The sequence below is a fragment of the Scyliorhinus torazame genome, chromosome 1 (assembly GCF_047496885.1).
Source record: "Scyliorhinus torazame isolate Kashiwa2021f chromosome 1, sScyTor2.1, whole genome shotgun sequence".
Lineage (NCBI taxonomy): Eukaryota > Metazoa > Chordata > Chondrichthyes > Carcharhiniformes > Scyliorhinidae > Scyliorhinus > Scyliorhinus torazame.
In genome coordinates, this window is record NC_092707.1 from 334,856,049 (window position 1) to 335,000,227 (window position 144,179).

Consider the following 144,179-nt stretch of genomic DNA (forward strand, 5'->3'; position numbering starts at 1 on the left):
CATCCAGGTGTGACCAAAATGAAAATGTTGGCCCTGAGTTATGTCTGGTGGCCAGGCCTCGGCACCGACATTGAGAAGGTGGCCCAAAACTGCTCCATTTGCCAGGAGCATCAGGAGCTTCCGCCGGCCGCGCCCCTACATCACTGGGAATGGCCGGGGCGGCCTTGGGCGCGCTTGCATGCGGATTTCGCCGACCCTTTTCAAGGATCCATGTTCCTTCTGTTAATCGATGCCAGGTCTAAATGGTTAGAGGTGCATAAGATGGTAGGCACAACGTCCTGCGCAACAATCGAGAAGATGCGTTTGTCTTTCAGTACGCATGGCCTCCCCGAGGTGCTGGTCACGGACAACTGCACTCGGTTCACAAGTGAGGAGTTTGCGAGGTTCATGAAGATGAACGGCATACGCCATATCCGCACCGCCCCTTACCACCCGGCTTCAAATGGGTTGGCGGAGCGCGCAGTGCAGACATTCAAACGAGGCCTAAAGAAGCAGTATTCCGCGTCGATGGACACGAGACTGGCTCGGTTTTTGTTTTCATATAGGACCACCCCACATGCGGTGACTGGAGTAGCTCCTGCAGAACTCCTAATGGGCTGGAGACTTCGCACCCGCCTTAGCATAGTTTTCCCGGACATTGGCGCAAAAGTACGCCGCACACAAGAACGGCAGGGACATGGTTTTACTCGGAATCGGCCAATTCGGCAGTTTCCGCCCGGTGACGCAGTGTTAGTTTGGAATTTTGCTGGTGGTGCCCAGTGGATCCCTGGCGTAATCGTTCGCCAAACGGGCCCTATCACTTACCAGACGCCGAGATGACGGAGGCAGCGGACTCCGACTCCGAGATGGAGACACAGGACGCTTCAGAGGAGGAATCCTCGGACCCATGGGCCGTGGATGTACAACCGTTACGCCGTTCATCGCGGAAGCGCCGTTCTCCATCTCATTACACGCCGCCCGATCCAGCGCCTCGTGCAAATGGTTTCCGGCCTGCAGCAAAACGAGTCCGACGCCCTCCTTCGCCAGGGTCTTCGGTGGATTCCTTGGACTTTGGGGGGGAGGGTTGTTATAACCTGCCTGTTTACCACTAGCTGGGGACTAATGGCAATCCCACAATCCTTTGGGAGTATGAACTTCCCCAATGAGGGGGGTGGATGTTATTATAAATAAATGTTATTTATTTCTATCTTTCAACTCGTGCTGGATTCTTCATGACCCTCACAAAAGTGGAGTTTAAAATGTGGGCATTAAGGATGAAATCACTTCAATGATGGGGAGGATTTTACAGACGCTCAGCAGACACTGGAGACATTTTGGGCATAATTAATGGAAAAGGATTTAAGACTGTAGCAGAAAGTGTGTACAGGCCTCTTGGTAGTAGTTTTGAAGTGGTAGCTTATATAAGTGCTGAAATTAGACAAGCATCTTTTGAAGGTAAAGTGCTCTGAATGGGAATTTTAATTTTCATATAGATTGAAATAAGTGGATTAGCATACAGCAAAATGTAATGCATTTCTTGAGTGTGTCCAAGGTTGTTTTTTGCAAAAATATGTCCTTGAACCAAAAAGTGGCAGTGTGGTAGTCACCACTGATGTATATATTAGGTGATTTGTGGTAAGGCCCTGTACTACAGGTACGGGGGTAGTTCCCTGACTTCTGGCTCCGCCCAGTAGGCGGAGTATAAATATGTGTGCTCCTGTACAGCAGCCATGTCGCCAGCTGCTGTAGGAGGCCACAAATCTTAGTGTAATAAAGCCTCAGTTGCATTCAACTCTCGTCTTTGTATAATTGATCGTGCATCAATTTATTACACTAAAGTTTTCAGAAGATGGACCTCCGCATCAAGCCGGATTGCCTGCAGCTGGATCCGCAATCAGGCAACGTCAAAAAAGACTTTGAACATTGGTTAGCCTGTTTTGAAGCTTACATCAGGTCTGCACCAGACCCAATTCCGGAAGCTCAGAAGATTCAGATCCTCTACATGCGGCTGAGCTCCAACGTCTTTCCGCTTATCCAGGACGTGCCGAAGTATGACGAAGCCATGGCGCTACTGAAAGAAAACTACGCTCAGCAGACTAACATGCTTTACGCCAGACACATCCTCTCCACGTGCAGTCAACTCACTGGTGTGCCAGTAGAAGACTTCTGGCGTCTAATTCCCCTGGTCAGAGACTGTGACTGTCAGGCCGTCATGGCCACGGAACACTCGAACTTGCTTATGAGGAACGCTTTTGTTACGGGGATAGGGTCAGATTACATCTGCCAACGCCTTTTAGAAGGGGCCACGCTCGACCTCGCGGCAACCAAAAAGCTTGCGCTCTCACTGACGGTTGCCTCGCACAACATCCAGCCCTACACCCCCAGCCGTGCGGCCCACCCCTCCTACGCATCGTGGACTCCGTAGACAGCCACCCCATCAGGGACCCCACTCAGCCAGCCCCACGCCTGTGCTGCGCGGCAGCCAACCAACCCCGGGGGCCCCAAATGTTACTTCTGTGGGCAGCCAAAACACCCCCGACAATGCTGCCCGGCCAGGAGCGCCTTTGCAAGGCCTGCGGCAAGAAGGGGCACTTCGCGGCGGTGTGTCAAGCCCGTTCAGTCGCCGCTATTGTTCCGAAGCCCCCCCCCAATACGGCCAGTGGGCGCGGTCATCTTCCCCTCCTCGGACCACGCACGGCCAGTGGGCGCCGCCATCTTGTCCTCCCCAGGAACATCAAGCGCCGCCATCTTGTCTCCCCCACGGCACGTGCGGTCCATGGGCGCCACCATCTTACCAGGACCCATGCCCCCCGGGCACCCCATCGTCTGCCACCATCGACTATCAGCCGCGTCTCGCCTCGGTCACGATTGACCAGTCTCGCCTACACAACCTAGCAACCGCCTCTACAAACGTAAAAATCGATGGGCACGAGATCTCCTGCTGGACTCCGGGAGCACCGAGAGCTTCAATCATCCCGATACGGTAAGGCGCTGCTCCCTCGCGGTACACCCTGCCAACCAGAGAATCTCCCTGGTCTCTGGGTCCCACTCCGTGACGATCCGGGGGTAATGCATAGCCGCTCTCACAGTCCAGGGTGTGGAGTTTACCGGCTTCCGCCTCTACGTCCTCCCCAACCTCTGCGCTGCCTTACTACTCGGCCTGGACTTCCAGTGCAACCTCCAGAGCCTAACATTGAAATTCAGCCGGCCTACCACCCCTTACTGTGTACGGCCTCGCGACCCTAAAGGTCGACCCACCTTCCCTATTTGCAAACATAACCCCAGATTGCAAACCCGGCACCACCAGGAGCAGACGGTACAGCGCCCAGGACAGGACCTTCATCAGGTCTGAAGTCCAGCGACTGCTTCGGGAAGGCATCATCGAGGCCAGCAACAGCCCCTGGAGAGCCCAAGTGGCAGTGGTGAAAACTGGGGAGAAACACAGAATGGTCGTGGACTACAGCCAGACCATCAATAGGTACACGCAGCTCAACGCGTACCCCCTCCCACGCATATCTGATATGGTGAATCAGATTGCACAGTACCGGGTCTTCTCAACTGTGGACCTTAAATCCGCCTATCACCAGCTCTCAATCCGTAAGGCGGACCGACCAAACACTGCCTTCGAGGCAGATGGCTCACCAGACCTCCACTTTCTCAGGGTTCCTTTCGGCGTTGCCAACGGGGTATCGGTTTTCCAACGGGAAATGGACCGAATGGTCGACTGGTACGGGCTGCGGGCCACTTTCCCGTACCTTGACAATGTGACCATCTGCGGTCACGATCAGCAGGACCATGACGCCAATCTTGCCAAATTTCTCCGCACCGCCACTCTCCTCAACCTCACTTACAACAAGGAGAAGTGTGTGTTCAGCACGGACCGCTTAGCTATCCTCGGCTATGTGGTCCAGAACGGAGTTCTGGGCCCGATCCCGACCGCATGCGCCCCCTCATGGAACTCCCCCTCCCCCACTGCCCCAAGGCCCTCAAACGTTGCCTGGGGTTCTTTTCTTACTACGCCCAGTGGGTCCCAAATTATGCGGACGAGGCCCGGCAACTCATCCAATCCACTTTTTTTCCCCTAATGGCCGAGGCTCACCAGACCTTCAACCATATTAAGGCCGACATCGCCAAGGCCGCGATGCATGCAGTCTACGAGACGCTCCCCTTTCAAGTCGAGAGCGACGCATCAGACGTCACTCTAGCCACCACCCTCAACCAGGCAGGCAGGCCCGTGGCATTCTTTTCACGAACCCTTCATGCCTCTGAAATTCGACATTCCTACGTTGAAAAAGAGGGCAAGCCATCGTTGAAGCTGTGTGGCATTGGAGGCATTACCTGGCCAGCAGGAGAATCACTCTCCTCACTGACCAACGGTCGGTTGCCTTCATTTTTAACAACACACAGCGGGGCAAGATCAAAAAACATAAAATCTTGAGGTGGAGGATCGAGCTCTCCACCTACCATGAGCCCCCCGATGCCCTATCCCGAGGTACATATGCCAGCATACAGATGGACCGACTCCGGACTTTGCATGACAACCTTTGTCACCCGGGAGTCACACATTTGTACCACTTCATCAAGGCCTGGAATCTGCTCTACTCTGTCGAGGAAGTCAGGGCAATCATCAGAGACTGCCAGGTCTGTGCGGAGTGCAAACTGCACATCTACCAGCCAGACCGTGCGCGCCTGGTGAAGGCCTCCCACCCCTTTGAACGCCTCAGCGTGGACTTCAAAGGGCCCCTCCTCTCCAGCGACCATAACACGTACTTCCTCAGTGTGGTCGAGGAGTACTCCAGATTTCCCTTCGCCATCCCATGCCCCGACATGACGTCTGCCGCCGTCATCAAAGCCCTCAACACCATCTTCGCTCTATTCGGCTTCCCCACCTACGTCCACAGCAACAGGGGATCCTCATTCATGAGGGATGAGCTGTGTCAGTTCCTGCTCAACAAGGGTATCGCCTCGAGCAGGACGACCAGCTATAACCCCCAGGGAAACAGGCAGGTGGAGAGGGTGAATGGGACGGTCTGGAGGGCCGTCCAGCTGGCCCTACGGTCCAGAAATCTCCCGGCCTCCCGCTGGCAGGAGGTCCTCCTCGACGCACTCCACTCCATTCGGTCATTCCTATGCACTGCGACTAATGACACATCCCATGAACGCCTCTTCGCCTTCCCCAGGAAGTCCACCTCCGGGGTGACGCTCCTGACTTGGCTCGCAGCTCCAGGACCCATACTCCTCCGTAAGCACGTACGACTCCACAAGGCAGACCCGTTGGTTGAAAGGGTACAGCTACTCCACGCCAACCCACAGTACGCCTATGTAAGAGTAGGGCCAGTCAAGGACAGTAGTGGGAAGTTGTGATTGGAGTCCGAGGAGATAGGAGAGGTGCTAAATGAATATTCTTTGTCTGTATTCACACAGGAAAAAGACAATGTTGTCGAGGAGAATACTGAGATTCAGGCTACTAGACTAGAAGGGCTTGAGGTTCATAAGGAGGAGGTGTTAGCAATTCTGGAAAGTGTGAAAATAGATAAGTCCCCTGGGCCGGATGGGATTGATCCTAGGATTCTCTGGGAAGCTAGGGAGGAGTTGCTGAGCCTTTGGTATCTTTGTCTACAGTAATAGTGCCAGAAGACTGGAGGATAGCAAATGTTGTCCCCTTGTTCAAGAAGAGGAGTAGAGACAACCCCGGTAACTATAGACCAGTGAGCCTTACTTCTGTTGTGGGCAAAATCTTGGAAAGGTTTATAAGTGATAGGATGTCTCATCATTTGGAAAGGAATAATTTGATTAGAGATAGTCAACACGGTTTTGTGAAGGGTAGGTCGTGCCTCACAAACCTTATTGAGTTCTTTGAGAAGGTGACCAAACAGGTGGATGAAGGTAAAGCAGTTGATGTGGTGTATATGGATTTCAGTAAAGCATTTGATAAGGTTCCCCACGGTAGGCTACTGCAGAAAATATGGAGTCATGGGATTCAGGGTGATTTAGCAATTTGGATCAGAAATTGGCTAGCTGGAAGAAGACAAAGGGTGGTGGTTGATGGGAAATGTTCAGACTGGAGTCCAGTTACTAGTGGTGTACCACAAGGATCTGTTTTGGGACCACTGCTGTTTGTCATCTTTATAAATGACCTGGAGGAGGGCGTAGAAGGATGGGTGTGTAAATTTGTAGATGACACTAAAGTCGGTGGAGTTGTGGACAGTGCGGACGGATGTTACAAGTTACAGAGGGACATAGATAAGCTGCAGCGCTGGGCTGAGAGGTGGCAATTGGAGTTTAATGTAGAAAAGTGTGAGGTGATTCATTTTGGAAGGAATAACAGGAAGACAGAGTACTGGGCTAATGGTAAAATTCTTGGCAGTGTGGATGAGCAGAGAGATCTCGGTGTCCAGTAACATAGATCCCAGAAAGTTGGCACCCAGGTTGAGAGGGTTGATAAGAAGGCGTACGGTGTGTTAGCTTTTATTGGTAGAGGGATTGATGTTCGGAGCCGTTAGGTCATGTTGCAGCTGTACAAAACTCTGGTGCGGCCGCATTTGGAGTATTGCGTGCAATTCTGGTCGCCGCATTATAGGAAGGATGTGGAAGCATTGGAAAGGCTGCAGAGGAGATTTACCAGAATGTTGCCTGGTATGGAGGGAAGATCTTTTGAAGAAAGGCTGAGGGACTTGAGGCTGTTTTCGTTAGAGAGAAGAAGGTTAAGAGGTGACTTAATTGAGGCATACAAGATGATCAGAGGATTGGATAGGGTGGACAGTGAGAGCCTTCTTCCTCGGATGTCTAGCACGAGGGGACATAGCTTTAAATTGAGGGGAGATAGATGTAAGACAGATGGCAGAGGTAGGTTCTTTACTCAGAGAGTAGTGAGGGCGTGGAATGCCCTGCCTGCAACAGTAGTGGACTCGCCAACACTAAGGGCATTCAAATGGTCATTGGAAAGACATATGGATGATAAGGGAATTGTGTAGATGGGCTTTAGAGTGGTTTCACAGGTCGGCGCAACATCGAGGGCCGAAGGGCCTGTACTGCGCTGTAATGTTCTATGTTCTACGTAGCGTACCCTGATGGCCGCCAAGATACTGTCTCCCTCAGGGACCTGGCACCAGCAGGTTCCAGTCAAACACACCCCTCTGGCCCGGCGCCACCCTCCCCTTACCCAGCGCACCCAGCCGCCACCCCCGCTCCAGGACAATCCATCCTCCCCCTGCCCACGCCCGAGGATGAAGAGGGTTTCGGCACGCTCCCGGAGTCACCGAGGACCAGACCGGCACCGGAATCGCCGCCACCACTGCGGCGCTCCCAACGGCAGATCAAGGCTCCGAACCGACTGAACCTGTAACTTGATCTGGACTCTTAAAACATCATAGAATTTACAGTGCAGTAGGAGGCCATTCGGCCCATCCAGTCGGCACCGGCCCTTGGAAAGAGCACCCTACCCATGCCCACACCTCCACCCTATTCCCATAACCCAGTAACCCCACCCAACACTAAGGGAAATTTTGGACACTAAGGGCAATTTAGCATGGCCAATCCACCTAACCTGCACATCTTTGGACTGTGGGAGGAAACCGGAGCACCCAGAGGAAACCCACGCATATGCGGGGAGAACATGCAGACTCCACACAGACAGTGACCCAAGCCGGGAATCGAACCTGGGACCCTGGAGCTGTGAAGCAATTGTGCTAACCACTATGCTACAGTGCTGCCTTCTGCATAAATCTCCTCTAACCCCGCTGGACTCAATTTTTTTCTCTGTGTTTTAAAATATGTACTTGTATATAGTTCATCACCACCCCCGCCAGACTCAATTTTAACAGGGGGTGAATGTGGTAGTCACCACTGATGTATATATTAGATGATTTGTGGTAAGGCCTTGTACTACAGGTACGGGGGTAGTTCCCTGCCTGCTGGCTCTGCCCAGTAGTCAACAGCCTAACAGTGCATAAAAATGTGTCTAATGCTGGCCACAATATAATTGAATTAAATGTAATGTTTGAAAGGGAAAAACATGTAACAGTTTCTAAGATTCTAGATTTAGGTCAGATTGACTTCAATGGAATGGGCCAAGAACTGTTCACAGTAAACTGGGCAAATCAGTTAATGGATAAAATAACAGATGATCAGTGTGAGGTGTTCAAAAACGGATTTATATTGATAAGAGAAAATTTATACCCTGAAGGGCAAGAGTTCTACTTGTCAAAAGAAGAACCAAGGGCAACTGAAGAGATAAAAGACGATGTAAAACCTACAAAAACACTGCTGATTGAAGAAAGCAGATTGACATCTTTCCCGTCAATTGTAACCTGTCCTGTCATGCAGCCTCCTCCTGTTTATTGGCAGTTCTGGGGCGATTCGAGATCATGAGGCTCCTGATTTGAACCCACATAACCATTAATAGTCAGCAAAAGAGAAAATGTCGGAAAATCTCAGCAGATCTGGCAGGGAGAGAAAAGAGCTCACGTTTCGAGTCCAGATGACGTTTTGTCAAAATATTCAGGGACGAGTTTTATGAAGCGGAGATTCTTCCAGGCACATGGATCCGACCACATGGTGGACAGAAATGTTACAGATGGGAAGGGAAAGGGGTGACCGTAAGCATCATGATGGTGAAGTTTCGAAAGGAAGACGAAAATCAACCCAAGAGTGAAGGAAAGAGGAACGTGGACCCAGAATCAACCCAAGAGTGAAGGAAAGAGGAACGTGGACCCAGATGGAGCGGGAGACAGACACAGACGAAGGTGTAGATGCGCGCTGGGGCGGCTGAGGGCGCTGCTGAGCTGTGAGGCGGCGGAGGCGGAGGGCAGAGGAGCCGAGGCCTGGGGCGGGGCGCAGGGAGGCTGCCGTCAGCTGCAGAGAGCACCTGGGCCCAGGGAGGGCAGGCCCGGGGCCGAAGAGGGGAATGATGCTGTCCGTCGGGGCTGCGATGCGGAGCAAGAATGGGGTGAAGGTGGTGGCCACGACGCGGTGAGCCGAGGCTGCACTCGGTGTGACGGCCGGGCTGAGCGAGGGGGAGGTGGGGGCAAAGCGAGCTTGGCGGAAAATGGCGGGGAGCTGCAGCAACTTGACGGCGGCGGCGGCGGCCGAGATCATCCAGCTCAACGTGGGCGGCACCAGGTAAACAAGGAGCCGCCGGGCAGCGGGCCGGCCTGGGCACACTCTGCCGCCCTGTTCTCCCACTGAACTCTGTAACCAGCATCCTCCGACTGCCCTTTACCGGGCGGCACTCGGTAGTTTATCATCTTCTCCCTCTCTCCTTTACAGCCTCATTTAAACCTTGATGGTGCCTCGACGTGTGACACTAGGCTCTCCCAAGGGTGCTGCTCCAAACTGCTGCCTCTGCCCCGAGCTCACAGGGTTGCTCTAATATGTCACCCGTTCACCATTGAAGGACCATGTTAGCATCAGCGGTCAGTGAAGAAAAAACAAGCCGGAATTATAGATTGATTTATGAATCCTCACACAACTAATGACCACAATATTGTGGAGCGTAGCGCCACAGGAGCAGAACAACACCGCTCCAATCTTCAGAAATAAGTTGAACACAATAACTATATACAGTTGGGGAGAGAAATGGACAAATGTCTGTGACAAAAGGAATAGTTTTGAAGGGACAGGACAAATAAAAGTTCCTAAAAAATGTATTACTTATTGGGATGAGGGTATTGCTGACAAGGCCAACATTTATTGCCCACTCCAAATTGCCCTAACGTTTGTGGTGAGATGTCTTCAGTTAAATTTAAACTGCTAAAGTGGTGCGGTGAAGGTAGTAGGAAGGTGGTTCCAGGTTTTTGACCCAATAACAATGAATGAATGGCAATATTTTCCAAGTCAGGATAGCGTTTAGCCTGGAGGCGGTGGTGTTCAAATTCCCAAGCAATTTCATTTTTGTTGTGTGTTTATGTGTGCAGTACCTTGTTATTTTATTTTGTACAGCTATGCAGATGGTATGTTAAAGTGGACAATATGCATTATCTGCATGACGGCTGCCTTGTCTTTCCAGGCGGTAAGAGATCTTGGGTTTGGGAGATGTGTGGAAGGTTCTATGGTGACAATATTGTTGAATTTGAAAGGGAATTGTTCAGATTTCCTTGTTGAAGATGGTCATTGCGAGGCATTTGCGACAGCCTGAAAGAATTGAAGGAAGGAAGCCAAGAATTTGGGTCCCAACTGATTGCATTCAAGAAATTGAAGTAAGTAGTTAGTGAATGAACAAGTTCTGGTGGATATCTTCAGGGAACCCTCATACCTGAAGATTGAACTAAAAGGAATACTTTTATTATAGGCAGAAAGCTGATGTGCATCTTGAAGGAACAAATAATGAACCAGTTAGAGAACAACAGAATAGAAATGAGCCAGTTTGATTGGAACAAAGATTATAACTGACAAATCTGAGTCTTTGAGGAGATAACAAACTTTATAGAGGGAATTCTATGACTATGTATTTAAATTTTAACAAAACTGATACAGAACCATATAGGGGATTGGCCCACAAGGAGATAATTCATCCATAGTGTACTCCTAAAATAGGGCTCAAATTATCTGAAATAAAGGAAAAGAAGAAGGGTTGGAAAGGAAGTTCTATCTGTATCAAAAGAAGTAACTAGTGAGGTGCCATGGGGAAGCGTGGACAGAAGCAAAAATCTTTCGCTGATATAAATGGGGAAGTGCAGCAACTCAACTGAACATCAAATCAGCTTGAGGTTATCTTGTTTCAGTGCCACTGTTGTTTATTTGATGGCTCTTGGTATTCATTTGATACAAGTCATCTTCATATTAGATAATTATGTATGATACTGCTGCACTGTACAGTGTTTCAAATTAGATTTTATTTAAAGGGACATAATTCTTGCGAGATGCATCACCATGTTGCATAGAGAGAGAGTGCAGTGTCCTGAATCGTGACATAGTGCTATCAACAGTAAATTATTAAAACCTGTTTTCCAGGAGCTTGGTTGCGTCAGTTAGACACTGCTTTCATCCTGGAATACCATTTCACATTCAGGCCAGATTCACGTCTAGTTAGACAGCAGGCTTTAAAAATTCCATGTTAAATTAATTTGGGAACTCTAGCAAATCCAACTAGTCACGGGCCTCATGGGCTACCACTGTATAATTGGGCACTCGTTGGCTGTCTTCCTCAGAAGTTACAGGGTGGTTTGTGTGGGAAATGGTAAAAAGGATGTCACCTTGTTGCAGAAGGGTGCTTTTCTGAGGTTGGGGCTAAGGCATATTGTAGCAGATCAAAGAAATATGTACACATCACCTAGCTATGAAGTATCTTTGTGGTGATATTGGGTGACTCAACTTGCATCACCTTGCGCAGAAAAACAAGGTAATCATTTTAAAGAAACATTTAAGCAAACTTTAGATACATTGCAGCAACTATATTCTCAATTAGCCAACATGGTTGTCTTCAGAACACGAATTGAACCTATTAGAAAGTACCGTACTGTTGTACTAGTTAGCACCTACTGTAAAGCTCGGCATATATGCGGAGTTACTTGATGTCATCTCCAGTAACTGAAAACATTGCCTTAGTGTTCAGTAGAACATTTTGATATAAAGATCTTTACACTTTTAAATGTGGCTGAACATATTTTGAAACTGTAGGTTGCCAATAATGAGACGAGCTGCTTAAATGTATCTATTTCCCTTGACTTGAAAGATACATCATAACCACGAAAGAAGATCTAAATAAAGGTTGCCAAATAGACACATTGCAATTTTGGGACAGCATGTTCTGAACACACTGCTGCTGTGACCAGTTGGCAAAGCTTGCACTGCCATGGGCACTGCTATAAACTTTGATGTTTTCTAATTTTTCTGTTTAAAGTGATGATTTTCTTTGGAAAAAAAAACAATGAACCAATGTTGTATCACTGCTCCAATTCTGTTAGCATGTGAGGACTTTTTATTTTCTTCCATGGGATGTGGGTGTCGTTGACAAGGTCAGCATTTGTTACCCATCCTATTTCGGCCTTTATGTGTGAGAACCTTGCTTGGCCGTTTCAGAAGGCAGTCTCCTCCAACTTCAGCCCATTTTTATTTCTATCAGCGCCCTTCTAGTCATTATCACCACCGTTTACATTTCCTTTGTTTTGCTCACAACATATTTGTCGATCATCACCTGTCGCTGGCCCTCTATCCAGCCCCACAGCTCTATGCACCCGCCGCCCTCCAAACAGTATAAATCTCATCCTATTTCCAGTCGCTCTAGCTTTGATAAAGAGCCATCCAAACTTGAAATGTTTGTTCTGTGTTCGCTCCACAGATGTTGTCCGACCTGCTGAGGTTGTCCAGACATTTCTGTTTTTCTTTCAGCTTCCAGCATCCACAGTAATTTGCCTTTTCTAAGAGTTAACTGTTGTGGTCAGATAAAGTAAAGATGACAGATTTCCTTCCCTAAAGGACATTGAACCAGATAGGTTTTTACAACAGTGGATGACGGTCGCCATTACTGAGACTAGCTTTTCAATTCCAGGTTTATTAATTGAATTTAAATTCTACCAGTTGTCATAGTGGGATTTGAACCTGTGTCCCTAGGCCTCTGGATGACTAGTCCAGTGACATTACCATTAAGCTACTGTCTCTCCCATACTTTGATGGTTTGTCTCCTAGTTGGGTGGAAACCGGTTTTTAAAAATTGGTTTTCCCAACCAGTCAAAGATTGTAGTTTAGTCATCTGGATCCCACCTCTAAAATGAAGTAGACACAGGAGGAAAATGTATACGCAGCTTACTTTTTACTTTTGTTTGGTTTTTCTGCAATGAAGTAGACGTAGGAGGAAAAAACATAACGTAGCCTACTTTAAAGAGGTATGGTGGAAGAAATAAGTTAATTTGTTTTTCAGCTTGGGGAGATGATGTTAGTGCTGATGGAGCTGAGATTTTATGAGAAGGCTTTTGGGAGAAGTGTCGAAGTCTGATTGGGCAATCCTTGTTTTTTTTTTACCACAAATAAAGGAAATTTTCTTTCCCAGTAGGATTAAAAAGAATAATAATATTTTAAAAACAGAGCAGTGTTGTCTGAAGACAAGGAAGAAGCTGAAACAACCCAGTTGAAGCAGCTATTTGAAGATATTCAGTCGGGTTTTAACAGGAGCCAAAACCTGTTCTGTGAAGCAAGTATGGCCATGCTGATTTTAAGATGGATTGAGAGCTGTATGTTTCTTGTTTAGTGGGGAATTGAGTAGTAGTGTTAAGGGGTAATCATAAGCTCTTATTTTTGGGTGCAAAGTTAAAGAGTAATATTGTATTCATAATAAAGCTTTGTTTTAAAATACCAAAGCCCCATTTTTCATGCAGTCACTCCTGGAGCATTCTTTCCGCACAGTCTTACAAAATAAACTAAAATATTGGGGTTTTGGTCCAGTATCCTAGTGACTGGGATCATTAGGCAGCACGTTTTCTAGAACTGTGATTTACATATTTAAAAAATCTTAACTGTGCAAAACATTTTATTGACTGCTATACTAGGCAATCTTTGTGTTGTAGTGAATAAAATATACTTGGCTGACAAAGCACGTAATTCCTTGCAGTTGTTAATGGACACACAGTGATAAGATTAGAACTGAACTGAAGGCATGAACTGATCAGACCCATTTTATAAAAGCAAATTATTGTGGATGCTAGAATCTGAAACAGAAACCGTTGGACAATCACAGAGAGAGAGAGAATGGAGCTAATTTTGAGTCTGGATTACTTTTTCCAGGCCTGTTTTGTGATCTATGACTGACATATCCGTTGTTATGGGCCAGGGTTTTAGAAAACTCCACAGTATATCATGGAGTTCACCTGACCTACAACTGTTTACTGCATTTGGCTAGGATGGGATGAGCACAAGAGCCTACCTTTCAGGTGTTCAACAGAGTTCTTGGGCGCTTTTAATTTAAAAAAACCCAAGCTTTATTCTAAGAATTTAGTTAACATTTGTATAAACACACACAGTAAGAATTGTAAGCAACTACAAACATAAAGACCCCACACAGCTACAGTAATCTATGTATAATTCTTAGTGAATTTCCCCTTAACTGTTCCAAATCAATAACAAAATCCAAGTAAAACCAGAAACCCCTTTTCAAAGATGTGGCCCAGCACACCGCATTCTCACTGTCTTTAAGACTTGTTATTGATACTCTGTTCCCTTTTTCAAACAACAGATTTGAATTCCTTCCAGAAAGCAATTATCTCTTTTATGTTACCAAGTATCTGGAACAGCTTTTGAAATGAAGATAGAGAGACACCTCTTTCATCTTGTGCAGTTCAAATCAACCCAAAACTCAAAGCGAAAGTAAAAACACACAGAGCCACAGCCCAGCTCCGCCCACACAATGACATTACTGAAGCCATGTGATAAGTCAAAAATATTTCTTAAAGGGACACTCCCATGGCACTACATTTTTTTTTTGTTGGGATTCAGATAATTACTGAATTTTATCTATTTTTCAAATAACAGTGCAGCATTTTAGTAATTTCCCTAAATTTATCTTGGCATCTAAGTTCCCTTTATGAACGCATTGAGTATCTTGTAATGTTTTTTGCTTCAACCAATAAAATAAAATAATAAGCATTTGGTGTTGATATTGATCGACAGTTCAGACGTGGCTATCTGACCTGTGAAGTCCCGCCAGCTCCATTTTTGTTTATATTTCTTATTTTCTTAGATTAAGGTTACAGAGCATATTTTGAGATTGTTTATCTATTTTAATATTTCATATTCAGACCATAAGACATAAGAGCAGAATTAGCCGCTCGGCCCATTGAGTCTGCTCCGCCATTCAATCATGGCTGATATTTTTCTTATCCCCATTCTCCTTCCTTCTCTCCATAACCCTTGATCCCCTTATTAATCAAGAACCTATCTATCTCTGTCTTAAAGATATTTGAAAAGTAAGATCTGTTCGCACTAGCCAATAATCTTCCCTCATCCCAAAATATTGAGACATTTAAGTTGTTTGCGTGGCTGGCCCAGCTGTGCAATTAGCTAGCTCAACATTCGCAAACGATATGGTGTACAAACAAGTGCAATGATCTTAAAGAAAGAAGCATTTTAAGAAAGACTGTTAATTTATCCATGTTCCTATCCCTCTCCCATAGTGCCAGAAGTAGCTTTTGGAATGGAATGGACCACTGATCTTTCTTGATGAGTAGCTCATCCCTCTGGCTACTGTACCTCACTGTGCAGGCAGTATTACGCTGGCACATGTTTAGTTTGGAGTGCCAGAGATTTGCATTTACTTAACCATTTCCCACACCTACAGTGCTGTTTCCTCAGGGACAAAATAATAAATCAATGAAAAGTGGTTTTCTGATTCTGAACTTGTTACGGATATCTGGTCAACTCTCAACAGTGGTTAAGAGACTGGGCCAGATGCCGTAACTTTTTTGAAGTTTTAAGATGGTGCGGAATGATTGATTTTGTTTCAGGAATGATAATATAAAAAATAGGGCTTTTTATAAACAAACTTTGTTAAAAGAAAATAATATTTAAACTTTTAAATTTCAACTCTTGCAATACTTGCAATTATGAAGCAATTTTTCTTCTGTTAGGGACATTCGTTCTGAACCCTTTTTCCAAAGCCTGCCTCGGTGGCAACTTTCATGGATTTCTCAGTCGATTTCCAAAGCCTTCTGCCTGTAACTGTTCAAATCAGCATTCCTCCGCTCTCGCTTGCGTGTTCTCTCTCAGCTATGCCAGCCCCTCAAACAAAGGTTTTCTGCTGAGGTTTACAGACTTCAACCCATCAACATTATCTTGCTGTCTGATGACCCACTCCCGTTTATACCAAAGAAAAGAGCCATGCTATTGATTTGCAACTAGCCTCCCGTTGATGGACAAAGGGTCCATCAGACTCTCTAATTGGCCAATGGCTGGCCAGACATGAGGGTCGCGAAAGACAATAGATCTTGGGTGAATCCTGTGCCTTCCCACTAACAGGTTTAGGTTTGACTGGGACAGTGTAACTCATGCCAGGTTTGGGCATATCCCTCCTACTCTGTGCGAGCAGTTTTTTTTCCCTCCATTTGTTTAGTCCTAAATTACCTGCTACATTGGGGTCTCATTTCTGCACCCAATTTCCTAAAATCTCACTCGCGTGAAAGACTGTAGCAAGAACCAAAACTAAAATTCTATCAAATTATCCAGCGAATTGACAGTCAAAGCAAAAGACTAGCTTACAAGCATGAAATGTGTCATAATATTGATTGCATTAAATCAATGAACCCCCTCTCTATGTAACCTTTGCTCTATTAAACAATCTGTCTGGATACTTTTCCTAATTCATTCCCATGTATAGCCATGTGAATAACACTTTAAAATGTATAATATATATCTATTCTTCCTTTCTATATGTGGTTTCCTTGCATTCAGTTTATTTTATTCCCAGCTTGATGCCATGGGTTTTTTTGAGCTGGGAGATAGCATTTTGCATTTAGACATCTCCTCGGGTCACTGTCAGTGGCAGCCAAAATGTGTCCATTGGGAGATGTTCTCCTCCCTCACCACTTGCCAAAATATATCCGTTTAAACTGAGATTCAATTTCTAGCCCCTTGTGGTTAAGAGTCTTGGATATCGACCAAGTCATTCCAGAATGTTGTTGAGATCCTGTTTACTGAATATAAAATTTTAGAATACAGTTCTGTCCTATCGTTTGGTAGCTGCTGGAAGCAGTGCTTGATTGCTATTTCTGAGTTGCACTGTTGGCTGTTTGTCATTTCTCATTTGGTGGAACAAAGCTCTCTGGCCCTATACCTGCCAAAAGGATATTAAAAGATTAAAACTAAATAAAGCTACTGTGAAGCCAAAAAATAGACTACTTCCTCAAGGTGTACTTGCCTGAGTTGATTGGATGATTCTACACCGCAGGTTGTTCTACATAATTTTCAACAATGTTAACTTGTGCATCGGTGTGAGCACAACATGCCAGCATATTATAACAGTCATTACGGACTAGGACTGTTGATATTCAACTTCTGAGAATGTTGTTATGTCATTTCCTTGCTGCACCAATCAGTTACAAATTATACTTTTGCATTGTGGTGGACCATTTTGTGCTTTGTTTTGGCCATCAGTGGCATCTTTGACAATTACGGTAATTTTATTATAATAGGTACCTATAAAACTACTTTAACAATGCATCTGCTCCTTTTCTCCATCCATCCCTCCTCCCCATGCACAATGTACAATGATAATAGGTGCACATAATCTCAAATGTAGAAAAATATAGTGAGTAGAATGAGTGTAGCCACTGTGGCCTATAAATTTGAGCAGTCTGTGGCATCCTGGATCTTTAGCCATTCTATTTATTTTATTATGGGGAAAAATTAAAATTAAGAAACATGTGGATTGATTTTCAATCCGGGGATGGAAATCTGAGGCCTGGATAATTTCCAGGCCCTGACTGTGCCCACATCTGCAATTTCTTTTTAAAAATAGCATGTGTACTAATCCCCCAAACCAGGCAATAGCTTCTGCAGTGGCTAAATGGAGCTCTGAGTCCTTCACTGAATTTGGTCAGACTTCAATGATGTGAATCATTGATTGGAGTGCACCACAACTGAAGTCTGCGTTCTCACTTGTGCCAATTTGCTGCACAGAGGCCTTGGTCAGTGCAAAATCTGTTGAGGATGCCCAGTGTTGGCATTGAATGTTGAAGCCAATTGAGCAGGCTGTGGGGTTGTGATGAGGATGTGGTTTTTAATGGTGGGTTGCTGGTTCCATTCCTGCTGCCACAAGGCTTCTGCTGTTATTCCTTGGCATAACGGACGGCGAGCAGCAGGTAAATTGGTAAGGTCCTTTTGTAGTGGCTGGCTTGGGTTGATGTAAACCTTCTGCAGGAGTTTTCTTGTTGCAGTCTCTCACCTTATGTGAGGGGGCTGAATGTTGCTCAGGGGTGTTGAGTTGATCAGATGGTATTTGGGATGATAAACATTGTTGCGTTGAGCTGTGTATCTACAACACTGTGATGTAATCCTCAAATGTAGGTGGTCGGAGGGCCAGCAGCCTTGCTGTGCATAAGTGGTCAGTGGCCAACTGTTCTCTACCTCATGGGTGATTGCAAATCCTGGCCAGATCATAAGCAAACCCAGATTTGTATTATTCGCTTGATAGGAACTTAAAACAAAACGGTAAGCCTAAGTCTTTACCCAAGAGAATGAGTAGGTAGTTATAGAACTCGAGAGATTGTGATGTTCTCGAGCAAATTATCATAAGAGAGTGACATTGGAGGGCTTAAAAGTGAACAAATCTCCAGGTCCCAGGTTGCTATGGTAGGCGAGGGAGGAGATTTGTCAGGGTTCTGACCCAAATTTTTAATTCCTCTCTTTGGCCACGTGAGATGTACCAAGAGGACTGGAGAACAGCTGGTGGTCCCACTATTTAATAAAGGTTGCAGAGTCAAACCAGGGAATTACAGACCAGTGAGATTCACGTCCGTGGTTGGGGAAACTACTGGAGGGGATTCTGAAGGAGAGAATCTATCTCCACTTGGAGAGGCAAGGTTTGATCACGGATAGTTAGCATGGCTTTGTCAGAGGGAGGTCATGCCCAACAAATGTGGTTGAATTTTTTGAGTATGTAACCAAGTGTATAGATGAGGGTAGTGCATTTGATGTAGTTACATGGATTTCAGAAAAGCCTTTGACAATGTCCCACATGGGAAACTTATTAAGAAGGCAAATACACATGGGATTTGATTTGATCAGGTGGATTCATAATTGGCTTAGCTGTAGGAGACAGGGTGAAGATAGATGGCTGCTTTAGTGCCTGGAAGTCCGTGACCAGTAGCATACCACAGGGGTCCATGCTGGGTCCCTATTGTTAGTCATTTATATAAATGACATAGATGACTATGTAGCGGGGTAGGATCAGCAAGTTTGCGGATGACACAAAGATCGGCTGGGTGGTTAACAGTCAGGTTGAGCGTCTTGGCTTACAGGAAGATATAGACGGGATGGTTAAATGGGAGGATAAGTGGCAGATGGAATTTAACCCTGAAAAGTGTGAGGTGATGCACTTTGGAAGGAGTAATTTAATAAGGAAGTATACTATGAAAGGTCTGACACTGGGAAGTTCCGAAGAACAAAGGGACCTTGCCGTATATGTCCATAGATCTCTGAAGGTAGAAGGGCAGGTCAATAAGGTGGTAAAAAGGCATATGGGACACTCGCTTTTATCAATTGGGGCATGGATTACAAAAGCAGGGTGGTCATGATGGAGCTATATATAACTGGTAAGGCCACAGTTGGAGTACTGTGTGCAATTCTGGTCGCCTCATTATAAGAAGGATGTGATTGCACTGGAGGGGATGCAGAGAAGAATGTTGCTTGGGATGGAACATTTTAAGTTATAAAGAGAGTTTGGATAGGCTTAGGTTGTTTTCTCTGGAGCAGAGAAGACTGAGGGGTGACCTGATTGAGATGTACAAGATTATAAGGCCGTGGATAGGGAGCACCTGTTCCCCTTAGTCGAAGGATCAAGTTATGAGGGGACAAAAAGTGAGGGGTGGGTGGTTTATGGGGGATATGAGGGAAAACATTATTACCTAGAGAGTGGTGACGGACTGGAATGCACTGCCTGGGAGGGTGGTAGAGGCGGAATGCCTCACGTCCTTTGAAAAGGCATGCAAGAACATTCAAGGCTATGGGCCAAGTGCTGGCAAGTGGGATTAGGTGGGCAGGTCAGGATCTTTCATGCGTCGGTGAAGACTCGATGGGCCAAAGATTTATAGAACATAGAACAATACAGCGCAGTACAGGCCCTTCGGCCCACGATGTTGCACCGAAACAAAAGCCATCTAACCTACACTATGCCATTATCATCCATATGTTTATCCAATAAACTTATAAATGCCCTCAATGTTGGCAAGTTCACTACTGTAGCAGGTAGGGCATTCCACGGCCTCACTACTCTTTGCATAAAGAACCTACCTCTGACCTCTGTCCTATATCTATTACCCCTCAGTTTAAAGCTATGTCCCCTCGTGCCAGCCATATCCATCCGCGGGAGAAGGCTCTCACTATCCACCCTATCCAACCCCCTGATCATTTTGTATGCCTCTATTAAGTCTCCTCTTAACCTTCTTCTCTCCAATGAAAACAACCTCAAGTCCATCAGCCTTTCCTCATAAGATTTTCCCTCCATACCAGGCAACATCCTGGTAAATCTCCTCTGCACCCGGTCCAAAGCCTCCACGTCCTTCCTATAATGCGGTGACCAGAACTGTACGCAATACTCCAAATGCGGCCGTACCAGAGTTCTGTACAGCTGCAACATGACCTCCCGACTCCGGAACTCAATCCCTCTACCAATAAAGGCCAACACTCCATAGGCCTTCTTCACAACCCTGTCAACCTGGGTGGCAACTTTCAGGGATCTATGTACATGGACACCTAGATCCCTCTGCTCATCCACACTTTCAAGAACTTTACCATTAGCCAAATATTCCGCATTCCTGTTATTCCTTCCAAAGTGAATCACCTCACACTTCTCTACATTAAACTCCATTTGCCACCTCTCAGCCCAGCTCTGCAGCTTATCTATATCCCTCTGTAACCTGCTACATCCTTCCACACTATCGACAACACCACCGACTTTAGTATCGTCTGCAAATTTACTCACCCACCCTTCTGCGCCTTCCTCTAGGTCATTGATAAAAATGACAAACAGCAACGGCCCCAGAACAGATCCTTGTGGTACTCCACTTGTGACTGTACTCCATTCTGAACATTTCCCATCAACCACCACCCTCTGTCTTCTTTCAGCTAGCCAATTTCTGATCCACATCTCTAAATCACCCTCAATCCCCAGCCTCCGTAATTTTCTGCAATAGCCTACCGTGGGGAACCTTATCAAACGCTTTGCTGAAATCCATATACACCACATCAACTGCTCTACCCTCATCTACCTGTTCAGTCACCTTCTCAAAGAACTCGATAAGGTTTGTGAGGCATGACCTACCCTTCACAAAGCCATGCTGACTATCTCTGATCATATTATTCCTATCTAGATGATTATAAATCTTGTCTCTTATAATCCCCTCCAAGACTTTACCCACTACAGACGTGAGGCTCACCGGTCTATAGTTGCCGGGGTTGTCTCTGCTCCCCTTTTTGAACAAAGGGACCACATTTGCTGTCCTCCAGTCCTCTGGCACTATTCCTGTAGCCAATGATGACATAAAAATCAAAGCCAAAGGTCCAGCAATCTCTTCCCTGGCCTCCCAGAGAATCCTAGGATAAATCCCATCAGGTCCTGGGGACTTATCTATTTTAAGCCTGTCCAGAATTGCCAACACCTCTTCCCTACGTACCTCAATGCCATCTATTCTATTAGCCTGGGGCTCAGCATTCTCCTCCACAACATTATCTTTTTCCTGAGTGAATACTGACGAAAAATATTCATTTAGTATCTCACCTATCTCTTCAGACTCCACACACAATTTCCCATCCCTGTCCTTGACTGGTCCTACTCTTTCTCTAGTCATTCGCTTATTCCTGACATACCTATAGAAAGCTTTTGGGTTTTCCTTGATCCTTCCTGCCAAATACTTCTCATGTCCCCTCCTTGCTCGTCTTAGCTCTCTCTTTAGATCCTTCCTCGCTACCTTGTAACTATCCATCGCCCCAACTGAAACTTCACACCTCATCTTCACATAGGCCTCCTGCACCTCCTCCTCCTTATTTCTTCTGCACTGTAGTATTCTGTGATTAAGCAGTTCATTATGAGGAATCTGGTAAGCCCATTTTGAATTCTTCCAATTTATTGCTATATTATAAAATAATGCAGCTTTTTTTTGTGTTTGTAGATTCAGCACCTCAAGACAAACACTAATGTGGATTCCAGACTCCTTTTTCTCTAGGTAAGATTCAGGTTCAAAATGTAATTCCCACTAAGTTAGATCTGTGAAGAGTATTTTGCAAAAGAATTCTCTGCGTAAATGGAAAAGCAACTATCAGACCTGGTAACATTATTATGTTCTTTGGATATCATTCCAGTTTAAAAATATTTTAAAAGAGAGAAAACATATTTGGGACACAATCATACTGTTCCCAAAACTATGCATGGACCCCATAGATTTATCAGGTGATAAGTTGGCTAGGCTCAATTAGGTTGAATTGGATCAACAGTTGCTCAAGTCTAGAAATGTGTATTGGCATTTTAATTAGCTACTGTCCATTTAAAAATTACCAGATGTAAAATGAGTTGAAAATGTTTACATATGGAGAGCCTTGACTGCTCACATTACATGTATTCATTTGGATTGGGCCTTTAGTCTATTACATTCTCTGATTAGCTCTGTAGTCATTGCTGTAAACCAGGGAACTGCCTGAAATGACCAAAATGTGTGTTGTTTGGGGAGGGGTGCTGGGGGGAGGGGGGGGGGGTTGCTATTGTTTCCCCGTGCTTATTTATAAAATATGTACAATTTGGAATGGTATCCAAAGAACCTATTGATGTTTGTATGAAAGGATTTTGATGCTGATTAAAGTTGCCTTTTCTGTTCCCCTTAGCTCAATTTTATTTAATACAACATAAATGCAGATATTTCATAACAAAGTGAAGAACACAGAAATTCTTAACCATATATTTGTGCTGTTCCTCCCTTGTCGTCTGTTCAAAAAATGAATACTATTGAAATATATTTCAGGACAGTGTCTCATCTTTCAGGCAAACAAAATAGCCGAATGCTGGAAATTTGAAGTAAAAACAGTGAATGTTGGAAAGACTCAGTAGGTCTGGCAATATCTGTGGTAGTATTTAATTCCAATGATTATTTCAACTAGAGTTACCCTGGCCTTGAAGATTTTCAAGGAGTTCAGCTTTTGCACGAAGATGCATTTTATTTTTTACCTTCCATTTTTGAAGGCACTTCAGTATAGTTCCATGGGTCACAGCAACCTCATGATGTCTCATCTAAGTGTTCATTTGTTATTCAATACCTGAGATACTGAGTATGAAGGGGCATGGATCAGAGCAAAATACTGCAGATGCTGGAAATCTGAAAAATAAACAGAAAATGCTGGAAATATTCATGCCAGTGGCTTTTTCATCAGAGGCCTGGTGCTCTCTCCAGATTATTTTATGCCAAAAAGATCCTCGCCTGAAATACAAATAAAATACGGTTTCCACATCGCGATCAGTAACCTTTTTTCCCCAAAGCATGGGACAGAACTGGTTGTCGTTCCTTCATTGTTAACCTGAACAAGGTTGGTTAGCTGAAATTTTCCAGGTCTGAACAAACCTGCATGACACTTGAATTTTTAGACAGATTTTTGAAAAAGTAACATTTAGACAGATTTTTAAAAAGTAAAAATAAGACACAGGTTATTTTTAACAGACAATGTTTGTGGTACTGAAGGCAGGCTGAGGGGGTGCACGTGGACCGGGAACAGAGGCTGCCTCATGAAAACCTGGCTGGAATCTATACTGGCTACAAAAGCACTCAAGTCAAAGCATAAACCTGTTATTGTGATATGGACTTTGATTACCCACTCCCAAGTCTATGAATATGTAACAAACTTCCAGACACAGGTGATCAACTTTGCAGCAGCACGAAGAACAGACAAAAGAAGCCATCAGATTCCTAAATGAACTGATACTGGTCAGACAGGGAGTTTCAGAGGACAATGGGTCTTGATTAAACCACCATCAATAAACAGGAGTATCCTGTATTTCCCATTAACCAGTGGGGTCTGGTGAGGACAATCGCCGATGGTGGGCGTATACATACGACTCAATCCAAGTTTCTCAGTATAAGAAAGCAGCATCAAACAGATCTCGAGAGAAGCTGGGAGTTGCCCAGGCACATCCAGCGCAAGAAGAAAGGGCCCTGGGTTTCAAACCCAGAGAAGACATCAACATCGAGTGATCGAAACCTGCCAGCCCTCTTTATTAAGTGTGGGTAAAACCCAAAGCTCAGCTGTGAGTATGAGTCCTATTTTCTTCCAACACGTTTGTTTCGATGTCACTAGCTTTCGGAGCGCTGCTCCTTCCTCAGGTGAATGAAGAGGTATGTTCCAGAAACATATATATAGACAGATTCAAAGATGCCAGACAATGCTTGGATTACGAGCATTAGCAGGTGATTAAATCTTTACAGATCCAGAGATGGGGTAACCCCAGGTTAAAGAGGTGTGAATTGTCTCAAGCCAGGACAGTTGATAGGATTTTGCAGGCCAGATGGTGGGGGATGAATGTAATGCGACATGAATCCCAGGTCCCGGTTGAGGCCGCACTCATGTGTGCGGAACTTGGCTATAAGTTTCTACCTCATACGCTGCAGGAAAGGATGTCCCGAAGCATGGTACAGTGGCGAGACCATGCAGACGCTGCGACAACGAATGAACGGACGTCGCGCGACAATCACCAGGCAGGAATGTTCCCTTCCAGTCGGGGAACACTTCAGCCAAGGGCATTCAGCCTCTGATCTCCGGGTAAGCGTTCTCCAAGGCGGCCTTTAGAACGCGCGACAACGCAGAATCGCCGAGCAGAAACTTATAGCCAAGTTCCGCACACATGAGTGCGGCCTCAACCGGGACCTGGGATTCATGTCGCATTACATTCACCCCCCACCATCTGGCCTGCGAAATCCTACCAACTGTCCTGGCTTGATACAATTCACACCTCTTTAAAATGGGGTTACCCCATCTCTGGATCTGTAAAGATTTAATCACCTGCTAATGCTCGTATTCCAAGCATTGTCTGGCATCTTTGAATCTGTCTATATATATGTTTCTGGAACATACCTCTTCATTCACCTGAGGAAGGAGCAGCGCTCCGAAAGCGAGTGACATCGAAACAAACCTGTTGGACTTTAACCTAGTGTTGTAAGATTTCTTACTGATCTCACCCCAGTCCAACGCCGGCATCTCCACATCATCCTATTTTCTTGAGTAATAGAATTGTGAATAAAATTGCATTAAACTGTGAACCTGTTTTGTCCTTTGTTCATCTCGTAAATAAAGACACCTGGGTTAAACTTTGAGTAAGTAAACTGGTCGAACATATCAGAGGTTTTAAAGGTACAACATGTTGAAAAGCAAAAATCAAAGATACAGGAAATACTCAACACGTCAGGCATTATCAATGTTGAGAAACAGAGTTAATGTTTCAGTTCAGTGGCCTTTCATGAAGCCTTTCATGACCTTTGCTTGTGGGAAAGAAGTTACAGTTCCTGACTCACTATCTAAAGACACTGATGGCATTTAAACTTAGATGTCAAGTGAGGATATATCTGGCCTAAAATAATCTGGAATGAGTACACAGCCTCTGAAAAGCGATTTACCTGAACTATTTCTCTCTCTACAGATGCTGCCTGATCTGAGTATTTCCAGCAATTTCTGCTTTTATTTCAGATTTCCAGTATCCCCAGCATTTTGCTTTATGTTAATATTGAAAAGCATTTGCTGTTGGCACTTTTGTGATCGGTGATCATTTGACAGTTATATTATTCTCATGATGTTTCTTTTTGTGAATAAAAAATCATGTAAATATTCTGTAAAAGTAGTGACCTTCAAATCTAACTTTAAAGTTACTGGAATGCAGTTCTGTAATTTGGGGGATGCAGTTAATCATGAAGAAAGGTGTTTGAAAGGAAAAGGGCAGCACTGAGTAGCCACACATTCCTCATTATTATTCAATGTGATTTAATACTGACAGAAAGCAGTGAATCTTTTGCTTTCTTGACATCCAAGTCTATTCCTAATTTGCTTCTTTTAACAGTAACTGCAAACTTGCAATGTTTAAATATCTTTGGCTAACTTGAGCCATTGCAATAACCATATTTCTGGACTTTGGCCAGAAGTGATGGAATCTACTCTTGTGGTTAGAGTGGACTAGTTTTACAATTTAACTAACTAATTCTTGTAGGTAGAATACTGTTTTGCTAAGGACCAGGCTAATATTATACTAGTTGGAATGCCCTTCAAATTAAAAAGAAATCAATTGTAGGAACAACGTTAGCCTGCACCAGGCTTTATGCCTGCTGTAAGGAAAAAGGGTAACTGGTCAGTCTTTTCAGAAGTACTACTTTCCTCCCTTTATAAGCTAACCAATCCCTTTCCCTACATTTGTCACAGTGTCAGCTCATATTCTGCTTCTAAACAAAGGGTGAAAGCCTGCACTTTTCCCCACACCAGCAGGTTCAAAATCCAATTAGTATTAAACGCTAGTGTTTAACCAGCATGATGTGTCTGCATTGAATTTCATTTGTTAGATAATATTTTGTGGCTTGTTTAGTTACTCATTGATCGGCATTCACCAGGCACAGTAGGCAGTATTACTTGGAAGATTTATGTTGCTCCATCACTGGGTTCATTGTAGTAATATAAATTGTATTACACGCTAACGGAATGGAAAATCTGCTGGAAATGCCAAGCAGATCAGGCAGCATATAATAATAATAACCTTTTATTGTCAAGTATGAAGTTACTGTGAAAAGCCTCTAGTCACCACATTCCGGCGCCTATTCGGGTAAGCTGGTATGGGAATTCAACCCGTGCTGCTGGCCTTGTTCTGCATCACAAACTAGCTAACTAGCCCACTGCGCTAAACCAGCAGGTGTAGGGAAGGGAAAAAGGTTAGGTTAGGCCTGTATTTAGGTTTATAATCCTTTATCAGAACCAGAAGATATTACCATTGCAATTTGTATTTATATAGCACTTTTAATGTAATGAAATGCTCTGAGGAGCACTATCAAACAAGCATGACACTGAGCCACATAAGGAGATATTACATCAGATGAGCAAAAGCTTAGTCAAAAAGTAGCTTGGTCAAAAAGTAAGTTTCAAGAAGTGTCTTAAAGGAAGAAAGTGAGATGGAGGGAGGAAATTCCAGATTTGGGACCATGGCAACTGATGGCAGAGCAATTATAATTAGGAATGCACAAGAAACCATAATTAGAGGAGTGCAATATCTTGTGGGGTTGAGGAAATTACAAAGATCGGAAAGGCAAAACCATGGAGGGATTTGAAAACAAGGATGAGAACTTCAAAATCAAGATGTTGCTTGACCGAGAGCCAATGTAGCTCGGGGAATACGAGGGTGATTGGGGAATGGAACTTGCTGTGAGTTAAGACACAGGCAGCAGAGCTTTGGAGGTGGAAGACCAGCCAAGAGTGTGTTAGTAGAGGTAACAAAGGCAGCGTTGAGGCTTTCAGTAGAAGATGAGCTGAGACGGCCAAAGTTGAGTGATATGGAGATGGGAAAAGGCTGTCTGAGTGACAGCACAAATTAGTTTGCAGGCTCATTCTGATTCTAGATGTCGAATGTGTTGGCTCTGACGAAGAGTCATAAATGTAGATCTAAACGTGATGTTTTTTCTTCATTCACAAATGTTGCCAAACCATCAGTCTTTCCAGTATTTCCTGTTTTATTTCAAATTTCCAGCATTTGCCATATTTTGGTTTTGCTAATAAGACTTACCATTGCTTTTGTTAACATTTGTATATACAAATCACCTGGATCTATTTTTATATTTGTAACCTCCAGTGACTGTTCATCCTCTGTGTAAACTAGTACATATTGTCCAAACTTGTTGAACAGTTTATTTTTAAATTCGAGAAAAGACTGATCTTCACACTAATTCACTAGTAACTACTTTTGTTCCAGCTTGCTGAGTGGGAGAATCTCAACACTACGTGATGAAACTGGAGCGGTGAGCAGATACTTTTGATTTAATGTTCGATTTTTTTTAAAAAAATGCAAAATGCTATTTTTGCTTATGAATGTTCTTTAGTCCTTACGAAGGAGTATGCTATATACAGAATCTAGGCACAAATAATGAATCATTCTTAGTTACTTTAATCAACGAAGTTGCAAATACAGAAGCCACCATTGCAGTTTTTCCTTTTTCTTTGCATTTATGTTATTGTTTCAAAACTTTATAGTAATTTTTTCTGCCCCTTCCTTTAACTGCCATTTTCTACTCCCAGGAACCTTAACCAGTGCTTTGGAACTGATCACCAAGAATTTGAGTGCCTGAGGTTAACTCAACAAATTACTCTGGGGCACTTGCACTTTGTACAAAGCAGTGTAACTGATCACCCTGTTTAGTAACTTCCCAGACGGCTTTGCTTTGCTACACAACAGAGACGTCATGAGTTATGTTATTAACATGTACTTTTTGTGGTTACATAATGCACATTCCTAATTCTTCTTTCCTGACTTGACAGTATATGAAATTTGATATGCCTGTAAAATTGAATTTTCCTACTGTATCTACATTGCATTTATGTATGCTCCCATTATGGAAACCTCCAAAGCCTCAAATTTCTGGAAAATCCGCATCCCTTTTCAAACTTGTATTTTTTCAAAAGAAATTAAGTTGTTAAAATGCTGATTGTGCAAGGAGATCTGTAGTGGAAGACTTAGTTTCCTTTCTACAGTGCCATTGATTAAGACAGCAACTTCTGACATGGCTTGCAAGCCTTATTTGCTCAGGCGCAAAAAACATCTGCAAAACCGGAATCAGCAAAACTAGTGCCCACAAATGCACAATGTACAATAAAGTGAGCATGACTGTGTTATCGTAATCACAGAATAGCGCAGAAGGAGGCTATTGTTGTCTATGCTGGCTCTACAAAGGAGCAAAGTATTCTGACAATGGTGCAATGACTGCATTTGATTAGTGTGTAATTTATGTCAATTACCATGATCCTAATAATGTGACTTGAGCACTTCCCTAATTCCTTCTCTCTATCGCTTTTCGTGATCACGTTTCCTTTATTCATACATCTGCGATTTTCTCATCATTATTTTTTTAATGGGAAAGTTCCAATATGAAAAGTATTTCAGGCATACAAATTATTTACTATCCCCTCATTACTGTTGTTGATCCTAGTATATGACTATCTCCAGTTACTAATCTACATAACATTTTGCACAGTCTCATCCTTGCTACTTATCTTGAAAAAAGTTAATGCTGTTGTATGTTTAAGTTTCTGCATATTTGTTTATGCATGGATTGTGGTTAATTACTAGATATGCAGGAAGATATGCATCTTGTGGTGATAGATGCAGCCATTAATTAATTTTGACGATCATTAGGAATTTTGCATCATGGAGGATTGTGTCATGGATCTGTGCTGGTATTTCCCCATGCAAGTGAGCTTTTTTTCCCAACTATGTCACTGTGGAGGTCCGGCATTTTCCTGCAAGAAAGGAAAGAAAGTATTGTTGAACAATGACGGTAATAGCTGTCATTGATGTCCTTTCAGTTTCTGGTTTGAAGCTTAAATAGCCTTATTACCAGCAGTCATTTTTTTTGGGGGGGGGAATAACATTGAATCTCAGCAAGTTAATAATAGTTAATGGTCAAATTTAAAATCCAACTGCTTTAGCACCTTTTGACACCCAAATATTCAGTCACTGTACAGAAACTGTTAAAGCAAATTGAATGTGGAACAAAATAACTTAAAACAGTAGAATATCAATTAGAGGAAACCGTTCTTGGACCACGCCAAGGCACTGTGCATGAGCCTTGTCACTGAGACAAGCTCAAGCAAGGTGGTCAAGTTCTGAAAGCTGTTTAATTAAAAAAATCGCATGACTGATCACTAATATCAGAGCAATGTCATGAGAAAATAGATTGCGGGAACATGGATCATTTAGTGTTGAAAGTGATTGATAAGTAATTTTATAGATGTGCCATATATACTTGTGTAAAAGTCAATCTCATAAAAGCTGACCCGATGCCCTGTTTTGGGGTGTTGGGGGGGGGGGGAGGTGGCAGGAGGGTGGTTGGTATACATGTGGGGAGACTGTGGGGTTTGGGAGTGGGGGGCATCAGGGGCATGGGTAGAGTTTGGGAGGGTAGAGGTTTAGTAGGGGGAGGGGGGGGGGGGAGGGTCGATACTATAGGTACTAAGAAGATTTAACTAGTTTTGATTCTTCCACCTCTTTCTGGGTAAGACAATCGGAACTGAGGTTGGAAATTTATTCAACGTTTGTGATTTATATCATCCTAAGATTTAGATTTAAAGATTTAGATTTATTGTCACTTGCACCGAGGTACGGTGAAAAGTACTGTTCGGTGTACAGACCAGGAAGGTCGTTCCATACATGAAAAGCATAGGACATACGATAAATACACAATGTAAACATCGGGTGACGCATACGGAGTGTGGTGCTACAGAGTAGAGAAGATGTGTGGAGAGATCAGTTCCGCAGATAAGAGGGTCATTCAGGAGTCAGGTAACAGCGGGGAAGAAGATGTTTTTGAATCCGTTAGTGAGTGTTCTCAAGCTTTTGTATCTTCTGCCCGATGGAAGAGAGAATAACCTGGGTGGGAGGGGCCTTTGATTATGCTGATTATGTTATTGCAAGAAATGTCTGTGTCGAGTTTACGAGTTCTCCCCGTGTCTGCGTGAATTTCCTCCGGGTGCTCCGGTTTCCTCCCGCAAGTCCCGAAAGACATGCTGTTAGGTAATTTGGACATTCTGAATTCTCCCTCCGTGTACCCGAACAGGCGCCGGAATGTGGCGACTCGGGGATTTTCACAGTAACTTCATTGCAGTATTAATGTAAGCCCACTTGTGACAAAAAAATTGTTATTTTGTTTATTGTTTGTCATAGAAACATAGAAAAGTTACAGCACAGAAGGAGGGCATTCGGCCTATCTTGTCCATGCCAGCCCAACGACACACAGGTGCTCTTTCTATGGGCGGTACGGTAGCACAGTGGTTAGCACTGTTGCTTCACAGCGGCAGGGTCCCGGGTACGACTCCTCGGTTGAGTCACTGTCTGCGTGGAGTCTGCATGTTCTCCCTGTGTTTGCGTGGGTTTCCTCCCACAGGTCCCGAAAGATGTGCTTGTTAGGTGAATTGGATATTCTGAATTCTCGCTTTGTGTACCCGAACAGGTGCCGAAATGTGACGACTAGAGGCTTTTCACAGTAACTTCATTGCAGTGTTAATGTAAGCCCAATTGTGACAATAAAGATTATTATTATAATCCCACCTTCCTGCGCCCGGTCCGTAGACCTGTAGCTTAGAGCACTTAGGGCAGCAAGATAGCATAGTGGTTAGCACTGTGGCTTCACAGCACCAGAGTCCCAGGTTTGATTCCCAGCTGGGTCACAGTCTGTGCGGCGTCTGCACGTTCTCCCCGTGCTCTGGTTTCCTCCCCCAGTCCAAAGACATGCAGTTTCGGTGGATTGGCCATGCAAAATTGCACTTAGTGTCCAAAAAGGTTAGGAGGGGTTATTGGGTTAGGGGGATAGGGTGGAAGTGAGGGCTTAAGTGGGCCGGTGCAGACTCGATGGGCCGAATGGCCTCCTTCTGCACTGTATGTTCTATGTTCTTAAGGTGCAGATCCAGGTTCCTTTTAAAAGAGTTTAGGATCTCTGCTTCCACCACCAACTTGGGCAGCGAATTCCAGACTTCCACTACCCTCTGCGAAAAAATATTCTTCCTCATAAGACCATAAGACATAGGAACAGAATTAGGCCACTCGGCCCATCGTGTCTGCTCCGCCATTCAATCATGGCTGATATTTTTCTCATCCCCATTCTCCTGCCTTCTCCCAATAACCTCTGATCCCCTTATTAATCAAGAACCTATCTATCTCTGTCTTAAAGGCACTCCATGATTTGGCCTTCACAGCCTTCTGCGGCAAAGAGTTCCACATTTTCACCACACTCTGGCTGAAGAAATTCCTCCTCATCTCTGTTTTAAAGGATTGTCCCTTTAGTCTGAGAGTGTGTCCTCTGGTTCTAATTTTTCCTACAAGTGGAAACATCGTCTCCGCATCCACTCTATCCAGGCCTCGCAGTATCCTGTAAGTTTCAGTAAGATCCCCTCTCATCCTTCTAAACTCCCAACGAGTACAGATCCAGAGTCCTCAACCGTTCCTCATATGACATGCTCTTCATTCTAGGGATCATTCTTGTGAACCTCCTCTGGACTCAAGGCCAGCACATCCTTCCTTAGTTACGGGGCCCAAAACTGCTCTCAATACTCCAAATGGGGTCTGACCAGAGCATTATACAGCCTCAGATGTACCTCCCTGGTCTTGTATTCTAGCCCTCTCGATATGAATGCTAACATTGCATTTGCCTTCCTAACTGCCTACTGAACCTGCACATTAATCTTAAGAGAATCGTGAACAAGGACTCCCAAGTCCCTTTGTGCTTCTGATTTCCGAAGCATGTCCCCATTTGGAAAATAGTGTATGCCACCATTCCTCCTTCCAAAGTACATAATCCCACACTTTTCCACATTGTATTCCATCTGCCACTTTGCCCACTCTCTCTAGCCTGTCCCAAATCCTTTTGCAGCCCCCTTGCTTCCTAAATACTACCTGTCCCTCTACAGATCTATGTATCATCTGCAAACTTAGCAACAGTGCCTTCAGTTCTTTCTTCCAGATCATTAATGTATATTGTGAAAAGTTGTGGTCTCAGCACAGACCCCTGAGGCACACCACTAGTCACCAGCTGCCATCCTGTAAAAGATCCCTTTTTCCTGACCCTCTACCTTCTCCCAGTCAGCCAATCCTCTATCCATGCCAGGATCTTACGCTTAACACCATGGGCTCTTAACTTATTTAACAGTCTCCTATGCGGCACCTTGTCAAAGGCCTTCTGGAAATCTATATCAAAGGTTCCACTGGTTCTCCTGTGTCTTAACATCCTTGTCACCTCCTCCATGAACTCTAACAGATTTGTCAGACATGTCCCCTCTGCACCTTCTGCCACTTACCTTGAATCTATGTCCCCTGGTTCTAGCATTCTCCACCAAGGGAAGCCAGTCTATCATGTCCACCCTATCTCTTCCCCTCATAATTTTGTACACCTCAATTAAGTCACCCCTCGGCCTTCTTTGTCCCAAGGAAAATAACCCCAAACTCATCCAATCTGTCCTCGTAGAATCACTTTTCTAGCTTGACCACATTCTTGTAAAACTCCTCTGCTTTCGCTCCAGAGCAAAGACTTCCTTCCTGTAATGCGGCGACCAGAACTGCACACAACATTCCAGTTGTGGCCTCACCTGTATTTTATGCAATTCCAACATTATATCGTAACTTTTATATTTTATACTTCTGCCAATGAAGGAGAGAATTCCATATGCTTTCTTAACAACCTTGTTGACTTGAATTGCTGCCTTTAGGGACCTGTATACCTGTACGCCAAGATTTGTAATTTTATATAATACATAAATGTTAGAGAATTAACAATTCTTTAGTGTTGTTCATTTTTACTTTATTCCATTGCAATGCTCATTTTTAGGCCCAAATCAAGCACGTACGTCAATCCCTCTAATCATTAGCTGTGTAAAAGTCAACTTATGACTTTTGGCCAAACAAATGTGACTTGTACATGGCGTATAACTGTGTTGAAAAGTTTTATCTTACATCTTACTGATAGTTTTCTTGGCGCAACACAAGATCAACTTTGAATAAATTTCCGTTTAGAACAGTGAAAGCTAAAAGTCATCATTTAAGAATCAGTGGAATACTGTGCAACTGCACCGATGAGCCTTGATCGATTGAATGGCCATTGTTCTCTGTATCTATCTTGTGATCATCTGTGAATCCCAAACTCAAGCATGCTATGAATGGAGCAGAATGTTTGCTGAAGGCCACATGTGAAGGGGACAAAAGCCCCATTGATCTAAAAGTTGTGCTATGAATGGTACTTGAATGTATTCTGTGGCTCCAAATAATTATTTAACTGGACTTCTCTGTCATGTGTGCATATATACTTGGGTCATTCATTTTAAATTCAGATTACACTTGGGGGCAATTTAGCATGGCCAATCCACCTAACCTGGATATCTTTGGACTGTGGGAGGAAACTGGAGCACCCGGAGGAAACCCACGCAGACACGGGGAGAAAGTGCAAACTCCACACAGGCAGTCACCCAAGATTGGAATTGAACCCGGGTCCCTGGCACTGTGAGACAGCGGTGCTAACCACTGTGCCACCGTGCTGCCCTAATGTAGTACCATTATCAGAAAGGAGGGAATCCGGTAACCCATGAGTTGCAAAGGCTTGGTGTATCTTTATGGTGCTGGGGACTGTGATGTTGCTCGTGATGTATATTTCTTTTATAAATTTAGAGTATCCAATGAAGAGGCAATTTAGCGTGGCTAATTCACCTACTCTGCACATCTTTTTGGGTTGTGGGGCTGAGACCCCGCAGACCCAGGAAGAATGTGCAAACTCCACACGGACAGTGACCCGGGGCTGGGATCGAATCCAGGTCCTCGGCGCACTGAGGCCGCAACGCTAATCACTACGCCATTGTGCCGTCCTATGATGTATATTTCTAACCACTTGGAATGTGCTCTCACGATGACTAAAAACATAAAAACATGTGAGCCATGACATGAAAGGACCTGCAAAATCCACAAGAAATCTTGATAAAGGATGACCAGGCCACTTCCAAAGATGTAATGGTTCTAATGACGCCATCTTCTGGTTAGATTGACGTGCAGAACAGGATTTCACTTTGCTCTCCAAACCCTGGTCCATATTCGGCCACCAAACATACGACCTGGATAGATAGTCTCTTCACTCGAGAGGCACCTGGATGAGCCTCATAATTTCATCCATTACTTGCGAAAGATTAGGGTGGAACAACCACTCTTGACCATCTTTCACATTTAACTTGTCTTTGTGCCTCAACATAAGGCCACCATCTTCTATGATAGATGGCCATTCGTACATCAGAAATCTTTTAACTTGTGACAGAATAGGATCTCAGTCCATTTACTGCTTAATTTGTTTCACATTCACTGAAGATTGGACGAGTCTCTCCAATATATATATATATATAAGATATCACCATAGGGCGATGCATCGTACAACTTGATCAACATGGATCAACAGATCTTTCGATTGCAGCAGCGCTTTTATATCTTTGAAAGCCACCTTCTGTGCAGACTCTTACTTCCATTTTGTTTCTTTGTGCAGAAGTAGGTACAGGGGAGCCAACACTGTTGGACAGGTCTGTTAATAGTTAATAAAGCTGGGCTCTGGAGCTTCCTTAATCGCTCAAACTTTCCCTTCCACAGGAGATGAGCCTTATGCAGTGATACTGTGACCTAGATACCTCACGCTCAGTGCCTGAAAAATTCACTTGCTTTGCTTCAGGTGCAGTCCCACCTCTGGAAACCTTTTTATTTATTTTCTGTTTTGGCAATTTAGCATAGCCAATCCACCTAACCTGCACATCTTTGGACTGTGGGAGGAAACCGGAGCACCCGGAGGAAATCCACACAGACATTGAGAGAAAGTGCGGAAGCCTTTTTAAAACTTGATCCAGGTTGTTGTGCTCCTCCTCCGTCTTACCCAAAATTAAAATCTCATCCAAGTAGACTGCAACATGAGGAATGCCTGATAATAGGTTGTCCATCGTCCTTTGGAATATCGCCGGACTGGAGCATATGTCAAAAACCAGACATATACTTGAACAGCCCTTTGTGTGTGTTTATGGTCACGCACCCCTTTGAATTATCTTCGAGCAAGAGTTGCTGATATGCCTGGCTCATGGCAGCATGGTAGCATAGTGGTTAGCACAGTTGCTTCACAGCTCCAGAATCCCAAGTTCGATTCCCGGCTTGGGTCACTGTCTGTGTGGAGTCTGCTCATTCTCCCCGTGTATGCGAGGGTTTCCTCTGGGTGCTCCGTTTCTTTCCACAGTCCAAAGATGTGCAGGTTGGGTGGATTGGCCATTCTAAATTGCCCTTAGTGTCCAAAAAGGTTAGGTGGGGTTACTGAGTTATGGGGATAAAGGGGAGAGGGGAAGGAGTGGGGTACTCTTTCCAAGGGCCGGTGCAGACTCGATAGGCTGAATGGCCTCCTTCTGCACTGTAAATTCTATGATGTCCAGTTTTGAAAACATCTTGCCTCTTGCAAAAGTTGAAAACAGATCTTCTATTCTCGGCAACAGATAAGCATCTGGCTTGGACATTTCTAACGGTAAGTTTTCAATCCCTACCTAGGCGCACAGGACCATCACTCTAATGCACATTTTTAATACGTTTCCTTTTGACTTGAGTCAGGCTGATTTACAGGTACTGTTAATTGGGATTGAAATTGTCAAACACATCCTGCTGAACAGTTTTTGAAAAAATAATTTGCAGGATTGTTGAGCTGAGTACTCAATGGTAATCTTATTTATTTTGATGTTGCAGGAGAAAATATTTTTAAATTGGTAAATTGCATGAATAGATGTTGAACCTAGTGCAGAGACTGCATAAATTGACCATACATTTCCAGTTGGGATGATTATTCCAGTGTTTGAGAGCTGTCAGGAATGATTGATATAATGATGTACCCCAGAAAGATTTTCAGTGACTCGGTCAACATTTTTAAAATCGCTCCCAATAGTAAGTGTTGGTTGGGGGATGCCTTTTTTCTTCCCCAAATTGATTAAAGAGCAAATAAAGACATAATCTCAAGCTAAATATCTTATACTTATTTTTTTTTTTTAAATTTAATTTTAAAGTACCCAATTAACTTGTATCCAATTAAGGGGCAATTTAGCGTGGCCAATCCACCTACCCTGCACATCTTTAGGTTGTGGGGACGAAACCCACACAAACATTGGGAGAATGTGCAAACTCCACAAGGACAGTGACCCAGAGCCGGGATCAAACCTGGGACCTCGGCGCCGTGAGGCATCAGGGCTAACCCACTGTGCCACCGTGCTGCCCTAACATCTTGTACTTATAATGGACAATGTTGTACTGTGATAGGCCAAGATAATAATATTAGACCTGTGGTCAGGCAAATAGCTGGCAGTTGGATGTGTTGCGTTCGACAGCAGTAAAACATGTTTCTGACAATGAGGCAATAACATTCTGGTTTTGGTTTTTATATTAAAAATATATGAGTAAGCGTTCTTGCACGTGCTTTTTATTTACTAATTACCACCTCTTGCGCAAGTTACAATCCTTGTACCGAACAACACTCCTGTGTGATTTTGAAAGATTGCAACCTCTCTAGTGATTATGCTAACTCTATTGCAACAAAGCACCATTTCGGGAATATACTATGGCCTTTACTGCCATCTGGTGGTAAAAGTTTAGCATTTCAGCTTCACCTTTTGAAATTTGCAAAGAAACTAACTTGTAGCATCATGGAATGTTACAGTACAGAAGGAAGCCTGTGCAGCCCATTGGCAGTTGTGCAATTTAGTGCCACACTCCAGGTTTGCCCCTGGTACCCTGAAAATTAGACCTATTCAACCTATTTGGTAGGAAAACAGTGGAAGGAAGATTATTATCTGAATGGCTGTAGATTGTACATCAATTGCTGAAATTAATTTGCAGTGCAGCAGGCAGTGGTAAAGAAGCAAATAGTACTTTGAGAGGATTCGAGCACAGCAGTCTGGCTGCAATTTTACAGGGCCTTGGCGATGCCTGGAATATTGTGTGTAGTTTTGGTCGTCTCATCTGAGGAAAGGATATTCTTGCTGTAGAGGGAGTGCAGTGAAGGTTTACCAGACTGATTCCTGGGATGGCTGGACTGACATATGAGGAGAGATTGAGTCAGTTAGGATTATATTTGCTGGAGTTTAGAAGAAATAACTAGGGATCTCGTAGAAACCTATAAAAATGGTAATTACCCTGGTAATTCACCTTTATACTTGTCTAAGGACTAGGCATCATTCCTCATAGATTAAAGGTAATCAGTGCTACTTTGGAAAAATTGAATTTATACCTTAAGACTGAAACCTGAGGCAGTCAGCTTTCCCCTATAAGTCTGGTTTTTCTAAACTTAACAAAACCAGTTTTCTAAATTAATATAACAAATGTAGGTATAGTCAGGCTTGTGAAAATGTAGTTCTATATTGGATTGAAGGGTGTTTGGAGAAAAGAAGAAATAAGCTGTGGGGTAAGGCAAATGCCTCCTTAGAAGCTTTAAGAAATTGAGTTTTTTAATTCATTTGAAGGGATGGGAACTGCCCTGCATTTCAGAGGGCCTGGGTAGCATGGCAGCCCCGTGGTTAGCACTGCAGCCTCACAGCACCAGGGACCTGGGTTCAATTCCGGCCTCGGGTATCTGTCTGGAGTTTGCGTTTTCTTCTCCCTGTGTCTTGCGTGGGTTTCCTCTGGGTGTTCCGGTTTCCTCCCACAGTCCAAAGATGTGGAGGTTGGGTGGATTGGCTATGGTAAATTGTTCCTTAGTGTTCAAAGGTTAAGTGAGGTTATGGGTTTACGTAGGATTGGCTGTAGGTAGGGTGCTGTAGAAAACCCAACAGCTTCATTGAGGTGAGGATTTGATGGACACCAAAGGTGAAGCCTTTACACCCAACTCCTGGATTCAGCCTGCCTTCCTGCGGAGATTTTTTGTATAATGTACTTGTCCTTACTGTTGGTCACTATCGTATCAATAGCATATTGCATTGGTAAATCAATCGGTGACTACTCCTTGCTTTTGGGATCCCTTTCCTAAACAATCAAGCCACTTTGTCTTTGTTCATCGCTCCACTTCCGTCTTGACTTCGCTGGTCCAGTGCCCAGCTCCCTGTCAGACTGGAAGTCAACCCTGCTGATCAAGCTTGGCCTGGGAGGGGAGTCGAACAGTGGAGTCATCCGAATTATAAACCTTACTGCGTACAGGGGAACAAAGAACAAGAACAAAGAACAAAGAAAAAAGAAAAGTACAGCACAGGTACAGGCCCTTCGTCCCTCCAAGCCTGTGCCGACCATGCTGCCCGACTAAACTACAATCTTCCACATTTCCTGGGTCCGTATCCCTCCATTCCCATCCTATTCATGTATTTGTCAAGATGCCCCTTAAATGTCACTATCGTCCCTGTTTCCACCACCTCCGGTAGCGAGTTCCATGAACTTGCAGGGAATCCTAATTTTCTGGTTCCCTATTTTTTCTGACCCCCTGTTTATGGCAGGTCAGGTTAGGGACTGGTTTAGCACAGGGCTAAATCACTGGCTTTTAAAGCAGACCAAGGCAGGCCAGCAGCACGGTTCAATTTCCGTACCAGCCTCCCCGAACAGGCGCCGGAATGTGGCGACTAGGGGCTTTTCACAGTAACTTCATTTGAAGCCTACTTGTGACAAACGATTTTAATTTCAAGTAAAATTCAACCTATTCTGACTTTCAAACATTGGAGGAACTGCAGAAAAAATGATACTTTTTAAACTTTGCAACATCTGTATAAGCTCATTGTGACATCCGGGGCGAAATTCTCCGGTATCGGCGCGATGTCCACCGACCGGTGCCCAAAACGGCGCAAATCAGTCGGGCATCGCGCCGGCCCAAAGGTGCAGAATCCTCCGCATCTTGGGGGGCCGAGCCCCAACCTTAAGGGGCTAGGCCCGTGCCGGACTAATTTCCGCCCCGCCAGCTGGCGGAAAAGGCCTTTGGTGACCCGCCAGCTGGCGCGGAAATGACATCTCCGGGCAGCGCATGCGCGGGAGCGTTAGTGGCCGCTCACGGCATCCCCGCGCATGCGCTGTGGAGGGAGTCTCTTCGCCTCCGCCATGGTGGAGACCGTGGCGAAGGCGGAAGGAAAAGAGTGCCCCCATGGCACAGGCCCACCCACGGATCGGTGGGCCCCGATTGCGGGCCAGGCCACAGTGGGGGCACCACCCGGCACCAGATCGCCCCCCCCCCCCCCCCAGGACCCCGGAGCCCGCCCGCGCCGCCTTGTCCCACCAGTAAGGTAGGTGGTTTAATGGACGCCGGCGGGACAGGCATTCTAGCAGCGGGACTTCGGCCCATCCGGGCCAGAGAATCGCGCGGGGTGGGTGGGTGGGGGGGGGGGGGGCGCCACCAACCGGCGCGGTGCGATTCCCGCCCCCGCCGAATATCCGGTGCCGGAGAATTCGGCAACCGGCGGGGGCTGGATTCACGCCAGCACCTGGCGATTCTCCGACCCAGCGGGGGGTCAGAGAATCTCACCCCTGATTTGCGTCTTCATTTATGCTGACCAAATTAAAACTCAACACTTCAAATTGGTTATGCATTGATTTATACTGTTAGAACTATACTATTTCATCACACCATAAGCTACACTCTACAGCCAAGAATGATGTATGCTTTATGTCTGGTGTCGCTTGAGCTTTGTAACTGTCATTTGGCCTGCTGGGGATTGGTATTGATATTCAGCTACTAGTTTATATTGGCCAGAATGTACACCTAGGAACAGTCAATAACTTTGATTGCCCTGAGGTGTAGTTTAGTGTAAAATGAATCAATTCACATGCACGGTCTTTTTCGGATGTATTGGTTGAAAACTTGGATTGCATTCTCTGCTTTCAGCTGCCTCGTGAATATCTTGGAGTTTGCTCTTGCAACTTGCCATCCTGATATGTTATTTTGAAGTACTGTCCCCCTCTTCAAATCTGCTCATCAGCCCTTTCCTCAAAAAAAACACAACTCTTGATCCCCACCGACTTTGCAAATTGCTACCCAATCGCCAATGTCCTTTTGCTTTCCAAAGTCTTTGAGTGTGTTGTCACCTCCCAAATCCATACCCATCTTACCCAGAACTCCATGTTTGAATCCCTCCAATCAGACCCCAACCATGGTGCCAAAACGTATTATAATATCCTATGTGACTGCGACAACGGTAAACTATCTCTCCTTGTTCTTCTCGATCTCTCTGCAGCCTTTGACATGGTAACTACAACAGCTTCCTCAAAGCCTCTTCACTGAAATTCAGCTGAGTGCGATTCCATTCTTGCCGATCTCTGCCGATAGTCAGAGAATCCCCAGCTCCTGAGCTACTGCCTCTGTTGTCCCCATGGGCTATCCTTGGTTTATTTGTATTTATCTAAATGATGACTCTTGGCAACATCATTTGTCAACACAACATCATTCCACTTGTACATTGATAGCACCCAAATCTATCTCCACTATTTCTCGCAACCCCTCCACAATCTCCAAATTTTCACACTGCTTTTGTGACACCCAGTACTGGGTGAACAAAGATTTCCTCCAATTAACTAATGGGAAGCTTAAAACCATTGTCTTCGGTCTCTGCTCCAAGCACTGTCCCCTAACCACTAACTCGGTTAGCACTGTTGCTTCACAGTGCCAGGGACCCGGGTTCGATTCCCGCTTGGGTCACTCTCTGTGCCGAGTGTGCACGTTCTCCTCGTGTCTGCGTGGGTTTCCTCCGGATGCTCCGGTTTCTTCCCACAAGTCCTGAAAGACGTGCTTGTTAGGTGAATTGGACATTCTGATTTCTCCCTCAGTGTACCCGAACAGGCACCGGAGTGTGTGACTAGGGGATTTTCACAGTAACTTCATTGCAGTGTTAATGTAAGCCTACTTGTGACACTAATCTACTTGTGACGCTTGTCTTGTCACCCAACTTCATACCTACCTTAGCTTACCTGCTGCTGAGACCCACATATGTGCCATTGTTATCTCTATCTCGACTATTCCAATGCATTCATGCCCGGCCTCATGTTATACCCTCTGCAACTGTGAGGTAATCCAAAATTCTGGTGTCCATATCCTAACTTGTAGTAAATCTAATTTCCCCATCATCCCTGTACTGGCTGACCTACATTGGCTTCTGACTAAACAATGCATTGATTTGAAAATTGACATCCTTGTTTTACAAGTACCTCTATGGCCTCACCCCTCCCTATCTCTTCTAACCTCCTCCAGATGCCGAACCTTTCAAAATATCTGCCATCCTCTAATTCTGGACACGTGATCTTAGTTTTAATTGTTCCACCATTGATAACCATGCCACCAGCAGTCAAGGCCCTAAGCTCTGAAATTTCCACCCCAAACCCTCTCTTCATTTTAAGTGCTCCTTAAAACCTACCTGATTATTGCTGAAGGAAGATATTTTGTCAAAGCTTTTTATCGTGCATTCATCAGGACAATCGCAAGAATACCAATGTCAGGGAAACAGCAACTTCATACTGTGTGAGAAGAGGGTGCTGATTGGTTGGAAAGTGAACAGTGGTCGAGGTGTTGCCGTGGAGAAAACAGCAGTTGATGGCGACTGTTAACTGCCAAGCATTGTTTGAAAATTCAAACAATGCAGCTTGACTATGATTGGGCAAGGCATTGCCCTGTAGAATGAACCTTTGAATGTCTGTCATTTATTTTGTTTAGCTGGAGCAAGTGCAATGTTGTACATGTTCTTTCTATCTGCAAAGAACAGGACTGTGTATATTAATACATATATAGCTTCCAGTACAAGCAATTGCACCACACTGCGAAGCTCAACTGACAATCTTAAATTTTTAGCACACTGAGCAAATGCTGTAAAATCACATCTAATGTTGGACACTGCTTTGCAAGCATGGGCTAGTTGGGTATGGTCTATATTTTGACCGTTGTGAGCAGTGGAAGGAATATGCTGTTTGATACGATCTGTTTGATGGCCTATGTTTTGGCTTCGCACTGAAACTCCTATACCACATTATTTATTACTCTGGAAGGGGAAGGTATCTCAAAAATGTGACCAACAGGTGAAGTTAGCTGTTTCACGCTGCTACTTTGAAATAGCAACATGTGTGGTATTCTTCACTAACAGGATGCTGCCATCAAGCCGGCCCATCATACATGGCAACCAAGTCACATTGGTTTATTGCCAGGCAGGACTAGTCAGAGGTCCTGCTCCATTTTACCTTTAATTAAAAGCGGCACACTAAAGCATAGCCACCTAATCAAATGTTACGAATGTGAGTTTTTTAATGATGTACATGAGATCGATGTAACTGGCTCTAAAAATTAAACTGCTTCGGTTGAGTGCAAGGCCACCATAAGCACAAGCTTTTGAATTTAGTTGTCAGAAAATGAAATCAAACTATTATACCCCAATAAAATTATTTGGTTATTTTCCATAATTTAAAAACTGGTTACCTTGGTTGCAAAATGACACTGTTTAAAAATGCTTATCTCTTATGATAAATCCATTTTCAGTTGTTTTAATCAAACTGCACCAAATACATCAACAAAAATATTTTGAAAGAACACATTATATCAAAGCACACTGGTCAGGAATTTTGAGGTGGCAGGGTTTCCCACTGTGCTGCTTGAAGAGTAAGCGTGGAATGCTTTGCTTCCCTCCTCCCTTGTATTCCTCCTGCCACCCTCCAAATTGGAGCTGCGAGAGCGGTGGCACTTAAATGGTCAGTAATGGGCCACTTAAAGTCCGATGTGTTGAGGCGGGTGGGCTGACCGAGACCTCACCCCTCCCCTCCCACCTATAAAATTACGAACAAGGCTGGAGAGGGCAGAGGGAAGGCCACCCGGGGAATTTTATGGGCCCCTCCACCTGCAAACACTCCAGCAGGGGACTGTAAACTTCTGCCCTACATTTTAAAACACTGCCCAAATGTGGTGGCTCATAGCAGATCTTGCATTTAGTGCAATGCAAATCAAATGGGTTGAGTGGAAACTAAAAAAAGAAGACCTTCAAAACAGAAAATATTTTGACACAGATTGTGCCTAGAGTGCTGATTGTGCACAGAGTGCCCTTGGACTTGTTGATTCTTTGACCAATGAATAAGCAAGCAATCAAGTCACTTATGCCAAACAGGACTGGCAGTTTCAAAAAATGTATTCTTGTTCCATGTTTATCATACGGAGGGATCCAAAAATATTATCCAAAGAATTGAAATCTAAAAACAAAACCCTTTCTTTATCATAGTCTTCATGGCCAACTGTGCAGCATTATAGTTAAAGTAGTATGTACAGTAGACATCCAGCATGAGCTATCGGTGCCACATTAAATATTTTAAATAAGTGCCTTTCATTGTTGTTAAAATATGTATGTTCTCCCCCACAGATATTTATTGACCGAGACCCTACAGCATTTGCACCAATTCTAAATTTTCTTCGAACGAAAGAGTTAGATTTAAGGTAAGGAAAGGCCTTTCTTTTCTCAAAATGATAACACTAGTTATACTATAGTAACCACCAACAGAAATCCACAATGTAATTGGCTTGCTTTCCCTCTTTCAAAAATGGAATATGTTTGATTACTGAGGAAAGGTTTTACGTTCTTTGATATCTATCGCAAAATCCACAATGAGTATAGCGAGCCTGATTATGATATAGAGTAAATAGAGAATGATGGATATCTTCCCCATAACCTTTGCATTAGGTTCTACAGAATATCTAACAAAACAAAGATACAATATTGATTTCAAAGCAAGTTGAGGCTGTGCAAGCTTCTTTCAGGATTGAGATGAAGTGTGGACCGCACTGTCTTGAGTGTAAATCTCATTTTTAACATTGAATCTGGCCCTTGACATCTGACCTAACCAAGATTCAGAATTCTGACTACTGCAGTTTCATTCCTCTATCTAATTGTTTTAGGTTCAGTAAAGTTGTCCTATTGGGAATCCTCTAGGCTAGTTATAATAATAATTGCTTATTGTCACAAGTTGGCTTCAATTAAGTTACTGTGAAAAGCCCCTCGTTGCCACATTCCAGCGCCTGTTCGGGGAGGCCGGTACGGGAATTGAACCCGCGCTGCTGGCATTGCTCTGCATTGCAAGCCAGCTATTTAGCCCACTGTGCTATTATGAGAATCAGGTGTAAACGATTAGCTGATGTATGCTATCAGAATCGATCCAGTTTAGTGCTTTCTTATTTCCGTGCACAAATTTTACTTTTTATGATGTATTCCAGTGGAATGTTCGTTAATGTTGTCTTAAATTAATATTTTGTTTCATTGTTCACAATCCAATACATTAATCAGAATGTAGGATTGAAATATCAGTTAAATAAACAACTGTTCAGTCTTTAAACCTCCTCTAGGGGGAATGGGGCTCAATAAGTAACTATGAGTAAGCTTCATTTGAAGAGCATGCACATCAGTTATTTGATATGTATAATAATTCCAATGAATGTCTTGCCTATGCTCCCACTGCTTTAGTCACTATACATTTCACTGAAACTTGTGAGCTTAAATTACAAGAGAGGCTAACTCTAACCTGTTCTTAAAGAGATCTGGAATAGGAGCAGGAATAGCCCTTTGCGTCTACTCTGCCATTTGCAAAGATCAGGGCTGATCCTCAACCTCCACTCTGTTTTCCCACCAGATCCCCAACTCTTTTGATTTCCTTGGAATCTAAAAATCTATCGATTCTAACCTTGAATATACTGAATGACTGAGCATCCACAGCTATCTGGCTTGACAATTTTCAAATTTCATTTTGTTTTTCTTTTATACTCTTAAATGGTGTTTTAAGAGACAAAAACTGATAACTTTCCTTATCCTTCAGGGGAGTAAACATCAATGTTCTGCGACATGAAGCTGAATTTTACGGGATTACTCCATTAGGTAGGATTTATCATTGTTCTATTGCTGCAATGCTTGTAAACCTTTTTTTGCGGGTTATGTTTTAAATGAAATCAAATAGTCAATGATGATTAACTACGATTAGTACTCCAAGGGCTGTTCACCGTGCAGCAGAACATTACTCTAGGACTAAGTCCTCATTAATATATATTATCCATTTGCTGTTTGACAGCTTTTACAGGGCTTTACCTGTATTTGTCCCATTCCGTTTGGAGAGATTATTAAGGCCCCCGTGGGTGTGTCAGCTCCCTAACTTTGTGATCTGTTGGTTTGGTCAATTCACAGACCAATTATATTTCTTTACGTTTTATATGTGCTGATCCAGTGTAATGGAGCCTAAAGGCCGGAAATCAGTCAATAATGTAAATACATGAAAACGTATTCACTTGGAGTGTATCCCAATAATTAATTGCTTAAATGTCTAATCGGGTATAGGGCTGAGGAGTACAAAGCAGGCAGGTCTGAAGTTCACTCTCTAATCCAGGGTTTTTCGCGACCTGCGGGTGCGTCGCTGGCGGGTGCCGGGAGGTTCGAGGATTTGCGGGAGAAGATCGGTATGTTTAAGCCAGTTCAAGCCAGGGTCTGTCTTCAGTCTTATCACTCCCTTTCCCGAGCAGAGGTTACACTAACAAACCTTCATGACTTGAAGTAATTACTTTTCTTTCACATGCTGAACTCAGAAGATGACAGTAGCGATGGAGGCTCAATTCAGCATGTACCAGAGGAGGACAGTTTCCTGGTATCGCTAAAGCAAGAAGCAGATCAGCTTCCGGACTGCGCAGCATGTTGTCATGCAACATGTTGTCAATGTGAGACACCTGACTAAGTTCTGCAGCAACAGGTAGAGTTAGCCAATGGGACTCTGGGAGAGTCGGAAGTTCAGGCAAGTGTTAGTGAAAGGACTAAACCTACCTGTCACTTTACGCTGGAGGCAACTTAGTTGAGCGTACTTTAACTGAAGAGCAAGGCCCAGACTCTGCAACAGTGGAGAAATGTTTTGTGATCATGCAGATGAGCATCAGTCACGGGAACAGGTCAACTCCAAATAGAGATGAGGTCAAAGTCGTAACCATGTGCGTCAGGAGGTGGAGTTATAATATTACATTCAGCAGATCCTGGAGTCAGCAGCATCGCATGAGCGAATGGGAGACAGTTAATGTGGCCTATTAAGATGCAAGATCAACCCAGACTCTGCTTAGGAACCAGGATACTTCGATCTGATCCCTCAAAGCTCCAGCTAACTCTGTACTTTGGAGAACCTTGTGGAACCAAATGCTGATTCTGTAAATGCCACTGGATTCTATGTCAGTTTTGGGGCGATCTTGCCAGTTATCAGTGGTTTCTGGTTGCTGCTGGAGACCAGTGTATTCCGGAAGGGTTGATATAATCGTCTTCCCTTGTGCACATGTACACCTCTCCAGATTATAAAACTGATCTCAGTCAACAAATCCCCAAAAAACAAATGTATAGAAATTCGGCAGAACATCAGTTTGAAGGAATTGAGATGTATTTATTTCTATCCACTTGCAATAATACATGCAATCTTTTTGTCTTAGTTTTTAGTCTATATTGAGCTGATTTGCGGACAAAGATTGAAATCTGGTCATTGCGTGGAATTGATACATTGGTTCCAGTACTGGAGGCAGTGGAATAGATGGAATATGAGTATTAGAGAGAGTTACTGCACAGTTTGTGTGTTGTAAGGATTCCCTTGTAACTCCTTGTCTAATCCTTGTGTCCTTTTTAATACTGTCGTGATGGCTGCTTTTTGCTCGCTGCTGTTTTAAAAAAAACTACAGACTTCTGGTTTTGAACTGAACCCTTCCCCTCCCCCAGCTGCAAGGTGCTATTTGGACTGACCCAGGCACACTTTTCTGCAGTGTGCTCTGTGGCATAGCTCGTGATGCCATTTTGATAGACTTGGCTAGCAGCTAATCCCCTCTCCTGAAATTCCAGGACATCTTCTATTTTCGATTGGAATTATCATTCAAAAATGTCTGGAACAGAAAGGCCTAAAAGGAGCACACAGCAGGTCGAGTCTCTCTCTACTCTCTTTGGCGATTTAAGGATTTCCAACTAGCCTGTGGGCATTCCACTGGAAGATAAAGCAGATATCCCCACTCTCTGCATGGTGATTTAAAAGGCTGAAACATGTGAAAGTAACTGCTGATCCAAACGTTGTAAACTGTCTCCAGCCAAGTCTGTAAAAGCATAACCTCTATTTGGAAGGCTGAGGAAGGCACAGTGCTTGCTGAAAGCTCTCTCCTGAGATCTCTTGAGGTCTGGAAAAGGGCCTTGCACTTTCTCTTCACTACAGTTAATCTTAATCTGTAGAAACGGCAGACAAGCGTTCGATAAGTGGAGTGGACAGACCGCTTTCTTTTAATTCTTGGGTAGAGAATTCTATTATCTCAAAGAGTCTGGGAGCCAGTCTCGTGGAGACCTGTACAACTGAAACTGACTCCCCAGAGATAATTCTACAGGCCTTCATGTTCTAATTGAAGACTATCATTAGAAGATCCAAATCAACCGATGATTTCAACACTTCGCATCCATAGAAGATCACCAACTACAAAGTCTACAACCTCAGCAGCAAAGATCCATCTCACATCCCCAATTTAATCCCTGTTATTTTGAACCTTTCCTAACTGCCCACGCCCCCCACCCAACCGTGTGATGGCCTCTTATGTGTCTGGGTGGGATGGGGTTTTGGGAATAATTAGATTAGTGGACCATTGTTCTGTTATTTCCATTGGACATTTATCTTTTCTCTTGTTTATTATAATAAGTTTTAATATTTTGTTTACAAATCTGGTGCTTGTAAATCATAGGGGCACTCAAAGGATTCTCCGTAGCCTGACGGCGAAATCAGGAATGGCGATCGGGGACGGAGAATGGCTTCCAACGCCGGATTCGGGCAGGCGCTGGTTTGATGCCGGTTCGGGATGCTTCGCCCCCTTCAAATCGGCATCATCGGGACGTGCGGCGCACGCAACTGCAGCGTGTCATCAGGCGGCCCACTCGCGATGCTACGCCTCCGATGGGCCGAGTTCCCGACATGTCCCAGCGGTCGTGAGCCTGGCGTGCTGGCTGCGGACAGTGTCCAGCGCTGCCACACTCGGCCGAGATTCGTGCTGCTGCCCGGGGGGGCTTTTGCTAGCGCTGGGGGGTGGCCAGGGGCTGGGCTGTAGGGTTGGGGTGGACGGGTATGTGGTCCAGCACGGCCAGCGCTGTGTTCCATGGTGTGACCGGTGGGGGTGTAGGCATGCGCGCGACTGCAGCTTGTCAGCCCTGCGCATGCGCGACCTGGGACCCGTCGATACGGTGCGCGAGCTGCAGGTGTTCCGCCCAGCGCCGGTGCTAGCCCCTCACCGGTACCGGAATCGGTGAGGGATGCACGCCTATTTTCCCATCGTGCAACACCACGGATTCTCTGTTGGCACCCGCACTTAGCCTCAGAAACGGGGAATCCAGCGTCCTGTCTTTTTGAAGGTCTCATGATGCAAGGAGGAGCACCCTCGGAAGTAATGGCCATTAATGGCCCCACAGCTCTGCCACTGCCACTGGAAGGTTCACAGCTCTTGTGTATTGTGTTCTACAGCCTGGCCCTGATACAGCCAGCAATTGCTTCCTGGCCCCTACATGGAGGCAGTCTCTCCTATTTCTTTCAGCGTTTGACATGGCCATTTCCATCAGTGGTGCTGGCGAGGCTGGAGTGATGCTGGCCCTCTGATTGAGCCAACAGCTCGGACAGCCAGGTCACCATTCTTAATTGAAGAACAGTCCCAGTAGATGCTTCATAGTTTGCTGTCACTGGTAAATTACCCTTGCAGTCACTTCATCTGGCTTGGGGGCTGCTTTTAGACTGACATCAGGATCCATGGTGTGCCGATAAAGTTCTGACCAATGCCTGTAGTCTGAGGGCTCGGAAAATTAAGGGGCTAAAATGAGCCAGGATAGTTGAGGCTTTGCTGCAAAGTGTGGATACTTGAATGAACGGGATTGGGTTTAGCTTTGATTGCCCTCCTTGGGTAACTCTTTGAGCACTCACTGTCGAGACTTCAATATGAGAAATGACCATGGTTAAGGTACTGGAGGATAGCTCATACTTATGAAACTTCAGAAAATGAATCAGCGTTCTGAGGAAGGAAGAAAACCAGGTTACAAATATTAGTCATGGGGTAAGTAATCACTATTTCTAATACTTGTCTCGACAATAAAGTCCCTCCTCTAATATTTCGATAGGATGTATTTATACTGTTCATTCTAGTTTTACTGTGCAATGAGTAGTAAAATGGTTGGCAGAGGGTGCAAAATTAGAACTGTAAATCAAAAAAGATGAGGGAGGTGAAAAAAAATCACTCCATGAATAGAACAGTGTGCAAACATCAATTGAGTACTTTGTATGTCTTATGTATGGTTCAGATTTATTATAAATTCCACAAATAATCAGTCTTGATTTTTTTTTAAGGAAAGTATAGTATGCTGTCATTCAGTTGTTCATTAGTATATTATGTTCATTCCACGGTTGAAATGTAAAATGTATTTGAATACCTGTCTGCAAAATCAAAATGGAATTAATTACTTTTCTGTTGCAGCTTCCACCTTGTGCCTCAATCTTAATTTACTGATATTCTTGTCCTCATTATTGCTTCTCACTTAACTGAAGCACTCCCTTGCCTGTTTTCTCTTTAATGCTAAATATTTCATATTTAATGCTAAAATCCCAAGAACATTGAAACTTGAATACTGCTCCCACATGTAGAAAGACAGTTTTAACACTCCTTACGCATCTGGATGCAAGAAAACTGACGAACCTGATCCCTCGCTCATCTCTGGTTTTCAATCTGTCAACTTTCCCCTGTTGATGTTCAAAAGTCACTAAGTGCAGTGTTTTACACCTTCACTGTATTAGCAATCAACTCTCTCTCCTCTCTCTTACTTTTTCAGGACCTCAAACCGTCACAATTTTGGAATTTCTTATTTGTCTCTGCCTTTACTTCCTATAGTAATGTTACCTAATCAACAGCTTCCCAATTTTGCTTAACTTTTCTCTTTCAATCCTTTTGATATCCTGGAGTACAATTTTGATCCTTCACTTTTAGTTTTATTATTGTAGATGGATTTTTCTTTTAGATAGTTAACTTTCCAAATTTCTATAACTTCTCTACCAACACTCAGTAGAAGCTATGCCCAGTATGGATCTAAGTTTGGCATACGTCATCCATGGAATCAAGTCCATTCATAAAAATTCCCTTGAAGAGAATAAATCCCTTCTTCAAATATATCTCCCTTTTTCATGGTCTACATACATGCAAGCTGCTGTTGCTGCAGTTTTAATGTTTTGAGTTGATAAAAGTCAGGATTTTAGGATGTACTACAAAAGAAGAATTCATTTTTGTTCAGATTAAATTGGAACTTCTTCCCTTCCTGGGGTGTTTCTTTTTGAAAAATTGAGGCATTGTTTGTATTTGTGCCATCTGTATTATTACTTGCCAGTGAAGTTCCTTATTTGTGAATGGAAAATAATATTGATTTTTAAAAATATTCTAGCAGTGTATTCCATTAACTTTTAATTAGAAATGGTTGATGCCTGAAAAGGTAAATATTGTATTGAACCATTTGCTTTACCTTCTTTTTAATCTACTTAGTTCGGCGTCTGTTGCTGTGTGAAGAGCTTGAGCGATCATCGTGTGGCAGTGTCCTTTTTCATGGCTATCTGCCACCTCCAGGTACGTTGTTTTTATTTTAAGCTGGGGCTGAATTTTTTTAACATGTGGGGCCTGCTAACATGGCTCTGCTAATATTCTCCATGATGGTATGAAGAGAACGTTAATCTTCCATTCCATTATAACACTTAATGTATCACAACTTCATAAATGTGCAGACTAATAACATCCATTGCTTTTTCATTTTGTTAATTATTTGCACTTTACTTGGCTGTTGTCTTTAACTCTATTCCCATGACAGTGCTACTTTTTTTGTATGGCAGGTGGCCTAGTCTATGTTACAGGTTTCTTCACAGCAGTACTGCTCTGCATTGACCAAAATTATGCATTTTGTCACTAAGGATGCATTTATTAGCCAGTTGTTGTCCTTATTATTTTAAATCTTCATACCTTAACACAAGTTATGCCATCGCTATTGAAATACAATTCATATACCAATCTGACTAACAACCTACAATGGAACCTTGAAGTGTGATTCAAACTCTACTACATTGTCATTGTCTAACATTCAACAAATAATATTTCATAATGCATGTTTAGAAATCCACAAAACCAGATTTTAGGGCTGAATTTGGGTCAGGCAAAGTCTCAATATTTAAATTATCATCCTTGTTTTTGAATAAATCTCTCCCCCCACCATGACCTTGTCCCCTGACAAACATTTGAAAAAAATCTGTGCTTCTCCATTTTTGGCATCTTGGACATCATCCTTATTGTGATTGCTCTACCAGTGCCAGCCATCCATTCAGCTGCCCTAGCCTTCTCTTAACCTCACACCACCTTTCTCTTAACCCCACCCTACCTCTCGCTCCTTAAGACCTATCTATTTGACTAATCTCTTCTGATAGCTCCTTTGGTGAATTGTTGTAAAATTTGGATTTAGTAACATACTTTGAAATGTTAAAGATGTTATATACATGCAAGCTGCTGTTGCTGCAGTGCAACTTTTTTTGTATTTTTTTGACATTTCCCACATTGATCAGAAGTAAACTTGGGGTTAATGAAATCAGATTGCGGTGGTATGAATAACCTGGATTCAGACTTGATTTGATTGTCTAGTTCAAATTCATGTAAATGAGAAAATTCCCAAATGAGTTTGAATTTACCCAGTGCAAATTTAAAAGTGACTAATGTTTAACATTAATGGGCATTTTGTGATAAAGTGAAGAATACTCTAGGTTACAAAACTCTTAATTTTCATCACCAGTAGTATTTATTGTTCCTAGTTATATCCATAGTTCATGAGTAAGATTTCAGGACTTTTTGCTGCTACCACCAGCTGCCGTTTTATCTTTGGTGATTTCAGTGCGATGAATTGATCCAACACTTGGGAGTTACAAATTAAAGTGATTGGCACCCAGGCCAATCAATTGCATTGAAGGATCTTTTTTTCAGCCTTTATTCATGGCAAGGGGGCAGCATGGTGGCACAGTGGTTAGCCCTGCTGCATCACGGTGCCAAGAACCCGGGTTCAATTCCCGCCTTGGGTGACTGTGTGGAGTTTGCACGTTTTTCCCATGCCTGCGTGCGTTTCCTCCAGATGCTCCGGTTTCCTCCCACAGTCCAAAGATGTGCAGATTAGGTAGATTGACCATACTAAATTACCCCTTAGGGTTATGGGGTTACAGGGATAGGGTGGGGGAGTGGGCCTAGGAAACGCGCTCTTTCAGAGTGTCAGTGTAGACTCGGTAGGTTGAATAATGGCCTCCTGCGCTGTAGGGATTCTGTGACTCTGTGAAAATCCATTAGAAAAGTTGCCAATTGTACAAGTGGTGGTTGTTATACCTGTAGATGGCGATGTGATAGAAGATTTCAATGTCAATATGGAACATTCACTGCTAAAACAATGGCTACTAGTTAAAGAAACCTGCACAGTTACAGGCTCTGACCACTGAATGTCACTGGAGCATTTATTATTTCAACCAACAATCATGTTGCTGTAGGGAGGTGAAAGTATCAAAAAGAAACATCTGTAGGGAGATTAAATGTTTTAATTTATTTTCCCTCTTGCAACTGTTCTGTCCACCATATTTCCCACACTACTGATTCCCTTCTGCCCCTGCATCATATTGCCTGTTTGCAGTGGATCCAGTACCACCTTTCTGCGTCTGTCTCGTTAAATTGCCATTTTAAGTAGACCCTGTTCTGACACCAAAATACCATGTCACTTCTCTTTCCCCCACATGAAGCCAGTAACATGTGCAGCTGCTCCAAATCAACTGACTCTTGATGCTGTCTAGCTTTGCTACCTCAAATGGAACTCTTGATAATTCTATATCCTGCAACATCTCTCCACATTGCACTCATGGTAGCTTTCGCTTTTTAGCTGCTTGATGACTATTGCTTCCTGCCAACCATCCTCCACCTCCATTTTCATTGTCTCACACCCCTTACAAAGGATGTAGTTTCCATTGTCGCTCCCCCCCCCCCCCCCCCCCAATCGCGTGCTCGCTCATTTTTCTAACTAATCATCCATCTATGACCACCTCCTGACCTGTTGCCTGCTTTTCAAAGCACAAACTCCTATTCCTATCCTGTGTAATTCTTTTTTTCCTTGGCATACAGTTTCCCTTGTCCTCTTTTCTCTCTGACCATTCTCGCTTTCTCTCTCCCTTCCCTATATGCTCCCATCTTTCTCCAGTTATAGCTGAACATGTTTTACATGGGCTATTTCCATTATAATTATAGACACGGGAATATATGATAGAAAATCTTGACCGGAAGTGCAAGGATCAGTTTGTAATATGCTACCAATAGATCAGAAAGCTTAATTGGCCCAGATCCTCTGATCAGAGGCGGAGATCGTGCGCCTGCTGCTGACTGTGATATAATCTGTGATCCAATTCTCGAAAGTGCATAATGAATAACGCCCATGAATTGTAGAACCCCTCCATCCATCCCCTTAGTTCAAATTTGACCTTTTCAGTGCCAAGAATTCCAGCAGGTCCCCCCGCCACGGGCCGGTGCAGACTTGATGGGCTAAATGGCTCCTTCTGTAAATTCTATGATTCTAAATGGAATTTTCACCCCCAAGACTGAGCTGCTTCCAGTCGCCGACGACGCTCATTCCTCATCCCATGATGATGCTCAATACACATCCCGCACCCCCACAATACACATCCTCCCTCCCTCCATCCTGAAATTGCTCAAACTCCTCCCTCACATTCCAACAATGCTCAATCCCCTCCCTTACCCTGAAAACTCTCACCCTCCCTCACCATGAAAAATCTCACCCTCCTTCACCCTGAAAACTCTCACCCTCCCTCACCTTGAAAACTCTCACCCTCTCTCACCCTCTCTCACCCTCCCTCACCCTAAAAACTCTTACCCTCCATACCTCACCCATTGACAGTGCTCACCTCCCTCACCCCTTCACAGTTAGAAGTCTTGCAACAGGTTAAAGTCCAACAGGTTTATTTGGAATCACGAGCTTTCAGAGTGTAGCTCCTTCATCAGGTGAGTGAAGAGGTAGGTTACACAAACACAGCAATGATGCAAGGTGATACTTTGAATGCGAGTCTTTGCAGGTAATTAAATCTTTACAGGTCCAGACAGTGCGACTGGAGAGAGGGATAATCACAGGTTAAAGAGCTGTGAATTGTCTCAAGCCAGGACAGTTAGTAGGATTTCGCAAGCCCAGGCGAGATGGGGTGGGGGATTAAATGTGGTGAGACATGAATCAAAGATCTCGGTTGAGGCTGTACTCATGTGTGCGGAATTTGGCTATCAGTTTCTGCTCGCCGATTCTACGTTGTTGTGCGCCCTGAAGGCCGCCTTGGAGAAGGCTCACCCGAAGATCAGCGGCTGAATGTCCTTAACTGCTGTAATGCTCCCGACTGGAAGGGAACATTCCTACTGCCGATTGTCACGCGATGTGCGTTCACCCGTTGTTGCAGCGTCTGCATGGTCTCACCAATGGGACATCCTTTCCTGCAGCGAATGAGGTAGACAACGTTGGCCGAGTCGTATGAGTGTGTACCGCATACCTGGTGGGTGGTGTTCTCGTGTGTAATGGTGGCATCCATGTTGATGACCTGGCATGTCTTGCAGAGGTTACCATGGCAGGGTTGTGTGGTGTCGTGGTCGCTGTTTTCTTGAAGGTTGGATAGTTTGCTGCAAACAATGGTCTGTTTGAGGTTGCGCGGTTGTTTGAAGGCAATTAGTGGGGGTGTGGGGATGATCGCCTTGGCAAGATGTTCATTTTCATTGATGACGTGTTGAAGGCTCTGAAGATGATGTCATAGTTTCTCTGCTCCAGGGAGTATTGGACTCGCATTTAAAGTATCATCTTGCATCATTGGCTTTGTCTATATATGCTGTATTTGTGTAACCTACCTCTTCACTGATGAAGGAGCTACGCTCCGAAAGCTCGCGATTTCAAATAAACCTGTTGGTCTTTAACCTGGTGTTGTAAGACTTCTTACTGTTCAATGCCTGCATCTCCACATCAAGGCCCTTCACGGTGCTCGCCCTTCCTCATCCCTGACAATGCTGACTATTCTGATATCAGCTAGGCAGGAGTGAGGGATTCTGGAGGTTGAGTTGGGGAGCAGGAGGTGGCACTGTTCGGAAGGTTGATGAGAAGAGGGAGAGGGGTTGGTGGGGTGGGGTGATAAACATTGTCAAGGGGGGTGCTGAACAATGTTGGGGTCCAGCTGATTTCTTAGAGTTTCTTGGTTCAGCAAGATTTATACCTACTCTGAAAAGATCTAAGTAAATCTTCGTTAAAAAACAAGGTTGTGCAAACAGCCCAAACAAAAGAACAATACAGCACAGGAACAGGCGCTTCGGATCTCCAAGTCTGAACCAATCATGATTCCACCCTTGGCCAAAACCATCAGCATTTCCTCGTGCCGTATCCCTCTATACCCATCCTTTCCATGTATTTGTCAAGATGCCTTTTGAACGGCGTTAATGTATCTGCGTCCACTATCTCCCCTGGCAGCGTGTTCCAGGCGCTTACCACCCTCTGTTTTATATTTAAAAAAACTGCCTTGCACATCTCCTCTAAAGTTTGCCCCACAACCTCAAACCTATGTCCCTTAGTGACTGACCCCTCCACTCTGGGAAAGAGGGCCTGCCCATCCACTGTATCCATGCCTCTCATAATCTTGTCGACCTCTATCAGGTCGCCTCACAATCTCCGTCGTTCTATTGAAAACAGCCCGAGTCTGTTCAGCCTCTCCACACAGCTAACACCCTCCAGACAAAGCAACATCCTGGTAAACCTCCTTCTGCACCCTCTCTAAAGCCTGCACATCCTTCCGGTAATCCTTTGTGATTCTGGCCATTTAGTCCCTCTGTCATTAGCCATACAGCAATCTTGGCATAGTAAAACCAGCAATTGGAAGTTTAAACTTTCCACATAAGTGCTGTGCATGTGTGTTCATCGGGATTTCCTCAAAGTACCAAGGTGCATTAGCAACTTTAAATTAAGTAAATCTTTGCTCCTCACAATGGAAGGTATGGGCCACTATATTTGTGTTTTTGTGTGGGGGGGGCGGTGCTTGTAGGATAGCATATTTAGGGCTTGGGAGGAATAAGACATAATAAGACGCAAGTTCTGAGGAGCACTGACTATTACAATATTGATAAAATAGAGAAAGAAAAGTAAGGATTGGGTGAGAGAGGTTGAAGGTGAGGGACTTCTTTGCCCATCAGGTAAAAAGCTTCTTGTCTTCTGTCTAGGTATCCAAGAGAGACGTGGAAAGGTTTCTAGGGGCTTTTCACAGTAACTTCATTTGAAGCCTACTTGTGACAATAAGCGATTTTAATTTCATTTCAAATGCAAATACTTTGTATGTTACTCACTGGTATGCAAGGATTGAACCTAACACAAACTAAAATCCATTTAAATCTACAGTCCAAATTGGAGGCAAGGAAGAAAAACAAGAAAGAACCTTGACTGCAGAACGCTATCATTCTATAACCAGACATAGAAAAGCTCAGTAAATCTATTGAAATGCAAAATTTGGTATCCCCAAGTATAGAAGAAAGGATATAGAAATACTTGTCAGTAGTTTAGGTGACGGCAGGTAGATTTAGATTTGTTGTCATGTGTAACGAGGTATAGTGAAAAGTATTCTGTGTACAATCCAGGCAGGTCATTCCATGAAAAACATAGGACATATCGATAAATACACAATGTAAATACATAGACATGCAGGTATTATGAGAATGTTCACATGCTTCACCTTTTTAAGTGGTTAAAGATTGATGTGTTTAACACTGCTAGCTATTCCCAGTAGAAAAGGAAGTATTGGAGGGTCCGGATCCTCACAGGAGAGTAAAACTGGACAGTGCACAGCAGAGGGTACAGTTCGTTCAAACCCAGCCCCTTCTGTGTCAGCTGGAGTCATCTCGACTGAAGGGTCTGCCAGATTGGGTAAGAAGAGACGTGTGTTCCTTTTCCTCTAAAACACACATGCAAATACTAATCCCTTTGTTAGCTAACTGAATTATAGCTAGCTGAATAATTATATTTGCACCACTCCACCATCTGCTTTTCAATCAAATGTTTCCTTTGAATTGGACCTTGAGCTTATTTGAGCAGAAGCTGCTTCATTAAATTATAAAGAAATATTGGAATGTATCTCACATTGTTAACCATCTGTTTCTTTAATGATATCTAAAAGAGCAGTAAAAGGCATGCAGTATAATGTATACTTGCAGACATGGAGGGTAATTTTCTGAGTAAGTAATTATGCATATACATTTCTCTTCAGTAAAGCATGCACATTATTACAAAAGCAATATGTCAAAACCCGATTGCAATGAATAGGTGATAGAGCACCTGCTGCCAGAGGATATCCCCAGGTATTATGTCCATCATTCTGTGGAATGCATTGCTGGTATGTGAAGTTCACTGTTGCTAGCACGCATTCAGGAAATTATCCCATAGTGCCAAATTATTGATACTTATTCATGCAATATACTCTCACTGTGGATGATTATGGTTGTTGGAATATAAAGGAGCCCTGATCAAATAAGATCATACTATTAAATGAGTTGATTAACATGCACTCATGAGGCTCACCTCTACAGAGCCACCAGATTACAAATCTGACTTGTCGATCAACCAGTGATGTGCAGGAGTATCAAAGTCTTTTCATGTTTGGAGCATTTTCTTTTGTACTTAACAAGCTTTGACATTGCCTCTACCCATGAGAGAAGCTAGAAAATGTCCAGGTGATTTTAATTCTCTGGGTGAGCTTAGCATTCTATCAGTAACAAGTCTCCAGTCTCGTGAGCGTTGTACTTATTTTGCACAAAATCTAGGGTTAATATTTTAACACTGCTGAAGTGGTATCCGATGAGATATGGGAGAGGTATGGTTTGGAATCTGAATATTATATGCAGTTCTTCAGGGTATATCACATTGATTCTGATTCACTGAATTGAGAACACCAGATGCTTTGATTGTGGAGGGCTGTTCTGTTCCGCTGGCAACTATCCCATTGTTATTTATGGGCGTCGAAAATTGTTGGTCAAGTTTTCACTATAAATGAATTAACATTTAGTCATTGATTTCATTACAGGCAGGATTTGGTGATGCGGATGTTTCATGAAATCTAATGTGTATATGCAAAGTTTGAAGTTCAGCTTTGTTCTTTTAAATATTTGTAATTTTCTGACGTTTTGTTTTCTTGGCAGGCGCAGCGGTGGACCCCCGGAAAGTTCTAATAGTAGCTGGTCACCACAACTGGATTGTTGTGGCTTACGCGCACTTTGCTGTTTGCTACAGGTACCAGAAAGTCATTACAGTTAATGTATCATTCTGTTATGAGGAGTTAACTTTCTAAAAGATGGCAGAGTTTTGCTGTTCATAGGACAGCCTGATAAAGTGCCTTCTCAAGAGAAATTGCAATTGGAATCTTCTGACATTCTACGGAATTTCTGTAATTCTTTTAAAAGTGCCGCCAAAGATCTATGTGTACAACATTAGGCTTCAACCTAAAAAATAAATAGAGGCTTTAGGTAGAATACACCACAGGTTTACCATGGTGATGCCTGGTATTTTGTTTTGTAATTCTCTCATCGGATGATTTGAAATTAGGGCTTGTACTTTTGGGACCGAGATGAGAATTTAATTCTGAGTGTTGTGTGACTTTGGAACGCTCTGCCTAAGAAGGCGGTGGACGCAGGTCATTGAATATTCTTACTGCGGGGGGAGATAGATTCCTGTTGGGCAAGGTAATCAGGGGTCGATGAGAATGTGAAATTCAAAGCACAAGCAGATCAGCCATGATTTAATTGAATGGTGGAGAGGTTAAATGGCCTACTCCTGCTCACGTTTCTTATGTGCTTATGCATAATACGCTAAAGGCGAAATGTAATTATAAGTTGTTGTATGAGAAAATGCAAAGAAAGGCATGAAAAATTAAATACTTAAAATGTTGCAGATTAGAAAATATAATAGAAGTATTTAAATTTTAGCAGACTGGAGATAGCAAACGGTTTCCATTAGTTGAGTCTAGAATGAACATCTGTAAATATAAAAGCATTAGAACAAAGGGCAAGAGAAAATGCTTCACTCACTGTTGAGGTTGAATTCACATCCAATGTTGGTGGTTGGGACAGAACATATGTCAGCATTCAAGATTAGTTTGGGTAGGTGGATAAAGGAAAAGGAATTGAAGGAATACGAGAACAGTATGGACACATGAGGCTAGGAAAGAGATGCACTGATTGATTTTTAAAGATCACTTGAAGTAGATATATCATGTGAAAGGGGGGACAGCTTGATATCTCAGCAGAAACTTTGTGCCCGTTGTATCTTTCCCAGGATTTAGTATTTTTCTTTCTTCATACTGTTGCGCACTCACAGTGAGGAATTTGGGAGATTGCCTGCCACACCATTTCAACATAAATGGGTCAGCCTAGAGTTGTGATGGCACCTGCTCAGAGCACAAATGGAACTCAGCCCCTCTGATTTGCGTGAACATTCTCAGAGATTATCATGATTTTCAAATACAGGCTTTGTCGATGTATCACCCAAACAGCAAAAAAATGCAGCTCACCCCATCATACAGGTCTTCTCATATTGCCAGGCATCATCATCATCTTCAGCAATCACTCATTATGAGTATGATTGTCCACATAAGAAGCTCCATGTCACTGGTCATGGGTTATATGGGTCCTTGTGAGTCTTATGAACCGGATCCTATGCATCTCCAAACGCATACTTGGCAGGTGTTTCCGGGAGGTGGGATTAGTTCTTGGATCGCTGGTAGTCCTTTCTCAGGCTCCTTTTCCAGACCTCTTTGCCATTGGGTGTTCACAAAAATTGTGTTCCTTCAATCAGGATGTTCCTCCAAATAGGTCTCATCTGAGCAAGGGTATCCCTGGCGTTGATGTCTATGTTGCATTTCTTGAGCTAAGCCGTCAAAGTGTCTTTGAAGCGCTTCCTTTGTCCTTCCTCTTGTTCTGGAGCCTTTCTTGAGCTGGGTGGAGAAGATTTGCCTTGGCCATCAGGACTGTGCATCCACAGTATGTGACCGGCACAGTGGTGTTGGAGTCAGATGATCATGGCCTCGATGCTGGTGCTCTTAGAGCCTCCCAGGATGCTGATATTTAGCACCTGCCTTCCCAGCTGATGCGGATATTCCATTTCAGACAGCATTGATGGTACCTACCCAGGGCCTTGAGCTTGCGCTTGTACGTGGTCCAGGTGGTTGAGCCATATCGAAGAGTTGGGAGGACACCTGTGTTATACGAGGATCTTGGTTTCAGCACGGATGTCGCGGTCATTGAAGACCCGCATGCATAGGCACCCAAAGGCGATGCTTGCATATTGGATACGATGTTGGATCTCTGCATTAATGTCAGCCATGGATGAGTGTTGACTCCCCAGGTCGGAGAAATGCTCCACGTTTGGGAGGGTTTCTCCGCTGATCTAATGGAGGGAGAGACCACATCTTGCCCTGGGAAGGTTTGGTAAAAGACATGACTCTCCTTGAGGTTGAGACAGATTCTTTGGTATGCTTCTGAGAAGGCATCAAGCATCCTTGGAGATTCTTTTCTGAGAGAGCAGAGATGGCACTGTTATCTGCATACTGAAGTTCTGATAGTGATGTCAATGTTCTTTTCTTCTTGGATTTCAACCAAATAAGTTTGAAAGGTTTTCCGTCCATCATGTAGACTTCTCCACTGGAACGTTTATTCTTGACAATGTGAAGGATGGTGACGATGAAGATAGAGAAAAGGGTGGGATGATGACACTGCTTGACTCAGTCTTTATCTCAAAAGGTTTCTGGCTTATTTACATCGATGAGGACTGTTGCCGACATCTTGTTGTGTAACAGGAGGATGTTGATGAATTTCTCTGGCGAGGCAGCCTTTGACAGTGTCTTCCCAGTTTGACTGAGTCAAAAGCCTTAGTCAGATCGATGAAGGCCATGTAGAGTGGTTGATGTTGCTTCTGGCATATCTCTTGAAGTTGTCGGTTAGTGAAAATCAGTTCCATTGTTCCACAGTTTGGTTGGATACCTCACTGGCTTTCCGGAAGGCCTTGCTGGCTCATGAGGATTTGGGTGATATGATCTCCCCGGCGACAGGGGTAGGCTGATTCTGCAGTAGTTCCCACAATCTGCTTTGCCTCCATTCTTGAAGATAGTGGCGATGATGGCATCCCTGAGGTCGGCAGGGATTTTTCTGTCCCAGATTTTCAGGAACAGCTGATGGAGATGACAGGTGACCTCTCCTCCAAGTCTTCATGTGCTTAATGGCGGCTTCCACTTCATCCACCCTTGCTGGGACTCCAAGATAATCTTTGATGGGAATTGGGAGTTTTCCCCAGACACGTCCATCACGGTTTGGGAGTTCTTTGAAGTGTTCTCTCTATCGAAGGCTGATGTTTTCTCTGTCTCTTAAAAGGGTTCCATCCTTACTCCACACCAGTTTGAGCCATACGATGCTGGTACTATATATTGCCCCAGGTGTCATGCTTGTTCACCTGAGACAACTCCTCCCCATACCATTATAATTGTCCTTATTTAAATTGAAGACATTGGTTATTGACCTATGGCGTTCACCCTCAAACTGTATCTGGAATTCTATCACAGTGTGGTCACTACCCTCTAGGTGATCCTTAATCACAAGCTCCCTTATTATTCCTCCTTCATTACACAAAACCAAATCTAAAATAGCCCATCCTCGGGTAGGTTCCCAACATCCTGCTCTAAAAAGCAATCCCTAATGCACTCTACAAATTCCGCTAATCTACCCTTGCCGTTTGGCTTGTGCAATCACTATGCAGGTTAAAATCGCCAATGAGAATTGCAATTCCCTTCAAACATGCCCTCTATATTTCCCCATTTATGTTCTGACCTCTTGAAAGGTCACATTTCCGGCGTCTAGCGACAACTCCCACACTCTTCTTCCTTTCTCTGCTATTCATGATTTCAACCCAAACCAATTCAACATCACTCTCCACTGCCTTTATATCACGACTAAGCTCTGACAACTTCCTTGATCAACAAGCTACCCACCTCCTCTTCCCTTTGGCCTTTTCTTTTGGAACATTGTGGGCGGGATTCTCTCAGCCCATGCTGGGCCAGAGAATCGCTGGGCTGGGCGCAAATCGTGCAACGCCGGTCCACCGCTTCTCTGGTGAGCGGAGAATCGGCACCATTGGCGTTGGCGCGGCACTGGTCGGGAGCCACTCTATGCATGATTCTCCGGCGATTCTTTGCCCGGGATGGGCCGATTGGCCGCAAGGAAAATCAGAGTCCCATCGGCGCCACCGACGTGTGGTCTTACCTGGCGGGACCTCAGCCTGCATCCTTTCGGGGACGACGGCGTTTACGACGGTGTCAACACTTAGCCTCAGGATCAGAGAATCCCGCCCTGTATATCCTGGAATGTTGAGCATCCAGTCCTGGTCACCCTGCAACCATGTTTTCAGTAATAGCTAATATATCATACTCCTATTTTATTATAAATATGGAAATATTGGAACGGGTGCAGAGGAGATTTACCAGGATGTTGCCTGGTATGGAGGGAAAATCTTATGAGGAAAGGCTGATGGACTTGAGGTTGTTTTCGTTGGAGAGAAGAAGGTTAAGAGGAGACTTAATAGAGGCATACAAAATGATCAGAGGGTTAGATAGGGTGGACAGTGAGAGCCTTCTCCCGCGGATGGAAATGGCTAGCACGAGGGGACATAGCCTTAAACTGAGGGGTAATAGATATAGGAAAGATATATTGCGCACTCACGCAAAGAATGGTGAGGCCGTGGAACGCCCTACCTGCAATAGTAGTGAACTCGCCAACATTGAGGGCGTTTAAAAGTTTATTGGATAAGCATATGGATGATAATGGCATAGTGTAGGTTAGATGGCTTTTGTTTTTTGACTTCCCATGTCGGTGCAACATCGTGGGCCGAAGGGCCTGTACTGCGCTGTATCGTTCTATGTTCTATGTACCTTACGTTTTGACTTCCTAATTTTCCAAGCAGCTGAAAACTCAGCCCCACTCTTTAGTCCAAAGCCCTCTCTGCTTTTCCGAGTTATATGGTCTGCAAGAACACTGGTCCCAGCAAGTTTCAGATGTGTGCCATCCCAATGGTACAGCCCCCACTTATCGCAGTACTGATGCCAATATCCTCCAAGCCAAAGATGGCACCGGAGCTTGGCGACTCTCTGCCAGCTCTCCCCCATAGATCCTCTTCCTACATATTTTATAACCATTCTAAACTTTTAAATCTTAATTCTCACACTAATATAATCACGAACCATGTTCTTTTCATCACCCAATGTCAATGCTTATCGTATGTTCTATGTTTCATGTCTGGAGCGATCTGCTTGGACTGTTTGTAGAACAATACTTTTCACTGTACCTCGGCACATGTGACAATAAATCTAGATCTAAAATCTAAACCGATACCCACTTCTCCCACACCAGTATTTGAGCCAAGTATTAATCTCTCTAATTTTATGTACCCTTTGCCAATTTGCACGTGGCTCAGGTAATAATCCAGAGATTATAACCTTGGAGGTTCTGTTCTTCAATTTAGTGCCCAACTCCTCAAACTGCTGGTGCAGAACCTCCTTCCTCATTTTACCTATGTTGTTGGTGCATAAAATGGACCATAACCACTGGATCCTTCCCCTCCTATCGCAAGTTTCTCCCCAGCCCAGAGAAGATGTCCCGAACCCTGGTACTGGGCAGGCAACACACATTCAAAACGCTTGTTCCTGGTTACAGAAACAGTGTCTATTCCCATGACTGTACTATCCCCAACTACGATTACATTTGTCTTTTCATAGAATTTACAGTGCTGAAGGAGACCATTCGAACCATCAAGTCTCCACCAGCCCTTGGAAATAGCACCCTACCCAAGCCCACACCTCCACCCTATCCCTGTAACCCAGTCACCTAGAAAACCCACCTAACCGTTTTGGACACTAAGGGCAATTTAGTATGGCCAATCCACCTAACCTGCACATCTTTGGACTGTGGGAGGAAACCGGAGGAAACCCATGCAGACACGGGGAGAACATGAAACTCCACACAGACAGTGACCCAAGCTGGGAATCGAACCTGAGGCCCTGACGCTGTGAAGCAATAGTGCTACCCGCTGTGCTCCATGCCGCCATTCATAATTACCGTTCATAATTTACTTCTGTATCCTTTCAAGGATAGCAGTCTATCTACTAAGGTAATCTGATACAAATTGTGAGAAAATGAGCTGGTTTCTAAAGCATTGTATGCATTGTGTTGATAAGGATTTCTTAACGAGTACGGTTTTTTGTTCATTTCTAGAATTAAAGAGTCCTCTGGATGGCAGCAGGTTTTCACGAGTCCTTACTTGGACTGGACAATAGAGCGAGTAGCAGTTAATGCTAAAGTTGTTGGAGGACCTTTGGGTGATAAAGATAAGATGGTAGCTGTGGCATCTGAGAGTAGTATAATCCTGTGGAGCATTCAGGATGGAGGCAGTGGCAATGAAATAGGTATGTATTGCGCGTTTGTGGAATAATACAATTCAAACTCGTCTAACATGGGGATGAGCCTGTTTAAACGTGATTTAGGGGGCAGCACGGTGGCACATTGGTTAGCACTACAGTTTCACAGTGCCGAGGTCCCAGGTTCGATCCCGACCCTGGGTCACTGTCCGAGTGGAGTTTACACATTCACCCCGTGTTTGTGTGGGTTTCGCCCCCGCAACCCAAAGATGTGCAGGGTAGGTGGATTGGACATGCTAAATTGCCCCTTAATTGGAAAAAATGAATTGGGTACTCTAAATTTAAAAAAAAAAAATGATTCAGAACTCCCAGAATTGAGTGAATGGGGAAACATCTGTGGTCCATTTGAAAATTACTGTGGTCGAGATAAATAATCCAATGGCCCAATTTTATCGTTGACTCAATGTGTATCATTGGCTGAGGAAAGTTCAATATTAATAACTGGAACTGTTTCTGAATCAGACTAGTGATGCTACCTGTGCCCTTACTGCACCGCCACTGAAACTGTATTCATATTTTCATTGTTTCAAGGTTTGCTTCTTTTTCCCGTCTTGCACAAATTCCAATTCAAAACTGTCTTGGATTCTATTTTGGGAAAAGTTTACACTGTCATCTGCAGGGACATGAAGAGATAGAAAGAGATGCAGACTACTAATCCCCTTGAGGTTATTCTGTAAATCAATTTGATTATGGCTATACTTTCCTGCAATTACATTTATTTACCATTCCTCTATATCTCTTGATACTCTTGCCTCATAAAAATCAATCGATCTCGGGCCTGAAAATGTCAATTGGACCAGCATTTGTAGTGATTTGGGGAACTGTACTTCAGATTTTCACCACGCTTTGTGTGGAAAAAGTGCGCCATGAAATCACTCTTAAATGGCCCAATTCTAATTTTAAGATTATGTTTTCTTGTGGAATGTCATATCAGAGGAAATAGTGTTGTTTGTACACTCTGGGATCATTATCATTTTAAGGACCTTCTAAACTCAAAATACAAATCATGTCTGTATAAGTTATACTTGGAATTTAAATCCTCACCAATCTCAAATGCACCATGTTCTCTGGGTATTAATTTAAAAATCACCCTTGTATTCCGATACATCTCTGCTCTCATTCCATTTTGCTTCAGCAGCCTTCCCAATCCTACATCCCAGTTTGCATTTTCTGCTCCTCTAATCCCTTGTCTACTCTTGTGTACTTATTCTCCACCGGAAAAGTAGGTGGTGAGGGGGATGCAAAGGAGCTGTAGCGGGAAATAAGCAAGTTTGTTTCTTTTTGGCGAGAACATGACAGATGAATTATCCACTTTGGTTGGAAAAATAACAGTGCAATATTGTTTTGAATAGTGAGAAACTGGGAAATGTTTGCTTTCAGTTCTTGGACATGAATTATGAAACTGAACAGGCAGATACGGCAGGCATTTAGGAAGACAAGTAAACTTTGGTTAATCGGATTGGAATAGAAGATAAAAGAAGCCTTGCTCCAATTATATCACAAAGTACTGTATGTTGTTTTGGTCGCCTTCCCTGAGGAAGCAGATACATGCCCTTGAATGTGCAGCGAATGTTCACGAGACTAGTTTCTATGATGAGGTAATTGTCCTATGAGGAGAGATTGGGTAGACTAGATCTATATTCCCTTGAGTTTAGAAGAATGAGGGGATCTAATCAAAAGCTATAAAATGCTGACTGGGTAGATTTTGAAAAAAGGTTTCACCTTGCTATGGAATTTAGAACAAAGGTTTATACGTTTTGGGTGCTTTGAGGTATCAAACCTTTTTATTTAAAATATCGTAAGTTCAGAATTCTTAATTTCTAACAATGAGGCCCTCAGCTGTAGCTGACGAAACAAGGTACAAAAAACTAGTATTAATGAATTAGGTAGAATTTATTAAGCAAGGTGTTACATATATTCAACAAAAGCAGTGAAGATAACATGGAAGTTCTAATCCCTCAAAGATTTTTTGAATACTGCCAGCACAGGCGATGCCCCCCTCCTGTTTCTGAAATGACATTGAACTGTGTCTCAGAAGAATCATATCACAGAAGCAATAGTAAAGTTCTGCCAACAACGACTTTGATATTCCAACTTTTATCCCTAACTCTTCCTTATTAGGAAATAGTCCAAATTAACCTATTTCATTGGCTTAGGCCAAGGGTCACTCCACCTCTAACTAGAATAATAATTCCTACGATAATGTCAGGAAAATATTTTTTTTAAGAAACAATAGATGTTCTGTTCTACAGATATGGTTAATCGGTTGAGGCAGTTGGTGAACCAAAACCTAATTATATGCAAGACTTTCATTTAAAGATAAGGGGCGGGATTCTCCGGTCCACCAGGTTCCCCCGCCGGCAGCAGGATTCTCCGTTCCTGCAGGCGCCCAATGGGGTTTCCCCACTGTGGCCACCCCACGCCGTTGGGAAACTCACGGGCGTGGGTGCATTGCCTGCGGACCGGAGAAACCCACCGATGGAGAATTTTGCTGCATGTTATACTAAGTTCAAAACTTTTGTTCATTTATTTAAAATTGATAAACCACCAATTTTAATCAGCATATTTAAAATAAATGCAATTCCTTGGACCCAGACATTTTGACACGTTTTAGGTAATTGAAGTTCATCAAGTGAGGTCTTGTGGTGCAGTGGCTAGCATCTCTATCTCTGTTCCAGAAGCTCTGGGTTCAGTCCTCTCTTCAGGACTTGATGGCCACTGAAGGTGCGTTTGTAACATGGCCAAACGATTAATATGAGCCTATAAATCCTTCCATTACGTCTAATGGCAGGTGGTAAATGTGTGGGTGTTCCCGCTTGACCAAACTGCAGAAGGCAATGGCAAACCACTACCATAATTATGGGCCAATCTCCCAGAAGTCCATGGTCGACAAACCCTCATGGGGCATGGTACCTAAAGGAGGAGGAGGTTCATCAAGAATTGTTTCTTACTGCCGTTCTCACCAAAGAAATAAACCACAAGCCCGGTGGTGGTGGCTACATTGAAAATTTGGGGGCAGTGGAGACGGCATAGGGGAGGGACGGGAGCTTCGGTGCGGTCTCCGATAAGAAACAATCATAGGTTCGTTCCGGGGAGAATGGACGGGGGATTTGGAGCATGGCAAAGAGCTGGGGTAGTACAACTAAGAGATCTATTTGTAGATGGGATGTTTGCGAGTCTGGGAGGGGTGAGGGAGAAATATGGGTTGCCCCAAGGGAATGCATTTCGGTATATCAATTGAGGGCTTTTGCGAGGCAACAGGTGAGGGAATTCCCGCAGCTCCCGACGCAGGAAGTGCAGGATAGAGTGATCTCAGAGACATGGGTGGGGGACAGTAAGGTGGCGGACATATACAGGGAGATGAGGGACGAGGGGGAGATCATGGTAGATGAGCTGAAAGGGAAATGGGAAGAAGAACTGGGGGAGGAGATTGAGGAGGGGCGGTGGGCTGATGCCCTACGTAGGGTAAACTCATCGTCCTCGTGTGCCAGGCTAAGCCTGATACAATTTAAGGTGCTACACAGGCGCATATGACTGGAGCACGGCTTAGTAAATTTTTGGGGGTAGAGGATAGGTGTGCGAGATGCTCGAGAGGCCCAGCGAATCACACCCACATGTTCTGGTCATGCCCGGCACTACAGGGGTTCTGGGTGGGGGTGGCAAAGGTGCTTTCAAAGGTGGTGGGAGTCCAGGTCGAACCAAGCTGGGGGTTGGCTATATTTGGGGTTGCAGAAGAGCCGGGAGTGCAGGAGGCGAGAGAGGCTGACGTGTTGGCCTTTGCCTCCCTTGTAGCCCGGCGCAGGATATTGTTAATGTGGAAGGAAGCCAAACCCCCGGGTGTGGAGACCTGGATAAACGATATGGCAGGGTTTATAAAGTTAGAACGGATTAAGTTCGTGTTAAGGGGTTCGGCTCAGGGGTTCACCAGGCGGTGGCAACCGTTCGTCGACTACCTCACAGAAAGATAGAGGGAATGGAAAAGAAGTAGACAACAGCAGCAACCCAGGGGGGAAGGGCGGGGGGAGGAATCGGACGGACTCTCAGGGATGTTATTGTATATGTATATGTATAGGTATTTGGTATATGTAATTGTATATTGGATTGTATTTTTGGAGAGTATTTATTTTGGACAAGGCAGTTGCCATTTAGTTTTGTTTTTTGTTTTTGTTTATATATTACTTATTTATTTGTTTAAAACTGGCCACGGTTATTTATATTGCTTTATTGTTGTGTAAAAGAAACGCTACGTATTGTTATGTTTGGCCAAAAAACTTGAATAAAATATATATTTTTTAAAAAGAATTGTTTCTTACCCGTAACTGTCATTCTGTTCCCAGCCTGCTTTATCTGACAGCTTCCAGTTCGTGGGCCCTAACCGCATTCTATTCACCATGGATGTGCAATCCCTCTACACTGCCATTCCACACCAGGATGGCCTGAGAGCTCTTTGCTTCTTTCTCGAAAAGAGGCCCGGACAATTCCCATCCACCACCACTCTCCTCCGCCTGGCTGAACTTGTTCTATCTCTCAACGACTTCTCCTTTAACTCATCTCACTTTCTCAAAATCAAAGGTGTAGCAATGGATACCCGCATGGGTCCTAGATACGCTTGCCTTTTTATGGGGTATGTGGAACATTCCTTGTTCCAGGCCTATCCGGGCCCCCTCCCACAACTCCTTTACCGATACATTGATGACTATTTTGGTGCCGTGTCATGCTCTCGCCCGGACCTGGAAAAATTCATCAACTTCGCTTCCAGTTTCCACCCCTCCATCACTTTCACCTGGTCCATCTCAGACACTTCCCTTCCCTTCCTTGATCTTTCTGTCTCCATTTCTGGCAATAGACTATCCACTAATATCCACTACAAACCCACTGACTCCCACAGCTATCTGGACTACAGCTCTTCACACCCTACACCCTGTAAGGACTCCCATCACTTTCTCTCAACTCCTTCGCCTCCGTCGCATTTGTTCCAATGATGCCGCTTTCCAAAATGGCGCTTCGAAAATGTGTTCCTTCTTCCTCAACCGTGATTTCCCACCTACAGTTGTGGACAGGGCCCTCAACAGTGTGTGGTCCATCTCCCGTGCCACTAACCTCGCCCCCTCCACTCCCTCCCAGAACAAGGATAGAGTCCCCCTCGTTCTCACATTTCATCCCACCAGCCTCCGTATCCAAAGCATAATCCTCCGCCATTTTCGCCAACTCCAGCGTGATGCCACCACCAAACACCTCTTCGGTCTGTGCGCATTCAGGACCCTGACCTTCCTGTGGCTTGCCATTTTAACAAAAGACCCTGCTCCCATGCCCACATGTCTGTTCTTGGCCAGCTGCAATGTTCCAGTGAAGCGCAACGCAAACTGGAGGAACAACATCTCATCTTCCGGTTAGGCACGCTACAGCCTTCCGGCCTGAACATCGAATTCAACAACTTCAGATGATCAGCTCTACCCCACCTCAATCCATTTGTTTTCATTTCATTTTAACTGTCTTTTACCATTTCTTTCTTCCTCAATATATATTTTATTTCACCCCCCCCCTATCTTATCCACCTTTCCTTCATCTTTCTCCTCTTTGCTTCCCCCTTTCCCCATCCTCTGATGTTAGTTTCCCTGCTGTTTGAACGTTCACATCTTTTGTCCTCTCTGGGGACTGCCATTAGCATTCTTTCCCTTTGGTTTCTGTGGCCATTAGCACCCGGTTTCCCTGGGTTTCTGTGGCTATGACTCATCTTTCATTCTCACCATAGTATAAATATTTCCCATTTTCTCTGTCTACTAGCTTTGACAAAGAGTCATCGGACTCGAAACGTTAGCTCTTTTCTCTCCCTACAGATGCTGCCAGACTTGCTGAGATTTCCCAGCATTTTTTCTTTCATAGAACATAGAACAATACAGCGCAGTACAGGCCCTTCGGCCCACGATGTTGCACCGAAACAAAAGCCATCTAACCTACACTATGCCATTATCATCCATATGTTTATCCAATAAACTTTTAAATGCCCTCAATGTTGGCGAGTTCACTACTGTAGCAGGTAGGGCACTCCACGGCCTCACTACTCTTTGCGTAAAGAACCTACCTCTGACCTCTGTCCTATATCTATTACCCCTCAGTTTAAAGTTATGTCCCCTCGTGCCAGCCATATCCATCCGCGGGAGAAGGCTCTCACTGTCCACCCTATCCAACCCCCTGATCATTTTGTATGCCTCTATTAAGTCTCCTCTTAACCTTCTTCTCTCCAACGAAAACAACCTCAAGTCCATCAGCCTTTCCTCATAAGATTTTCCGTCCATACCAGGCAACATCCTGGTAAATCTCCTCTGCACCCGCTCCAAAGCCTCCACGTCCTTCCTATAATGCGGTGACTAGAACTGTACGCAATACTCCAAATGCGGCCGTACCAGAGTTCTGTACAGCTGCAACATGACCTCCCGACTCCGGAACTCAATCCCTCTACCAATAAAGGCCAACACTCCATAGGCCTTCTTCACAACCCTATCAACCTGGGTGGCAACTTTCAGGGATCTATGTACATGGACACCTAGATCCCTCTGCTCATCCACACTTTCAAGAACTTTACCATTAGCCAAATATTCCGCATTCCTGTTATTCCTTCCAAAGTGAATCACCTCACACTTCTCGACATTAAACTCCATTTGCCACCTCTCAGCCCAGCTCTGCAGCTTATCTATATCCCTCTGTAACCTGCTACATCCTTCCACACTATCGACAACACCACCGACTTTAGTATCGTCTGCAAATTTACTCACCCACCCTTCTGCGCCTTCCTCTAGGTCATTGATAAAAATGACAAACAGCAACGGCCCCAGAACAGATCCTTGTGGTACTCCACTTGTGACTGTACTCCATTCTGAACATTTCCCATCAACCACCACCCTCTGTCTTCTTTCAGCTAGCCAATTTCTGATCCACGTCTCTAAATCACCCTCAATCCCCAGCCTCCGTATTTTTTGCAATAGCCTACCGTGGGGAACCTTATCAAACGCTTTGTTGAAATCCATATACACCACATCAACTGCTCTACCCTCATCTACCTTTCGTCTTTGCTTTATCTGTTAATTAATATACGTGCAGAAATATAAACTAAACTTTAAAATGTGCTCAAGATAAAATCCATAAACGTTGCTTCAGATCCACATCGGACCCGAAAATTAGTAGTATTATCAAAATCTTACAGGGTCACAGTCTTAAAATAAGGGGCCTACTGTGAGAAAAGCCAATAAAAAGATTTTCAAAAAAAAAAATACCATTTACAACTGTACTGAGAAATTTAGGAATTCTTTACCCAGGGTGCTGTAGATGTTTAGTCATTGAGTGCCTTCAAGACAGATTAATAGATTTTTGGGTACTAAGGGAATTGAGGGGGATTTTACAGGAAGGTGGAATTTGGGTAGATCAGCCCAGGATCTTGTTGAATCTGTTTTTTGAGTTCAAGCACCAAACATACAGGGGCTGGTTCAGCACAGTGCGTTAAACAGCTGGCTTGTAATGCAGAGCAATGCCAGCAGCGCGGGTTCAATTCCCGTACCGGCCTCCCGGAACAGGCGCCGGAATGTGGCGACTAGGAGCTTTTCACAGTAACTTCATTGAAGCCTACTTGTGACAAGCTATTATTATTATTTACTACACCATTGGTGGTACTGCCATTCGCAGTTGTATACTGGAGCTCTGTTGTCTTAAATATCTTGGGCTGGATTCTCCATCCCGCCGCGCCAGATTTCTGGTTCAGCACGCCTGAGGGATGCTCCGTTTCACCGGCTGCTCAATGGGTTTTCCCATTGTGGGGCAGCCCCACGCCGTCGATAATTCCCCGGGCCGCCGGCATAATAGACCATCCCGCCAGCGGAGAATTCAGCCCATGATTACCTTTTTCTGCAACAAAAGCTGCCTTAACACAGTCTTTCAATTTTGGTCTTGTAATTTCTCTTAATCCCAGGTTAATGTCCACCATTCAGCTTGGGATGTTTTATTAGATTGTAGGCACTTTATCAATTGTGAGATTATGTTCCTTATTTTTAAATCTACTCAACAAAAATAGTAATTGTTAGGGTGTTTAGATGACAAAGAGAGCACTAGGATCAATTGGACAGCACTAACTTGAGTTACCTTTATATGGACTGGGATCTTGTCCTGGTCTAAAGGTTGCACCATTTGACATGATCCTGAACCAACAGTACTGGAGGTCATGGGTTTGATTCTCGAGTATGTTGAGTAAACTGATCATTCCTGGGATAGCTGTGGGTGTTACAATTGGCTGCAGCCCCTGGTCAAGGGGGGAGAATTGTTGGATAGTTCTCATGCTGTCCAATAATCTGTGCTGCAACTTGCTTGTGTGGAATGCCTTATAAGGGCAGTAAGAGTCTCAACTCTGATGTACTAGCGGGGAGTTGCCTTTACACCACTCACTGTGGTGTCACCTGATTAAAATAGTCACTTGACAGGCACCAGAGAGCCAAAGATATCCAAAGATTTTTCCGGGAGCGGGAGAGAGAGTGGGAGCCGGAGTGCAGCTTGGGAATCAGGTAGGTGCTTAAACTTACCCCCAGGTTCCAGCAGCCTTCATTTCCGGGAGAGTGAGAGGGAGCTGGAGTGCAGCTTAGGAATCAGGTAGGTGCTTAAACCTACCCCCAGGTTCCAGCAGCCTTCATTTCCGGGAGCGGGAGAGTGAGAGGGAACCGGAGTGCAGCTTGGGAATCAGGTAGGTGCATAAACTTACCCCCAGGTTCCAGCGGCCTTCATTTCCGGGAGTGGGAGAGAGAGAGGGAGTGCAGCTTGGGAATCAGGTAGGTGCTCAAGCTTACCCCCAGGTTCCAGCGGCCTTCATTTCCGGGAGCGGGAGAGAGAGAGGGAGCCAGAGTGCAGCTTGGGATTCAGGTAGGTGCTTAAGTGTTTTATTTTTACTTATATTTAAGTTGGGTGGTTGCTAAACCCGAGACACTACACTTGTAGTGTCCCCCACCCTTCCACCTCTAACCTCAGGGGGTGAGTGCATATCAGGTAAGCTCTTTTCTTGTTTTTATCCGCAAGTTATCTAGGGCGGATGGCAGGGAAGGCAGTGCAATGTTCCTCCTGCAGAATGTTTGAGGTGAGGGACGCCGTCAGTGTCCCTGCTGATTTCACCTGTGGAAAGTACACCCATCTCCAGCCCCTCCGAAACTGCGTTAGGGAACTGGAGCTTGAGCTGGATGAACTTCGGATCATTCAGGAGGCAGAGGTGGTCATAGATAGTAGCTTCAGGGATGTAGTTACTCCGAGGAATGAAGATAGATGGGTGACGGTGAGAGGAGCTGGGAGGAAGCAATCAGTACAGGGATCCACTGTGGTCGTTCCCCTCGGTAACAAGTATACCGTTGTGGATACTGTTGAGGGGGACGGCCTACCAATGGTAAGCCATGGTGACCGGACCTCCAGCACTGAGTCCGTCCCTGTGGCTCAGAAGGGAAGGAGGGAGAGCAATAGTTATTGGGGACTCGATAGTTAGAGGGACAGATAGACGGTTCTGTGGCAACGAAAGAGACACGGATGGTATGTTGCCTCCCGGGTGCCAGGGTCCATGACATCTCGGACTGTGTTTTCAGAATCTTTAAGGGAGAAGGGGAAAAGTCACAAATCGTGGTACACATCGGTACCAACGACATAGGTAAGAGAAGGGACGGGGATTTAAAACAGGAATTTAGGGAGCTAGGGTGAAAGCTGAGAGCCAGGACAAACCATGTTGTCATCTCTGGTTTGTTGCCGGTGCTATGTGCTGCCGAGTTGAGGAGCAGGGAGAGAGTGCAGATAAACACTTGGCTGCAGGGATGGTGTATGAGGGAGGGTTTCAGTTACGTGGATAATTGGAGCACATTCAGGGGAAGGTGGGACCTGTATAGACAGGACGGTTTGCACCTGAACCAGAGGGGCACCAATATCCTGGGAGGGAAATTTGCTACGGCTCTTCGGGGGGGTTTAAACTAATTTGTCAGCAGGATGGGAAAACGAGCTGTAGTCCAGAAACCAGTGTTGAGGAGGGTATCAAGGTTGCAGGAGTGTACCGGCAGACAGGAAGGTGGGTTGAAGTGTCTCTACTTCAATGCAAGGAGCATCCGGAATATGGTAGGTGAACTTGGAGCGAGGATTGGTACTTGGGACTACGATGTTGTGGCCATTACGGAGACATGATTAGAACAGGGACAGGAATGGTTGTTGGAAGTTCCGGGGTATAGATGTTTCAGTCAGAGTAGGGAAGGTGGTAAAAGAGGTGGAGGAGTTGCATTGTTAATCAAGGATAGTTTAATTGCTGCAGAAAGGCAGTTTGAGGGGGATCTGCCTACTGAGATAATATGAGCTGAAGTTAGAAATAGGAAAGGAGCGGTCACGTTGTTAGGAGTTTTCTATAGACCCCCAAATAGTAATAGAGATCTGGAGGAAGAAATTGTCATGGGTGACTTTAACTTTCCAAATATTGATTGGAACCTCTATAGGTCAAACAGTTTGGATGGGGCAGTTTTTGTACAGTGTGCGCAGGAGGGTTTCCTTACACAATATGTGGATAGGCCGACAAGAGGTGGGGCCACATTGGATTTGGTACTGGGTAATCAACCGGGCCAAGTGTCAGATTTGTTTGTGGGAGAGCACTTTGGAGATAGTGACCACAATTCGGTGTCTTTCACTATTGCAATGGAGAGGGATAGGGCCATACGGCAGGGCAAGGTTTATAATTGGGGGAGGGGTAAATAAAGATGTGATTAGGCAAGAATTAGGGAGCATAAGATGGGAACAGAAACTGTCCGGGAAAGGCACAAATGAAAAGTGGAGCTTGTTCAAGGAACAAATACTGCGTGTCCTTGATATGTATATTCCTGTCAGACAGGGAGGAAATTGCAGTGTGAGGGAACCATGGTTCACAAAAGAGGTTGAATGTCTTGTCAAGAGGAAAAAGGAAGCGTATGTAAGGATGAGAAAACCAGGTTCAGTTGGGTTGCTTGAGGGTTACAAGGCGGCAAGGAATGAGCTAAAAAAAGGGCTTGGGAGAGCTAGGAGGGGGCATGAGAAGTCCTTGGCGGGTCGGATCAAGGAAAACCCCAAGGCTTTTTACTCTTATGTGAGAAATAAAAGAATGACCAGGGTGAGGTTAGGGCCGGTCAAGGACAGTAGTGGGAACTTGTGCATGGAGTCAGAAGAGATAGGAGAGGCGTTGAATTAATACTTTTCTTCAGTTTCACCAAGGAGAGGAGCCATGTTTTTGAGGATGAGTGTGTGATACAGGCGGGTAGGCTGGAGGAGGTAGATGTTCTGAGGGAGGATGTATTAGCAATTTTGAAAAACCTGAGGGTCGACAAGTCCCCTGGGCCAGATGGGATATATCCTAGGATTCTTTGAGAGGCAAGGGATGAGATTGCAGAGCCTTTGGCTTTGATCTTTGGGTCCTCACTGTCCACAGGGATGGTGCCAGAGGACTGGAGAGTGGCAAATGTTGTTCCTCTGTTCAAGAAAGGGAATAGGAATGACCCTGGTAATTATAGGCCGGTTAGTCTTACTTCGGTGGTCAGTAAGTTAATGGAAACGGTCCCGAAGGATAGGATTTATGACCATTTGGAAAGATGCAGCTTAATTCGGGATAGTCAACACGGATTCGTGAAGGATAAATCTTGCCTTACAAATTTGATTGAATTCTTTGAGAAGGTAACTAAGTGTGTAGATGAAGGTAGAGCAGTTGATGTTGCATACATGGATTTTAGTAAGGCGTTTGATAAGGTTCCCCATGGTCGGCTCATGAAGAAAGTAAGGAGGTGTGGGATAGAGGGAAATCTGGCCAATTGGATAAGTAACTGGCTATCACACTTAATAGAGGTTTATAAGGTGATGAGGGAGACAGAGGGTGGTGGTGGATGGAAAATTTTCAGACTGGAGACCAGTTACCAGCAGTGTACCACAGGGATCAGTGCTGGGTCCTCTGCTATTTGTGATTTTTATCAATGACTTGGAGGAGGGGGCTGAAGGGTGGGTCAGTAAATTTGCTGATGACAGCAAGATTGGTGGAGTAGCGGATGAGGTGGAGAGCTGTTGTAGGCTGCAAAGAGACATTGATAGGATGCAGAGCTGGACCGAAAAATGGCAGATGGAATTTAACCCTGATAAGTGGGCGGTGATTCATTTTGGTAGAAAAATTTTGAATGCGGATTACAGGGTCAACGGCAGGGTTCTGAGGAATGTGGAGGAGAAGCGAGATCTTGGGGTTCATGTCCACAGATCTCTGAAGGTTGCCACTCAAGTGGATAGAACCGTGAAGAAGGCCTATAGCGTGTTAGCGTTTATTAACGGGAGGCTTGGGTTTAAGAGCCGTGGGGTTATGCTGCAACTGTACATGACCCTGGTGAGACCACATTTGGAATATTGTGTGCAGTTCTGGTCACCTCACTATAGGAAGGATGTGGAAGCATTGCAAAGGAGATTTACCAGGATGTTGCCTGGTTTGGAGGGTAGGTCTTATGAGGAAAGGTTGAGGGAGCTAGGGCTTTTCTCTTTGGAGCGGAGGAGGATGAGAGGCGACTTAATAGAGGTTTATAAGATGATGAGGGAGATAGATAGAGTGGACGTTCAGAGACTATTTCCTCAGGTGGATGTAGCTATTACAAGGGGGCATAACTATAAGATTCAGGGTGGGAGATATAGGAAGGATGTCCGAGGTAGGTTCTTTACTCAGAGAGTGGTTAGGGTGTGGAATGGACTGCCTGCTGTGATAGTGGAGTCGGACACTTTAGGAACTTTCAAGCGGTTATTGGATAGGCACATGGAGCACACCAGAATGACAGGGAGTGGGATAGCTTGATCTCGGTTTCGGACAAAGCTCTGCACAACATCGTGGGCCGAAGGGCCTGTTCTGTGCTGTACTGTTCTATTGAACAACAGTTAGCATGAGTCTGCATCTTTTGGAGAATTGAAGGTTGAAGTAGTGTGAGGGGCACCAAAAGAAAGGGTGCATAACAATAATCTGGCAGATTGCTCAAAGAATTAGCATTTCAACCATGTCTGGAGCATTCTTTTCCTTAACTTTATGTTGATGAAATCTAGCTTACAATCAGAAAATTATGGAAATGCTCAGCAGGCCAGGTAACATTAATGCTTCCTGCCATGTTGAGTCTTTCCAGCATTTTCTGTTTATGTCTCCGATTTCCTGTATCTGCACTATTTTATCTTTATAAAGTTTCCAGCAGATTTATCCTTTTAATTCAAGGAACCCTTAAGAGGGAGAGATGTTTTTGAAAATCCCTGATTTAGCATTTTTCATATCTATTGTTTCTTTGTTGCAAGCTGCACAGTAGATTTCTACAGGGACAAACCCAGCAAATAAGCAGATTTATGTGTCAACCCAAATCTATTTCAGAATGGCTTCTAATGCATATTTTGAAAATAAATTAAAGCAAGTTATCACCATTACTCTGCCTGCCTGTAAGGCTGTCATTCCTTTGCTGAGCTTGGGAGATGGTTCCTCTCCCCAGGTGAATTTATTACAAGTTACCAGTTGTCAACATACAATTGGAAAAAGGGTTTTTTAATATGCACAACAGATGTTTATGTAAATTGTAGCATTATTTAATTGGCATGAATATTTATGACACTTGACGTGCATAAGGTTCGAAGTGGAATTAAACATGGTGGATGTTTTCCTGCCAGTAGTTTTGCTTTGGAGAGATTGACTCTCCTAAAAGAGATTTTAAAGTGTTTCTTCCTACTTCTTTCTACAGTAGACATAATATTTCATTGTCTAGGAGTTTTTTCCCCATATTTTAAAGAAGTGTGGTATGTTTAATTTGCCATTAGTAAGAGACAACTCACTGCCATGGTGACACTGAATTTCGCAGTCAGGAATGAGGAAGGATGCTAACTAGGTTTTGAATTTCTTAATTATTTTATCAAAGTTATATCGATGACAACTTTGTTTTAATTACACATCCTATTGTGAGAGTTTAAACCGATACATGTGTGCAGACCACTTCTAAGAGCTACAACAGTTCCTAATGAAGATCGTATAGATTGATAAATTTGGCTGACCTATGGTCACAATAACGATTTGATGTCAGAATATAAAATGGAGTTTTGATGAACATATAATGAAGATAAAGCTACAGAACGTCCTAATGTGTTTATGTGGCATTCGTTTATTGTGAGGCTGTAATATTCTTTGTAAGCATTTGTTTATAATTTCTGCAGCACAGTAACCCATCAAAGGAAGGGGCAGTGAGCAGCAACCTGTTTCCAGATCATCTTCGCCAAAGTCACCTTAAAGTTGTCCTAAGGGTGTTCCGAAATTACCCATCAGATTGATAGTTAATTTTGTCTCCCTTCCTTTCTATAATGAATAAAATAGCCTCTGCTCGCTCGCTAGTTTAATTTATTTTCCCTTTATGTATTGAAAGGAGGCTATTGTAACATTGTTGCTTAAAATTAATTAAGCATGCTGGCTATTTTGGCAGTTCAGCACTTGCCATTTTAACAAGTTTTGTTGATTCCAGACAAAATTGGATCTTGAGGCTACTTCACTCAAACTGTTTGTGCTGGTAACAACTATGGGAGGCAATTGGAAAGTGGAGACACGTTAGCTGCATTTTGTATTTTTATTTCAAATGGTTTTATTGGCTGCTGTGTACAGCAGGCAAACTCTCACCACAATATAGCCCGCTAAATGCGATGAGGACTGTGTGCTTAAAACTTTGCTGTAAGTAGCATTCAGAGAAAATGTACCTTTCCAGTCAGTAATTTGGTATAACTTCCAAATAGCATGAATGTCATCTAAAATAAAATGTATTGAATCTAGGAAAATGCATAAAGTAACATTCTTCATGTTTTTGTTAATTCTGATGATACAACTGTGCTGCTGCCAGTGGTTAATAGCAAGTTTCTTGTACGAAAATCTATTACACATTGTTGGGAGTGCTGAGTGAAATCCATTAGTTAATTTTAGTTTTTATAGTCTATACTGAAACATCAAACTACACTGTAGTTACAGTGGTCGCAAAACCTAGAAATAGAGAGATTGCAGATCATAAGGATTTGTGAAACAGCCTTGCTGTATCTGACTGACATCAATGTTACTGGGTTAACTGGCGAACATACCATTGTAAAACATTTTTAACAGATTCTGATCTTTGAGGACTGAATCTCTAGTTTTATCATCTGCATTTCTTTCAAATGTTCTTCGTGCGTTTGCTCCAAACGGTGACCATTCCTGATTTGAGTAGTGTTTAAAATCTGATGCACTTTAATACCCTTTGCAAACAAATGTACCAGATCGATATAGATTGAGTAAAACTTTTAGAATTGTAACTCAGTTATATCCATGACAGTCACTTGAAGCGACCTTTGCATTGTGTTTTTATCACAGCAAGGATTGTATTTGAATTCTGCTTCATCTTGTGCCAGAGAAATTACTGGCATGGTAAGCATCCTTTTCTCAATATATGCACGTCTTGTTCTATTCTATGTAATTAGACATGAGGGAGGATGAGGGAAGATTGATCTTTAAAAAACCTGATGTTTCTGATACACACAATATTTGATTTTGTTGCATACACACACACTTTTGTTCTCTGAAGTTGAAATAATGACTGGAATTTTGCACCACATATAAGAAATGGGCTGCAGACACATTACACCAGACCCTTCTTTGTTTTAATAGCTGTCCTATGTCCTTCTGCAAGTGGCAGATGACAGACATACAGTTGACCCATCCAAATACAGGTTGGCATGTTTAATATTCAAATGACGGGAATATTATTGTCATCTGTATCATAGCACTGAATTTAAATGGCATCTTCTTGCTCTTTGCATCCAGCATTGTTATATGAGTGGTATATAAATGTTAAAAGCTCAGTGAGCCAATGTAGTCCATCTTGGGAAGATCTGTTGCACATAGTTAGGTTACAGTTTTGATCAGGTTAAAGTTTGCTTTTTAATTAACCGGCAGATCAGGGCCACTGGCCCCACCAAAGCCAGCTGAAGGCTAAGAAAACCACCATAATTTCTACCACATCAATGAAAAGCTGAATTCCATGGTAGCTGTAGGCCTAACTGAAAGCAAATTCCAGTATTAATTTTCTATAATGCTGGTAATTAATGGCTCTATTGAATTCACCAATGTTTGTGTTTACTTTGATATCCATCTAGCTTCCTGTAACAGTCCTTAGTTTGCTGAAATCCATCATCAATGCACGATTTTTAAATATGTGCCTCATCCAAGTTAATGCAGATGAAACAAGTCAGAAACTTCTGTAATCCTGCCAACCTTTCTAAATAGGGAATACTTTGCATAATGCAGTGGGACTTTGATGATAAAATGGTGCCACATTAAGAAGTGCAGGACCCTATAATCCAGCACTTCACTGAGAGCTTGAGCTCTTTCTGAATTGTGGTTGAGGGTACTTGGCACTAAGAGTTTGAAGGCCACTGTTATATGACGCAAAATTGAATGGGACCACTTTTACACAGTCAGTGTAAGAAATTTATGCGAACATCTTCCGAAACCGCAGGACATTACTCAAAGGAAATTGTGCCCGGTGACATATCGTATTTATTACCGTCTGTTGTCTGTGGTTTTGCACCTTCCATATTAAAAGGAAACACAATTCCCACACTGCTCCTTAGGGTACATGTGCCCCCCCCCAACCCTCCGTAACCCTCTGGACAGCATCCTGTCATTCTTCATGAAGTACTTTTTTTTCTGGCAGCTTTCAAGGCTGTTTAAACTAAACAGGAGAGACACTTCAAATACAGAAAGAGTTGACATGCTGTTGTGAATAATTTCAACTGAGTGTGTCCTCCCTCTGGAGTAATCTGCCCTCTTTGCATTCATTTTCTCTGTTCCCTTGTAACTGTACACATGAATTAAAAGAAATGTAGAATGGCTCATAAGACTGGTATTTACTTTTGGATCTGCTAGCGGTCCGGAGCTGTGTTGCGTGGTTCAAATGCACAGGCTGGTTGCTGTTCTTTGGTCTGCACATAGAAGTGCCAAACAAGACAGCAATCACAAGTGATTATCTGGACAGTAGTTCCACTTACTTTATATATTGAAGTAAAGTTAAAATGCTTGTTAACTGAAATGGGAAAGACTATCCATGAATAAGAAAATTGCTGTGAAATGTAGCAACAAACTTATCTGCTGTTTGTTTTGTAGGTGTATTTAGTCTTGGAGTTCCAGTGGATGCACTCTTCTTTATTGGAAATCAGCTGGTCGCAACCAGTCACACTGGGAAAGTAGGAGTGTGGAATGCAGTTACCCAACACTGGCAGGTGAGCTATATACTTCAAAAAAATCTTGTAAACTTTAATTTGCTGTTTTTGATCCTATGTTGAAGGCATATAATAGAGTAAGATGACAATAGCTATTTTGCTGACTCCTCACATTCATAAGTTGTAAGGTGTTGAGTAAATTATTTTCAGTACCCAGGATCATTCATTTTATATATCTGCAGATTTAATATAAATCTAATCCAAAGGGATTCATGTGCACAAATGATTCTGAAGTCACCCACAAACACTCAATTCCTCCACCACTGACGAACAGTAGCAGCAGTGCTCTGAATTTTTCTGTTATGCTTGGCAAACTAGCAATTCAGTACGACTGTATCATACGAATATACGAAATAGGAGCAGAAGTAGGCCACTCTACCCATTGTGCCTGCTCTGCCATTCAGTAAGATCGTGGCTGATCTGTTTATGTTTTGAATTCCACATTCCCATTTAACATCGATAACCTTTGAATCTCTTGCCTATCACAAATCTATCTACCACGCCCTAAAGATATTCAATGACCCTACCTCCATCGTCTTCTGAGGCAGACAGTTCAGGAGTCTCTCAACCCTCCGAGAAATAAATTCTCATCTCTGTCCTAAAAGCATGACCTCCAATTTTAAAATAATGCCACCTGGTTCTGGAATCACCCACAATTCCTCCACCACCACTGCCGAGCAATAGCAGCAGTATGTACCATCTACAAGAGGCACTGCAGGAGCACAACCAGATTTGTGAGACAGCACCTTCCAAACCACTATCAAGGTAATTCAGCCCCTCAGTTAGATCAATGGTGGTCTGTGCTTCAATTTCATTTGCTTGCCTTTCATCCATATTGCTTGATACCTTTAACAAAAAAAGTAACAATCTCAGCCTTGAAATTTCAATGACATATGAAATAGGAGCAGAAGAAGGCCATTCAGACCCTCAGGCCTGCACTGACATTCAATAAGATCATGGCTGATCTGTTTGTTGAGTTTCACATTCCCCATCTTAATTTTCACTCTGGAATCCCTTATTTTAAAGAACTCAATTAGTTCACCGCTGAACCTTCTCAATGCAAGGCAATGCGATAATGTTATTGCAATGTGTACTCATCATTTAACACTGATATAATTCTGAGAGTCTGTGCTATACCGAGTTTAGGCCAATTTTCCTGAAGTTTGGTGCCCCAAGACTGAACGAGTGCTCCAGATGGGATCTGAACAGGAACTTGTCAACTGAAGCGCCATTTATTAATTTTTGAATTTGAGATAACACCCAGTATTCCATTCACCTTTTAAATTACTCTTTTTCTCCAAGGATGTGTGTACATGGACACCTAAATCCTGTTGCTCCTCCACAGCTCCTTGCCATGCACCACAAAGAAAGTATTCAGATTGTCTTTCTCAGATCAATAGTGGCCGACCCCCATACTTCCCCACATTGAACTCTACCTTTTTTGTTTTTCATAGCTTTCCTAGTCTGCTGGATTTCCACCTTTCTTTACATTTGTTTTTAACTTCTCTGTTGACTATGGTTGCTTAACCATTCAAGTAGGACCTGTGCTTTTTCGGGGTAATCTATCTCTTTTTTGGGATAATCTTATCTCTTTTGGGGGTAATCGATCCCCTAGTTGTCTATCATATCAAATACTTCCCACTGTTGGTGTGTAAATTACCCAGTAACTGTCCAGCCAGTTTACTGTGGACAGTTCCAGTATGATCCCTTCAAAGCTTCATCATTTAAATTTAAAGCATAGATTTGGTATGAGACACCCACTCCCCCTCTAACCTCCCCCCGCTAACCTATCAAATATAGTTGTATTACTGCGAGATGTTGCTTACAGTCAGATGGTTAACTAATTCTAGTGTGTTGCACATCACTAAATCCTATATGGTCTGTTTGCGCCTCAGTTTTAAAGCCATATTCTATTCCATGCTTCAGATGTGTGCATGTTATTAAGAGGACTGCAGACGACTCCTACCAAAATCTTCCATCCTTTCTGATGTACCCAAATATGCAGGAACTGGAGTTAGTAAAAGACAAAATTGTCCAACATATAGGAATTAGTCAAGCAAGCAAGGCTCTAGAGCAAATGCATCTTGACAGTCGAACATTTGTTTTCCACAAAACGTTTGCTCCTTGGGTTCTGTTCACCCAGGCACAGTTCTCTCTCAACATTGCAGTCCAGTCTTTGCATCTCAAAGCATTCCAATAATGCAGACAGGCACTCCTTGCACGATACAGTGCAGAGTTGTAGAACTGACAATAGTCACATCTTTCAAGCCAAGTTATTTTCGATCAGCCCAGTTGAATGATGGAAATTGTGCACTTGTCTTGTCAGTTTGCATGTGCAATTTGATTTTCCAATCTCCTGAGATAAATGTTCTGCTGGAAAAGAACCACCTTGAGGTCTCAATTCCAAACTAGAAAACAGTTCCTTGCAAAGTCCTGTATGACTAACCAAGAATTTCTGCTGAGATCTGTGGACCAGCCTACGTGGATAATGATAGATGTGCATGTCTCACCTCAGATACAGGCAGGCACACAAGTCTAATAATTCCTGACTTCTAGCTCCTAGAAAGTAAGAGGAATTCTACAGGAATTCCCATTCAACTAACGGCTGCTCCACTTTAAATAAAATGCCCTGATTCATGGGTGGCAATATGAGGAGCAGGAAACATGGAAAAACAAGTAAATTAAATTGAAATAAAACTAAAAAAAGATCTAAAATAAATTTCACCAAAGTGTTGGGGTCAAATTGAAAAAAATACTTGGCAGTTCTAGGCAGATACAGTTTCAAGAGAATCAGGAAGTTACTTACAATTACTCTGCTTTCTGAGAGAAGCTGTACATGATATCACATTGGTGCATGACTAAAATCTTAGTCCCATTGTTATGATATCTCCGTTTTGTTCAAGTGTTGTGTAAATTATGGGTTGTAAATAGTGTCTGCCTGCGGGCTCTAAATGTTCAATGTTAAAAAATTCTGCACACTCGGCATCTTCTAGTACAGGGTTTTTCGAACTGCAGGTCGCGAGCGTCGGGAAGGTCATGCGATCAGTCTCCGCGTTCACGATCACGGGAGAAGTGTCCCAATGGCCGCGACCGGCTTTTAAATGAGGATGCCAGCCGCAACCGTTTTTTGAAAGCGAATGCTACAGTCTTCCTGCCAGAAACAGCGGCAGAGAGCCAGGTCATGTGCGCCTGCACGTACACTGACATCACGCGTCCTGTGCGTCTATACTTTTGGTGCAAAATCACAGAGGAGGGATTCTTCCATTTTCTAACTGAGCAAGTAAGGCAACAGGACTGTGAAGAACTGAAGATGCATCGTTCTGTTATAAGGAAGAGTGATTATAAGGAAGAGAGGGCCAGAGGTGCAAACGAGCCAGGATTTCTCAACTGAATCTGCTGGAGAGAGCTGATCAGGAGAGTCCACAGCAGGAAAAGCAGTGTTGTGTGAGCTGTATAAAAAGCTTCAGGGCCTCTGGGAACAGTCAACTCAGAAAAAACTGAAATCTGGAACAAAGCAGTATAAACATGATTTCGTGAGGTATGGTGTTGTTAATTGTGCCAATGCAAATCGGGATGCAAAGCCCATGTGTGTTGTATGAAGGAAAGTACAGCAAATGAGAGTTTAAAACCCTCAAAATTTCAAAGTCATTTGAAGATTAAGCATGTTGAGTTCGAGGACAGTCAAAGGATGCAGCACAAACCTAAATCATCAGCTCAAGTCCTTAGCAGAAATGTAACATTGAATGACAAAGCAAGGCAGATTTTGAGGACCATGCAGGCTCCCCTGTCACATTAAAGGTAAGCAAAAATGATGTGTCCTGAAGGTCGGCCGGCGTGGGTTGCGAAGGTCGGCTGGTTGGTAAAAGTGGGTCCTGGGGGAAAAAAACGTTTGAAAAACTCTGCTGGAAGATATGAGTGCAGTACAAATTGACAAATTGCATTAGTGTGGACTGTTGTACATGATAAGTGAGAAGTGTGACTTTTTGTTTTTAATGTCTTTGTTTCCCTTGTTGACTTTCAAAACTGACATAATTTTCTTCATGTAATTGAGACTAATTATGTTGCATTACAATAATTTTCTTTTGGTTTTGAATGTTGTCTTCGGCAAGTTAAGATATAAATAATTGTGATATGATTCATGCTTCCTGAACATCCTTTTGAAATATACAGGTACAGGAGGTAGTTCCGATCACAAGCTGTGACACAGCAGGGACATTCCTTTTGCTGGGCTGTAACAATGGATCAATATATTATATTGGTAAGAGGTCTGTTGTAACTGTTTGAAATCTTTTGTTACTTACCTCCACTAATGGTTAGTTAACTGATGGAGTCAGGATTGTGAGACTACACAGATCCTTAATAATGGTGAACACTGGATGTGCACCATCACTGTCACATTCAGCATGAAAAAAATGAAAATCGCTTATTGTCACAAGTAGGCTTCAAATGAAGTTACTGTGAAAAGCCCCTAGTTGCCACATTCCCGCACCTGTTCGGGGAGGCTGGTACGGGAATTGAACCGTGCTGCTGGCCTGCCTTGGTCTGCTTTAAAAGCCAGCCCTTTAGCCCTGTGCTAAACCAGCCCCTGTATGATGAAAAATTGTAGACCATCTATTATCCGTTTATTTTCTTTATCCATTATTGGGACCCTCCTTTATGAATAATAGAGATCCCACTATAAGTGTCGCAGGCATTTGACGCTTGCCAAGAAAGGTGATGCTCCATCTGTGTTTAGATTCACCTCACCTTAGCTCTCATTCTTGCAGTTCCCTTTGGTGTATCTTATTACAAAATGTAAGCATAAAAGTGCTACATCTACTGCAAATTTGATGGATTTAATGTTTTATCTTTCATGTATGAATTACAGCACATTGGCTATTAATCATATTGATCCTATTCTGTATTGTAGATATGCAGAAATTCCCATTAAGGATGAAGGATAATGATCTTCTAGTGACTGAACTTTATCATGATCCATCAAACGATGCCATAACTGCATTAAGTGTGTACCTCACTCCAAAAACAAGTATGTGCATTGCCAATGACCCAATATGACAGTCTCTTAATTATATTAATCCATTGCAAACTTGTTCAACAGATTACTTGGTAAAATACCAGACAGTGCAGTGTAAGAGGCTCCAGTGGACAACCAGCTTCCAAGGGAATAAATGATGTGATAGAAACTGAAATGCTAATGTCAAGGAGAGGTTGTGGGGGGCAGATTTGGTTGTGGTACTCTGCTACAGTGAAGCCAGGTAAAACAATCTGACTAAGGTCCTATTTAAGCAGGAATTGGTAGTAGAAGTAAAACTGTTGCTCTTGCTATCCCCATGCCTTGGAAATCATCAGGATTCCTACTTCTGATCATTACTGGTGTTGGAAAATAGATGTGGATGTTGATAAAATAAGACTCACTGAGTTGTAATATCCTTAATACTAGAATAACTTTCCACTAGTCATTGCATAGGCTGGCATGAGTTGGCCAGGCAAGGTACTGATGCTGTACACCAACCCAAGCCAGGTGCCTCACAAGAAAAGCGAAAAGAAGAAACAGATTCTTCTGGCTGAACAGTTATCACACTTGGAGACTTTGGATACAATCAAAGTTTTAGCTAATACATGGTTAACAAATGTTTCTTGCTCCATTTATAGGTGTCAGTGGCAACTGGATTGAGATTGCATATGGAACCAGTTCTGGTGCAGTGCGTGTAATAGTCCAACATCCTGAAACTGTAGGATCAGGTCCCCAGCTCTTCCAGACCTTCACAGTTCACCGCAGCCCAGTGACTAAAATCATGTTGTCTGAAAAATATCTAGTGTCTGGTAAGTTTCTGAATATTGTTTGGATTTCAAGTGACTTGCGTTTTTAATAGTGTGTGCATTAATTTCTTCCCAATTAAATTTTACAGCCTTCCTTATTTTATATATAACTTAGTGTGTTTGTGGTGTCTGTTTTAAGCCTTTTTTTAGTTGTCAGTTATTCTCTGTTATAAATAACCTGACAGGAAGACAAGTTAAGGAATGCAATTACATAGAAATTAGAAAGGTGAGAAGTCTGATGAAGGTAATATTGGAAATTATAGAAATGGAGTAGAACTCTTTTAGTTGGACTAACCCCTCCCATGCAGATTTTCACTATACCTATCAATGTATTCTCTTTTCAGAAATGCATCTATCTAATTGTCTTTTGAATCAGTTGATGTTGTCCACTTAATTAGTCTTTTCTGGTAACTTTATTCCACCACTCTATTCACCTTCAAAAGAAAGGTCAATTTCACTCATCGTTCTTTTGTTAATTTTAACCCTGTGTTTGAATCCTTCACCTAAATTATGTGATTTGGATCAGTGTTGTCAGTGATCTTCATAATCTACAGCTTCAATTGAACTACTAGGGTGCCCATTCTTTCAGTGAAAACAATCTGGGTTCTCTTAACCTTTTCTCACAACAGAAATTCCTAATACCCAGAATCATCATTATTCCTAACCATTCCTGAGCACAAGCTGACGTGATTGGAAGAGCACACACTATTCCAGATGGGATCTGATCAATGCCTTATAAAACTTGACCAATACAGTATTTGGTTTGTATTTTTATCCTTGCACATCATATACAGGTTGCTCTCCAAGTCACTCACCATCCTGACTTGGAAACATAGCACTGTTCCTTCACTGTCGCTGGGTTAAAATCCTTGAATTCCCTCCCAGACAGCATTATGGGTGTACCTACACCTCTGGGACTGAAACGGTTCAAGAAGGCAGCTCACCACCACCTCTGAAGGGCAACTAGGGATGGGCAATAAATACTGGCCTAGTCAGTGATGCCCACGTCCGGTAAAAATGATGGTTGCATGATTTGATTGCTGTGCTGTATATGAAGGGACCTGATGCTTTAATTCAATAAATGTTTGCTAAGTGCATTCCTGATAACAACCTTGTACAGTGAAACCTGTGCTTTCAATTTTATGAATGATTAGGGTTCAGCTGAGCTTCATACCCCAAATCCAAAGAATATTGCCAGTGCAAGTCTTTAACAAGAGCTGCAGCGTTTTCGTTTGTTTTACAATGGTCTAGTAGATATGAATTGTGTCACGTGTAGATTTCCTGATTATTATACCCAAAGCTGATTTCTATTTGATTTGTGAGAGTTTCGTTGATCCACCTTTCATAATACATATCTATTGAGCTATTGCTTGAGCTACCTGTCTTTTCACTTATACACAGGTGAAAATTATATACAGTAACATAATGAATGGTTTCTGAGTCTAAGCTAGGGAGAAGGATTGCTCAGTTTGTTATTTGCCATGAGTTGATAAGATTTCTTCTGGTTTGTACTTATAGTACATTTTAGAAAACCCTATCTTACACGAAATATTGACCAGAAGCAGTCTTCGTGTAGATATGAGTTGGTGCATGTATTTTCTTCGATAATTGGGACTATTCTGTTTAACTGCTAATGGAAAGAGTATGAAAGGGAATACTGTTTTGTTCTTGTACTGGCGGTGTTAACATTGGCAAATACTCTATATTTCTCTATTTCTAAATATTTATCGAAAAAATCTATGATTTTTGCTTTCCTCATTTACTTCTGAATGTTGCATTTGAACTGATATGATTAACAGCCTTTGTCCTACAGTGTGCGCCGATAATAATCATGTGAGAACTTGGACAGTCACTCGTTTCAGAGGAATGATCTCTACACAGCCAGGCTCCACTCCACTGGCTTCATTCAAAATACTTTCATTAGAGGAGACAGAGAGCCATGGAAGTTATGCAGCTGGAAATGACATTGGTAAATATTAGGGTTTCAGAGATAAAGCTATTGATGTTAAAATAATTAGAAAATACAGCAGAAGTTAAATCAAAGCAAGTTACTGTGGGTGCTGGAATCTGAAATAGAAAATGCCAGATAATCTTAGCACGTCTGACAGCATCTGTGTAGAGAAGGGAGCTAACGTTTTGAGTCTGGATGACTCTTTGTCAAAGCAGGAGTTAAATGTTGTTCAGAGGTGCAAATTTCTAACTTTGATACCTCCATATTCATTTCTTCCTCCCACCTTTTTGCCTTGCTTTACAACATTGAAACTCTGTTTCCACCAGAGACTAGGAATTAATGTGTTTAGAAAGATTAGTTTCTCTGCCTAATCATTACTAAATGATCATAAAGATTGAGCATTCAAACTCAGTTTTTAGTAGATGTGGATCTATAAAAGTTGCTGTAGTTTCAATTTTTATCATTTCTTTCTGAAAAGCCTCAAGGTTGGGAGGTATAACAAAGAGAAATGCCAGATGAATGGCTTGTTGGGACAGTGTAAAGATGGCCTAATTTTCCACTTGATTTGTGATATGGAGTAGAATCCCTACAGTGCAGAAGGAGGCCGTTCGGCACATCATGTCTGCACCGACCCCCTGAAAAAGCACCCTTTCTAGGCCCATTCCCCTGTCCTATCCCATAACCCCACCTAATCAACACGCCTTTGGACCCAAAGGGGCAATTTTAGCATGACCAATCCACCAAACTTGCACATCTTTGAACTGTGGGAGGGAACTGAAGTACCCGGAGGAAACCCATGCAGATGGAGAGGATGTGCAAACTCCACACAGTCAACCAAGGCCATAATTGAACTTTGGTCCCTGGCGCTGTGAAACAACAGTGCAAAACACTCTGCCACCATGCCTCCCCATACATAATTCATTCCTTTTTGTATTTGGAAACCAATGCATAGAATCATAGAATTTAAAGTTCAGAAGGAGGCCATTCGGCCCATCGAGTCTGCACTGGCCCTTGGAAAAAGCACCCTACACAAGCCCACACCTCCATCTTATCCCCCTAACCCAGTAACCCCACCCAACCTTTTTGGACACCTAAGGGCAATTTGGAATGGCCAATCCACCTAACCTGCACATCTTTGGTCTGTGGGAGTAAACCGGAGCACCCGGATGAATCCCACGTAGACACTGGGAGAACGCGCAGACTCCGCATAGTCAGTGACCCAAGCCGGGAATCGAACCTGGGACCCGAGAGCTGTGAAGCAACTGTGCTAGCCACTGTGCTACCATGCTGCCCTACGTGTTTAATATATTCGAAAGAAGGAATCTCAGAATTGCTTAAACTGTTGTAAATTGGGTAGAAAAGATAAATCCAGAACATTGCTTCAAGCTGCAAGGTGAATCCTGATGAGCGAAGGAGGTGCTTCCACGAGTTCAAGTTCATAAAATACGAATATACAAAGTAACTTTGGAACAGATAATTGTGCAAATGCCTTGCATTTAAGAATATGTTGGATGCAGTGACTTAGATCAAAATAGCATCCCTTATTTGCTTTTTTCTTGTAAGCTTTGACTGATGAAAATGACATGGTTATTTTCAGGCTGCATGAATTAAACTGTTGAACATCAAACTAAACTATTAAGAGATGACTTTGTGTATTGGTTGATTACTACTTTGAATATTCCATGTATTATTGTGATTTTTAGGACCATTTGGGGAGAGGGATGATCAACAAGTTTTCATCCAGAAAGTTGTTCCAGTCACTAACAAGCTGTTTGTTCGTTTGTCCTCCACAGGGAAAAGGTAAAGCATTAGCAAGTTTAACGTTACTTTTCCTGCAACTTCAGGAATTATTCTTATACGATGTTTAACATTTAATTACAATAGAAATCCTGCTGTTTTGATTCTAGGATTTGTGAGATCCAGGCAGTAGACTGCATGACAATAACTGCATTTACTGTGAGGGAATGTGAAGGTTCTAGCCGGATGGGTTCTCGACCAAGGAGGTACCTCTTCACAGGCCATGGAAATGGAAGCATTCAGATGTGGGACCTGACGACTGCTATGGACATGGTGAACAAAGGGGAAGAGAGAGGTAAGATGATTTTTTTTTCTGGTTCAGAGAGGCATTGTCCACCTTTTTGGTATTTTTACTAAAGGTAGCTGCTGAGATCAGGACCCTTTTGTTTAAATTTCTATTGGATGTAACAGCAGTAATGCCCTTTGCTTCTTTCATCTGTAAAACCATTCAGTAAATGTCTTAAACACAAGGAGGTGAAAAACTGAACGAGAAAAAATTATATTACCAAATATTTACCATGCTGTTTGAAGACGGTATTAAGAATATGTAGAATGTGGTTATTTTGTATCTGAACCAAGCGTAGCATTTGTTTTTTAATAAATGTTTTATTAAAGCTTTTCCAACCAACATTTTTGCATAACAAAGATAGAAGTACAAATAAAAATAAACAAGAATTATTGAACAGAACAAGGTGGGTGTTGTCTTCATATAAAACTTACATTATATCAACAGTTTCCCCCCCCCCCACCTGAGTGCGCCACCCCCCCCCCCCCCCCCCAGGATGCTGCTGTTGCTGGCAATTACTGCTCCCCTAGAAAGTCAAGGAAAGGTTACCACCGTCGGGAGAACCCCATCAAGGACCCTCTCAAGGCGAACCCCGCCATATCGCTATCCCAGGTCTCCACACTCGGGGGTTTCAAGTCCCTCCACATTAACAAGATCCGTCTCCGGGCTACCAGGGAGGCAAAGGCCAGTACTTCGGCCTCTTTCGCTTCCTGCACTCCCGGATCCTCCTAAACCCCTAATATCGCCACTGTTGAACTCGCCTTCACCCGAGTGTCCAAAATCCTAGACATCACCCTCGCAAACCCCTGGCAGAATTCATTAAGCGCCGGGCATGCTCAAAACATATGGGCATGGTTCGTCGGACTCCCTGCACATCTCGGGCACCTGTCCTCCATCCCAAAAAACGTACTCATTCTTGCCGCCGTTATATGCGCCCGATGCACCACCTTAAACTGAATTAAGCTGAGCCTGGCACATGATGAGGAGGAGTTCACCCTGCCCAGGGCGTCGGCCCACAGGCCCTCATCCAGCTCCTCACCCAGCTCCTCCTCCCACTTGCCCTTCAATTCCTCCACCTCCTGCAGCTCCTGATATATGTCCGACACCTTCCCCTCCCCTACCCAGATGCCAGATACCACTCTGTCCTGGATCCTACGCGGGGGCAGCAGCGGAAATGTTCCCACCTGTTTTCTGAGACAGTCCCGAACCTGGAGATACCTGAATGCATTCCTCGGGGGCAGGCCGAACTTCTCCTCCAGCGCCTGCATGCTGGGGAAAGTCCCGTCTATAAACAGGTCCCCCATCCTCCTAATACCTGCCCTATACCAGCCTTGGAACCCCCATCCATCCTACCTGGAGCAAATCTATGGTTATTCCGTATGGGGTCCAATCAGAGGCCTCCTCCTCCTGCCTGTGTCTCCTCCACTGCCCCCAAATCCACAGTGCCGCCGTCACCACCGGACTTGTGGTGTATCACGCTGGTGAGAACGGCAGCGGAGGCGTGACTAGTGCCCCTAGGCTGGTGCCTTTGCATGACGTCGCCTCCAGGCGCCCCCATGCCGCCCTATGAATCCCTCACCGAATCCAAACCTGCCTAACGCCGCCCACAAATACTCCCACTCCACCCTGTCAAAGGCCTTCTCTGCGTCCATTGCAGCCATCACTTCCGCATCCCACCCCTCCGAGGGCATCATGATAATATTCAGGAGCCTCCTCACATTCGTGTTCAACTGCCAGCCCTTAATGAAACCCATTTGGTCCTCCCCAATAACTCCTGGGACACAGTCCTCTATTCTGGTGGCCAGAATTTTTGCCAACAGTTTGGCGTCTACATTCAGAAGCGATATCTGCCTGTAGGACCCACACTGAAGTGGATCCTTCTCCTTCTTCAAGATAAGCGAAATCAATGCCTGCGACATCGTCGATGGGAGGGTCACTCTCTCCTTTGCCTCATTGAAGGTTCTTAGCAGGAGCGAGCTCAGTAGCTCTGAGAACTTCTTATAAAATTCTACAGGGAAGCCGTCCGGACCCGGGGCCTTGCCCGACTGCATGCTTGCCAGCCCCCTGACTACCTCTTCCAACTCAACTGGGGCCCCCAATCCCTCCACCCGTTCCACTTCCACCCTCGGGAACCTCAACCGGTCCATAAACTGCCTCATACCTTCCCCCTCCCCAGGGGGTTCCGACTCGTATAACTTCACATAGAACTCCCTGAAGACTTCATTGACCCTCTCTGGGCTCAGCACCATGTTGCCCTCCTTATCTCGCACTCCCCCAATCTCCCGAGCCGCCTCCCTCTTGCGCAGCTGGTGCGCCAGCATCCTACTCTTCTCCCCATACTCGTAGACTGCCCCTTTCACTTTCCTTAACTGCGCCTCCGCCTTCCCCGTGGTCAGCAAGTCGAACTCCACCTGAAGTTTCCGGCGTTCGTTCAGCAGCCCTCCCTCTGGGGCCTCCGCGTATCTCCTGTCTACCCGGAGTATCTCTCCCACCAGCCTCTCCCTCTCCGCCCTCTCCTTCTCTCTGTGGGACCTGATGGAGATTAACTCTCCCCTAACAACCGCCTTCAAAGCCTCCCACACCACTGCCACCCTTACTTCCCCTGTGTCATTCGCTCCCACATAGTTCTCAATGCTCCTCCTTATCCGGCCACACACCTCCTCATCTGCCAGCAGCCCGACATTCAGTCTCCAGAGAGGGTGTTGACCCCGCTCCACCCTCAGCCGCAGGTCCACCCAGTGCAGGGCATGGTCCGAGACCGCAATGGCCGAGTATTCGACCCCCTCCACCCTCTGGATCAGCGCCCTACTCAACAGAAAGAAGTCTATCCGCGAATAGACTTTACGGACGTGGGAGAAAAAGGAGAACTCCTTCGCACTTGGCCGCGCAACCTCCAGGGGTTCACCCCCCCCCCATCTGGCCCATAAACTCCCACAGGGCCCTGGCCGCCGCTGGCCTCTTTCCTGACCGTCGCTGGCCTCTTTCCTGACCTGGACTTGGAACGGTCCAAAATCAGGTCCAAGATCGTATTAAAGTCCCCTCCCATAATCAGGTTACTTGACTCCAAGTCCGGGATCCTACCCACCACACGCCTCATGAAGTCCGCATCGTCCCAGTTTGGGGCATATACATTCACTAGCACCACCTGGGCCCCCTGCAGCTTGCCACTCACCATTATGTACCTGCCCCCTTGTCTACCACGTTCTCCCTGCCTTAAATGCCACTCGCTTACTAACCAAAATTGCCACCCCTCAGGTCTTTGAGTCTAACCCCGAGTGAAACACCTGTCCCACCCATCCTTTCCTTAGCCTCGTCTGGTCTGCGAGCTTTAAGTGCATCTCTTGCAACATGGCCACGTCTGCCTTCAACCCCTTTAAATGCAGGAACATGCGGGACCTCTTGACCGGCCCATTCAGACCCCTCACGCTCCACGTGATCAGCCTGGTTGGGGGGTTGGCCACCCCCCATCCTGCCGACTAACCTTCTCCCTTTTTTGGCCAGCCACGTGCCCCTGCCTCCCGATTACAGCCCTCCCCTCGGTGTCCCCCCAGCCTGACTCTCCATCCATTCCCCTCACCTGGCTCCCCTTCAATCAGCACAGCAGCACCCCGCCCCCCCCCCCCCCCCCCCTGCCAAGCATCCGCTTAGCTCTGATTTCCCCCCCACTATGCTTCCGTGAGTCAGCTCACCCATGCTGACCCCAGCCGCTCCCGCCTCTATATGCCGACCCTAAACCTGTTGTCTCCTTCAGGCCACCCAACAGCCCGACATCCAGTCTCCAGAGAGGGCGTTGACCCCGCTCCACCCCCAGCCGCAGGTCCCCCACAGGGTAGAGGAGCAAGCGCCAACCGGGACCTTCCCGTGCACTGGACAACTTGTCCCGGGTGTTTCCCGCCCCCGAAACAAAACCCCTGAAAAACAAACAACAAAACCACCAACCAAACTGGAGCAGACAAGCAAATAATCTTATGGTTTACCCACCATCTTACCCCCCGGTCCACCCTCGCCCGCACATTTCACCCCCATACAACCGTCCCTTAGTTCAGGTCTAGCTTCTCGTGCCTGGTGAACGACCACGCCTTATCCGGCGTATCAAAGTAATGGTGCCAGTCCTGGTATGTTACCCAGAGTCTCGCCAGATGAAGGAGCCCAAACTTCACCCCTTTGCCGTGGAGGACCGCCTTAGCCCGGTTGAACTCCTCGCCAACTCAGCTCCCAAGCCCTGGTAGATGCGGATCTCACCTTTCTCCCACTTACTGCTCTGCTCTTTCTTCACCCACCGCAGGACTCGCTCCCGGTCTGTCAAACGATGAAACCGTATCACCGTCGCCCCGGGTGGCTCGTTCACTCTTGGCTTTCTGGCGAGGACCCTGTGCGCCCCATCCAGCTCCAAGGGCCGCGGGAAGGCCCCCGCGCCCATTAGCGTCCCCAACATCGTGGTCACGTACATGTTCGCGTCTGCCCCGTCCGCTTTTCCGGGAAGGCCCAGGATCCGCAGATTATGGCTCTGAGACCTGTACTCTAGGTCACCTAGCCTCTTGCCATCTCTTATGTAGCGCCTCATGCGCCTCCGCTTTCACCGCCAGGCCCAGGATCTCGTCCTCATTCTCCGCCACCTTCCTCCTCACCTCCTTGATCTCCTTCTGCGCCTTCTGGGCCACCACAATCTTCTCCATGGAGGCCAACATCTCCGTTTTAAGCTCCATAAAGCAGTTTTTTTTAGGAATTCTTGTTCCACTCCGCCCACACCTCCCGATCTTCTTCGGCTGCCATTTTGTCTTCCTGGACCTTCTCTACCTTTTTCCCCGCGTTTGCGCGTCTGCCGGTCCCACTCCTAGTTATGTCCATGCAGCACCGGGGGGAACCTCTCCAGCGTCCATTCCCACACCAGTCTCAGCCTCCAAATGCCGCCACCGCCCCATTCAGCGTCCCAAAATACCGACCTCGCCGGGCGAGTTGCTGTGAACGCGCGACCTAGCAGGTCATGGCCGCCACCGGAAGTCCCAAGCATAGAATTCTAATGTACGGTTGTGTTCTTGATTATCTTCAGTTTCTCATCTAGGTATTAAATTCCTTCACATATCATCCATATATTGATCCAGAATTTTTCTTTTTGCAACGTGTACAACTTTGATAGTTTCTGCCTGCGGAGTAAAATGCTATTTTTAAAAAAAAGAGCAGTTATTGTTTCCATGTTATGGCGATTATCTGAAACCTTGTGATGTAGTGATTCCAGACAACCTTGTTTTCTTTTCAACATGAATGAATCATCATCTGAACAACGCATGTGCGTTGGATGAATGAGGCAGTTCTCAAGCAATGGTTGAACTAATAAATTCTAGGGACCTGATTTTTGCAGTGTTGGAATTACTTCAAAACCATTTAAAAATGATGGGCGGGACACGGTCCCAGTCCTGGCACCCCTAATTTTCACTGGGTTGGGTTACGGGTGTGGGTATGTGGGCTCATGGCAGATATGTAAGTATTCAGTTGGCATTGGAGGATGTAAAGGCCCATGGGGGTTGTTGGATTTGGGAGGGTGGGGAGTTGGCAGGGGTAACAGCTACAAGGGCTAGAATTTTTGAATGTAACTGGTACTAGAGAACTGAGCCTCCTTGTACGCCAATGCTCTGCTTCTGGGTCAGCGGGCTCTAATCCATCCCGTGCCCACCTCGCTCACTGGAATAAAGATTGTGTATCAAGGCAATTTTTACCGAGACTGGTCCAATAATGACGTATCCACCTCGGTAGCCAAAATCCAGTCTCAGGAACTGGTAAGTAGCCTATACTTAAAAAGTACAACTCTGTAATATTCTGCCTCCAGCATACCAGAACTAATAGTTCTCCAATATTGCTGAAAAAACACATTTTGTCAAACCTTTTCGTCTTGCATTCATCAGGACAATCGCAAGAATACCAATGTCAGTGGAAACAACAATACTCTGAGAACAGAGTGCTAATTGGGTGGCAAGTGGACTCTGATTGATATAGGTGTTGCCATGGAGATTGCACCTGTTAATGGTGACTGACAGTTAACTGCCAAGCATGATTTGAAAATTTAAACCAGGCAGCTTGAGTCTGATTAGTCAAGGTATTGCCCTGAGAGATGCACCAGCAAATGGCTATCACTTACACTTGTATGTGCATGTTCCTTCTGGCTGCAAAGAATAGAGCCCTGTGTATTAATATATGTAACTTTCAGTACATGCCAAAGTGCCACAACGAATCCGACGGACCATCTTAAATTGGTTTTGAGTCTTACAGTCCACATGCTATAAGATTGACCGTATCAACAACCATGTAATTAAGGCCCAAGCCATTTGTTCTCCAAGAGGCTGTTTAGCACAGGGCTAAATCGCTGGCTTTGAAAGCAGACCAAGGCAGGCCAGCAGCACGGTTCAATTCCCATAACAGCCTCCCCGAACAGGCGCCGGAATGTGGCGACTAGGGGCTTTTCACAGTAACTTCATTTGAAGCCTACTTGTGACCATAAGCGATTTTCATCTTTTTTCAAGCAAGCTTGATGCTGAAATTAGGACCCATCGAAGACTCCCTACAGGATAATGGCTACCCTGTATATCACGCAAACTCATGGACAGGTCTAAGATTGTCACCTTTGGCTCTGAAACGTGCACAGTCTACCTCAGATTACCCTGGAAGGGAAAATTCTCTCAAGAATTTGAGCAATAGGTGGAGCTAGCTGTTTCACACTACTACTATGCAATCAAAACGAGTGATATTCGCCACAAATAGGATACTATAGGTATGTAGGTCATACATTTCAAACACTGGCGGATTGTATCAAACAGCCTGTCCCTTCCACTATGTGCAATGGACAAGATACAGTCCATGCTTGCAAACCCAAGACACAGTGTCGAACCATGTGATTCTGAGATTGGACAACATTTGCTAAATAACTTTCGTAGTGCAAAAGATTAGGCTGGCAACCAATTTAAGATGGTTGGGCTAGTTGCCTGTACTGGAAGCTATATATCAGTACAAATGGCCCTGTTCTTTGCAAACCGTGCAAGATCAAAAGCTCTGACAAAAAAATTTTTTTTAAAAAGTAATAAAGTTCTGTCAAATTACTTAATAGTTCTCCATGAATTTGGCAAAGAATGTTACATTTAAAATATCAGATTGTTCGCAGGATGTTCTGCAATTTAAAAAAAATGAGTAGCTGTTTCAAACAATGGATTTCACACAATGCATAATGCCCATTCAGAACCTATTAGGAGTGGCGCTTCTCCAGCACTAGGAGACATCATCCAATCACGGATTTGCAAACTAGTATAAGTGACAAGTTCAAAATTTGGGTACTTTATAATTATTGCAAACCTGAAATTGGATTAATCCTCCATCCACAACAAACCTGGTTCTCGATACAGCATCATTAAAGTAGAAAATTATGCCAAGGCACTAAATAGCAAATACCGATATGTACTTATGTACAATCATGTATATGCTTTTGTGCGCACGAGTCTATTGTGTGTATTGCTGGATTTTTTTAATGGTAATTTTTACTATAGTTCAGGTTCCTTGGCCTGTATACAGTCATAATGCAAATGAAGTGATCTAACAGTTGGGCTGTTGGAAACACATCTGTGTCTCTATGATCATGGCTGAAATAAATACAGAAATTAGTATAGAGTTTAACTCTCAGCTAAAAGTGAGACACTTTGCACAGCTGTGCAGTTGTCTGTTTTGGCGCCTGTATTAGCAACAAGTGGCTAATTTAATCCACTATCAGTAGTAGGGCATATGTGGTTCATAAAATGATCGATTCCTTTTCTTCTAGATGTTGGAGGCCCCACTGAAGAAGAGCTGTTGAAGTTGCTGGATCAGTGTGATCTGAGCACGTCCCGCTGTGCTACTCCCAACATCAGTCCAGCTGCCTCTCTAGTACAACATACCAAACTGCGGGAGTCAAGCCAAAGGTAATGGTTATCAAACAGACTATTTTATTTGCTATCATTTAACAGCAGGGGCAAAATTTCCAAAGAAAAGAAAAGATGGTCCCAGTGGACAGTGTAGGTAGCGGCTTTTCTTCTTTTAAAGATTTTGCACTTTTATGTCATGTCAGAAATGCTGTCACAGCATTTCTGTTAAAGGCTCTTGAGTTATTATGAAACATGCTCTTATTTGGATACTTGCCTCTCATATTATCGTTGCAGCTCCCTGATTTTCACTTGAAATAAACCAAGCCTATTTCCTCAAATAAAAGCAAAATACTGTGGCTGCTGGAAATCTGAAATAATAAACAGAAGTGCTGGAAACGTTCAGCATGTATGGATCTGTGGAGAGAAACAGAGTGAGCCTTTCAAACCAGATATGATTTCTTCAGAATCTAGCTCCCAGGAAGAGTCAAATTGAACTTGGAGTATTAACTCTGTTTCTCTCTCCACAGATGCAAGACCTGCTGAGTGTTCCCAGCATTTTTAATTTGAATCTAATTCCTGTAATTTGCAAAGCTGTCTTATTTTTTCATGCAGTTCTTGGAAGCACTGCAAAATTTTGAGATCGGGGGAGAATTGAGTGCTGTACCAACAGATTTTATATAAATCTGCCTTAAACGCTTTGGTAATATTAATCCGATTCCCCTAACCTTGGGAGTCTTCGGGGATTCCAAGGGGAAAGCGTGCACTTGCTTTATAAAAGAAAAGGCATAATGGTTATGCTACTGAACGCATAATCCCGAGGCCTGTAGACAGCAGCTGGAGAATGTAAATTCAATCAATTAAGTAAAATGTGAAATAAAGATCTAGCATAGGTCATGGAAAGCTAACAAACTATTGAATGTCATTTAGAGATGGAATCTGCTATTCTTAAATATTCTGATCTACATGTGATTCCAGACTGGGCAGCATGGTAGCATAGTGGTTAGTACTGTGGCTTCACAGCGCCAGGGTCCCAGGTTCGATTCCCTGCTGGGTCACTGTCTGTGCGGAGTTCTCCCCGTGGTCTGCATGGGTTTCCTCCGGGTGCTCCGGTTTCCTCCCACAGTCCAAAGACGTGCAGGTTAGGTGGATTGGCCATGCTAAATTGCCTTTAGTGTTCGAAAAGGTTAGGAGAGGTTATTGGGTTAAGGGGATAGGGTTGAAGTGAGAGCTTAAATGGGTCCGTGCAGACTCGATGGGCCGAATGGCCTCCTTCTGCACTGTATGTTCATGTTCAAGACCAAAAGTAATGTGGTTTCATCTTAACATAAGAAATAGAAGCAGCAATCGGCTATTCAGCCCCTAGAGTCTGCTCCTCCATTCAATAAGATCCTGGCCGATCTGTTTGTGGCCTTAAATCCACTTTCTTGCTTAGCCCCCATAACCCTAGGCTCCCTTATCAAATAGAAATCTGACTAACCCAGCCTTAAATATATTCAGTGACCCAACTTCCACTGGTCTCTGGGGAAGAGATTTCCAAAGCCTAATGACCATCTGGGAGAAGAGATTCCTCCTCATCTCCATCTTATCTTGAAACTGCTCCCTGGATCTAGATTCCCCCATGAGAAAAATCATCTTGGCATCTACCCCATCAAGCTCCCTCAAAATCTTATATGTTTCAACAAGATCCATCTCATTCTTCTAAAAATCCAATGAGTACATGCTGAGCCTGCTGAACCTTTCCCCATATGATAAAACCCTCATCCCAGGAATCAGCCTAGTGAACCTTCTCTGAACTGCTTCCATTGCACTGAAGTATGTCCTGAAGTAAAGTGACCCAAACTGTACACTGTACTCTAGGTGTAATCCCACCAATGCCCTGTACAGTTGTAGCAAGATGTCTCTATTTTTATGCCCCATTCCAGACCAGCATTCAGTTTGCCTTCCCAATTACTTGCTGTATCTGCAGGCCTACATTTTGTGATTCATGTACAAGGGCAACCTGATCTCTCTTTACCACAGCATTTGGTAGTGTCTCTTCTCTTAAATCATATTCTGGTTTTCTATTCGCCTGCCAAAGTGGACAACCTCACATTTCCTCACTTTATAATCCTTCTGCCAATTTTTTGCTCGCTCATTTGACCTATCTATAGCCCTTTGCAGATTCTGTATCTTCTTCACAGCTTGCTTTCATGCATAGCTTCATATTATTAGCAGATTTAGCTACTATACCTTCAAACCCTTCATCCAAGTCATTGATATACATTGTAAGTAGTTGAGGCCCCAGTACTGATCCTGTGGCACTCCACTAGTTACAGTTTGCCAACCTGAAAATGACCCAACAACATAAGCTCTTATGTAGTAATCTTTTATGTGGCACCTAATCAAACACCTTTTGGAAATCCAGATCGACTACATCTACTGGTTCCTTTTATCCCCATTGCTACATTCTCAACGACTCAATAAATTTGTCAAAAATAATTTCCCTTCGTACAAATCAAACTAATTGTCCTGCTACTACTACTTCAATAATAGACCTAGCATTTTCCCAAAGACAGACATTAGGCTGACTGGTCTGTAATTTTGTGCTTTCTAGTCTTCCTCCTTTCTTCAACAGAGTTGTCATTAGTTGTGGTTTTCCAATCCGTTGGTGCCTTTCCAGAATCTAGGAAATCTTAGAATATTGAAACCAATACATCCACTCTCCCTGTAGCCATTTCTTTTAAGACTCAAGGATGCAGGCCATCAAGTCCAGGGGCTTATTGCTTAAAGTTACATTAGTTTTCCGTTACGATCCAGTTGATGTTATGACTGGATGGGAACATTCCAGAATGGAACCCTGGCTCAAAGGGACTTGGGAGTCCTTGTTCACAATTCTCTGAAGGTTAACTTGCAGGTTCAGTTAGCAGTTAGGAAGGCAATTGCAATGTTAGCATTCATGCTGAGAGGGCTAGAACACAAGACCAGGGATGTACTTCTGAGGCTATATAAGGCTCTGGTCAAACCCCATTTAGAGTATTGTGAGCAGATTTGGGCCCCGTATCTAAGAAAGGATGTGCTGGACTTGGAAAGGGTCCAGAGGAGGTTCACAAGAATGATCTCTGGACTGAAGAGCTTGTCGTATGAAGAACGGTTGAGAACTCTGGGTCTGTCCTCGTTGGAGTTTAGAAGGATGAGGCTGGATCTTATTGTAACTTACAGGATACTGCGAGGCCTGGATAGAGTGGACGTGGAGAGGATGTTTCCACTTGTAGGAAAAACTAGGAAGCAGAGGACACAATCTCAAACTAAAGGGACGATCCTTTAAAACAGAGATATGGGGGAATTTCTTCAGCCAGAGGGTGGTGAATCTCTGGAACTCTTTGCTGCAGAAGGCTGTGGAGGCCAAATCACTGAGTGCCTTGACGACAGAGATAGATAGGTTCTTGATTAATAAGGGGATCAGGGGCTGATTAATAAGGGGATCGGGGTTATGTGAGAAGGCAGGAGAATGGGGATGAGAAAAATATCAGCCATGATTGAATGGCGGAGCAGACTCGATGGGCCGAGCGGCCTAATTCTGCTCCGATGTCTTATGGTCTACCATAACTTTTACTTTTTTTTATAAAATGTGGAGCAACAGTTACAAGTCTGCCAAGTAATTTAACAACACGAAAAGAAGTATTCATTAAACATGAAAACATTAGCTTACGATGCAAGTACTTTACTTCCCCCCCCCCCCCCCTCCCCCTTAGCTTAATTCACACAGATTTTAAGATAAGCTACAATGGCCTCATTAACATACAAAGCCCTTTTTAAGTGCTCAAGATGACTGTGGTAAGACATGCTGTTCTCTGAACCCAAGTGTGAATGCCTGTGCATTTCTCCTCAAAATCCCCCAGATGATTCCTATTCTCTGAACCACCTTGTCTCACTGAACTGTGGCTTTCATGAGAGTGATTTCAAATTCTGCTTTTAAAAGTCACACTTTCAAATCTTCCTTTAAATTATGCTTTCACATTTAGCGGTTTGCTATCTGAAATCCAAACCAGGTTTTCCAAACGACACTTTGAAACAAAACTTCCGCTCCATTTTTAACAATAAACCAGCCCTGGTTTTACACCAACCCCTTTAGGATTCGTTGGTCTTGACTGCTGTGCAATTTGCTCACAAATACCTTAACTCTTGATTCCCAGACTATTAAAATTACATCAACCATTTTGCCTACCTCTGATGTCTGCTGTCCCACTTTTAAAGATCTTAATGCAATTGCTCTTTAACTCAGAATATTTTGTTTACTCTTCTTTGAATTCTTATGAACAATACATTGGTCTCTGTTCTCTTAACTTCAGGTGTCTTAAACATTCTTTCTGTTCCAATTTCCCTGTATATCTGGATTGTATCTTGTTCATTAGGAAGCTTGCATCTTTGCTACCCCTGTTCTGTGCAGCTTCTCGTGGCAGAGGAGGGAGCTGTTTACTCCCCAGTGTCCTATCTCCAACTGTCCACAAATTCAACTAAAACTTAAAACCTTCTCTATCTTCCAAGGCCCCAGTTGCTAAGCAACCACTGCTGGTCTATTTATTCTTCCCTCTCTAAGCACAATAGAAACAAAGTTGTAACTTAACCAACTCTCTCTCATTTCAACCTATTTACCCAATCCACTTAAGCTAACTCTTCATATCCTTGCAATAGGATTTATTTAAGTTTGAAATACTAGTTTTGGACCCACAGTACTCACTGTCAAACTCAGTAAGAAATTCCATCATGTATTAATCTCTTGTGCCTAGAGTATCCTTTACTATGAGGTCTTTAATTAATCCTGTCTCATTGCATGTTACCAGGTCCAAAGTAGCCCGTTACTTTGTAAAGTCAAGAACATATTGTACCCTGAAGCTGTGTTGAATAAATTTTATGAACTCATCCTCCAGGCTACCTTTGCCAATTTGATTTGACCTCTGAAACAGCCTAGCAAGGCACTTGGTTGTATTCAAGATGGTGGCTCATCACCATCTTCTCGAGGGCAAGTAGTAATAGGAAATAAATGCTCGTCTGTCAGCAATGGCCACATCCTGTGAATGAATGTGCTTAATACCATAAATATTTTCCATTAATTAGTTAACTAATAACTTGTTTAGATCTTGGAGCCAATTCTGAGGCAAAGGCAGGTGGAAGTGGTGGCATAGTGGTCATGAACAATCCAGAGGCCCAGGCTAATTCTCTGAGGCATGGGTTCAAATCCCACCAAAGCAGCTGGTAGAATGTAAAGCCAATTAATAAATCTGGAATTAAAAGTAGTCTAATGGTGACCATGAACCATTATCAATTGTTATAAAACCCATCTGGTTCACAAATGCCCTTTAGGGAGGGAAATTTGCATCCTTACCTGGTCTGGCCTACATGTGACTCCAGACCCATAGCAGTGTGGTTCACTCTTATATTCCTTCTGACTCCAAAATTCCTTCTGAAATGGCAGAACCAGCTGCTCAGTTATATGAAATCACTACCAAGCATAAAAGGAATGAAACCAGATGGATCATCTGGTATTCACCAAGGCACTGGAAACAACAATGGCACTTGCAGTCCTGTTGACCCTACAAAGTCCTGCTTGATACCATCTTGGACTTTGTGCCAAAAGTCGGAAAGCTGTCCCAAAAATTACTTCCAACAACACCCTGAATAGTCATATTCATGGAATCATACCTTCTGAACAGCAAACTCTACCACCTGGATGGTGAAGTGCGGCAGGTGCATGCAATCACCACCTGCAAGTACTTTTCCAAGCCACATACCATCCTTACTTCGAACTATTATCGTGTTCTTTTACTGACATTGGGTCAAACCCCTGGATCTCCATCCCCTAGCACACTTTGGTGTACCTACACCACATGGGTTATAGTGGTTCAAGAAGACAGCTCACCACCACTTCTCAAGGGCAACAAGTGATGGGCAATAAAAATGGTGGTCTTGCCAGTGAAGCCCACATCCCGTGAATAAATTTTAAAAGGACAGTATCCCAGATATCTCCATCCCCAGATATAGAACATAGAACAGTACAGCACAGTACAGGCCCTTGGCCCACGATGTTGTGCCGACCATTTATCCTAATCAAAGATCAACCTAACCTACACCCCTTCAATTTACTGCTGCCCATGTGCCTGTCCAAGAGTAACTTAAGTGTCCCTAATGACTGACTCCACCACCTCCGCCAGCTGTGGATTCCACACACCCACCACTCTCTGTGTAAAGAACCGACTTCTGACATCTCCCCTATTACTCCCTCCAATCACCTTAAAATTACGTCCCCTCGGGACAACCATTTCCGCCCTGGGGAAAAGTCTCTGGCTATCCACTCTATCCATGTCTCTCATCACTCTTCCTCCTTCGCTCCAGTGAGAAATGCCCTAGCTCCGTCAACCTTTCGTAATAAGACATGCCCTCCAGTCCAGGCAGCATCCTGGTAAATCTCCTCTGCACCCTCTCCAAAGCATCCACATCCTTCCTATAATGAGACGACCAGAACTGGACACACTATTCCAAGTGTGGTCTAATCAGGGTTTTATTAAGCTGCAGCAAATCCTCGCAGCTCTTAAACTCAATACCCCTGTTAATGAAAGCCACTACACCATACGCCTTCTTAACAACCCTATCAACCTGGGTGGCAATCAATGTACGTGAACTCCAAGATCCCTCTGTTCCTCCCCACTTCCAAGAATCCTGCCTTTAACCCTGTATTCAATATTCAAATTTGACCTTCCAAAATGAATCACTTCACATTTATCTAGGTTGAACTCCATCTGCCACTTCTCAGTCCAGCTCTGCACCCTGTCAATGACCTGTTGGAACCTGCAACAGCCCTCGACACTACCTACAACTCCACCAACCTTTGTGTCATCGGCAAACTTACTGACCCACCCTTCCACTTCCTCATCCAAGTCATTTATAAACACCACAAAGAGCAGAGGTCCCAGAACAGATCCCTGCGGGACACCACTGGTCACCGACCTCCAGGTGGAATACTTTACATCCACTACCATTCGCTGTCTTCTTTCAGCCAGCCAATTCTTTATCCAGACAGCCAAATTTCCCTGTATCCCATGCCCTCTAACTTTCTGAATGAGCCTACCATGGGGAACCTTATCAAATGCCTTACTGAAATCCATACACACCACACACATCCACTGTCCGACCTTCATGAAAAATGAAAATCGCTTATTGTCACAAGTAGGCTTCAAATTAAGTCACTGTGAAAAGCCCCTAGTCGCCACATTCCGGCGCCTATTCGGGGAGGCTGGTACGGGAATTGAACCGTGCTGCTGGCGTGCCTTGGTCTGCTTTAAAAGCCAGCCCTTTAGCCCAGTGTGCTAAACCAGCCTCATCAATGTGTCTCGTCACATCATCAAAGAATTCAATGAGTCTTGTGAGGCATGACCTGCCCCTCACAAAGCCATGCTGACTATCTTTAATCAATCTATGTTTTGCAAAATAATCATAAATCCTATCTCTCAGAATCCTTTCCAGTATTTTGCTTACCACAGACGTAAGACTGACTGGTCTGTATTTCCCAGGGATTTCCCTATTCCCTTTCTTGAACAGGGGAACAACATTCGCCTCCCTCCAATCATCCGGTACTACTCCAGTGGAGAGTGAGGACGCAAAGATCATTGCCAACGGCGCAGCAATCTCCTCCCTCGCTTCCCGTAGAAACCTTGGGTATATCCCATCTGGCCCAGGAGACTTATCTGTCCTGATTGCTTTTCAAAATTTCCAGCACATCTTCCTTCTTAATATCAACCTGTTCGAGCCTATTTCTCACAAACAACAAGGTCCCTCTCTAGTGAATACTGAAGCAAAATATTCATTTAGGGCTTCCCCTACCTCCTCAGTCACTAGGCACAAGTTCCCTGCACTATCTCAAATCGGCCCTACTCTCACTCTGATCACCTTATTTCTCACATAAATGTAGAACGCCTTGGGGTTTTCCCTAATCCTTCCCACCAGGGCTTTTTCATGCCCCCTTCTAGCTCTCCTAAGTCCAATTTTGACTTCCTTCCTGGCTACCTTGTAACTCTCTAGAGCCGTGCCAGATCCTTGCTTCCTCAACCTTACGTAACTTCCTTCTTCCTCTTGACTAAAAGCTTCACTTCTCTTGTCATTCAAGGCTCCTTCACCTAACCATTCCTTCCTCGTCTCTGGGACAAAACTATACAGCAATCGCAGCAAGTGCTCCTTAAACAACCCCCACATTACTGTTGTGCATTTCCCTGAGAACATCTGTTTCCAATTTATGCTCCTCAGCTCCTAATAGCAGTATAATTTCACCTCCCCCAATTAAATACCTTCCCATACTGTCTGTTCCTATCCCTCTCCATGACTATGATAGCGGTCAAGGAGTTGTGGTCACTGTCACCGAAATGCTCTCCCACTGAGACATCTGACACCTGGCCTGGTTCGTTGCCAAGCACCAAATCCAATATGGCCTTCCCCCTAGTCAACCTATCTATATATTGAGTCAGGAATCCTTTCTGAACACACCTGACAAAATCTGCTCCATCCAAACCATTTGCACTAAGAAGGTTCCAGTCAATATTTTGGAAATTGAAGTCACCCATGACTACAACTCTGTTACTTCTGCACCTTTCCAAGATCTGCCGCCCAGTCTGTTCCTCCATCTCTCTGCTGAGAGAACTCCCAGTAAAGTGACTGCTCCTTTCTTGTTTCTGACTTCCACCCATGCTGACTCAGTCGACAAACCCTTCTCGACTACCTCCTTTTCTGCAGCTGTGATGCACTCTCTAATTAACAATGTCACTCCCCTTCCTCTTTTACCGCCCTCCCTATTCTTCTTAAACATCTAAACCCCGGAACATCTAACAACCATTCCTACCCATCCATGTCTCCGTAATGGCCACAGCGTAGTTCCAAGTACGATCCAGGCCCTAAATCCATGACACTCCTTGCATTGAAACAGACACACTTTATCCCATCCCACTGAGTGCAACTTTGCCCTGTCTGTCTGTCTATCCTTCCTTACAGACTTGCTGCATGCTATTTCTGCCCGTTCAACAGCTACTCTACCCTCTGATCCATAGCTCTGGTTCCCATCTCCCTGCCAAACTAGTTTAAACCCTCCTGAAGAGCTCTAGAAAACCTCCCACCCAGGATATTGGTGCCCCTCCAGTTTAGGTGCAATCCATCCTTCATGTACACGTCCCACCTTCCCCGGAAAGTATCCCAATGATCTACATATCTGAAGCCTTCCTTCCTGCACCAGCCCTGTAGCCACGTGTTCAGCTGCACTCGCTCTCTGTTCCCTGCCTCACTAGCATGAGTTCCTTGTCTCACTAGCATATGTCCTTACCCACTGACAGCACCTAACAGCTGTCACTGTGGTCCCACCAGCGACACTATGGTATACTGTCAGGAGGGAATTGACCTGGAAGTCCTCAACATCAACTGTGGACCCTATGATGTCTTGTGGCATGAGACCAAACATGGGCAATGAAACCTGCTGGTTACCATCTACCATCCCTATCTGTACTCTTCCATGTTGAACACCACTTGCAGGAAGCACTGAGTGGCAAGGGCACAGAATGTACTGTGTGGGCAATTTTAATGTCCGCCACAAAAAGTGGCTCAGTAGCACCACTACCGACAAAACTGGCTGAGTCCTAAAGAATATAGCTGCCAGTCTGCATCTTCAGCAGAAGGTACGGGAGCCAACAAGAGAGAGAAACTTACTTTGCCTCATCCTCATCAGTCTACCTGACACAGTCTTGTTCTGACAAAGTCCCATCTTCACATTGAGGACACCCTATATTGTGTTGTGCGGCACCGCCACCATGCTAAACAGATCTAGTAACTGAAAACTTGGCATCCATGAGACAGTGTGGATAGTCGGCAGCAGAATTGTATATCCTCCAATCTACCATTACCATCAAACTGGGTGATCACCCTTGTTCAACAAAGAATGCAGAATCAGCACGAGGCATACCTAAAAATAAGCTGTCAACCTGACCACGGTACAACACAGAACAACTTGCATGCCAAACAGAGGAAACAGCATGCGATAGACCGAGCTCAGCGATCCCATCAATCCTCAAAACATGATACCATCCAGGACAAATTCACCCCCTTGATTGTAGCCCATCCACTACCTACAACATTCACTCCCTCCACCACCGACGCACGGTGGCATCAATGTGTACTATCTACAAGATGCACTGCAGCAACTCACCACAGTTCCTTTCAACAGCACCTTCTAAACCTGCGAATTCTACTGCCGGTAAGTCCCCTCCTAGTCATACATAACCCTGAATTGAAACTACATCACTGTTTCTTCATTGTCACTGGGTCAGTATCCTAGAACTGTCTTCCAAGTAGCGCTATAGGTATACCTAAATCACATGGACTGCAGCGATTCAAGAAGACAGCCCACCATCACCTTCTCAAGTCCAAAGATGTGCAGGTTAGGTGAATTAGCCGTACTAAATTGCCCCTTCGTGTCCAACGATGTGCAAGTTAGATGGGGTTGCGGTAGTAGGGGGAGGGGCAGACCTGATGGGCCGGATAGCCTCCTGCAGCACTGTAGGAATTCTATGGTTCTAATTAGGGATGGACAATAAATACTGGCATTTATTCCATGGAAATGGATATCTTTTTTAAAAGTATCTTAGGCTCTTTGTTTAACAATTTGGCGTCACATTTTTTTGCACATGTTTAATTATCTCATTTGCGAAGTACACGCCAATTTTCCTCTTTGCTTTCTGTTCACTTTGTCCCAAGCATTCTTGCCCTTTAGTAAATCTCCCCTTTCCTCTTTTGTATTTCATTTTTCTGTGTATGCTTCACATTTCTTTGTACGACTCTTGTCCCTCCAAATATATGCATATCTATTGATTATTTTGGATTTGCCATTTGTTATATTTTACCACCCCCTTGGATTTGTCTGTTTCTTTGTACTTGCATTTGTCATGGAAAGGTAGGGCCTGACTTTGTGTCCCAACCTTCTGAAAGCCATAAAAATTATATTTTTTTATGCTTCAGTATCCAGTATCAAGTGGAGAGTAAGTGAGGTGGTATTAGTATCTGGAAGGAAGTTGTGACCTGGACGGTGATTTATTTCTACTTAGGCAGACTCCTTTTTCTTTTTGACGAGGTTCACAATATCCCTTGTTATCCAAGGCTCCCTAAACTTCCCATACTTATCCTTCATTCTCTCGGAAACGTGACTTTCCTGAATCCTAATCAACTGTCGCTTGAAAGACTCCCACATGTTTAATGTTGATTTATTACCCAACAGCCCCACCAAATCCAAATTCTTCAATTCCTGTCTAATGTTATCGTAATTTGCCTTTCCCCAGTTTAGAACCTTAACGCGAGGGTTACCCTCATCCGTATCCAAAAGTACCCTAAAACGTACGAAATTGTGGTCACTACTTCCAAAATGTTCCCCTACTGAAACCTCAACCACCTGTCCAGGCTCGTTCCCCAATACCAGATCCAGTACTGCCCCTTCCATAGTTGGACTATCTACATATTGCATCAAGAAGGCTTCCTGGATACACCTTACAAACTCTGCCCTATCCAAACCCCTAGAACTAAGTAAATTAAGGCACCCAGGTTTACTGTCAGCAGAATTCAGAACAGATCTCCCAACTGTTACAGTCCCAGTTGATATAACTGGACGGGAAGATTCCAGAATTTAACCCTGACTCAAAAGACTATATTTTGATTTTATATAATGGAGGAATAGAGTTACCAGACCTCTAATTAGTTTCAACAATAAAAAAAAACATTTATTAAATGTGGAAAAATTGGATTATAATACAATATTCCTTTACTCTGCTCCCTGTTAAGCAATTACACACCCATTTTAAAGTTAACATGGATGGCAAAGGATATCTTAAGCTATAGTGTTCTCAGTGACAGAAACACAGTGTCCTTTTAAACACACAAGTTGGCTATGGTCAAACACACTCTACACTCTCATCCTCAAGTGAATGCCTGTGGATCTCTCCTGCTCCCCCAGATGATTGTCATGTGAGAATTTCCAAACTCCACTCCCAAAAATACATGCTTTAAAATCTTTGTTCAGAATAATGTTTTCTATTAGCGGTTTGCATTCCGAAAACCAGTCCAGGTTTTCCAAATGACACTTTAAAAAAACGCTTCTGCTCTGTTTTCGACAGCGAATCCAGACTAGGTTTTACACCAACCCCTTTAGGATTTCTTATGTCTTGACTGCTGTTCAAACTGTTCACGATTGCTTTTCCTTTTGATTTCCAGACTCTAGTAAAATGGCATCAAGATGTTTGACTTGCCTCGGAAGTCTGCCTTCTCACTTTAACTCTGGCTACTGTAATTGTCTCTTTAACTCAGATCACTTTGTTTACTTTTCCTTGAATTCTTGGTCTCTGTTCTCTCAACTCCAATTGACATTCTTTCTGTCCCAATTCCCTGGTTATCTGGATTGTCCCTTTTTCCTTAGGAAGCCTGCATCTTTGCAACTCCCTTGTCGTGTCCAGCTTCGCCTGGCAGATTAAGGGATTTTCACTCCCCAGGGCCTGTCTCCAACTGCCAAAATATTCAGCTAACTAAGAATAGAAAGCCTTGCTACCTTACAGGGGTCTCTAGTTGCCAAGCAATGACTACTACTATTATTTAGTCTTTGCGCCATAACCCTGACTAACCACAATAGAAAGACAGTCGGAACTTAACCAAATTCCACATATGCAAACACCTTTGTCCAACATAAATCTAAGTTTTTACCCTTCCATGCACAAAAACATTAAATTAAGCACTTAGAACTATATAATTCCCTTAAAACTACCTTTGTTTTCCAAACGTAACTCCCTTACATGTCTCCATTTTACCCTAAATCTACTATACAATCCCAAACTGTAGCATTCCTATAAGCCTTATTTGTAACAGCAGAGACCTTTCTGAATCCAGCTTGTTCTGATTGGAGGAGAATAGATCTGTCTTTGGCTGTAGTAGTTGTAAGTTCAAGGTGTTTGAGAAATCATGGCCGAAGCACTTAACTATCCAGCAGGTTGAGTTTTCTCGGGAAAGAATGGTGGGTTTGCATGAGTAATATTCCCTGAAGTTGACACCAAGTCAGGTTCTGACATCATCCCACCCTCTTCTGGATTTTTGCTGGGTGGGATTGAAGGTGAGTAGGGAACCTCTTCAGATCTGTTGGGAGAATTATCAAGGTCATTACAATGTCCAAGTAAGAACTGTTTTAATCCTCGGGAGTACCTGTTTTCTGAACGGTCAGCAACTTGCCTGAGTCACCAAGGCGAGTGCACACCAGGGAGTTTCTTCAGTGAAACTGAAGGCTGGGAAGGCTTTGTTCTCCTGAACAGATAACACTCGCTGTCATCCTCTTTCACTCCCATCCTCCCATATCATAGTCACTGTCTGCAAATATTATCCTTCCCTTCTCTCCTGCGCTCCTGAATCCTCTTGGTACACCCTTTCTTCCATGGAGGGGATACACTTCTTCTGAATCTTTCAGTCATTTTTACCCACATCAGTTTAATTGACCTCTTGTTCCTGTCCTTGGGAGGGTTTGCCTTACTGAAACCACACCAATTCCTCAGCGGGATCTCCAGGTGAGAATGAAAGACCCAGGAGCAGCTTTCCCAGGTTTTGTCTCAATTCCTGCAGTTGTTGTGAGCATGTTCTGACAGAGCCCTTTTAACCCAGGCTGTGATACCTTTAAATCAAAATCTTTCCTTTCACAATGGATGCATCATCCTGTCCACCCTTCCTCATTGGTTGGACAACCCGTATGTGGTATATTCATCGAATCATAGAATTTACAGTGCAGAAGGAGGCTATTCAGCCCATTGAGTCTGCACCGGCCCTTGGAAAGAGCACCCAACTTAAACCCACACCTTCACCTTATCCCCTCAACTCAGTAACCCTGCCTAACCTTTTTGAAAACTGAAGGCAATTTAGCATTGCCAATCCACCAAACCTGCACATCTTTGGACTGTGGGAGGAAACCGGAGCACCCGGAGGAAACCCACGCACACTCTGGGAGAAAGTGTAGACTCCACAGAGACAGTGCCCCAAGCCTGGAATCGAACCTGGGACCCTGGCGCTGTGAAGAAACTGCTAACAACTGTGCTACCGTGCTGCCCTATGTTAATGCCATAGCTGAGCTAAAGAGCCACAGCTCACCCCGCATATTAGTAAACTGGGTTCCTGACCCGAAACTGGTTCTGCTGTTCTGGCAGAGACTAAATCCAGAAGATTCCACCCATTGTTTCTATGCCTTGATACTAAATTAGCAGTCTTGCCAATGGGCACTACAAAAATGGGAAATGTTGATTGTAATGAATTACATTGGAAATTGAAGTGCATTATTTACATCACAAGCGGTGGGCTTTTCCCTTTTGTTTTGCCTGGTCTTTGCATTGGAATAGCAGTGAAGCTGAAAACTGTGAAGTGATCAAGAATAGCATCAACACACTAATAGTCCATTATCAGGCTGCTAGTTGCATCCAATTTGTAATAACATTGTTGTTGCATCTGAGTGCTGGAGTGCGAATTTATGCCACACCTTCCACATAATAAGCTGAAAAGGAAGAAAGCATAATCTTCAAAATCAGCAGAAAAGTAAATTTTTAAAAAGAGTTATATAAATTTAGCAATGTAGAGGAGCTTTGTTTGCTTTGTATCTTCATGCACACTTTTTGACCGTTTGGAAATAGCAGGCTCATTATCAACCTGTTGAATCAGGTCGAGTGCTCCTTCCATGACCAACACGCCTTGGAATTGGTCTTCTCAGAGCTTCTGTCTCAAAGGCATACTACCTACAGACCTGGGTCCCAGGTTTGATTCGAGGCTTGGGTCACTGTGCAGAGTCTGCACGTTCTCCCCGTGTCTGCGTGGGTTTCCTCCGGGTGCTCCGGTTTCCCCTCAAAAGTCCCGAAAGACGTGCTTGTTAGGTGAATTGGGCATTCTGGGTTCTCCCTCCGTGTACTCGACCAGGTGCCGGAGTGTGGTGAGTAGGGGATTTTCACAGTGGCTTCATTGCAGTGTTAATGTAAGCCTACTTGTGACAATAAAGATTCTTTAAAAAATTAAAATTATTAAAGACCTCCTGTGGTGGAGTAAAATTAGCAGAAACCTGTATTTAAAAAAAAAAAATTGATGTTCTGTGACATTTTGCTGGTAATGATTGAGCATTCACCAAAAAGATTTTGCTCCCTAAAAGTGATTTGATTTTTTTGTTTATATCTTGCCTCTCAGTCTTCAGCTTCAGGCCACAGACACTCTTCATGAGACTGCAACATATGGTTCTGTGAGACCATATAGGGAGAGCCCGCTGCTAGCGAGAGCAAGGCGGACAGAAAGCTTTCACAGTTACCGAGACTTTCAGCCATTTATGTTCAGTAAAAATGCATTGGATAAAGGGAACATTGCTTCTGAAAGTGATTCTTCAATACAGTCAGAAGCTGAGCTAAGAGGAAAGAAACCTGGAACCATTGAATGTAACATTAGTGACCGAAGGAGCCAGGTGACTGACACTCGAGCAAACAAGAATCTGGATGGGGCACCAGAGGTTCTGAGAGCAAGTGAAAGCCTGGCTGAGTTCAAGAAAAAGGTGCAGGATGAAGAAACTGATAAAGTTGAGAGCAAGAAGAAAAATACTTTTGAAGGAGGTTTTTTGAGCAGGAAAAAACCTGCTGCAGCCCAGCAGTTGATATCATGTCCTATTACTCCTGAAACAGGCAGTGAACCACATGGTGCAGCCTCACAGTCACCAACAAAGGGAGCCACTTCTCCTCGGCACAAGAAGATTGAGACATCATGTCAGGACCACAGTTTGTAAGATATAATCACTACAATGGAAACTTAGATTTTAATTGGCAAGAACTAAATTGCTATAGTATTCTCATGCACATAAATTTTACACTAAATACAATTTTAAGTTCAAAGAATTACTACAATTTTTTGTCAGTATTACTTGTTTTTAATGTTTTTGTTGCATTACATTTATGTTAGTGTACACTAAGCACCAGCATATAAGCATTATTACAAAAACTGACGCAGGTTGAAGTTTGTTTTTATTTCTTAATGCCTCCATTGTTTGACTTGCATTGTAACAGACTCTAATTTTTACACTGTTTGTGTAGCAAATTTCCATTCTTGCAGATATTTTGAGGTGGCACAAATCCCATTCTAATTGTCTTTTGTGCATTCTTTGATCTGGATGGCTTCAAAATGCATTTATTTTAAAAGTCATGTACACAGATTTAAAAACCTGAAGGGAGGGTGCTATTGAAGCAAAAAATAGTAAATATATATAGTATAATTTCTCCAGAAGATGCTCAAGTTTAAAATTCTACAGACATGAATGAGTTATCTTGCGTAGAAATAAAATTACACAAGTGAAGTATTTAACGCAACAGCATTGCTTTTATTAAATGGGCTATATTTAATCGTACTTAGAACATGTGTGGTACAGACTGTAAATTAATCGTATTGCTTATTTTTATTTTCACTCCAATGCACTGTCATATGCTGACTGAATTAACAATAACACCAATAGAATTAATGTAAAGGTGATTTGGATGATTTTTGGCTGCAGACAATTCTCTTAAAATATAGCATTGTACCGTGTACCGGAATAAAGCCAGCTTCAGGTCTTAACCAAACATTTTGTGGTTTGACAACACCAGCAGCAGTAACTGTTTTCATTTACGGGGAGAAAATCGGTCATTAGTTAAGGCCATAATTTTAGTTTGCTCTCGATCAACATGATTAGTATGGGTATTTTTGGTACATGTTCAAATGAAGGCCTTTCATTTCCACCATGCAAATGAAAGCTGATTTTTTTCTGCTTCGAAAGATCATTTCTATGCAATCTGTATAGTGCATGGAAGGACAAAGTCATCTGCACAAGACTGATGATAGAGAAACCATTTTTTTAGATGTAATATACCTCAATTTAAGGGTTCTCTAACATTAGCGCATGCATACATGGCCATTTTGATGTTTAAAAGTCAAACTTGTCAGACACTTGTTAGCTCAGCTTACAAAAGACTTTGTGGTAATGAAATTAAGCAGCTACTGATTTGATAATACCAATGAACCTAACATGTTTTGAAAGCTGGAGGATAACTTTTGAGCCAATTATCAAATCATAGATTATCATAGAATTTACAGTGCAGAAGGAGGCCATTCGGCCCATCGAGTCTGCACCGGCTCTTAGAAAGAGCACCCTACCCAAGGTCAATACCTCCACCCTATCCCCATAACCCAGTAACCCCACCCAACACTAAACAACTAATGTTGTTTGAGCAACCAACATGTGAACATGCTTGTGCACGAAACAGAATTCAGGAAAATTCCAGACCCATGGTCATTTTTTGACTTAAAAACGCTATACCAGCCAACTAACGATCAGTTACTGATGGCAATTTCTCCTGTTTACTGACTGTTCAAAAAAAATCCAAAATTACTGGCTTCATGTAAATAACCATTTTTGGTTGCTTGGAGATGGGTTGGAATCTGTGACACAGACAATAAAGTCCACTGCATGTAGAAAAATTTAAAATCGTGTACATCACCTGAATGAACTGAACCCAGAAGCTTGAATGTTTCAATACAGTTCTGCCTGGTGCTCTTAATTGCAGAGCTCTAATTATCTCCTATTCCAGTAAACCGCCAAAGTCTTAGTATGAAAGCTGATAATTTTTATCTTATCAAAGCTTGCACAGACAATGATTTTGACCCACTGAAATCTCTTTGGACAAGTTGTGCCTCTTTACTTTCTAAGATCACAACCAAAGGGGAAATTGAATTTCTCAAGTGGTAGATATCTAGGTTAGAAAATACCAGAAGAAATGATTGCTGGTAACCAAGAGTTTCTGGGGTGAGGGGGTGGCGTTGTTCTTCAGATTTGAACTAAAAGGGCCTGTTTGAAACTTTCAGGCGTCCGCACTCCTCTGGGTTGTTCTGCCACACCAGTGACTGACTGGCGCTTCTCGGAAAGCAGTTTGCCCAGCTCTGCAACAAACAGCTTAATTCATGTAAAATTGCCTATCTACAGAATTTTGTAATTGTTGCACTCCATATTCTGTTTCACAGTAATAGATTCAAATGATGAATTAAAAACAGCTTATTAAATAGCGTGTGTGGAATTGGAATCATTATTGCCCATGAACAGAGTGGAAAACTGCACTTTCTGGTATCCCATTTAATTGTTGTTCACATAGTTTGTTCAGTTTACTGTATGGGAATTTCTACAATATGAATCATCTTCTCTGAAAAGTCAGTTTTTCTGCTTTGACTTCTCCATGACTGGGAGCCATTAGTCATATTAAAGAAAAGTAATTTATGGAGTGTTATCGGTAGCCAATGCATTACGCCTGAAGTGTAATCAGTGTCCTAATGAAGGAAACATGATGGTTAATTTTCACACATCAAGGAGCCACAAGCTGACTTTAACATTAGAACTATATGAATGCAATTTAATGTGCAAAACGTATGAAAAGGTAGAGGAAAATATGTATATCACGCCTTTCCGTTCCAGACATGGTTCAGCCATATACTGCATGAACCCTCCATTCACACATTTTCTTGGCGAGGGGAAGTTTTAGTAATTCCTCTCCAATCCTCTGAATGAACCAAGCTCCAGGAGAACATGGTAACTGCTAAGACTCCTTAATCTCGGGTATCATGAAATCCATCTATTATAACATTGGAACACATGACTGAAGAATGCAGGAAGTTGGAGGATATTAATTGAACAGCAATATTGCCGAATATTTAACCTAAGTTTTGGAATCATGCCCCCTGATTATCTGACTCCCATCCATATCAAATAATCTAGAAAACAAAGACTGACAGGGTATCATTTTGGTTGCCATAACCTGCCCTTAAACCTCCCCCTTCCCCCAGCCAAGAAAAGGGCATCTGAATTTCTGACCAAAACTACAAACAAGACTGCAAATACAAAGGCCTCTATCAACTCGAGTATAGACTTCTCAATTTTACACTGTTTTGTCTCAGCAATTCGAGTTAAAACCGTATTTGCTTTCTTATAGTTGTTACGATCCCAGTTGATGTGACTGGAAGGGAAGATTACCTTGGCTCAAAAGATTGTAAACTTTATTTTTATATATAAAACGTGGAGGAACAGAATCACAAGACTGCTAATTAGTTTTAACAACGAGAATTTATTAAACATGAAAAATTGGATTATAATATCTCACTTAACTTAAATACACAGATTGTAAAGATTAACATGGATTGTACAGAGGCTGGGGATGTGGGTTGGGAGGTTGAAAACAAAAAGGAAGGTGTGTGATGGATTGGGAGACAGGTGAGATTAAAAGACAAATAGGATGATGGTGGAAGTTAAAGAGGGAGTGGTACAGGAACAAGTGAACAAAGATTGAGTGAAGAGGATACAAATGGGTGCAGCATAATTATTGCCAACAGTTGCAGTCTGTGAGAATGGGGACATAAGTCACCATCTGAAATTTCTGAACTCCATGCTGAGTCTGGAAGGCTACATAGTGTCTAACTGAAAGACGAGGAGCGTGATTCAACGGCCTCGTCGTGCCAAATTTAGGGCGGCACGGTAGCACAGTGGTTAGCACTTGCATCACAGCTCCAGGGTCCCAGAATCGATTCCCGGCTTGGGTCACTGTCTGTGCGGAGTCTGCACATTCTCCCCGTGTCTGCGTGGATTTCCTCCAGGCAATCCGTTTCCTCCCACAGCCCAAAAATGTGCAAGTTAGGTGGATTGGCCATGCTAAATTGCCCTTGGTGTTCAGAAAGGATAGGGGGGTTCCTGGGTTGCGGGGATAGGGTGGAGGTGTGGGCTTGAGTAGGGTGCTGTTTCCAAAGGCCGGCGCAGATTCGATGAGATGAATGGCCTCCTGCACTGTAAGTTCTATGATTCTAACTTTGTGTCGGAACAAGGCTGTTGAATCTCACTCAATTCATGGCGCGAGAAACATCTCATGAGATTTAAGAGAGTCTCACGAGGCAGCGCGATCTGGAAATCGCTCTCCCTGGATGAGATCCAGCAATGCATATTTAAATGAATCATTAGGCTCATTTAAATGTGCATTCGCCCAGGATTCACTGGCTGCACCTAAGAGACCTTGCCAGGGCGCCATTTAGCACTGGTCCATAGAAATGTTGACCAGTCATAACCGCACCTACTTTGGCATTGCCACACTGCCAGGTTGCCTGTGCCAGGGGTCAGGTGCAGGGGGTGTCGTGCCACCAACGTGAGGAGAGGGGCTTGAGGACCCTGGAAGAGGTACGTTGAGTGAAGTGGGAGGATCCGGAGGCCACGGTGGGGTTGCGAAAGATCCACTTCGATCCGTGAGTAGTTTTCCAGTTCGCAAGAGCGGCCTTGATGGGGCATTCCTCGCCAAGGCTGAAAAGTGCAGCACAGAACAGTGCAGCATCAGTTGTGACCCAGATGTTAACGAGCCAGACTAAGGACTAATCTCAATGGAATGAGTACCCTGTAAATACCATTCATGAAGGGTCTTGCTGACTGTTAGAAGGATTTCTTGCTCCAGTTTAGCACGTAGTGAGTCAAACATTGAGGCTGATCAATTTCCTAAAAGGATACTAAACAATCATAGGACCCTTACCCAGGGCAGCACGGTAGCATTGTGGATAGCACAATTGCTTCACAGCTCCAGGGTCCCAGGTTCGATTCCGGCTTGGATCACTATGTGCGGAGTCTGCACATCCTCCCCGTGTGTGCGTGGGTTTCCTCCGGGTGCTCCTGTTTCCTCCCACAGTCCAAAGATGTGCAGGTTAGGTGGATTGACCATGCTAAATTGCCCTTAGTGTCCAAAATTGCCCATAGTGTTGGGTGGGGTTGCTGGGTTATGGGGATAGGGTGGAGGTGTGGACCTTGGGTAGGTTGCTCTTTCCAAGAGCCGGTGCAGACTCGATGGGCCGAATGGCCTCCTTCGGCACTGTAAATTCTATGAATCTTATTTTAACATAATCGGTGCTTGCATTAGTCTTGGCCTGTTCCCATGATACCCAGGCCAGTCTGCTCCAGTACGTCCGACTGGACCATTTGGAACCTGCTTTATGCCTATAAAACAATTTGATTTCTAGGTCCACAAATGTTATAATACAAAAGAAACATTTGCAAAAACGTTTAATTTACAATGCCACAAAATACACATACAGAAAAAAACATGTAATTCACTATTTCTACAATAGCCAAGCTGATCAGGTTAGACACTTCGGATGTGGGTTTTATTAAGTCCCTTACAGGTAATTACAGAATGTTGACAAATAAAATAATTTAAAAATCATTCAGAACACCTGAATTTTACTATTTTGTTACGCTGAAGTGCTTCAGTCAACATTCGTAGCTTTAGATGCCGCTGTATTCAGTACTTCTCCAGACATTGCTTGTACAAATATGAGTGTGGTAACTCTTTGTTCAGTGGGTATTGCTCTTTTCAATCTGGGGATACGTTGGTCAGATAGAAGTTAACTTGAACTACCCTGTACCAGGAAACAGCGCACCTGGATTATACAATTTTCAAATGTAATACATGAAGGTTGAAGAGTACTGTGAATGCAGTAATCATGCTGTAAAATAAAATATTTACTGACATGTTTGATCGAATGTCATTACCACTAATAGTGTCCATATTACTGAAATAAAGGTAAAATTTAGCAGCTACTTGCATCATGGCAACTACCCTGGCAGGCAGCATATTTCATACAGAGCTACTAATGCAATTGAAAGCATTCAGCAATAGTTTTGAACCTAAGAAATATATCGGTGAAAACTAGATTTTTTAAAAATGCTAAATTATTGTAACAGCATTAATAGATTTATCTGAAATCTTTCAGGGATTATGACAGGATCCTTTTGATCCTTAACTCAAATTTTATAATAGTTTTTTTTCATATTTGTCATTTATAGAACATAGAACAATACAGCGCAGTACAGGCCCTTCGGCCCACGATGTTGCACCGAAACAAAAGCCATCTAACCTACACTATGCCATTATCATCCATATGTTTATCCAATAAACTTTTAAATGCCCTCAATGTTGGCGAGTTCACTACTGTAGCAGGTAGGGCATTCCACGGCCTCACTACTCTTTGCGTAAAGAACCTACCTCTGACCTCTATCCTATATCTATTACCCCTCAGTTTAAAGTTATTTAGAAGGTAACTCTTTCCTATTTATATTAGATTTAGATATTGTTCTATTAAAGCATTGATCATTATATTGGGATCATTTTAATTGAATACATTCCAAACACCAAAATGATATCTAGTTGCCATATCAATGAAAAATCATTTTCCATTGTTAAACTGCGTTTCATTAATTTCCAAATGCTTTGCTCAGAGGTGGCTATTTAATTAATTAATGCTGCTCCGTATCATATGGGTAACTAACTCATGAACAGCTCAACATTGCCTTTCTACGATTGCGAACAGCATCTTAACATAGCTGCCAAGAAACACCATCTGCGGATTCTCCGTCGGCGGGATCCTCCACTTCGTCAGCAGTGCAACCACGCCTGTGCATTTCCCCAAGGAATGGCCACAATGGAAACCCCATTGGCTGGCTGCTGGAATGGAGGATCCCGCCGTCAGGGGTGCACCCCACTGGGAAACGGGGCTGGCAGGGGCTGGATTCTCAGTCGGCGGGATCCTCCGCTTTGCCGGCGGCACACCCATGCCTGTGGGTTTCCCGACGGCTAGGGATGGCCACAATGGAAAACCTCATAGGCCAGCTGCTAGAACAGAGGATCCCGCTACCGGAGGGGGAGGGGGCGCCTGAAAATGGGTCTGGCGGGATGGAGAATCCCGCCCCCTCTATTTCTGCATTTTCCAAGGAATTTCCAGTCATTGATGACCTCCATGTTTGAAACTCTACAGCCAACCCTGTGTATTAAGAAGTTAGTATGCGACTTCCAGTTGCGGCTATGCAGAGCTAAGTTGCACATTTGGCAGCTCCCGCTAAAAACAGACTTTTGGGCTCTTTTTAGGGCCCCCAACGGCATTTTTTCGATGTTTCCCAGTGTGGGAAGGAGATTGCAATAGTTCCCCGACAGTGTATGGCTTGGACCAGTAGCGGGGCGACTAAAAAAGTGGTGGTGAACCCAAAGAAGGTGCGAGGGAAGAAGAGCAAAATGGCGGCGGGCGGGGACCAGGCAGCGTGGATGCAGTGGGCGCAGGAGCAGCAAGAGGTTATCCAGCGCTGCTTCAGGGAGATTAAAGCGGACATGCTGGAGCCAATGAAGGCTTCTATCGACAAGCTACTGGAGACCCAGACGGCCCAGGGGGTGGCGATCCGTGAGGTCCGACAAAAGGGTTCCGACAACGAGGACGAGATCTTAGGCCTTGCGGAGCACAAGGCGCTCCACAAGAATTGGCAGGAACGGTTCGAGCAGTTGGAGAATCGATTGAGGCGGAAGAATTTGCGGATTCTGGGCCTCCTGGAGGGGTCGGACGTGGGGGCCTATGTGGTCACCATGCTAAACTCGCTGATGGGAGTGGGGTCCTTCCAGTGGCCCCTGGAGCTGGAAGAGGCCCATAGAGTGCTGGCGAGGAGGTCCAAGGCTAACGAGTCGCTGCGGGCGGTGCTGGTGCGCTTTCATCGGTTCGCTGATCGGGAGTGCGTGCTCAGGTGGGCTAAGAAAGAGAGGAGCAGCAGGTGGGAGAAAGCGGAGGTTCGAATATACCAGGACTGGAGTGCGGAGGTGGCGAAGAAGAGGGCCGGGTACAATCGGGCAAAGGCGGTGCTGCACAGAAAGGGGGTTAAGTTTGGCATGCTGCAGCCGGCGCGACTGTGGTCACCTACAAGGACGGCACCATTATTTTGAGTCTCCGGAGGAGGCGTGGGCCTTTGTCCAGGCCGAGAAACTGGATACAAACCGAGGGTCAGGATGGGTGGTCGGGGATTGCTGTTGGGGTGTTACACTTTGAGGGGGGGTTCTTTGCTCTTATTTCTGTTTTGTTCGATGAGGGTGGTTAGAGTGGGTTGGGCACTGTTTTGGTTGAGTCTGTCGGGTGGGCTGTTGGAGGGGGGTAAGTAAATGGAGTAGGGGCGGATGGCCGGTAGGGGGGATGGGGTCCTGCGGGGGAGTGTGAGGCCCCGCGGGGGAGTGTGAGGCCCGAGTCGAGGGGACTGGGCCTGTAAAAGGAGCGGCGACGGGTGGCGAGGCCGGGCAGGTGGAAAGCGCGGGCTTTTTCCCCCGCTGAAGGCTGGAGGGGCCGGGGCGGGGAAGCGAAGGTTGTTTCCCGCGCTTGGGATGGAAGGGGGAGGCGGGGAGCCTGTGGATGAGTAATGGAGGAGGAGGGTATATCCCACAATGGGAGGGGTCGAAGGAGAGGCGGGAGTAGCCGGGGTCAGCAGGAGTCAACTGACTTGCGGGAGTGCAATGGGGGGAGTAAAGCAGCTAGGAGGGATCCTCGCTGGGGGGGGGACCGGGTTGCTGCTGCTATGGTCAAGGGGGAGCTGGAGCGACTAGAGGGGGTCGGGACGGGGGTCTGCCGCCGTGGGGAACGGGCCGGGCATGGGGTGCGGGCGCATGGGTGGCCAAGGAAGGGTTATGGCTAGTTGGCGGGGGAGGGGGGGTGGGTAGCCCCCCAATCCGGCTGATAACCTGGAGTGTAAGGGGACTGAACGGGCCGGTCAAGCGAGCCCGGGTGTTCGCGCACCTGAAGGGGCTGAAGGCGGATGTGGTCATGCTCCAGGAGACACACCTGAAGGTGGCAGACCAGGTAAGATTGAGGAAGGGGTGGATAGGTCAGGTGTTTCACTTAGGGTTGGATGCCAAAAATCGGTGAGTGGCGATCTTGGTGGGAAAGAGGGTGTCGTTCGAGGCGTCGAGCAGTGTGACAGACAATGGCGGCAGATACGTAATGGTAAGTGGTAAGCTGCAAGGGGCGAGGGTGGTGCTGGTCAATGTGTATGCCCCAAACTGGGACGATGCGGGTTTTATGCGCCGCATGTTGGGTCGGATCCCGGACTTGGAAGTGGGGGGCCTGATAATGGGGGGGACTTTAACACGGTGTTGGATCCGGCACTGGATCGCTCCAGGTCTAGGATGGGTAGGAAGCCGGCGGCGGCTAAGGTGCTGAGGGGGTTTATGAACCAGATGGGATGGGTGGACCCTTGGAGATTTGCAAGGCCGGGGGCTAGGGAATTTTCATTCTTCTCGCATGTTCTTAAGGCTTATTCCCAGATCAACTTCTTTATTATGAGTAGGGCACTGATAGCGAGAGTAGAGGATACCGAGTACTCGGCGATAGCCATTTCGGATCACGCCCCGCATTGGGTAGAGCTGGGGAGAGGGATCAGCGCCTGTTGTGGCGCTTGGAGGTGGGGCTGTTGGTGGACGAGGAGGTGAGCGAGCGGGTCCAAGGAAGCATAGAGAGATACCTGGAGGCCAACGATAATGGGGAGGTCCGAGTGGGGATGGTATGGGAGGCACTGAAGGCGGTGGTTAGGGGAGAGCTGATCTCCATTAGGGCCCACAAGGAGAGGACAGAGCAGAGGGAGAGGCTGATGGGGGAGATGGTGACGGTAGACAGGAGGTATGCGGAGGTGCCGGAGGAGGGACTGTTGAGGAAGAGGCGTAGCCTCCAGGTCGAATTCGACCTGTTGACCACCAGGAAGGTGGCGGCGCAGTGGAGGAAGGCCCAGGGGGCGATCTATGATTATGGGGAAAAGGCAAGTCAGATGCTGGCTCATCAGCTTCAGAAGTGGGCATCAGCTAGGGAGATTGGGGGAGTTAAGGATAGGGGAGGGAATGTGGTACAGAGTGGGGTTTACATCAGTGGGGTTGACATCAATGGGGTCGTCAGGGACTTTTATGAGGAATTGTATCGGTCCGAGCCCCCACAGGAGGAGGGAGGGATGGGCCGCTTTCTGGACCAAGTGAGGTTTCCGAAGGTGGAGGAGGGACTGATAGCGGGATTGGGGGCCCCGATCGGGCTGGAGGAGCTGGCCAAAGGGATAGGGAGCATGCAGGTGGTGAAGGCACCGGGGTCGGACGGTTTCCCGGTTGAATTCTACAAGAAATATGTGGACCTGTTGGGCCCGTTGCTAGTTAGGACCATCAATGAGGCAAGGGAGGGGGGGGGCTTTGCCCCCAACAATGTCCCGAGCACTGATCTCCTTGATCCTGAAGCGGGACAAGGATCCCCTGCAGTGTGGGTCTTACAGGCCGATTTTGTTGTTAAATGTAGATGCCAAGGTGCTGGCGAAGGTCTTAGCCACGAGAATTGTGGATTGTGTGCTGCAGGTGATCCACGAAGACCAGACGGGATTCGTGAAGGGGAGGCAGTTGAACGCGAATGTGCGGAGGCTCCTGAACGTTATTATGATGCCGGCGAGGGAGGGGGAAGCGGAGATAGTGGTGGCGATGGACACTGAGAAGGCCTTCGATAGGGTAGAATGGGGGTTCTTGTGGGAGGCGCTGAAGAGGTTCGGGTTTGGGGAGGGGTTTGTCAGGTGGGTTAGGTTGTTGTACGAGTTCCCGATGGCGAGTGTGGCTATGAACAAGAGGAGGTCTGAGTACTTTCGGTTGCATCGAGGGACGAGGCAGGGGTGTCCCCTGTCCTTCCTGTTCTTTGCACTGGCGATTGAACCCCTGGCTATGGCACTGAGGGAGTCGAGGAACTGGAGGGGGTTGGTGCGGGGCGGGGAGGAGCATAGGGTGTCCCTCTATGCGGACGACTTGCTGCTATATGTGGCGGACCCGGTGGGGGGAATGCCGGAGGTAATGAGGATCCTTAGGGAGTTCGGGGATTTCTCCGGGTACAAGCTCAACATGGGGAAGAGCGAGTTGTTCGTGGTTCACCCAGGGGACCAAGAGAGGGGGATTGGCGAGCTCCAATTAAAAAGGGCAGAGAGGAGCTTCAGGTACTTGGGGGTCCAGGTAGCCAGGAGCTGGGGGGGCCCTGCATAGACTTAATTTCACGAGACTGGTGGAGCAAATGGAGGAGGAGTTCAAGAGGTGGGACACGTTGCCGCTGTCCCTGACGGGTAGGGTGCAGTCAATTAAGATGACGGTGCTCCCAAGGTTTTTGTTCCTGTTCCAGTGCCTCCCCATGTTTATCCCGAAGGCCTTCTTGAGGCCGGTCAACAGGAGCATAACGGGGTTTGTGCGGGCGCGAGGGACTCCGAGGGTGAGAAGGATGTTCCTGGAACGGAGTAGGGATGGGGGGGGGGGGGGGGGGCGGGGGGGGGGGGGGGGGGTTGCTGGCACTGCTCAACCTCTGTGGGTACTACTGGGCCGCCAATACGGCAATGGTGCTTAAGTGGGTAATGGAGGGCGAGGGGGCTGCATGGAAGAGGCTGGAGACGGCGTCTTGTGAGGGTACGAGCCTGGAGGCGCTGGCAACGGCCCCGCTGCCTCCGATGAGGTATACCACGAGCCTGGTAGTAGCGGCTACGCTCAAAATCTGGGGGCAGTGGAGGCGGCAAAGGAGGGAAGTTGGGGCCTCGGTGTGGACCCCAATACGGGGGAACCACCAGTTTGTCCCAGGGAGAATAGATGGAGGGTTTTCGGGGTGGCACAGGGCAGGGATAAGAAGGTTGGGGGACCTGTTTGTAGACGGGAAGTTTGCGAGCCTGGGTGAACTGGAGGAGAAGTATGGGCTCCCCCCGGGGAACACCTTCAGATATTTACAGATATGGGCGTTTGCCAGGCGGCAAGTGGTGGAATTCCCGCAGCTGCTGCCACACACAGTACAGGACAGGGTGCTCTCGGGGGGGGGGGGTTGGAGTGGGGATGATCTCGGAAACTTACCAGGTGATGCAGAAGGAGGAGGAGGCCTCGGTGGTGGAGTTGAAAGGTAAGTGGGAGGAGGAGTTAGGAGAGGAGATTGAAGAGGTTACGTGGGCAGATGCCCTAGGGAGGGTGAACTCTTCCTCTTCGTGCGCGAGGCTCAGCCTCATAAAGTATAAGGTGCTGCACAGGGCACACGTGACCGGGACAAGGATGAGCCGGTTTTTTGGGGGTGAGGACAGGTGTGGTAGGTGCTCAGGGAGCCCAGTGAATCACAACCATATGTTCTGGGCATGCCCAGCACTGGAGGAATTTTGGAAGGGCTTGGCGAGGACGGTGTCGGGGGTGGTAGGATCCAGGGTCTGGGGGCTCGCAATATTTGGGGTTGCAGGGGTCCGGGAGTGCAGGAGGCGAAAGAGGCCGGTATTCTGGCCTTTGCGTCCCTGGTAGCCCGGCGGAGGATTCTTCTTCAGTGGAGAAATGCGAGGCCCCCAAGCGTGGAATCCTGGATCAACGATATGGCGGGGGTTATTAAATTGGAGAGGGTGAAATTCGCCTTAAGGGGATCGGTACAAGGGTTCTTTAGGCGGTGGCAACCGTCTTGGACTCCCTGGCAGAACGGTAAACAATGGTCAGCAGCAGCAGCAACCCGGGGGGGGGGGGTTCTATTTTATTTTTGTTTATTTACCCTGGGGGATCTGAGGGGGTGAATATATTTGCTATGTTTGCTTTGTGTTAACTCGGGGTGTTAATTTATTATTTATGTATAGGGGGAGGGGGGCACGGGGGTTGTTTTACTTTGTTCTGTATTTAATTCTATTGCGTTTCTTTTTCATTCTGTTGTTGATATTTTGAGAAAACCCTAATAAAAATTATTTTTTAAAAAAAAGTAAGTATGCAGATTAGTTGTTTTACAACCATTTGAAGGTGGATGGATTCCTTTGAAACCATGAGTGTACATGGCATGTACATTCCAGCTTGAATCTGTGTTCTGCACGATTATTAGCATGCATGATCAGCAATGAAAGAATTATACAATTGTGTTGAGAAATGGGCATGGGCCTGCATTAAATGTGGAAAAGGTGATTATTTCTCCTGGTAAATGGGCCCTACATGAAGCACTGATCCTGGCTATCAGGAATACTCTATCGTCTGTGGAGGGTGCCTTGGAGTGTTAAACATGGGCACCTTTAAGTTGCAGCATCCCTTTAAGTGCTAGCGATAGCCGTTTAATGACTACTTGCATTCATAATCGTTCCCTTTCCTTTTGGCAAGCTGTCCAGAAACTGGCCTAACATGGGCCTGACATTTATCATTAATTGACACAATGTTGGTCCAATGTTAAATACATTGCACTGTGGTCTCACCATCTTTGCATGTGTGTCAATAAATTCACCTTATTCCCTTTTCAAAACAGTGCACAATACTTAATTTTGTTATGTATTGGCTGCAATTTGTGAAAGTATTCTGTGAGGTATGGATATCTTCAAGCCCGCACAAGGGAATGGCATTTGTAGGTTGTCTGAATAACTAACTGCAGGTCCAGTTTCAGTAACCTGGCGCAGCAGAGGTCTGGGAGTAGAAGTGTCTTGATTAAGCAAAAAAACTCTTTGCCAGTTATTGCATGAGCAATTCTAGTTCATTTAAACTTCAGTCTATAGGGACTTTATAATACCCATGCCTCTCCTTACAAATTATTCATACACAGCATTTGTCAGCTTCTTTCTTTGCTCGTATTGCTTGCTCATCAATACCATTCTGATGGGTACGGTGACCTGATTTTCTTTGTAAACCATTCAGAGTTTTCTCATTTGATGAGGCTATTGTTCTCTGTTCTGAAGTATTTTAATGCAAAAAAGTTCCAACATTAATGTCAATAAGCTGCAGAGTAAGTAGACTTGCAGGTAAATGCGATTTACAGGTTCTGAGACTTTCAACGTGTTCAAGTTTCACATTTCAAATTTGCAGACAGTAGATCTGACAAACTAAAGTAAAATTATTTATCTTATGAAATAGAAGCATATATGATGACAGAATCCAGAAGCTATTATTTTGTTTAAAAGGTTTGTTTTGTGTTCATCATCTTTGAATAGTCTGAATGTGTTTTAATTAATGTGTATACAGCAACATTAATAGCAGTATTTGAACAAATATTTAGCAGTCACCACTGGCAACAACTTGTACAATTGTGAGGTTTATCCTTTACAACACTGATGAAAGATCCACCCAAAATGTTACCAGCATTTTTCAACCTGCTGAGCATTGTAGCCATCTGGGATGGCTACTTTCAGTATATAAAATGGACACTCGCAGAGCCTATAGGGAAATATGGACAATGCAAAGCAACAAGCAGGCACAGAGCCTGAATGTATATTTGGAAGGCAGTTTGCAGACGGAATCGAAACTCTGGGTCGATTTACATATTGATGGCCCATCTCCGAGGAACAAAGGACTAATGCTCAGGTAGCCGATACTGTCTCAGACATTCCGGCGCCACTATCCCAACCAAAAGACACAAACAAAGCAAGACCAATGGCCACCTAGGACACGTCCAGCCATCAAGGCACCCGCCCCTTTATTGGTTTAGATCGATAACAATGGTCAAGAAGCTGTCCAATTAATTGGGACCAAGTTTAAGGCCTGCCTAAAAGCTTGCAAAGCCCCTCCAAGTATAAGAAGCCCGCCAAAGGTTCAGCTCTCTTGGATTCGGCTCTCAAGCGGAGAGACCCTTCCACCAGCATCACCAGAAGCAAGTAAGTTCAAGGTCAACGCTCGCTACCAGATGAACAACCTTAGCTGTACTCCTGTTACCTCTTTGAACCCAACAGCCTCAGATCCGAACAACGGCCATTGTTCCTCTGACCTAATTGGACACCCGAAGTTAAGTATAGGTGTGAGTGATAGAGATAGTTTAGCTTGTAGTGTTATTGTGCATGAGTAAATCATACTGTGTGTAAATAAAGTAGTATTGACTTTGAACTAAGTAATTGGTGTATTGGCTTTGATCGGTATTCGGGTTGAACCTTGTGGCGGTATCGAGAGATACCTGGCGACTCTGAAAGTATACTCATGATTAGGATTAAGAAAGGCGACCTTATTAACCGCCATATTTATAGCAAGTAAACAGAGCAACAGCACATCCATCCAGCATTATCTATTTTTATTTTAGTGATAAATTTCAGATTGTTAGCATAACTGCTTTACAAAGAGACTACTCCATTAAAGTTCAATCACTGTGGCTTTCTTTCATGGTGGGATGAATTAAAAGATATACAGCAAATGATTACATGACAGATAGACATTATAAAGAGGTTCCCAGCTCTGTTTTCACTTTTCCCTTCCCAGCGTATTCGCTGTTTCCAGAACCCCACCATAAACAGGTAGCTGTGGACTTTTACATGATTCTTTGTGGTCCTGACTCTAGACCTTCCTGCCTACTGTAAATATCAATTATATGAATCCAGCACTGATCCATCTCAACCTAGCTATTTCCTCTTAATTTTCAACCTTGGATAAAATAATAGCATGCGCAGCTTAAATCTAAGCTATTCGTGGCAATTGTATTTTAAACTGTCTCTTTTTAAGATAAAACAGAATGTCCCAGAATTGGGGGGTGGGATGGGGGGTTAATTTACTGAAGTCTGCCCAGAAAATGGTCCATGTGATTTGGTTGTCATAGGGACAGAGGACTGGGTTGAAACTCAGATGCCAGTTTTCACACCTTCTGACGTCAAAGGGGGGCTTACTGGACAAAATCCTACTGTCTCAGAAAGACACTTGGGGCAGAAGATCAACAATGGCTGCTGATGTGCCAAGTAGAAGGAAAGACTATTTTTGTGTTAACAACCAGCCAGAAGTTGGTTTGATCAGAATCCCCGTGTGAAGAGACGAGGCTTATTTACTATTGATGATTTTGAATACCCAAATATCCTCTTAACCTTTTTTGCTCTGGGAGAGCAACCCTAGCTTCTCTAGCTAGTCTCTCCATGTAACTGAAGTTCCACATTCCTGGTACATTCTAGTAAAACTCCTCTGTCCTCTTTCAAATACCTTAACGATGCCAATCCTAAAGTGTCTTGACCAAAATAAGCCACAATACTCTAATTGGAGCCTATCCAGTGAGTAAACACAACCTCATTGCTCTTGCATTGCATGCTTCTAATTATAAAGCTAAGAATCCCACATGTATTTTTCAAATGGCCTTCATAATTTATCCTACCACCTTTTTAAGATCTGTGTACATCTACCCCAGGCTCCTGCACCCCCTTCAAAATGGTACCATTTAATTTGTACTGCTTGTCCTCAATCTTCCTCCAAACACGTCTCTGCATTAAATTTAATCTGTCATTTGCTTGTCATTTCACCAACAATGCCCTCCTGAAATCTGTTACTATCCTATTAAAGGATTCCAGTCTAATAATCAACCGTTCACCACTATCTATTTTCTGTTCCATCGCAATTTTCTATCCATGTTGCCACTGTCCCTTCAATATCATGAACTTTAATTCCGCTAACGAGTCTATTATGTGGTACTTTGTCAAACACCTTTTGAATGTTCGTATACACATCAACAGCACTATCATCATAAGCCTTCGCCATTATTTCATTAGGGATATTGACCAAGTTAATCAAACACAATTTGCCTCATACCTTTCCAAATGCCAATTAATTTCATCCAAGGTTACTGTCTCGAAATGTTTTCCCACCAACAACGTTAGGCTGACTGGTCTGCAGCTGCTGGATTTTACCACCCTCTTTTTTAAACAGGTATATAACATTTATAATCTTCCAGTTCTCTGGCACCATATCAAAAAATGTGCAAAAGGTGACTGAGCTAGTTTGTACAATGATGAATTTGTTCATAGATTATAGTTTGAATTTGGGGAATGTATGAACTTACTTATATTACATTTTATCAAAACCTATAATTTACTTCGGGCAAGGTTGAGTAATATATTCAGCACGAACTGCTACTAACATGGGGGCCCTCTGCTGGACAATACTATTATGGACTGTGACTTGAACTTATCGAGATGTTCCCTAAAATGAAAATTGAGTAAAAGCAACTCAAAAGCAAATGCGACAGGATACTGACAATTGTAACCATAGACTGATTATCTTTGATTTTCTAAATACGCTCATTTATTTTTCAACACATATAATGTGACCTAGAAACAAATATGCATTAAACAGTACTTTAAAGCGACTGAAACTCCAATATCTCCTGTGATTATTCTTCTTACAACTGGGTGTCTGTGAATATTGTGTGCTCTTTTGTAACTGAACTAAAGCCTTTAATTGATTCCAATAGGTCTTCATCATCTGGGTACTGGAGGAGAAATAAAAATCACATTAGATAAGCATCATCCATTTGCAACAACCACAAATGCTTGTACGGGATTAGACTTTCACTTAGACATATTGTATGGTTTGATGCACATCGAACTCAATCGTTTAGTGAAACCATTTTTTTCTATATTAAGACATTGATGGATCATTGTGTACATACATTGGAATACATAGAATATGCAGCACAGAAACAAGCCATGGATTACATAGAATATACGGCCCAGAAACAGGCCATTCAACCCAACCAGTCCATACTGTAATTTATACTCCTTTTGAGCCTCCTCCCATCTTTCCTAAACAAAATCTATCATTGTACCCTTCGGTTCCCTGCTCCCTCATCTGTTTGTCTAGCTCTGCCGTTGATGTATCTACTCTTCAGTCACTCCCTATAGTAGCAAATTACAAATCCTCACTCCTCTTTAACACATTTCTTTTGAATTTGTTTTGGGATTTCTGGAAGATCTTGGCATGAAGCTGGGAACCCTCGTGTCTGATTCTGATCAAACAGAAAACTACCCACTTACCTACATAGGTTGAAAAGACGTCCGATGAAGGATCCGATCCGGCTGTGGAGTTGGGTGATGGGGGCTAGTGAGATTGGGTCCAGGGCTTGGGGAGAAGAATTGCTGGGAGAGGGAGGGGGGGGGGGGGGAATGAGACTAGGATATTTCTGTCTCATTTCCTGGGTAACTGTCCATGTATCTAAGTGGAATGGTATGAAGTCTCCAACTCAGATTTTTTTGGGAGGGTCCTTGGCAGCAAGGAATGTCCTGTTGGAAGGTCACACTTCCTGGGTAATTCCCACGAGGACATTGTGTTGAGGATCGCAACATGCATCTTGTGTGGTACGACCAGTCCCTGGTTATCCAGTGACTGGAAGATTTGGGCCTTTATATTGCTGATCTCTGGTCATGTTCTTCCCCACAAGAGGAAGCAGAGTCTGTTGCTAGCATTCTTAGTTTTCATTACAATTTTCTAGAATTAGATTTCTTTCTTTTTATACCTAATAAATCACTTCATGAATAATTATGGTTTATACTTGATTCCAGACTGATAAAGCTCTACTCTTAAATGGACTTAAGCCAATGATTTCAAAGGAAGTCCCATTTTCATCACAATTTCTCAAGGAAATAAAGGAGTGAAACGAGGTAATGGCTAATGCAAAATAGGCCAATACCAAATCACTACCCCTTTGACACCATGTCAATTTTCTTTTTTAGTGACTTTGATGGAAAAGAGAATTGACTCGATATAAAATTGTCTGGTGTTTCTGTTATTCTATATTGCAATGCTGACCAATTTCATCCCCTAAGTGCTTTGTAAATTTAATACGAACATACGAAATAGGAGCAGAGGCAGGCCATTTGACACTAGCTGAACATGTTTATGATTTAATTACCATTCCACTGTCACGACCTTGTCCAAGGGAGTCCCAAACTGAGTCTTCAATGAGAGATTTTCTGTCGTGGATATCAATCAGCTGACTGATGCTGCGGTGCAGGGAAGTTTGAGAATAGGCGTGACTCAGCTGACTCTGGCTTGGCACACATAGCACTGAGATGTTGGAATTACTGACGTGAGATCCGCAACCTGTGATTTTTGTGTCTGATAGTCCCTTAAGAGTCAAGACAATTATTAATAATTACTATCAGTAATTGGCATTAGATATTAGTAATGTGATGCCACCAATTGAGGAACTACATGCATTAGTTTTGAACTTGGAGTGGAGTGGAGTTGAACATGGCTTAATTTCCACTACAAATAAACTTTACCAAATTTATAGCACAATGTTAGTATTATGTGATGAAGAGCACACCAAATCACTGCATTCTCACACATCATTATTGTCTACTAATTAGTGCTAAGTATTTACAACTATTGGAGACTAGCTTATCAGTTAGATCTAGATTTCAATGCAATGTAAATCAGGTACGTTCTACAAAGGGGGAAATGTTCTGCTTCATCGGGTTGTCACACAGGTATTGGAATTGACAATTCCCTCATTTACTTCTAAATGCTCTCATCAGTATCAAGCAATTAGATCAGTTTGAGGGGATGGGATTAGAATTTCTTATAGCAAGTACATTAAACAATACATTCCCCTGTTGCTTGTCCATCAATTTGAGGCAAAAAAAAGTCTGATAGATTTTAAGAGTTCATGACTAGGGGTGACAAAATTAAGTGTGACAAGTTCAAGGTTACTAACATGCTTAGAGGAGCAAATTGTTGTTGCCAACCTTTCTAAAGCCTTATATTATTTATATATTTTCAGCCTTTGAAAAATATCTTTTAGGGGCGGCATGTGGCGCAGTGGTTAGCACTGGGACTGCGGCGCTGAGGACCCGGTTCGAATCCCGGCCCTGGGTCACTGTCCGTGTGGAGTTTGCACATTCTCCCCATGTCTGTGTGGGTCTCACCCCCACACCCATAGATGTGCAGATTAGGTGGATTGGCCACACTAAATTGCCCCTTAATTGGAGAAAAAATAATTGCACTCTAAATTTAAAAAAATATATATCTTATAGGTTGAAAGAAATGCCTGGCATCATCCAGTGGCTCGTGCCTGGTAGAGTTGCAAAGCTGTCTCTGGTCAAGGGATGGAGCAGCACAACACACGTGGTTGATGATTGACAAATAGGGATGGTGCAGTATGAATTGTCAGAGAGGAGGTGGCCTTGTTTGTCAGCTCAGGGTATCCTACCCACAGAACTGCAATGCAGTATATCTGAAAAAAGTGGAGGCAGAGAAGCTGAGGGCACAGTTGACTGTTACTACCATTAGTAGTATCACATGTATGCCACATACTAGCTGCAGATGTCCTTGCAGCAGGAGACACAACTCTGTTACTGCCTTCCTCATGTTTTTTTGCCCACAATTCCAGCTTTAAATATCGCTGAGTGGATGCAGTCTGGCCATTTTACAGCTTAAACAGCCCGGAATCCCTCTGTTTCTCCTCCATAATACGCAATGAAAGAACAAATTAACTTCATTAACATCTTGTCTCAATATAGTAAACAATTTCAAAATACCACACTACGAGTTGGCAAAATGCCTTCTAAGCAATGAGTGCTGATCTGGTTAAAAGGATTAAAAGTCAACAAAAGTGCTAAAAAGGCCTTGAAGTACAGCAACAGATCTTCATAGCTGAGTTATTTCATTTCACTTTATAACAACACAGGCCCTCGAAATCACGAGTAATCCATTTTAGTGGGCCAGTTTATGAGTCAATGTAATTATGGTGAAAACTTTTGGAAATTCGACATATAATTACATCATTTAAATATTGCAATTTATAAATTGGTGGGCCCTTCTGATGCCACATGAAGGAACAGAAAATTAAGTGGGGCATTAAGGTGGCAGAGGTCTGATGTAATTGATTGCTGTGCATGCTTGCAACCAGTTTACACTGGTTACACCGACCAGTCAGAAAATGTATGTAATGTTTATTCGGTGACAAAAAAGCTGTTCACCTGCAGCAGACACCTGTGTAATGTACAGAAGAACACATACCAAGCTAAACATTTCTATCTCAGATTAAAAAATAATAATGAAAGTGTTATCAGGTAGTCAGACAGTTGTGGAAATATACCAAGGCTTCAACCTCTCTTGATTTCCAGTCAGGACACAAGGATATTATTTCAGGTATTTTCATTTACCACTAATCATCACCAGCTGTTGATGATTGTCAGAGTGTTTGCTGTCTTGTTGACTTGCTGCGCATTGCAGCTGCTCTCGGGTTGTGGATATCTTTGACTAATTCAAAGATTAGCTGATCGAATTTGGTGACATTTCTTCAATCAAGGTCCCGACTAACCTCCAGGTATCACCCACCTGCAACTATTTGCTGTCATTGCAGTCAAAGGTTTATACATTGGAGCTGATTTTCTTAAGTGTCAGCGATGTTGGCAGTAACCACATCTCTGAGCGAAAATGTTGGAGGTTCAAGTCCATCTTCAGAGACTTGGGCAAAATATTCAGGCTGACACTGAGGGACACTGTTGAAGATGCTGCTTGACACAAGGAGAAGAAGAACAACATGCTGTGCAGAAAGCTGCAAAGGATCATAGGCAGATTAAATGGATGAGCAAAACTATTGGGCGGATGGATTTCAACGTGGGTAGGTGTGAGGTCACCACCCACTCTAGATCCAAGAAGGACAAATCTGTGAATTTTCTAAACGATGTGAAAATAAGGACAGTAAAGGAACAAAGAGATTTGAGTGTCCATGTACACAAATCCTTTAAAAAAAATCAGTGTACAGGCACGAAAACCAAGAAGAAAGTCTATTGGAATGTTGACCTTTGTCCAAAAGGGATTGGAATACAAAAAGAATGAAGTTGTGCTTTGATTGCATAAAGGATTGTTTAGTCGCCTTCTGGAGCACTGTGTTTAATTCTGGGCATACATCACACCGCAGGGCGGTGACATTGGCCCCAGAATGGGTGCAGCATGGATTCACCCTCATGATGCCAGAGCATGGATTGTTAAGCTATGTGGACAGGTTCATAAACATGACTAGTATTCCTTTTAAGAATAGATGATTAAGGATTGATTTGATTGGGGTTGATTTGATTGGGGTGTTCAAAATGTTAAAAGTTACATAAGATAGATATAGAAAAACTAAAAGCACTCTTTTTTGGAACTCTCTACACTACAGTCTGTGCATGTTAGGATGATTGGAGCTTTCAACAGTCATATTCTTGTTAAGCAAGGATATCAACATGTCGCCCCGCTCCTATGCCAGGTTGTAGAGGGCACAGAAGACCACCACAAAGTGGGAGACTTTCGGGGGGGGGGTTACTGAAGGCACGGCACCACCAGAGCAGTCCAGCCATTTGAACTGCATTTTGAGCAGTCTAATGCACCACTCAATGACAGCATGGGTGGAAGCATTAGCCTTGTTATATCAGGTCTCCCTCTCAGGCTACCGCACCGGCGTCATCATCCAGTACCTCAGCAGGTACCCCTTATTCCCCCAAAGAGCCAACCCTTCATCCTGGTCTTCAAAGACGCTGGGGATTTTGAATACCTCTAGAAGTAGCTGTCTTGCAGGCCCCGGGTTAGCAAGCACACACGTGCACAATATGGAGGCGGTGATCGCACACAATATGAAATTCAGGGAGTGGAACCCCTTCCTGTTAATAAAGGGATCTTGGTGGGCCTGGTCCAGCTCAAAGTTGGAGTCCCAAGCATATAGGGCATCCGTGACCTCCCGGATGCACCTGTAGGCCATAGCTTGTGAAATGCTACATAGATCCCTGCTCGAGCCCTGGAATGAGTCGGTTGCATAAAGGTTCATGGCTGCGGTGACCTTCACAGTTACTGGCAGAGGGTGTACTCCTCCTCCATGGGGTGCCAAGTCCGTGAGGACATGGCACATGTGCTGCACTGTCTCTTTCTTGAGACGGAGTCTCCTGCGGCACATGCTGTCCATCATCTCATCGAAAGACCAGTGATGCCTGTACACCTTGAGCCATTGCTGGCCTCCCCCTCTGGGTTCCTCCTCGGCTTGTTGGGTGGCCAGGTTTTCAGGGCGTGCAGCGGCCTCCTGCACGTGGGGTGCTGCCTCCAGCTTGCATCATCACTGCTGCCGCTGCGGGACCGACACCACCATCCATTTTGTTGTCAGTAAGGAATTGGAGGAGGAGATAGATCAACAATCAGTTATGGCTTCCATCCTGGGACCCTCAAATTCCCCAAGCTTCCACATCCTTAGGTGTCCGGCCTTCTCTCAGAGTGCCATCCAGCAAGTCAGTTGTGCTCACAAATAATGCTCTACACACTCACGCCCAGCCACATTAGGAGTACTCAGGCCTCTGCTGGGAACATTAGGCAGACCATGCTCAGGTGCCCTTGCCTGGTCCACACACTTACCCTTTGGTTGCAAGAAGATCCCCAGTGCTGAAGCCCAGCTCCTTAGTGTTTGATTGTTGGCAGCTGCGTCTATGGCGCTGATGTTCTGGAGGTCAGGCACAGTGTTCAGGCTTCAAAGTTTCATTGAATGCTATGCACTAATCATCCTCTGAGATATGGCACATGTCCCTCAAGAAGCTATATGAGAGTTGAGGTGTGTGAAGTGCTCTCACAGCTAACAAGACCAATGCCTCATTTGCAATAGCCTTCAGCTGTGAAGCTAGAGGCTGCTCACAGTCATTGGGTATTAAAGTGACTTTTAGGATAGAACCAAGAGCAGGCCTCTGTCCTGGAAGTTTAGGTAGGACAGACAGGCTGCAGCTGTGGCTGCCCCGGTGATTGGTCTCCACAATATTTAAAGATGGCTTGAAGACCTCACAGATGCAAAGTCACTCCCGCCCCCACCCCCCTGGCCTCGGGCAACCTCTGACCTTGAACGCTTCCACACCCCAACCAGACTCAACTTCCCCCACCTCCGAGCACTGGGCCAGCAACTCTGGTGACCTTGAGCTGCATGCCGGAAAATGGAGATGGCTACTCATTTCCTCACTTCCCCTCAGATGCCATTACACCAGCTTCAACTTTTAAAAAAGAGTATTAAACAATGCCCATGTGATTTCTCGCTGGGGAGTTGTTTAATTCCCGGAAGGCCGCTGCATTCAACTTCAATCTCACTAATGAGATAGAAATTAATGCAAATGAGGGTTAACGATATGCTCACCATTTTTGGGTGAGATCAAAATTTGCCATCGGGAGCGGGCTGGGTAAATTGCAAACTGGTTTGCGCGAATGGTCTACTCCAGCTCCTATTTCTTATGTTCTTTTGTAGCAGTCTTATCTGAGCCCAAGATTATGAGTTCAATCTCTTAAATATAGAGCAGGACTTCCGAATCCTCATTCCCGCCTATTCCTGAAAACGTTTCTCCCCTTTCTTATCAAGGGTCTGCTTACATCTGCCTTAAAAATATTTAGAGACTGTTTCCACCGCCGTTTGAGGAAGAGAATGCTAAAGGCTTGCAATGCTCTGGCACAAATCTTGATTTTGGCATTTCCCACTATTTATCTGAAATGAATGAAAATTGCTTATTGTCACAAGTAGGCTTCAAATGAAGTTACTGTGAAAAGCCCCTAGTCGCCACATTCCGGCGCCTGTTCAGGGAGGCTGGTGCGAGAATTGAACCATGCTGCTGGCGTGCCTTGGTCTTCTTTAAAGCCAGTGATTTAGCCCTGTGCTAAACCAGCCCCACAGATCTGGAGCGCCCAGATCTGTGCTTGGCACAATGCGATGGTTGATTCACACCCCAGGTCTTGGTTCTATTGACATGATAGCATTCCCTTGCTACTTCTCTGCCCAGATTATGAGCCAGATGTTCACGGAGTTGCAATGACATTGTGGACCTTTTAAAATGGTGGATGGGACCCAAATGGGAAGTCCTATTCCCATTTTCGACAGATCCCATTTTTGCTTGGGAGCAGGGTGTGATTGACATATGTGGGAAACCCGAACTCAGCTGGGTTATTTGAACCCAGTGCTGAGTTCAACAGGCATCATTATTGCTGCAGCAAAGGGTTTATCGCGTAGTGCGGGAGTCAAGAATTTATGGAGGAGGTGTAAAGTCTCCTGCAGGGATTAGGATTTGTAGACCTGTCATGCTGTGAAATTATTTAATTAAAATTTATTTAATTAAATTCATTAAAAAAACATTCCTAGGGCTATCATTACTAATATTTGACTGCTTTCCACAATTTACAATTATCTGAGCAGAGGGCTTGTAAATTCACTTTTGATTGACAGCTCAAAGAGATTATGAAAAGATTAGCTGTCTTTGATATGGGATTATGAATCAAATATATGTTTTGTTATTGTCAGGGATGAAGTGCTTAATGGGATTTTAATGTTTTGAATGAGTTTTCATGAATGAGAGTATTTATTTGTTTGTAACAAATATTTAGACCTATATTTAATTTCATCTCAATATGGCTCCTGAGGTTTACCAATGGTTGGTACTGGGCGAGTTTGCATGGATAGTGTAAGTGCACATGTTAGTGGATGGTGGCATGAACTGGTATTAAGTTGGTATGGGGGCTTTGGGGGTGGCTGGAGGGCATGGGTTGGCAAGGATGGAGCATGGGGGGAGGGTGATGGGTGACGGCTAGGGGGCCTAACAGTTCACAAAAGAACAGGGACAATGTCCCAGAGAACCGAGGCCTGCCTTTTAAACAGACCACCTTGGCACTCGGCACCCTTGGCAGACACGTACGATCTGCATCTGAGGGCAATGAGTCGGCCTTTCCTCTGGAATGAAAATCAAGTCAATGGGGCGCTTTTCCCAACTTGTACTATTCATCTCAGGATTGAAAGTCCTGCTCTATATTTAAGTGTTTAGAGATTAAACTCACAATCTTTGGCTCAGGTGAGAGTGCTACAAAAGAAGATAGGAAATAGGAGCTGGAGTAGACCATACCAAATCTGCTCTATTGTTCAATATATCTACCCAACCAATGCTGCTGCCTAGATATTAATGTGGAACTGAGTAACACACGAACACACTTACTGCTTCTAATGCAATTACAGTATTTCTTAAATAAAAAGACCAATACTATACATAGCATTTCAGGTGCGCTCTCACCAAAGCACTGTATAATTGAAACATAACTCCCCTCACAATAAACGATAACATTTTATTGGCTTTCCTAATTATTTGCTGTACCTGCATATTAACCTTTTGTGATTCATGCACTAGAACACCCTGAACCCGCTGCATCTCAGAACTCTGAAATCTCTCACCATTTCAATAATATGCTCCTTTTTTATTATTTCACATTTTCCAGATCTTTGCCCACTCATTTAAATTATCTATATCCCTTTATAGCCTCTGTATTTCCTCTTTGCAACTTATTTCTTAATCTCTTTGTGTCATCAACAAATTTAGCAACCATACCCTTTGATTCCTTCATCCAAGTCATTTTTATAAATTGTAAAAAGCTGAGGCCTCAGCATGATTCCTGTGACACACCACTCATCACCCCTTGCCAACCAGAAAATGATCTATTTGTGCCTGCTCTCTGTTTCCTGTTAGTCAGCCAATCGTCTACCATGTTAATATGTAATCCCCAAAGTTTTTATTTTTTGCAATAGCCGTTAATCTGGCACCTTAATAAATGCCTTCTGGAAATACATACTATAAATAGAGTATATCCACCGGTTCCCCTTTATTCACAGCACAAGTTACTTCTTCAAAGAACTCCAATAAATTAGTCAAACATGATTTCCTCTCATAGAACCATGAAATGAAATGAAAAATGAAAATCGCTTATTGTCACAAGTAGGCTTCAAATGAAGTTACTGTGAAAAGCCCCTAGTCGCCACATTCCGGCACCTGTTCGGGGAGGCTGGTACGGGAATCGAACCACGCTGCTAGCCTGCCTTGGTCTGCATTAAAAGCCAGCGATTTAGCCCAGTGTGCTAAACCAGCAGTCTGCCTGATAAACATCAGGGGGGGTGGGATTCTCCGACCCCCGCTGGGTCGGAGAATCGCCAGGGGGGGCGGCGTGAATCCCGCCCTCGCTGGCCGCCGAATTCTCTGCACCGAAAATTCGGTGGGGGCAGGAATTGTGCCTCGCCGGTCGGCGCCCCCCCCCCCCGGCGATTCTCCGGCCTGCGATGGGCCGAAGTCCTACTGCTGTCATGCCAGTCCCGCCGGCGTGAATCAAACCACCCCCCTTCCCGGCGGGACTGGTGGCGCAGGCGGGCTCTGGGGCCCTGGGGGGGGCACGGGGCGATCTGGCCCCGGGGGTGCCCCCACGGTGGCCTGGCCCGCGATCGGGGCCCACCGATCCGCGGGCGGGCCTGTGCCGTGGGGGTACTCTTTTCCTTCCGCCTCGGCCATTGCCTCTGCGATGGCCGATGCGGAAGTGACCCCCCCACCTGCGCATGCGCGCGGATGACGTCAGCAGCCGCCGACGCTCCCGCGCATGCACGGCCGTCCGCCGACCAGCGAGGTCCCTTTGGCCCCAGCTGGCGTGGCGCCAAAGGCCTTTCCCGCCAGCCGGCAGCACGCCAACCACTCCGACGCGGGGCTAGCCCTTCCCTAAAGGTGCGGAGAAATCTGCACCTTTGGGGCGGCCCGACGCCGGAGTGGTTCCTGCCACTCCATCCCGCTGGGACCCCCCCGCCCCGCCGGGTAGGGGAGAATCCCGGCCCATGTTCTCAACTGGATTATTACATTATACACAAAATGTATTGACTTCAAATAATAGTCTTGATCCAATGCATGATCCATATGTGTGTTTTGTATCATTGCAATAATTGCACTGAACTGTCTCATATCCACAATAATTGAATCAGGGTGATCTACATGTGATCTTCTTTAGTAATTCTTTATAAAACTTAATTTTTGCTTGTGGAGGAAACATGGATGATCTAGTCATTTTGATTACATTCTTCAAAAATTGGCAAACACTTTTCTACAATGACAATGCCTCTTTATTGCTGAGGCTGTAAACTCTGCATGCACTGCATTCAGGACAAAATCATGCGGTCAATTCAGCTAATCAGGCTCCATTGCATTGTCACACTGCAGGCCACAAACTCTTAAGCATACCTCAAAACACATTGTATAACTTTTAAGTGTGACAGAACTTGAAGCATCAGAGGGTGTCGCAATAGCATCAAACTAAGGAGAGAAGAAGAGTTTAACAGCTACAATACATACATGTAACATGAGATCAAAATCGTGAATGATCTGGACAGAGTAGATAGGGAGAAACTGTCCCAATTGGTGGAAGGAACGAGAACTGAGGACACCAATTTGAGGTCAATGACAAAAGAATTGGAAAAATATTCGAACTCAGCAAACGGTTCGGATCTGGAATGCACCGCCTGCGCGTGTGCTGGAGGCAGATTCAATCATGGCTTTCAAAAGTGAATTGAATAATTAGCTGAAGAGAAAATAATTACAGGCTCCGAGGAACGGCAGGGTGTGGGACAAGCTGAGTTGTTCTTTCAGAGGTCTGGAAGAGACATGATAGGCCAAAGTACTTCCTTCTATGTTGCAACTATTTTATGATTCTGCGAGAAGATGATGCTGTCAGTAAATGTGAACTACGGCAAGAGAATTTTCCATGGATATAAAACCTTGAATTCTTAAAGCGCATACCACATGAAGAGAGATAACTTGATTTTTTTCCCACATGATTA

General features: G+C 44.3%; 2 protein-coding genes across 4 annotated transcripts in view; one reads left to right on the forward strand and one right to left on the reverse strand.

Annotated features, from left to right (window-relative positions):
* The first annotated feature begins 8,786 nt into the window (after nt 1-8,786).
* On the forward strand, nt 8,787-118,088 carry kctd3 (potassium channel tetramerization domain containing 3). 3 transcript variants are annotated; one of them, XM_072509126.1, is made up of 19 exons: nt 8,787-9,099; nt 21,789-21,842; nt 27,593-27,638; nt 43,717-43,790; nt 45,161-45,219; nt 50,889-50,969; nt 57,202-57,351; nt 58,620-58,710; nt 64,731-64,921; nt 80,322-80,375; nt 82,113-82,228; nt 86,399-86,486; nt 87,138-87,254; nt 87,881-88,051; nt 89,862-90,017; nt 91,703-91,799; nt 91,907-92,091; nt 99,881-100,019; nt 115,206-118,088. In XM_072509126.1, the coding sequence occupies exons 1-19, from the start codon at nt 9,026-9,028 to the stop codon at nt 115,786-115,788; spliced, it is 2,526 nt and encodes an 841-aa protein (XP_072365227.1). In that variant the 5' UTR covers nt 8,787-9,025; the 3' UTR covers nt 115,789-118,088. The 3 variants fall into 3 exon arrangements, with proteins under 3 accessions (XP_072365227.1, XP_072365236.1, XP_072365246.1); XM_072509145.1 differs by having other exon boundaries at nt 9,018-9,099; nt 21,770-21,842; XM_072509135.1 differs by lacking the exon at nt 80,322-80,375 and having other exon boundaries at nt 8,788-9,099.
* Nucleotides 118,089-130,862: 12,774 nt separating this feature from the next.
* Nucleotides 130,863-144,179, reverse strand: part of ush2a (Usher syndrome 2A (autosomal recessive, mild)) — a 1,730,413-nt gene continuing 1,717,096 nt past the window's right edge. Inside the window, exons 73-74 of the mRNA XM_072506478.1 lie at nt 134,466-134,681; nt 130,863-133,046 (exon numbers count right to left, since the gene is read on the reverse strand). Of these exons, the coding sequence (XP_072362579.1) occupies nt 132,957-133,046; nt 134,466-134,681 (306 nt within the window). The 3' untranslated portion in view covers nt 130,863-132,956. The remainder of the gene's footprint in view (nt 133,047-134,465; nt 134,682-144,179) is intronic.

What these genes read in the sequence shown, in the direction of transcription:
- kctd3 (XM_072509126.1), top strand. Translation starts at nt 9,026, where the DNA reads ATGGCGGGGAGCTGCAGCAACTTGACGGCGGCGGCGGCGGCCGAGATC. An exon ending in TTACGGGATTACTCCATTAG is followed by an intron (nt 45,220 to 50,888) that starts GTAGGATTTATC and finishes TAATCTACTTAG; the next exon opens with TTCGGCGTCTGTTGCTGTGT. An exon ending in TGCAGCTGGAAATGACATTG is followed by an intron (nt 90,018 to 91,702) that starts GTAAATATTAGG and finishes TGTGATTTTTAG; the next exon opens with GACCATTTGGGGAGAGGGAT.